This window comes from Mesoplodon bidens, assembly GCF_964165515.1.
Source record: "Mesoplodon bidens genome assembly, chromosome: 6".
NCBI classification, from domain to species: Eukaryota; Metazoa; Chordata; class Mammalia; order Artiodactyla; family Ziphiidae; genus Mesoplodon; species Mesoplodon bidens.
In genome coordinates, this window is record NC_138162.1 from 71,938,545 (window position 1) to 72,061,066 (window position 122,522).

Genomic DNA, 122,522 nt, shown 5'->3' on the forward strand with positions numbered 1-122,522 from the left:
CTTAGAAACTTCTTCTCTTTCTTCAAATAGTTAATAAATATTCATCCATCAAAAGTCAGCCCTGAGTTTCAATTTCTCACCCAAGATTAGTATTATACCTATCTTACCAACCTTGCAAACCTGTATAATGGTCAAAATGACAGAATGGCAAGGTGCCAATACAAAAGTAAGATCTAATCATTGTTAGAGGAATGATCATTGTTTTTGATTGACACACCTGCTTGAATTAAAGAAACAATATTTAGCCTCGGGAGCATTTATTTCTTAGAATAATCTCAGCAGCTTCCTACTAAAAGAAAAACTGTAAAGGCATTTTACAGTTTGCAAAGAAAATCTTGAGTGACGTGACCAGGGATACAAAATCAGTTTAGAGACAAGACCAGAATTCTAGTCTCCTGATTACTAGCCCAGGTCACTTTTCATCATACTTTACTCAGTTGTCTTTCTCATTCTTTATTATAATCCACAGGCCAAGTGATTCCGACACACACCTGAGTCTGCGCACCTAATAGTGGGGTAGTAATCATTGTCTTTATCTTTTATTGTACTTATTTGATGAACAGCTTTATTGAGGTATTATTCACATACCATACAATTCACCAATCTAAATTGTACAATTCAATAGTTTTGAGTATAATCAAATATATATAGTTGTGCAACTATCACCACAATCAATTCTACAATATTTTCATCACCCAGAAAGAACCCCCCTGACAGCCGTCATTCTCTATCTCCCTTCCCCTTAGCCATTGCCAAACACTAATCTACTTTCTGTATGGATTTTCCTATTTAAGACCTTCATATAAAGGGAATCATACAACATGTGGCCTTTTGTGATCGTCTTCTTTCACTTAGCGGCTTTTCAAGGAGTACTCTGTTTTAAAATTATCAGTGTAACAACAATAGAGATAGTTTAGAAATAAAGAAAAGGCGAAAAAAGTCATCCATAATCCCATTCTAATAAATCAATATCATACTTTTCTTTCATTTTCTTTCTCCTCTGTAGGTACATTTTCATCTGATTGGAAAACAGATGGAGAGCGACCTTCGCTCCCACCTTCCCAGAGCCCAGACCGAGGGCCAGGCAGGGGAGGAAGCAGCGCACCCGCCCATCGCCGCCGGCGCCTCGGTGACGTCACTGCTTCGAGCCGCAGGCCCCCGCCCTCCTGCCGCGTCGCGGTCGCTTTGACAGAACGCGATGGCGGCGTGCGGGTCTGCCGGAGTACCGGCGACCGTGTCGGGAAAGCAAGAGTTTTACCAGCTTCTGAAGAACCTCATCAATCCAAGCTGTATGGTGCGGAGGCAAGCAGAGGAAATCTATGAAAATATCCCAGGTCTGTGTAAGACTACATTCCTGTTAGATGCCGTCAGAAATAGAAGAGCAGGTTATGAGGTGAGACAAATGGCTGCCGCCCTGCTACGACGGCTTTTGTCCTCTGGGTTTGAGGAAGTCTATCCAAATCTGCCTTCTGATGTTCAGAGGGACGTCAAGATTGAATTGATACTGGCTGTTAAGTTAGAAACCCATGCTAGTATGAGGAAAAAACTTTGTGATATTTTTGCAGTGCTGGCCAGGAATTTGATAGATGAGGATGGCACTAACCACTGGCCCGAAGGTCTGAAGTTCCTTGTTGATTCAATCTACTCTAAAAATGTGGTTCTGTGGGAAGTTGCACTTCACGTTTTCTGGCACTTTCCTGGGATTTTTGGGACCCAAGATCGACACGATTTGGATATCATCAAACGGTTGTTGGACCAGTGTATTCAAGATCAAGAACATCCAGCAATCAGGACATTATCTGCTAGAGCTGCAGCTGCGTTTGTACTTGCTAATGAGAATAATATTGCTCTTTTCAAAGACTTTGCAGACTTGCTTCCTGGAATCTTACAGGCTGTGAATGATTCATGCTACCAGGATGATGATTCAGTGCTAGAATCCCTTGTTGAGATTGCAGATACTGTACCTAAATATTTGGGTCCTTATTTAGAAGATACTCTGCAGTTGAGTCTAAAGTTATGTGGAGACTCTAGACTTAGTAATCTGCAACGCCAGCTAGCTCTTGAGGTAATAGTGACCTTGTCTGAAACTGCAACCCCAATGTTGAAAAAACATACAAATATTATTGCACAGGCAGTTCCTCACATATTGGCAATGATGGTTGATCTACAAGATGATGAGGACTGGGTAAATGCTGATGAAATGGAAGAAGATGATTTTGACAGCAATGCAGTTGCTGCTGAGAGTGCACTAGACAGACTGGCTTGTGGGCTCGGTGGAAAACTTGTTTTACCAATGACTAAGGAGCATATCATGCAGATGCTTCAGAGCCCTGACTGGAAATATCGACATGCTGGATTAATGGCCTTATCTGCTATTGGAGAAGGATGCCATCAGCAAATGGAATCAATTCTAGATGAAACAGTTAACTCTGTTTTGCTTTTTCTTCAGGATCCTCATCCAAGGGTGAGGGCTGCAGCCTGTACTACACTTGGACAGATGGCTACAGATTTTGCACCTAACTTCCAAAAGAAATTCCATGAAACGGTGATTGCAGCTCTGTTGCGTACCATGGAAAATCAAGGTAATCAGCGTGTGCAGTCACATGCAGCTTCTGCGCTTATTATTTTTATTGAAGACTGCCCCAAATCATTGTTAGTTCTATATTTGGATAGTATGGTGAGAAATCTACATTCCATCTTGGTGATTAAACTTCAAGAGTTGATTCGCAATGGAACTAAGTTGGCCTTGGAACAGCTTGTGACAACCATTGCCTCAGTTGCAGATACAATAGAAGAAAAATTTGTTCCGTACTATGATATATTTATGCCCTCACTAAAGCATATTGTTGAGCTTGCTGTTCAAAAGGAACTCAAACTTCTGAAAGGAAAAACTATCGAATGCATTAGCCATGTTGGTCTTGCTGTTGGGAAGGAAAAATTTATGCAAGATGCATCAAATGTGATGCAACTGTTGTTAAAAACACAATCAGACTTAAATAATATGGAAGATGATGACCCTCAGACCTCTTACATCATTTCAGCGTGGGCCAGAATGTGTAAAATTCTTGGAAATGATTTTCAACAGTACCTTCCACTGGTTATTGAGCCTCTTATTAAGACTGCTTCAGCTAAACCTGACGTTGCTCTCTTAGACACACAAGACGTGGAGAATATGAGTGATGATGATGGATGGCAATTTGTAAATCTTGGAGACCAGCAGAGTTTCGGAATTAAGACTTCAGGGCTTGAAGCAAAAGCAACTGCTTGCCAGATGTTGGTTTATTATGCTAAGGAGTTAAAGGAAGGATTTGTGGAATATACAGAACAAGTTGTAAAACTGATGGTTCCTTTACTGAAATTTTATTTCCATGACAATGTTCGAGTGGCAGCAGCAGAGTCCATGCCTTTTCTTCTGGAATGTGCAAGAATTCGTGGCCCAGAGTATCTTGCACAGATGTGGCAATTCATATGTGATCCTTTAATTAAGGCTATTGGGACCGAACCTGATACAGATGTACTCTCAGAAATAATGAATTCTTTTGCAAAGTCCATTGAAGTAATGGGAGATGGGTGCCTCAATGACGAACAGTTGGAAGAACTGGGAGAAATACTGAAAGCAAAACTTGAAGGGCACTTTAAAAACCAAGAACTGAGACAGGTTAAAAGACAGGAAGAAAACTATGACCAACAGGTTGAAATGTCTCTGCAAGATGAGGATGAATGTGATGTTTATATTCTGACCAAAGTATCAGATATTTTGCACTCATTATTTAGTACTTACAAGGAAAAGATTTTACCGTGGTTTGAACAGCTGCTTCCATTAATTGTAAATCTAATTTGTTCTAATAGGCCATGGCCAGACAGACAGTGGGGATTGTGCATATTTGATGATATCATAGAACACTGCAGTCCAACCTCATTTAAATATGTAGAATATTTTCGGTGGCCAATGCTACTAAATATGCGAGACAACAACCCTGAAGTCAGGCAAGCTGCTGCTTATGGCCTGGGTGTTATGGCACAGTTTGGTGGAGATGATTATCGTTCTTTATGTTCAGAAGCTGTTCCGCTGCTGGTAAAAGTTATTAAGTGTGCAAATTCCAAAACCAAAAAAAATGTCATTGCTACAGAGAACTGTATCTCAGCAGTAGGGAAGATTTTGAGATTTAAGCCTAACTGTGTAAATGTAGATGAAGTTCTTCCACACTGGTTGTCATGGCTTCCATTGCATGAGGATAAAGAGGAAGCTATTCAGACTTTGAGTTTTCTCTGTGACTTAATTGAAAGTAACCACCCAGTTGTACTTGGTCCAAATAATTCCAATCTTCCAAAAATAATCAGTGTAATTGCAGAAGGAAAAATGAATGAGACTATTAACTATGAAGATCCTTGTGCCAAACGCCTAGCTAATGTCGTGCGTCAGGTACAGACTTCTGAAGAATTATGGTTGGAATGCATTTCCCAGCTTGATGATGAGCAGCAGGAAGCCTTACAGGAGTTGCTAAATTTTGCCTGAAGCACCTTAATATTATTTGAATATCATCCACCATAAAAGTAACTCCGAACAAGTTTTGTGAGTGGATTCCATTATGATTGAGAGAACTCTTCTCTTCCTGCTAAGCAGTTTATATGCCTTCCCCATGTTTCTCCAGGATTAGTCAGTGTTATAGCCTCTGTTTACCTTGCATGTTTTATCTCTTAAACACAGACCTTGGTGATAACCTGTGCTTCTGTTGTCTTAAAATGTTTGTCACCTTTCCTGTAGTTGATGTGAAGTATATAAATTGTTGCTATTTGTCTGAATTATTGATGCTGGGCAAGCAGTATACTTGGTGTTAATATGTCATGCTGCCTACCACAAGATGCTAAGAGCTCACAAAGATGGGATAGGAGAACTTCCAGGACAAACATCTTTGGAATTGTGGGTGAAGAATATAGTGGCAGGCTTATTCCTCCTTGATAATACTCCTACTTTTCATAGTAATGGGAGGATGCTGAAATTGGAAAAGAGATTTGAGATATTATAATGGATGTGGGAAGTTTTCTCCATAATACATATGAACTTTTTAATAATGTCCTCCTTAGACTGAGATATATCCATATTCTAGTTCCCAAGGTGTCCAGCTGAGAGTTAAAACTTTGAAGTCTTAGACCAGTCTCTTTTTTTTCAAGTTATCCAGGACTCTAAGGACCATGGTTACTGAAAAGCGCATCCTGGTACATCTAACATTGGTAGCATGTAGCATACTGTAACACAGTGTTTGACAAATAGTAAATAATATTTGTGGGAGTCAATCAGTGTTATGTATTTGAGCAGAATATTGCATTGTGTATGTATGCCATTTTTTCCTGCAAAGCAGTTCAACAAGAAGAGAAGCCCTGATTCAAAGTGGGGCTTAAATAGATTTCTATTTTGGAGAAGTTCTTAATAGAGTATATAGTAGCATTAAATAGAATTCTGTTGTGATCATGAAAGGGAAGCAAAATTAATTTAATCTTTAAACAAGAAAAACAGCTTTGAGAAATTATTTAGCAGTAGGTATACATTGTAAGAAAACAGTTCTGTAAATCTAGGGTTAATTATATAAATTGCAATGTTGGTCTTTAATGTCAGGCTTTTTGTAGGGTAGAAAAAAAACTTTCTACTCAGCAAGTTATTAATCCAAAATTTAAGAACAAATACACCTGTCAGGATTTCCTGGGGCTATTATGAGTACTGTCTATGTGACGTATTTAGTAAATATTTAAGACTTAGTAAGTGCTTAATAAATGGTAGCTGTTAATTGCTGTTGGTGTTTGTACTTCTGCTGTGTTTCTTTTTATGGTTTGGAATTCCTTTTACATTAGAATCTCTGTTTCACCTACAAGTTCATGAGCAGGCCATCTAGGCCATTGTGGACAGAGATATGAAGTTGAGATTTTAGATATGCAATTCTTGTACATTCCCTACAATTATTTATTGCTAATGAGAGAAAAAAGAAAAGGACGTTAGGTACAGTATAGTCACAATTTTAAGTTTATTTAAGATAAAATTTAAAAGTATAGATGAATAAATAGAAAAACCCCACTACAAAGTATTGATATTACTGTAATAGAGGTTTTCTCTGGATGGTGGGATGAAAAAGCAGTTTTTCTTCTCACTTATCTATATTCTAAAAGTTCAAGCACCTGATTCTATTTTCATACTAGCTAAGATCTCAGTCAATTTGGCCTCTCCATGACCTATAGCTGAGGTTTCTTCTACTCACCTGCACCTCTTTATCTTAATCAGTATCCCTTAATTAAGAAGCCCTTGGTAAACATTTCTAGCAATTCCCTACACTCTTGTTCATGAGGAACTGGAAAATCTACCATATGACTTGGAATTAGGCACCTGGAGAATTTTGAATTATGACAGACCTAGATTTGAATTTTGGCAAACTACTTTTTTAACCTAAAGAATTCTCCATCTGTGAAATGGCCATAATACGTAGCTCATAGGATTGTGAGAATTAAAGGAGGTAACGAATATAAAGTGCTTAGTGGCACAGTGTTCGATAAATGCAAGCTAATAATATCCAAGAGTCATGAAATAGGGTTGGTGGCTAAAGAGAAAGAGGTGATATTTGCTGGGGTGAGGTGGGTCCAGATTCTTGGGCTTTGTCAAAGTAAATGAGGGACGTTCAGTCACAGTTTTGGCTGTCAGTCCCTGAAGTAAGACTGGTCTCTCTGCCTTTGTTCCTGAGCTGAAGTACATCTATGGGCTCTATGGAGAGAGAATGCTGTCAATGCCTAATACACCACAAATGTCTGATGAGGTGAGAGGAGACCGTGAAAACTAGATGATGGGTGTGCGTGGTGGGGGTGGTAGTGTCAATACCCTAAAACCTCAAAAGTGTTCCCACTTAACAGTTTTACCTAAGGCTGCTGTCTAACTTAACTGGACCAAAAAAAAAGCTTTTAAGTTGTGAATTTTATCAGTGCTTTAAAAGTCCACATTAACAGGAAGTAAACAATCATAATAGTCAGTATATCCCAATCATTTCATTATACAGCTTTCCCTTTTTTTTTGGTCCTCGCCACGTGGCATGTGGGAATCTCAGTTTCTCGACTGGGGATGAACCCATACCACCACCCACCCCCACTGCAGCGGAAGTGCGGAGTCTTAACCACTGGACCGCCAGGGAAGTCCCCACTTGCTTTCTAAAATTTTGATTTTTGTATTCAAGTAATTCCAGGTTTAAAGCAAGAGCGTTCTGTGTAAGGAGAAAAAGTAATATGTGCATCTTTAAAATAGAACGTGAGAAGATAGTAATAACTGCTTTAAGGACCCATTAGTTCCTTTCTCCTCACTTTAAGCAATATGACAACTAATGGAATGATAAGTTCACTTTTTAGACATTCCCTAAACAGTAATTTTAAAATGTGTAGTGAGATTGTAAGGTCATGCTGCACAGCTTAGATTTGAAATGTCTGAAGACTGTTTTCAGTCCCAAGGATTTTTTAAAATGAGGTTCCATTCATTTCCTTTACTCTTAGCAGATGTCAAAAATCGAGAGGGTGGAAATGTTTTTCACTAACGGAAAACATGGGATTAATTTCCAAAACAGGAATTGATGTTAAGACCTGGGAACAGGAGTTTGAGAAATTCGAGTTCCACAAATCATCTCCTTTCCTTTTCCATGTGAACATGTTTCAGTTGGTTGAGTCCTTCAACCTCCTTTCTAGACTTCGCAAAATTCTAGTTTTATATTGAAAAACCGGCAGTCACAGGGGGAGGGAGTGTGCAAAGAGAACTTTTTTACAAAAGGATAGGATTTACATTTTATACCTTCTTACAATTCACTTTATTTTTACAACTTTATTGGAGTATAACTGCTTCACAACGGTGTATTAGTTTCTGCTTTATAACAAAGTGAATCAGTTATACATATACATCTGTTCCCATATCCCTTCCCTCTTGCGTCTCCCTCCCTCCCACCCTCCCTATCCCACCCCTCCAGGCAGTCACAAAGCACTGAGCTGATCTCCCTGTGCTCTGCGGCTGCTTCCCACTAGCTATCTATTTTACGTTTGGTAGTGTATATATGTCCATGCCTCTCTCTCGCTTTGTCACAGCTTACCCTTCTCCCTCCCCATATCCTCAAGTCCATTCTCAAGTAGGTCTGTGTCTTTATTCCTGTTTTACCCCTAGGTTCTTCATGACATTTTTTTTTTACTTAAATTCCATATATATGTGTTAGCATACGGTATTTGTCTTTCTCTTTCTGACTTACTTCACTCTGTATGACAGACTCTAGGTCTATCCACCTCATTACAAATATCTGAATTTCGTTTCTTTTTATGGCTGAGTAATATTCCATTGTATATATGTGCCACATCTTCTTTATCCATTCATCCGATGATGGACACTTAGGTTGTTTCCATCTCTGGGCTATTGTAAATAGAGCTGCAATGAACATTGTGGTACATGTCTCTTTTTGAATTATGGCTTTTCTCAGGGTATGTGCCCAGTAGTGGGATTGCTGGGTCATATGGTAGTTCTATTTGTAGTTTTTTAAGGAACCTCCATACTGTTCTCCATAGTGGCTGTACCAATTCACATTCCCACCAGCAGTGCAGGAGTGTTCCCTTTTCTCCACACCCTCTCCAGCATTTATTGTTTCTAGATTTTTTGATGATGGCCATTCTGACTGGTGTGAGATGATATCTCATTGTAGTTTTGATTTGCATTTCTCTAATGATTAATAATTACAATTCACTTTCTATCGACGAAGGTTATCTAGCAAGCTCCTTCAGGATTAATTTTAGCTTTTAGCGCTAATAGGGGTCTCGCAAAAGAAATATCCTCTTGCAGCACCTGATTTAAAAACCCTTTCGGCCTCCCTCAGGAGGTGGCAAGCAAAGCTGCGCAGGCGCCTTGCTTCCCTCTTCACTCCGCCCCTTACAGTCGTCTACAAGCTGATGACATCATTGGTCCGTGCAACCTACCAGGCCTCAGGGCCTGAAGCTGAGACTAAGTCCTTGCTTTCGCTTAGCGGGGCGGGACGAAGTCGGGCTGGTGGTGTTGTACTACGCATGCTCACCGTGGACGGCGACGGTACCTCTTTCTTTGCGTCTTTCCACAGCTCGCCCCAACCTGGAGGGGGGGGGGCCTGAGTGCCCTCCCCCTTCTCTTCCCCCCGCCCAGCAGGGCTTCTAACTGACAGTTGTCGCCGGGCCCCGTCCGCGCGCCACCTCCTCCTGCCCGGGTCCCCCGCAGGTAGAGAGGGGCGGGAGGGGGTGTGAGGGAGAGGAGGAGGAGCCCGAGCTGCGGCGGCCCTGTGCTTCGGCCCCCTCCGGGGAGGCTAGAGAAACCCCCCCTTCCTCCTCGCCCCCTCCCAGCCCTCAAGCCGGCCCGGGAGGGGGTGGGGCGCCGAGGCCGCGGAGGCCAAGCCGGGCCTGGTGGGTGAAGAGTAGTCGGGCGGGGCGCGGAGGGGTGAGGCAGGCGAGGGCCGCGCGCGCGCCGCCGCCGCCGGGGGGAGGGGAGAGGAGGGCACCTAGGCTCTCCTCTTCTCTCCCCCCTCCTCCGCGCGCCATGTAACCCCGCCCCGCCGGCGGCGAGCTCGAGACCCCCGCGCGCACCGAGCCGAGCCGGCGGCTGAGGAGAGCGAGGCCCAATGCGGCTGGGGCTGCGCGGCGCAGCCGAGCCCTGAGGAAGCGGCCCGCGCTCACGCGTGCCCCGGCGCCTCGAGCGTCCGCTCCACACCGCCCAAGCTGGGCCTGCCGGGGGCATGAGCGTGCCCGGGACGCCGGGGGAGATGGAGCCGGCCGGGGAGGAGGAGCGGCCGCCACCGGCGGCCGAGGAAGAGGACGACGACGAGTTGGTGGCAGCGGCGGCCCCGGCCTCAGGGCCGGCCCGAGGAAGGAGTGCCTCTTCGAGGGAGGACGCGGACGACCAGGAGGAGGAGGAGGCGATGGTGGTCGGGGGCGGTGGCTGCAAGGAGCAGGAGCTGACCTACGAGCTGCAGCAGGGTTACCGCATCCTGGGCGAGTTTCTGCAGGAGAAGCACCGAGGCCTCACCTCCCCCTTCCTGCAGCCCTTGGGGGGCGTTGCCACTGGGGAGGAGGAGGCGGCCGAGGGGCCGCGCAGCGGGGGCCGGGGCAGTCGCGCCCTCCGGCAGCAGCCCGGGAAGGGCATGTGTCTGCTGAAGATGGAGGAGAAGTTCGCCAGCGGCCAATACGGGGGCATCACCGAGTTCGTGGCGGACTTCAGGTTGATGCTGGAGACGTGCTACCGCCTGCATGGAGTGGACCACTGGATCTCCAAACAGGGCCAGAAGCTGGAGATGATGCTGGAGCAGAAGTTGGCGCTTCTGTCTCGGTGAGTGAGCCCCGTCCCTGACGGACTGACACAAACACACCCTCGCACGTGTCCGAGGATGGGTTGGGCCAGGGGCCGGGGGGCGTCGCTGATAGGTGCTGAGTCGGTGCTGGAGAACCCCGGGAGGAGGAGCAGCGCTGGGCGGGGGCCCGCAGGGGTGTGGTGGGTGTGGGCTGAAAGAACCCGACGCCCAGACTTGAAGAAGCTGAGACGGAAGCCGAGTCCCGAGTGCCGAAAAGCAGGTAAAGTTTTTAGAAGTAAAGTGAAATGGTGCCCATAGGAAGAATTACAGGAGTAGGGAGAGGAAAAGTTTAAGTGGGATGGAAGTTGGACCTGCAACTTTTAGACAGTTTTGGCAAGAAAATTTTAAACGTTTTTGGAATGAAATACCGTTAGAAAATTAATTCTGGCTCATGTAAAAAGGTGGTTTCAAACTGTTAAAATAATTTTACTGCTCAAGTCGGCCATCGGAGATTTTATAGCGTGTAATTAAATGGTTAACAATTATTGTGGCGTACTCCTGGTCTTTTCTCTCAGCTTCATCTGAGCTGACTGAATTTTTGCATCAACACAAAATTTTTAATACGTTTAGGTATTGGTATCTATTCTACCAGAAGTCACAGGCAGTTCAGATGGCATGATGCTCTTGGTATACTCCACCCATATGTCCAGAGTCAATTATTTTTCTTTCGTAAGAGGAAATAATATAACACAGGAGGCTACTAAAATACACGTATTAATTTATAATTCTGTAATTGATAATGAGCCAAATTAATTTCTCTATCGGAAATTCTTCAGGAATAGAAAAATAATTGAATGTTGTTGGAAATCGTGGTTGAAGTGAACCAGTTGTTTGACGCTTTACTAGTGGAAGTGAACTTGAACAAGTCACTTTACCTTTTTTGCCTCAGTTTCTTCATCCGTAAAATGGGCATAATGACAGTACCTAATTAATGGGTTGCTGTAGGATTAAATGCATTAATAAATGTAAAGTCGAAAGTGCCAGTCCCATATAGTTAGCCCAAGATAAGTTTTAATCATTATAATGCTAGTAGTGGTAGCTGAATAAAATGAATATTCTCATATCTGAAACTGGAAAGTGTTCTAGTGCTTTCATCTAATAGCTCCTGAAAAGTTGTGTTAATTTTTTGGTCCTTGATTTTAGCTGTAACTTTAAAATAATCTAATCTGTCACTGGCTTCCCATATGCTGTTTTCGAGACTATCAGTGACTTCTTTCACTGAAAACAACGGTTAACATAGCGCTTGACTCATTAGGGCAGCTGTATTTAAACTAAGGAGCCTCTTCTTGAGTCCATTCATAATGTAGGATTATTTGGTAATAGAATAATTCCTAAGTTTGTCTTGTATATTACTTTTAATATTTTATTTCGCGACATTATATTTGTGTAGTGTGTTCGTTACCCTTGTCTCCACGGTGTTTTGTAGTTATGACTCACATAAGAAACAGTCCTTTCACACGTCATTATTTTTAAGTAGTAAAATATCTTCCAAATTGATGTCACAAGATTTTAGACCTGGAAGAAACCATAGAGTTCTAGTCCAAGCATCTAGTTTTACAGATTGGAAACGGGTATTTAGAATGAGGCTGGAGAATGGCTGCATCAAAGTGCTAAGAAGTTGCTTATAGGTTTGAATAAATTACAGGTGTTTTCAGAAGCATTTTGTATATAGTGTTTCTTAAGCCCTGCAAAAGAGCAGGGAGACTGTTTCTCTTTACATAAAGGTAAATTTCTGAATGCTTTGAATCATTCCTAGTGACTAATGTTCAGAATACTGTATTCCCATATGATCTAATAGAATCCATACTTAGAACTTAAACTTAAAACATTCTTTTGTTTATAAACATAATAATGTATTTCTGATGTTCTTAGTCCAAGAGAGAGAAAATTCTTGCAGTTTAGTAGCAAAAAGTAATGTGATGGTCTCAAAGAGATAATTAAAATTTTGACTTCCTCAATTTTTTTGTATTTGATGTATACAAGCATTTTGTAAATAATAGATTTGACAAACCACACTTGTAGATACTAGGAAATCATTTCTTTTTCTGTACTAGCCTGCAATCTGAGTCATTACTAAATAAATGCTTTGAGTGGGCACAACTTTCAGAAACCCATAGGTTATAACAGTTTTGTATGCAATTAGTAAATATAGATGCTCCAGAACAATATTCTATAGACTGGTCACATGAGTATGATTTTCAGCAAATAGGTGACTCAGATACCTTATTTATAAATAAGGGGTATATGGTATTTTAGTAATAAAAACCAATCACTTAGATATTATCATTTGTTCTCTTTTGTCTTCTAGTATATGTTTGTAAGATATTGAATTAACCCTTATTTTGAAATTTACTGTAAGGAGAATTTTACAGCTGCTCCATACACTACTGAGCCTTTTAGTGAGCAAGAAATCACATACGTTAGATATAGAGGGTGCCGCATTATCATTACAGAGCAACCCAATGGCATTAGTACCTTGGGCGCATTGTATAACTTAAATCTCAGTTTCTTCATCTATGCTATGAGAGTGTTGATTGTACAAATATGTATCTGCCAGAGCTAGACATTCAGAGCCCTGATATCAAAAGAGAAGTTCCCTACTCTTAAGTGGTATATAGTTGAGTAGGGAAACAGATGCTTAAAAAGATGATGATTCTATAATGGAGTTAAAAGGTATAGAGAAGTTTATACTTGAACTGATTCTTAAAGAAGTTGAAGATTGCTTCTGGATTTTTTTTGGAGGGTTTGAGAGGGGCATTCCAGAATGCTGAACTACAGTAAATGCAAGGCATGGAACAGCATAGTGTTTCTGGGAACTACAGGTACTTCGTCTGGCTACAGTATGGTCTCTCCAGGGTAGTGTCTGCTTTCTAGGAGGTATGCAGGATGGTCAATTGGGGAGAGGGAAGAAAATATCACAACTTTAGTATATTCTATTTTTGTTTTATCCTGTTAAAAGTTCTAAATTTTTTGGTCTGCTTTTTGTGGTGTTATAATAGGACTACATGTATATGATCTATAAAAGATTAAAATATTTTTGAAAGCTTTAAGAATATTGCTATGTAGTTTTAAAAGCTTGTAGTTATAGAAGAGGCATTGATGCGCCAGTGACCCCAACAGTGCTGAACTTGAAATTTTAATTTTGGCCATTTAAAATAATATTTTGGTGAAAATAAGCTTGAATATTATATATCCTTGTTAAAATTATAGTTGATTTCTGAATTAAGTTGTTAAAAAGTGGTACATGTAATGGGCTGTTAAAAAAAGCCTTTCTTAAAATACAGCTAAAGATTATTTAGTTTTGTAATTGCTTTTTAGTTGGGCATGAGAGTACAAAAGCATCATCATGAAACCTCAAAAATTTAAAAATAGAGATTTCCAAGTACAAGTAGTAATTGAAGTACAAATGGATTTTGTACACTGATTTTAATCTCCTCCTCAGTTAAATTTGAAATTTGTTGACATGTTTATTCTCAATTAAGATCAAAATCTAGAAAGTAATTGGGAATTTTAACAAGGTGCTTCTTATTCCCTAGTAGTCCAACTCCCCCATCCCCACTGGATTCTGTAATTCTGTCTTTTTAATGTAAATCTAAAAATTGGCGCCCTTTGGTAATAGAATCTGGATTTGCTTCTTGTTCAGAACTACAGAATGTTAGAGCTTGATACTCCATGTAGTTCTATTTATTATAGTTGCCATTCTTCAAAAAAAAAGTGCTATTTAAGAAGGTTCAGAAAATGTTTAAGTGCAGTGATGAAAGGATGAAGGATTTCAACTAACAAGACATTTATTGAGCACCTGCTTTGTTCTATGACTTAAGGGACAATTCCTGGCCCAAGAAGTTTGTAAAAGGGTACATACACAGTTATGGTAAAATGTAAAATGTGTTAAAACTGATTTTCAAACTTGTTCCATTGTCAGAACACCTGGAAGTCATGGGACTGCTTGCAGAATATCCTGAAATATTGATATATTTAGTTGTATGATTTTTTGCTAGGGGATACAAAAGGCTTAAAACAAATTATGGAAGGAAACCGTTAATTGACGAGATTCTATCTAGTACCTAAGGTTTTTCTCCCTACAAACAGGGAGAACATAATCACTTTTGGATTTTTGATGGTATATCTTGGTTTCAATGCAGTCAAAAATCTGTGTCTAACTTGGCCCTCCGTAGGCTGTCTGTATACTTGGTTCCTCCCTATCTGGGGTTCTGCATCCGTGGATTCAGTCAGCTGAGGATCCTGTAGTGCTATAGTATTTACTATTGAAAAAGATCTGCGTATAAGTGGACTCACGCAGTTAAAACCCCTGTTGTTCAAGGATCAGCTGTATATTCTAAGCGTGCATGCTCTGAGGACTACTGTGATAAGCTTTATTATAGAGTGTTAGAGTGCAGAGGAGGGATCAACTACTCTGGGGAGTTGGGGAAGTTGGCATCGAAAAATACTTTATTAGATTTTATTCTAGAGGTCATAATTTTGGAAGGTGAGTAGACTATTGATAGGTGATGTTGAGGAGTTCATTAAACAATTATTTGACCTATGCTATGATAAGTAGTATGTAAAGCCCTGTAGTTACAATGACAGACATGACTTTATCCCTTACTTCAAGGTGGTAGGTAAACAATTACATGTATGGAAGCAGGAGAGTACAGCGTATTCCAGAGGAATAGTTTATACCCAGTGGTTGGTTAGAGTGTAGGATGATGAGGTACTGTCATGGCAGATAAGTCTAGAAAGGTAAGCTGGGACTAATTATGGAGGGCCTTGTTTGCTTGCTAAGGAATTGAGAATGTAGACAGTGTAGATTCATCACGGGTTTTAGCTAAGGGAGTGACATGATTTTACTAGTATTTTGAGGTTTGAAGGCTGAAATGGAAGGAGAGAGAATGGAGAAAGGAAACCAATTAGAAGGCTCTGGAGTTAATACCATCAAGATATAATAAGCAGTAAAAACATAATAAATAAGGATACAAGAGAAGTAAATTCAGCAAGTAGAAGTGGTATAATGGCAAGCTATTGGATGTGGGTGTGATGGAGAGGATGAGGGCCAAAATAAATTTGAGCCCAGGTGATGGTGATGCCGAGGGAATGTGAGAGGAGCATGCATTTGAAGATGTGCTGCTCAGAATTATTAGAAGGCGGAATATGGAGCTCAGCAGAGTGACTAGGGCTAGATTAGAGGTGTTTAATGAGGAATTAACCTGCAGAAGGATGATGGTTGAAGAAATGGGAGGGAATGAGATTGCCCAGGACAGAGTATAGTAAAAAAAACAAGGGGACCAAAGGCAGAACTTTGTGTAAGGATTGACTATCTTAAATTTGGAAAGATTAGAAAAATATGATTGAAGTGTGTATAATGTGTATTAAAAGCTGAAATACTTAATTGAGAAGAGGCAGTTAAAGAAGCTGAAAAGAGTTTATTCTGGAATAAATAAAAGGTGTTAGTTGGAATATAGTAAACTTACAGACTTTAGTATTTTAGGAGATTTGGTTCCATTTGAAAATAATAATTTGGAAATGATTTAGATCTAATACAGTAAAAATGCCCTAATAGGTTGTAGTGTGTTTTGCCTTAAAGTTCGTTTCTCATTGTATTTGTGCCCTTGTATTTATTTTTATTTCTAAGAAAAAAATTAGAGCAGAGAAAAGAAATCATGTTTTTGGAGAGAAGATTAGGTCCTTTTCATATTTGTGTTTTAGTTTTCAAATCATCTCTAGGCTCTCTCCACAGGATTAGAGAACAAATAATAGCTGTTTTCATTTCCAAGGAACTTCCATAATAATATGAATCTTTAAAATATATATTAAATTACTTGAAGTAGTTGTTCCTTTTTTTTTTTAATGAGAAACACTAATAAACCCCAATGGTAGTATTATATATAACCAAGCCCTTTGTTATATCACCTTCCACCTGGGACCCGTGAATGTTTCAAAATTAATCGTGCTTAAAAGTCAGGATATTAAGCATATACACTTTGCGAAAAGACTTAGGAAGACCAATGAAGTGTTAATAGTGGTTATTGCTAAGTAGAAAGATCCTGGGTATTTTTCATTTTCTTCTTTTAATTTTCTGTGTGTCCTAGATTTTCTATAATAAGCATATTACTTTTATAGTTAATAAAAGGTTTTATTTAAAGGCAATTAGTATTTACAACTTTGAATAAGAATTGGGTTAAAAATATGTATCATCAAAGTTTTAAGGCAGTACAGTCATGTTAAATGTTGTAACTGGGTGGTACAGCTGTGGATGATTAATTTTCCCTTCCACCTTCTACTGTTTTTCTACAATGACCATGTGTTACTGTTGTTTTTTTTTTTTTTTTTCTGCAGTACGCGGGCCTCTCACTGTTGTGGCCTCTCCCATTGTGGAGCACAGGCTCCGGATGTGCAGGCTCAGCGGCCATGGCTCACGGGCCCAGCCGCTCCACGGCATGTGGGATCTTCCCAGACCGGGGCACGAACCCGTGTCCCCTGCATCGGCAGGCGGACTCTCAACCACTGCGCCACCAGGGAAGCCCGCTGTTGTTATTTTTTATAATACCATTCAAAACTTAAAATCTACAGATTCTGCAAGTGCAGTTTTAAAGGCTTGGAATAGCTTGTGCTAAGAACTCACCCCAAACTTTCATATTTAAAGCTTTTGAGTAGAGCCATCTGAATGTACCTTCAGACAAAAATAACTCTCTGATAGCTTCTTTTATATCTCCTCAAATGTTAGTACATCTGGGGATTTAGACCTTTTCATTTCTGTCTAGGCATCCCTCTAAAAGATAAAAAAAAAAAAAGATGAGAATACAGATTGAGATAAACCAGTTTAAGGTAAAACTATTTACCTCTTGCTATACTTTGTAAGTACTACTTTACTAATGTTGCTCTTTAGTGGGAGTTTAAGCCTTCTAAATTAGAATCAGTGAAAAAACATTGCCAAGATATAATGCAGAAAGTGTTTGAGTTGCTATTTAGCAGACGAAGTGTTTTTTGGATCTTCTCTTTCCAAGAGATAGCCCCCTTTCTCTTTCAGATACATCTCATCTGCTAGATACCATTTCTTCAAGTGGTAACATCCCAGTTTATAATAACTACAGTTTGGGTTTGCAAAAGCTTTAAAGGTAAACAGTTTTGTTTCAGTTTTACAATCTATACTAGCCTAGTACATTGACTTTTATGATAATGGTGTACATTCTCAGCTTTTTGAGGTTGAGATCAAAAAGAAAATCTCTCTTAGAAAATGTGCATGCAGGATTTTCCCTGTGGCATTTCATGCTTTATGTTTTTAAACTGCTTTTCAATTTCGATGGTAGATTGCCTAACAAATACAGTAAAGGATACCAAGATTCTGCTAAATATACAATTCCTAGTGAATTCAGGGTCTATTCTCATGTTTGTTCTAAAAATAAGAACAAATCCATTTCATTTTGTGCTGAGAAGAGAAATCATCTCAAAAACTTATTACACAGAAACGTTTTCCCTTAGAAATAGTTATAAATATAGATTGTTTCCATGTTAGCCCACAAGCCCAATTTTTAACATCCAAATTACTAAAATTGGAAGATAAAAATATTAGAATATAAGCAGTAAACAAAATTGAAAACATTTCTTCTTTTTAATTTTTTTTTTGGCTGCGTTGGGTCTTTGTAGCTGTGCGCAGGCTTTCTCTGGTAGGGGCGAGTGGGGGCTACTCTTTGTTGTGGGGCATGCAGGCTTCAGTAGTTGTGGCACGCGGGCTCAGTAGTTGTGACATGCGGGCTCAGTAGTTGTGGCTTCAGTAGTTGTGGCTTGCGGGCTCTAGAGCGCAGGCTCAGTAGTTGTGGTGCACGGGCTTAGTTTCTCTGCAGCATGTGGGATCTTCCCGGGCCAGGGCTTGAACCCGTGTCCCCTGCATTGGCAGGCAGATTGTTAACCACTGTGCCACCGGGAAGCCCCTGAAAACATTTTATGTCTCTCTTGAATACTGTGCTTGAGGAAAAGCAGGTTTAAATTTGGCCTTCTTCCCACAGATAAACTAGTTTCTTGGTTCCCTCCTTTCTTCTGTTGTTGCTGCCTTATCTGCAAGGCTTTCCCTCTGTCTTAAGCTTCTTTGTTTTCTTTCATAGCATTTATTGCAACCTCACATATAATATGATTTAATTATATATCTTTTTCTTCTCTTTTACTAGAATATAAAATCTATGAGGGCAGGGACTTTTTCTGCTTGGCTTGTTGCTGTTTGACTTCTATACATGTTGATTTAGAATTAAGTGGTTATAAGGTCTACAGGTCATTTTCAAAGGTGTCTGGGGCTTGTCTCTCAAAAGGTGTTTCCCAGATCACCAGCGTAAAATTGTGTTAAAGGCAGATTCCTTGGTCCCAGAATAGCATATTTAAATCTGTTAACTCAGAATCTCAGAGTGGGGATTAGGAAGCTACTTTTAATAAACTCCATAAATGATTTTTATGTACAATAAAGTTCTAGGAGTGATACTTCAGGATATAGTAACACTGTTTCATGATTGATTTCCCATCAGAATTAAAATTTTTTCCCTCATTGAAGTATTTTTTTTATCACTGCTTTTATACTTGTCAACCTGTATTAGAATTGTATTTTGGGTTATAGAATGAAGAGAAGGTAGTAGAGAATTAAGAAGCAGATTCATATATTCATGTCTTCGTGTGGAATACAGCTTGAAGAAGTAAGTGGTAACAAGTGAGGGATAGTGTTGGAGGAGGGGTGAGGAGGTATGCTACTAAAGAATGGAAAGACCTTGGAAGTCATGTGGTTGTCATAGACTATTACACAGAGCAATCTCTATTTTAATTTAGAATTATGTTGAAGTATTCTATGAGTAATCTCTGTTACATAGGGCTAATGTGTTAAATAGTACCAAAATTTTAAAAAGCCTTAAGTTAAAGACCTAAGACTCTATTTCTGTTGCTTTTATTCATTTAAACCTATTTGTATGATCTTACATCATATATCAGCTGTGGATAATAATGCTATTCTTTGTGTTTCTCATTTGATTTGGGGGAGCAATGAAAGGAGATGCAAGGTTAGCTCTCATAGCATTACTCTGCACTATATCAGGCAGAGTAATGTACTGATTGACCTCATAGTCTTTTGGTTGATTTTTAAATTTTGTGTTTCTCTTTTATAGTTCAGTATGAATTGAAACCTTTATAAAGTTTAAAGTCTTTAATTAGAGTTCTAAAACATCCCCTACTCCATACACTATGCCAAAGTGTGTGTGGGAGTATGCGCAGGTGCCTACATTTTAGTTCTTCTAGGGAGAGGGTGCAGAACTTTATTAGGTCAGCAGAGGAGCACAGAGCCAAAAAAGGCTTAAGAACCATAGTTTTAAACCACAGAATTAACAAACATCCAATAAATTATGATGATGTTTGGTTAGAGAAAATTCCAATCAATTGAAGGAAAAATTAGGCCTTTAACAGAAATAACAGAATTTGAATAGTACCTGAAGATAAATATTCTTATGTTATGCCTGTGTTTATTCTATTAGGTGTTCAAAGAGACTTAACTCTGTTAAGTAATAGTTTTGCTCTGCATTAAATTAAGAGGAAAAATGTCCTGGAAATAGCCCCCTTGTTATTCTAGGACTCTGAAAGAATTAATATATGGCTTACTGTACTGAAGATGTCTTAACTTTGTGAGTAAAGTGAGTTTAATTCTGGTTTTGCCAGTGACACTTGTGTTGAACTAGACATTGGCTTTCTCTAGAATTTCATTTACAGTCATTGGCCGTTAACTTCATCAAATTCAGAGCAATTTCAAAACATCTGGAGTGCCTTCTTGTATACTTGTCTGTTTCTTTTTTCTGTGTCTAATGAAATCCTAATTATTTTCTGAGGCTCAGCTTAGATTTTACTTCCTCTATGAAGCCTGATACAGAATTAATTGCCTTTTTCACTGTATTCTGTGATTCATTGTTTTGCATTTGGTTATAACACTTAAAAAATTTATGGTAGTGATGTATCTGTCTATCTGTATTATGATGTTAGTTGTTTGGTAATTCTTGAACTAATGAAATAAATGAGCTAATAAAAATCAAATAAATATTCAGTTATATCAAGTCAGAATTGCTGCTTGTTTTTAAAAGACTCAGCAGTCATCTCCTCAGGAAAACTTTGCACATTTCATCCCCCCTCTTCTTTTCAGCTTGGGTTAGTTATATTCCTCTGTTCTTAACCCACTTTTTGTATTCGTATGATTTGTATTGAAGTTTTTGAATACCATGATATTGAAGTTATCTGTTTGCCTCACCAAAGTTTAAGATTTTCTTATGCATTTCTGTATTTCTAGAAATTAGCTCTTCAAGTGCAGAGAAACTCAGTATGTATTAATTGGGTTGAATTCAGGTACCATATCCTCTCTTAAGGGATGGGTACAGTATTTAAAAGCATAATAGAAGGTAGTGTATGGTTAATGTAGTAAGACAGGTACTGTTCCTTATATTCAACATATATTTACAGTGCTTATTATTTGATAGGCAGTGTAGAGGGATTCAAGATGAAAACGGAAAGACAGGAGTTGATAAACTAAGTTGATGTAGAGGTCATTCCAGGCAACAAAAATAGCATATTCAAAAGTGCAAAGGCAAAAAAGTCACTGTATATAGCTAGGGAATGGTCAGTAGTTTAGTTTGGCTAGAGTGCTAGTTATATATAGAAAAGTAATGACAGCTGTGACTGGAAGGGCCAGCTTATGGAGCCAGATCATAGAGGGCCTAATATGCTGTGCTAATAAAGAATATGATATTCCATATTAGTGAGTTATTAAATTTCAAGCTTTCAAGCTAGAGAGTTACAAGGGACACATAGATGAGATGAATTAGAAGAGAAAACTAACGTCAATTTGATTTTTCCCATCCCTTAATTTTCACCTTTCTTAATTTTAATTTTTGATCTTTCTTCCCTTAGCAGATTATATAGAAATGTATCTGAAAAGATATTTTTTTAAAATTAGTCTTCCATTTTATACACATCAGTGTATACCTGTCAATCCCAATCTCCCAATTCATCACACCCCCACCCCCTGCCACTTTCCCCCCTTGGTGTCAATACGATTGTTCTCTACTTCTGTGTCTCAATTTCTGCCCTGCAAACCGGTTCATCTGTACCATTTTTCTAGGTTCCACATATATGCGTTAATATATGATATTTGTTTTTCTCTTTCTGACTTAGTTCACTCTGTATGACAGTCTCTAGGTCCATCCACATCTCTACAAATGACCCAATTTCATTCCTTTTTATGGCTGAATAATATTCCATTGTATATATGTGCCACATCTTCTTTATCCATTCGTCTGTAGATGGGCATTTAGGTTGCTTCCATGACCTGGCTATTGTAAATAGTGCTGCATTGAACACTGGGGTGCATGTGTCTTTTTGAATTACAGTTTTCTCTGGGTATATGCCCAGTAGTGGGATTGCTGGGGCATATGGTAATTCTATTTTTAGTTTTTTAAGGAACCTCCATACTGTTTTCCATAGTGGCTGTATCAACTTACATTCCCACCAACAGTGCAAGAGGGTTCCCTTTTCTCCACACCCTCTCCAGCAGTTGTTGTTTGTAGATTTTCTGATGATGCCCATTCTAACTGGTGTGAGGTGATACCTCACTGTAGTTTTGATTTGCATTTCTCTAATAATTAGTGATGTTGAGCAGCTTTTCATGTGCTTCTTGGCCATCTGTATGTCTTCTTTGGAGAACTGTGTATTTAGGTCTTCTGCCCATTTTTGGATTGGTTTGTGTTTTTAATATTGAGCTGCATGAGTTGTTTATATGTTTTGACGATTAATCCTTTGTCCGTTGATTCTTTTGCAAATAATTTCTCCCATTCTGAGGGGTGTCTTTTTGTCTTGTTTATGGTTTCCTATGCTGTGCAAAAGCTTTTCAGTTTCATTAGGTCCCATTTGTTTATTTTTGTTTTTATTTCCATTACTCTAGGAGGTTGATCAAAAAAGATCTTTCTGTGATTTATGTCAAAGAGTGTTCTTCCTATGTTTTCCTCTAAGAGTTTTATAGTGTCCAGTCTTAGATTTAGGTCTCTAATCCATTTTGAGTTTATTTTTGTGTATGGTGTTAGGGAGTGTTCTAATTTAATTCTTTTACATGTAGCTGTCCAGTTTTCCAAGCACCACTTATTGAAGAGACTGTCTTTTCTCCATTGTATATCCTTGCCTCCTTTGTCATAGATTAGTTGACCATAGGTGCGTGGGTTTATCTCTGGGCTTTCTATCCTGTTCCATTGATCTATATTTCTGTTTTTGTGCCAGTACCATATTGTCTTGATTACTATAGCTTTATAGTATAGTCTGAAGTCAGGGAGTCTGATTCCTCCAGCTCTCCTTTTTTCCCTCAAGACTGCTTTGGCTATTCGGGGTCTTTTGTGTCTCCATACAAATTTTAAGATTTTTTGTTCTATTTCTGTAAAAAAAAAATGCCATTGGTAATTTGATAGGGATTACAATGAATCTGTAGATTGCTTTGGGTAGTATAGTCATTTTCACAATATTCATTCTTCCAATCCAAGAACATGGTATATCTCTCCATCTGTTGGTATCATCTTTAATTTCTTTCATCAGCATCTTATAGTTTTCTGCATACAAGTGTTTTGTCTCCCTAGGTAGGTTTATTCCTAGGTATTTTATTCTTTTTGTTGCAGTGGTAAATGGCAGTGTTTCCTTAATTTCTCTTTTATATTTTTCATCATTAGTATATAGGAATGCAAGAGATTTCTGTGCATTAATTTTGTATCCTGCAGCTTTACCACATTCATTGATTAGCCCTAGTAGTTTTCTGGTGGCATCTTTAGGATTCTGTATGTATAGTATTATGTCATCTGCAAACAGTGACAGTTCTACTTCTTCTTTTCCAATTTGGATTCCTTTTATTTCCTTTTCTTCTCTGATTGCTGTGGCTGAAACTCTGTTGAATAATAGTAGTGCAAGTGGGCAGCCTTGTGTTGTTCCTGATCTTAGTGGAAATGGTTTCAATTTTTCACCATTGAGGATGATGTTGGTTATGGATTTGTCATATATGGCCTTTATTATGTTGAGGAAAGTTCCCTCTATGCCTACTTTCTGCAGGGTTTTATCATAAATTGGTGTTGAATTTTGTCAAAAGCTTTCTCTGCATCTATTGAGATGATCATATGGTTTTTCTCCTTCAGTTTGTTAATATGGTGTATCACATTGATTGACTTGCGTATATTGAAGAATCCTTGCATTCCTGGAATAAACCCCACTTGATCATGGTGTATGATCCTTTTAATGTGCTGTTGGATTCTGTTTGCTTGTATTTTGTTGAGGATTTTTGCATCTATGTTCATCAGTGATATTGGCCTGTAGTTTTCTTTCTTTGTGACATCTTTGTCTGATTTTGGTATCAGGGTGATTGTGGCCTTGTAGAATGAGCTTGGGAGTGTTCCTCCCTCTGCTATATTTTGGAAGAGTTTGAGAAGGATAGGTGTTAGCTCTTCTCTAAATGTTTGAAGCCATCTGGTCCTGGACTTCTGTTTTTTGGAAGATTTTTTAATCACAGTTTCAATTTCATTACTTGTGATTGGTCTATTCATATTTTCTATTTCTTCCTGGTCCAGTCTTGGAAGGTTATACCTTTCTAAGAATTTGTCCATTTCTTCAAGGTTGTCCATTTTTTTGGCATAGAGTTGCTTGTAGTAGTCTCTTAGGATGCTTTGTATTTCTGCAGTGTCTTTGTAACTTCTCCTTTTTCATTTCTAATTTTATTGATTTGAGTCCTCTCCCTCTTTTTCTTGATGAGTCTGGCTAACGGTTTATCAGTTTTGTTTATCTTCTCAAAGAACCAGCTTTTAGTTTTATTGATCTTGAAAAGATATGTTTTTTATTAAGCAAAAATATTAGAATAATGCTAGAAAGAAGAGAAAGACAGTATTTTCTTTTGCCAAATAATTTAGATAATACACTAGGTTTAAATATGTAAATAAATAATTTAAGTTGGACTTAGTTTTGTTTCTTTAATTGGATAATTTCAGTCTTCTCACAGTTCTCAGAGGAAAAAAACTATGTTAAATACAGAATTTTACCAACTTAAGTTACTGTATCTTCCAAGTTATTTTCTACAACTTTGTTTACCAGTAACCAAAAAAATGAATAGGACAAGTATAATTAATAAATTACAAATACATATTGATAATATCAGCTGGTTGTGCTTAATTTGACAGCTTGGTTTTTATAGACCCAAACCTATATTTTTAACAGATAGATACTTATAAGAACATCATCTTAAAATAAATAGCATAACATGCTAAATGAAAGATGGTAGAAACATTTAAATATATTAAATATGACATTATTTCATGGTGATCCACAGAACCATTTATATCCTCCAGTGTATCTGAATCCCTGATTGTGATACAATTGCCAGTACGTTAGTAAGTTCCTCTACTTACTAATTCCATGGTAGGGAATTTGGTTGGTAGTGAAATTGAAATCAAGTCTTTTTTTTTTTTTTTTTTTTGCGGTATGTGGGCCTCTCACTGTTGTGGCCTCTCCCGTTGCGGAGCACAGGCTCCGGACGCACAGGCTCGACAGCCATGGCTCACGGGCCCAACCGCTCCGCGGTATGTGGGATCTTCCCAGACCGGGGCACGAACCTGTGTCCCCTGCATCGGCAGGCGGACTCTCAACCACTGCGCCACCAGGGAAGCCCAAGTCTTTTTTTTTTAAGTTTTATAGCAAGTGTGTAAATGATAAGATAACTGAGATCTATTTTAATTTTTTTTTTTTTTTCTTTTTGCTGTATGCGGGCCTCTCACTCTTGTGGCCTCTCCCATTGCGGAACACAGGCTCCAAACGCGCATGCTCAGCGACCATGGCGCACGCTCAGTGGCCATGGCTCACGGGCCCAGCCGCTCTGCGACATGTGGGATCTTCCCGGACCGGGGCACGAACCCATGTCCCCTGCATTGGCAGGCGGACTCTCAACCACTGCGCCACCAGGGAAGCCCTATTTTAATTTTTTATTAGCAGTTTAAGTCCTTTTTTACTAAGAGTTAACATTTATTCATTTCTTTCTGTATGCTAAATACTCTGCTAAGCATTCTATTTAATACATGCTCTTTGAAGAAGATTTGAAAAAAAATAGAAATATGTCAAAAAATAAAAATCACCTCTCCCATCAGATATCACTTGTTAACCTTCTTTTTCTCACCTGTATACATATGTATCATTTACTCTCACATACACACCCAAATTCAATACAGAATTTGGATATTCCACATATAGTTTACATATTTTGCCATATATTCTGCTTATCACTTACTAGATTTGATTTTACTTGTTCTTTGATTGTTGTGTGTGAATATTGTTACATGTAAAACTATACATGAATGGGTTAACAACAGTAGGACCCTGTAGTGATGGTTTTTTTTGTTGTTTGTTTGACCCTGTAGTTTTTTTCTTTTAAGAAATTTATTTTTTGCCATGTGGATTAGCTATCTAGTACTTTGTTTGGCTACCAACAACAACAAAAAAATGACAAGACTTCTTACAAAAAATTTGCCTAACTCATTAAGAAATAGGTTGAAGCCATCAGTCATGGCATGATGAGTTTGTGAGATTTATAGTAAGACTATACCTTAAAACTATTTTAAAATGTTTCCAATCACACAAGTTACTTCCTAATGTTTTCGTTACTTTATAACTATCCTTTTCAACAGTACTTATGATTAAGTTGCCAATTTAGAGCAAGGAGTAGAGGTAGACTGTTTTGGCTGCCTTATTAAATGCCATTGTATGTTACTCTGTTTGAAAGGCTTTATCTGTATTAACTTATTTAATCCCCACAACTCCTGAAGTAATTAATGATTTACATAACCTGTTTTACAAATGAAGAAATGAGACACAGAAAAATTATTTTGCCCAAACTAATTAGTGGCAGAAGCTGGATTTGAATCCAGACTCTTTGGCTCCAGAGCCCAGGTGCTTAATCACAGTGCTTGCTGCTTATGAGCAAGAGTTGAAGGGATTGAGAGAAAGGAGCCTTCTATGTGAAAGAGAGGCTGGGGAGAATAGGATCATTAAAGATTTCAAGGTGGAGGGAGCATTTAAATACTTGTGGTGGTGGGATTGACAGTATGTATTTGAAGTATAAATTATTAAAAATAAGTATGCATATAAAGTATAACAACTGTGAAAATCTGAAGGAAATAGTGTAACTAATGTATATGGACTTTGGTTAGCAATCCAGTGATTAGTATTTGTCTTATTGGTAGTTTATTAATTTACAAAATAATGTGTCCATCTTAGTGGCAAAAAATTAAACAATACAAGAATTATTACAATAAAAATGTCTCCTCTACATTTTTCTGGTCCCCTAGTAAAATAGGCTACTACTGTCACTAGTTTCTTGTATTCAACTGGGTGTCTCAGTTTTTTGTTTTTTGACTTTTTTTCTGTTTGTGTGAAGCTTTATCTTTTTTTCTTTTTTTTTAATTGAGGTGTAAGTTGGTTTACAATAGTAGTTTCAGGTATAAAACATACTGATACAAAATTTTTATAGATTATACTTCATTTAAAGCTATTATAAAATATTGGCTATATTTCCTGTGTTGTACAATATATCCTTGTAGCTTATTTATTGTATACATAGTAGTTTGTACCTGTTAATCCCCTGTCCCCACTGGTAAACATTAGTTTGTTTTCTATGTCTGTGAGTCTGTTTTTGTTTTGTTATATTCATTCATTTGTTTTATTTTTTAGATTTCACATATAAGTGATATCATACAGTAATTGTCTTTGTCTGTGTGACTTATTTCACTAAGCATAATACTCTCCATGTCCATCTTTGTTGTTGCAGATGATGAAATTTCATTCTTTTTTATGGCTGAGTAGTATTCTGTTGTATATATATGTACACCATATCTTTTTTATCCACTCATCTGTTGATGGACCCTTAGGTTGCTTCCATATCTTGGCGATTGTAAATAATGCTGCTATGAACATTGGGATGCATGTATCTTTCCAAATTAGTGTTTTCAGTTTCTTTGGATATATACCTAGGAGTGAAATTGCTGGATCATATGGTAGTTCTATTTTTAGTTTTTTGAGGAACCTCTGTACTGTATTCCATACTTGCACCAATTTACATTCCCACCAATGATGTACAAGGGTTCCCTTTGCTCCACATCCTCACCGGCATTTGTTATTTGTGGACTTTTTGATAATAGCCATTCTGACAGGTGTAAGATGATATCTCACTGTGATTTTGATTTCCATGTCTCTGATGATTAGCAATGTTGAGCATCTTTTCATGTGCCTGTTGGCTATCTGTATGTATTATTTAGAAAAAAGTGTATTCAGGTCTTCTGCCCATTTTTTAATTGGGTTGTTTGTTTTTTTGATATTGAGTTGTATGAGCAGTTTACATATTTTGGATATTAACCCCTTATCAGTCATAATATTTATAAACATTTCCTCCCATTTAGTAGGTTGTCTTTTCACTTTATTGGTGGTTTCCTTTGCTGTGCAAAAGCTGTTAAGTTTAGTTAGGTTCCTTTTTTTATGTTTTACATTTGTTTCCTTTGCTTTAGGAAAGGAAATATTGGAAAGGAACTATTGCTATAGGAAAGGAAATATTAAAAATATATTGCTATGAATTATATCAAAGAGTGTTCTGCCCCTGTTTTCTTCTGGTAGTTTTATGGTTTTCCATCTTACATTTAGTTCTTTTATTTATTTATTTATTTATTTATTTATTATTTGGCTGCGTTGGGTCTTAGTTGCAGCATGTGGAATCTTTGTTGCCATGTGCAGGATCTTCGTTGTGCCACATGGGATCTTTAGTTGCAGCATGCGGGATCTTTTTTTTTTTTAGTTGTGGCATGTGGGATCTTTAGTTGCAGCAAGTGAACTCTTTGTTGCGGCATGTGGGATCTAGTTCCCTGACCAGGGATCGAACCCAGGCCCGCCCCCTGCTTTGGGAGAGCAGAGTCTTAGCCACTGGACCACCAGGGAGGTCCTACATTTAGTTCTTTAATACATTTTGAGTTTATTTTTGTATATGGTATAAGAAAATAATCTAATTTCATTATTTTATATGTAAGCTGTCCATTTTCTTCCAGAACCACTTATTGAAGAGACTGTCTTTTCCCCGTTACATATTCTTGCCTCCTTTGTTGTAGATTAATTAACCATAAGTGTATGGGTTTATTTCTGGGCTCTCTATTCTGTTCCATTGATCTATGTGTCTGTTTTTGTGCTAGTACCATACTGCTTTGAGTACTGTAGCTTTGTAATATAGTCTGAAGTCAGGGAGCCTGATACCTCCAGCTCTGTTCTTCTCTCTCAAGATTGCTTTGGCTTTCCAGTGTCTTTGTGTTTCCATACAAGTTTTCAAATTATTTGTTCTAGTTCTGTGAAAAATGCCATTGGTATTTTGATAGGGATTGCATTGAATCTGTAGATTGCTTTGGGTAGTATGGTCATCTTAACAATATTAATTCTTCCAGTCCCCGAACATGAAATATCTTTCCATCTGTTTGTGTCATTTTCAGTTTCTTTCATTAGTGTCTTATAATTTTCCAAGTACAGTTCTTTTACCTCCTTAGATTTATTCCTAGGTGTTTTACTCTTTTTGATGTGATACAAAATGGGATTGTTTATTTCTCTTTCCAATAGTTCATTGTTAGTGTATAGAAACTCAACAGATTTCTGTATATTAATTTTGTATTCTGCATCTTTACTTAATTCATTGATGAGCTTTAGTAGTTTTTGGTGGTGTCTTTGGGATTTTCTGTGTATAGTATTATGTCATCTGCCAACAGTGACAGTTTTACTTTTCTTTCCAATTTGGATTCCTTTTATTTCTTTTTATTTTTTGGTTACTGTGACAAGGACTTCCAATACTATGTTGAATAAAAGTTAGCCAATTCAAATTTTAACATGTTCAAAACTGAACTTTAGGTTTGTTGTTTTGCTTTCCTTTTCTAAGTCTGTTCTTACCTTCTGAGCAAATGACTCCACTGTCTGGGAAGTTGCTGTGGCCAAAAAACATGATTTTTTAATTGATTCTTCCTTTTCACTCATTTCTCTTGTTAAGCATATCAACCATTTCTGAGCTTTCTTCCTCAAAGTATATTAAATTTTGCCCATTTCTTTTCACTGTTGCCACTTAAGTACAAACTGTTATCATCTCTTGCCTGAAATACCGCTATAGTTTCCTGACTTGTTTTTCCTGCTTCTGCTTTTTCCTCCTAGAGTCCATTTTCTACCTGGCAGCCATGGTGAACTTTAAAAAAAATGTACATTGAGAAGTCAGAACCCTGCATCAAGCACTTCATTGGCACTTAGGCTATAGTAAGGAGTTTGGCTTACTGTTCTTTATATACCTACCAAGCCATTTCTCACCTCAGGACCTTTATACTTCCTCTTTGTTTTATCTAGAACACTCTTATTCCCAAGGTTTTCTTTGGGTTTCTGTTGGCTTATTTTGTTTTGTTTTGTTTTGGCCATGGCTGGCTCCTCCTCTCATTTTCCTCAGAGAAATTATTCTTGACTGTCCTTCACAGAACTTATAGTATATTATTGTTAAGACTTACGTGTATGTGTATGTATTTCTTTACTCTTTTTTTGCGTGTCTTCTTACTAGCGTGTAAGTTCAGCAAGGAGGAATCTTGCCTGTAAGTGTTGATGCCAACACCTATCACAGTATCTATGTGTATTTAATATTGAATAAAGGAATAAATGAATGAATGAACAAATAAATGGATCTGTCTGGAATTTGCTTTGGTCAAGGAGTGAGGTTAAATCCAGCTTTATCTTTCTCTCACATCCAGCTACTTGTCACAGCATCACTTTTTTCCATTGCTTTGGTATACCATTTTTGTAATATATTAAAGTCCTGGTGTATTTGGATCTACTTTTGAACTGTCTCCACTACTGTTGGTATGTCTAACTATTCAACTTCTGGTATTAAATTTATTACTGTGACTTTAAAATCCATTTTAATATCTGGTAGGATGAGTCCTTTGTCAAATGATTTTTTCTGAATTTTCCAGAAATGAAATTTTCATGTTTTTATTTGTACATAAGTTACTTTTTATATTTTTTAATAGTATAAAATACTGTTGTGGACTCAACATTTGCACCACCCATGTTTTGGTCACTTGGCATAAGAAATATGTGGGAGACGGAGAGATCAGCCAAGATGGCAGAGTAGAAAGGCCCTAAGCTCACCTCCTCTCATGAGCACACCAAAATCATAATTATTCGCAGAACAACCATCAGTGAAAAAGACTGGGACCTACCAGAAAAGATCTTCTACTGCTAAAGACATAAAGAAGGAACCACAATGAGATGGAGTTGAATGATTATTGTCAAAGATAGAGACGTCTCCACGGAGGGAGAGATCTGACTTGGATTTTGAAGAAAGGAAGAGAGCTTACCAGATGATAAGGGGAAGAAAGAACAGAGAGACTGATACAGAGGTGCAATACCAAGCAGCACATCTGGATAAGGAAATCATCTCCATCATTCCAGCATGGCTAGAAAATGCAAGAGAGCAGCAAGTACCTGGAAGACAAAGACCACTGTCTTCTGAATCCCCAGTACCCAAAGCAGAGGCTGGCACCCAGAGGTGCTCAGTAAATGTTTGTGGAGTGAGTGAGTGATGGAATGACAGCAACAGGGCCAGATAGAGAGTACTGTAACCCATGCTGGACCTTGCAAAACCCAGAAGGCAAGGTGATAATTTAATCAGAAGAAAGATATAATTCAGAAATGAATTCCTAAAATATTTCTTTTTAGTTATGTGACCCAGTGGAGGTGTTAGCTAACCCTGTGGTGGTAATAATGTTGCAAAATATATGTGTATCAAATCAACACATTGTACACATTAAACTTACACAGTGGTTTATGTCAATTATATCTCAATAAAGGCGGGGAAAATAAAATATTCATTTTTAAATTAAAAATAATGTGAGAGAACAACAGGAATTACTAGTTTGTGTGGAATAAGAATGACATTTTCCCCATTCTTGAAATGCACAATAAAGAAAGAGGTTGGTAGCATTGCTTATTTTCTGTGAACACCATAATATCCACTTGCCACATCCTCCTAATTTCATTTAAGTCTTCAGCTCTTGTTAGGTGCCTACATCTCTTTTTTATGACCTCTTATTTCAAGTAGGTAGAGGCAACACTCGCCCCAGCTTTCCCATCTTTCCTCTTTGTGTCTTTGTCACATCTGAAAGTATCTTGAATTTACAGTGTCCTACTTTAAATCCTCATCAGTACTTGGCAGATAGTTAGAGGAGTTAGCCAAGAAAAGGGAGCCAAGCTATCTACCTGCCCACTTTGCAGACTTGTCACTTTAGTATCTTCTAGGGAACATGAACATAACCAGACTATATGAAAGATAAGGACCTAGGGAGCCCTCTGTTCTGCCTGTACTGAAAACTCATGACTGCTTCTATATGGTAAGGATTAGCTGTAGTGGTAGTAAAATGTTCTACAGAACAGCCCTAACTTACTAAAAATGCTTATCAGAGTTGTTGAGGTTGGTAAGGCACTTCTCAAGTATCCTTCCTATGTAAATAAAAACTTTACATTTACCTTTGTCCCTTCCTTAAATTAGTAAGGCAAAATCAAGAAATGGAAATTTATTCTAAGCAGAATGTTTGGTTTTCAAAAAATTAGTTATGGTGGTCTTTGGTTGTTCTTTAGGGGAATTATGTCACTTATTTGGTGCCACTTCAGGTATGAACAAAGACTCTGAAAGATTTTTTAACTGAAAGATTTTTTAACTTATAAGGTTCTTTGTAATTATTCCCTTATTAGTTTTCCATACTAATGAATGCCTTCTTTCTTAATCCTTGGTTTTTACTTAGTACTTTTTCCATCTATCTGGAGAATTAAATAGTTTAGATCACTTGGTACTTAAAACTTTTCTCCTTTGGTTTTTATTGTGATGTTTCTTCTTTTTTTTTTTTTTTTTTTTTTGGCCACGCCACGTGGCTTGTGGGATCTTAGTTCCCCGACCAGGGATCGAACCTGGGCTCCTGCAGTGAAAACGCTGAGTCCTAGCCACTGGACCATCAGGGAATTCCCTTATAGTGCTGTTTCTTAACTTAAACTATTGTCTTTTGAGTCTTCCTCTTCTTTTGCTATGTTTTTCTTTATAATTATGGATAATCCCTAAAGTTATGCCTTTAGGTCATATCTCCCTATATTTATTCCTCTGTGGAGAGACTCTTTTTTATGACTTTATCACTAAGATCATATCTCCCTATATTTATTCCTCTGTGGAGAGACTCTTTTATAACTTTATCACTAAGACTCTCAAATCGATATCTTGAGCCTTTCCTTTTGTTTTAGCTTCATATTTCTGTCCATAGAACTTTCCCAGCTGGTTGTGCAAGTGTTATATCAAAATGTTAAAAACTAAGTGTATTTCTAACCCAGGTCTCCTTCCCAATTTTCATATTTTTCTTTTCAACTTTAACATTTTTTCAGTGGTGTCACCATTGTTTCAACCCAAATATATGCAAACTGTCAGCATGTTCACTGCTGAATCCCTGTTGCTCAGTAAATATTTTGAATGAATGAATTTGAATAATATGAATGAATATTTTTCTTCTTAATTAGTATTTCTTTTCCACTTTTTCCTACCTATCTAAAACTGTTCTTTCTGCAAAGTCCAGTTTAAGGTCTTGATAAAAGAGTAATCAGATGGTATACAGAGGTTGAGTGAATAAGAAATGAAAAATATCACTTGAATTTCATAACTAGGAGGTCATTTGGGAAGAGGGATTTCAATAGAGTAGGTACAGGCAAATGACAGTTTGAGGTGTGAATGAAAGGTGAAATGGATCAAGATTTAGATGTGGCTCTTCTCAAGGGGAATGGTTTGTTTTTAATAAAAACTTGGACATGTTTATATGCTAAAGGCAACTAGCAGGTAGAGGCTGAAGATCCAGGAGATAGTTAATGAAGTAAAAATTCTGAAAACCTACTGCAGGATTAGTTTTTGATAAGAGACACTTTTTTCACTGCAACTTAAAGTGCAGATACATTTTGTTTGGATTCAGATAATTTTGTTTTTTGAGAATCAGGAAGTTAATCGAGCTCTTTCTTTAAAACTACCATTTTCTCTGTGAAATAAGTAATAAGCAAAGTCAACTGCTATATGATGATGGATAGTGAGGTGAAGTTTTTGAATAATGATGGCATTTGAAGTTGCTGTTATGGAGAACCGAAGAGGGATTTGACTTCCTTCAAAGAGGTCATCTTAGGCGAGCCCAGTTTAGGTTACAGTTGGACAATAAACTACAAGGTGGTGATTTTTTTTTTTCCTACAGTGCTTAGTAGTGGAGGTATAGGCGTGAAGGACCTTTTAGCTGAGATGCAAGAGAGAGAGAGGGTGCCTGAGACACAAAGATAAATTGGTCAAGGGAGATGAGATAGAAGAGGTTAGTCATATATGATGGGTCCCAACTTAGTTGTCTATATGAATAGCTGAAAGAGGCTGAATTATGTGAGAGCAAATAGAGCAAAAAAAGGAACCAAACAAGGGACTGGAGGTATGGATGAAGATGAGTTTAAAATGCAAGGGGAATAAGAGTAACAATTGGGAGAATAGAAAGTAAAGAAGATCAAGTAGGAAATAAGTTTAACAATCTGTGATAAATGCTTTTTTTTTTTTTTCCTTTGGTGTGGATGAAGACTTCTTTGTTCCAAAACTGTTAGGGGTATCATATATAAGCTGGAGATGAGAGGAGTGGTCTCCAAACTTTTATGATCTGGCTTCTCAAGCAGAAAAGGTTTTGAATATGTACCCCTATTGTATGCATATATATTTATAAATCATATATAGGTTCTTCTGTACTATTATGCTTTATATATTATAAAATGTTATATCACAATACATTAAACTAGATCCTGGAAATGAGAGATTAAGCATATTTTAAATTTTAAAAAATAATATTAATGTTATGAAAAGTTATTTTTGGTGAGGGCGTTTTGATACTTCATTAGTTTTGAAAATCTTGGTTTAATAATTGGCTGTAGAGTTATTTGAAAGGCTTGTTTTAAGTTGAGTTTATTTTGGTACTTGGTTTTAAAGACTGTTGTAGTTCAGAGCTCATAAAGATACACAAATCCAGATGGAAAAAGTGCATGACAGGCTGGGCTGACTACATAATGATGCTTATCTATCAAACATGAAAAAGTTTTTGTTGAAATCCACCAAAAAAAGTTCTGCCTTTCCTAATTTCAGTTAGTTGCTCTTGAAAACTAATACTAAGTTCCTGTTGTGCTGGATAATCTTCATTTGCACCTTCAAATCTATTCTCCACCCTGTGCTCTATGCTCTGTGCCCCAGGAGGCTGATCTCTAAGGACTGTTATCAACTGGTCTGCCTTGTTTTCTGGCTTCTGATTGGGTTCAGTCAGTTGGAGGCACTGACAGAGAGGTAGGGATATTTATTCTAACAGCTTCTTTGCTGGGCTTCAGTAACTGCATCATCATCGTGTGGCCCTCTTCTACAATGACAGCTTCTTGGTTCTAGTAACTATTCCCTCCCCTTTCCCTATTGAGCCTAGAGTGATAATAATGCTCTCTAGCTAGTCCACGAGTGCTTCACCATCCCTTCCTAGTTTCCCTTAACCTTACCTGCACATTTGTAAATGGTGTCTTTATTAAACATCACCTCCTTTTGAGTATTATCTCTTTCTTGTCAGGACCCTGAGGGCTATATTGCATTTTAATATTTTTTTAAGTAAATGGGTTTAAAAAGTGACTGAAACTTCATTTAGAACATTTTAAAGCACATTAGATGATTCTGTTTCCAACTTTTAAGTGGACAGATAAACTTTTTATAGGTGACACTTCTACATTGTTTTGGTAATGTAAAATCATGTAATAGCGGAAACCTTTCCAATCATCTTTTTATAGTAGAGGGTCAGTCCAAATATTAACTTTAAGTAAAACAATATCAGTTTACTTCCACCTTAATACTTATTTAAATAATTTTAAACAAAATTGCACCTCTGAATTCTGAAATTTGGAATGCATCAACACCACAGAAAAGACCTTTCATGCTTTCTTTGTGAGGGGAAAAAAAAAGAAAAAGGGTAACTATAAAACTCAGTGAATCAACCATAATTATTGCTTAGCTTTTGCTTACAGTTAGCAATCTGTTATTTTCAAACTACCGTCAGACTGATTTTATGGAATAATTTTCCTAATAGGAAGGAAAACTTGAATTTTGGGAAGGGGGAGTTATTTTAGTGTATTATTTGATTGCTGATTATCTGACAATTCTTATTTGGAGGTGAGACTTACTTTCATCTTATTTTATTGACTTTTATTCTCTGATGAATGAAAACTCAAGTACTAGTTAGTAACAAATGTTTAATCAGTGTTCTTTTACTGTGGACAAAATAGATGGCTAGAATTTACAATTTATGTGTGTAAATTTAAAATGAAAAATAAATGGTTTGGCTTGTATCCTTCCAAATACTATATCTATATACTACAGTTTGAGGCTCTGAAGGTAACAGCCATTAACAAAACAAAGTGCTTATCCTCCTGGAGCTTTCATTCTGGTGAGGATATGGATAATTACCAAATAAATAGATAATTAATGTATGATAAGTAACATGAAGAGAAAGAAACCAGAGTAAAGCAATAGAGAATGACAGGGAATCCTTTACAGGTTATGGTGGTCAGGGAAGTCCTCTCAAATATGGTGATATTTGAATACAGATTTGAATGAAGTGATAGTGCCTAGCCATACAAATATCTGGGGGCAAAGTGCCTTACAGGGGAGAGATCAAGTGCAAAGCAGATGTTGGTGTGACTGAGAATAACAAGGAGGCTTTTGTGGCCAGAACACAAAAAGCTAAGGTCAGAGTAATTGAAAATAGGGTCTGAAGAGGTAGGTGAGGGCCATATCATACTAACTCTTGTAAGCCATCAGAACTTTGCATTGTATTTTAAGTATAACTGGGAGGCTTTGGAGGAGACAGAGCAGGGCAATGACATAATCTGATTGGCTTTTTAAAAGGATTACCTGGGTTGCAGCTTGAAGGATAGACTGGAGGGAGATCAGAGTAGAAGTCAGGAGACATGTCACAAAGAGATTGAAGTAATCTAGGTGAGAGTTTGAACATGTACACAAACACACACTACTGGATGCCATATGTATGTTTACATATACTTGTATATAATTCCTTTTGGGGTAAAAAATATATTTTACCCCCAGACAACTTCTTTACACTCAGCAGTGTAATGTGGACATCTTTTATAGTGAGTACATACAGATTTACCTGTTGCTTTTAATGGATGATGGTATTGCATGTTGTGATGTACGTGACTTTATTTAACCTGTCTTCTATCGAAGGACATTTGTTTCCAGGTTGTTCTTTTTGAATGACAAACAATACTTTGTGTGTGTGTGTGTGTGTTATTGCTCACAGTTGTGGATATATGTCTATAGGGTAAATTCCTAGAAGCATGATGGGTCAAAGGATATGTGCACATTAAATCTTAATGATTATTACCAAATTGACTTCCAAGAAGGCTGTGCCAATTTTACATACCCACTAATGTTGTATGAGAATTTTTTTCCTTAGACCCTTTCATCTTTATGTATTGATACAAGAGAAGCATCATTGTTTTCTTTGTATTTGGGTTATGAATGATAAATATCAAAGCTTATAAATTCTTATTTCTGATGAGTAATAAAGGATATTAATTCCTCTTTGTTATGAGAAAATACTGTTTAAAAAAGTAGTTTATAACTTCATCTTCTCTACTTATAAGACTGAAGTTAAAGGGTAAAATTTAGTTTCGGACTTGTTTACATGACAGTTTATAAGCCATATGACTTAATATTTCCCTCAACTCTCCTTATCCCCAGTGCTCTACATACCGTGTAACCTCTGACATGTCATCACATTTCAGTGTAATATTGTCCATTAATGTTCTTTTCCATTAGTATTGATGAGGAAATAATTAAAATTACAGAACTAGTTAGTTCGCCAGTGTGAACACTATGCTAAAATGAACCCAGGTATACCCATTCAGGATCTGTTATTGCCAGTTTATTTTCCTTGGGCCCACATTCCTTAATCTCAGCCAGTTAGCCACTATATAGATGTATGCTGTTGTGCTTAAAAGATCACAGCCTGAAACAGTATGGATAGATTAGCTCAAGTTCTTTAGCATTACTAGAAAACCAGTTTAAAAGTTTATGCCCTGCCTAAAGCTGAATTAGTTAAAATGTTATCTCCTCATAATAAAGAAAACACATAATAGTGCCACAGTTCAGTAGAACCTTGCAGTCATACTATTCATGGGACCTAGATGGCCTGAGAGTAAGATTGTTATAAAGTTACTCTAACTTAGAGTAATAAACCACTGTAAATATAGTCCAAGGTGGACAGGAGTTTGATTATATTTCATGCCTTAAAGGTTTATGTTTCGGTGAACCTTTAGCTTATTTTATATTACAGAAAGCCTGTGCCTATAGGAAAGCAGGAAAATATGACTACAGGGTCAAATTTTAATTTACATAGATTCTTATCCAGCATATTGAATGCTTACTTTAAGATTGACTTGATTTTACCATTGTAGAAACAACATGTACAAAGCCTTGAGAGGCTCTGGGATGTTTTGCAGAGGTAGAACAGCAGATACTTTCCCTGGTGCTTTTTACGATTAACTCATATAGGTTTACAGTTAACTCATAAATTCAGAATTCAGTTTTTATTCTAGACTTAAAATTTTATAAGATTAATGTTTCTTTCTTCAGTGTAAATAGTTTTAATCCAAATTCATTAAGACAATTTATGGATAATTAAGCAAACTGCTAAGAAAATTTTTCATCCTTATCTTTAAGCATTAGACTAGTATCTTAGTGTAATAATAAATATCATAGGGTAGGGAGACACTTATGGTGAGGTTGAAGAGGAAATCTAGATTCCTAGGTTCTTTTTATAGTTTAGTCAGAAGGTTTCTAAATTTACAATTATATATTGTAATGCTTACAACTTAAAATTATATATTCTAATGTTTCATTTGTTTATAATTACTTCAAAGTGTTTATATATCATAAATTTTCTCTCCCAAAATGTTTTTGTGTGATTGTATATTTTTCCATAGCAATGATATAGTAGTATGAAATATATGAAGAGATGTAAAGATAAGCTACATTTAATTTTGCAAACAATAAAATTTTTTCATTAAAGAGATCTTTAATTCTTAATTTTAGTGCTTCAATTTTATATTTTTTTAACGTAGGGAAGAGACTATCACTCAGACTGACTTTATGACATGAGTAAGGAAAATTAGAAATTATGTAGGGAGGATAAAAATCTGAAACATAGCTAAGCAAGGTTTAACTAAGTAATTTTTATGTAGTTAGCAAAAGGGATTCTTCTTAAGATGCTGGTTAAGGGGGTTTATTGCTTACCCAGAAGATTTGACCTGTGAATTGACTTATTCTTCTCCAAGGCACTTGAGAGAAAAGACAACGATAGCAGTTACATCTAGAGGCTATTATGGATTGGAGGATGAGAAGGGAACTGCATGTACTTCAACAAGGCGTCGGTCAACACCACGAAGTTTGGCAGGCTTGACAAGTGGAGTTTTTGAATCTGTAATGGTTCAAGTTTTGAGACAGGAAGAACAGCTGAGAGCAAAAGAAGAAAAAAGGTAAATGCTAAAAAAAAAAAAAAAAAAGTTGAGTTTCATGTTGTTCAAATTTTCAGGAACTACATTTCAAAGAGTAGTTGTATAACTTCTGTGTGCCCATATCAAATTTCTGGGCCCATTTTAATAGTGTTCCAAAATGCATTCTCACCTACATATGAGTTAGTACTGAAATATCACAATGAAATTTGTTTCAAAATACAGTTTTAAAATTTAAACCAAATTACTTTGAAGCTATACAAAAATAATTTGTATGAAAGATTTCAGGGTGCTTTCTAGATTTCTGGAAGTAGTCTTAAATGAATTATAAATTTTAAATGAGATGAATTTTATGTAGATTCATAGAACTTTAGAATAGAATCATAGACCTTTAAAGTTTAAAATTAGGAGAAACTCCAGAGATTGTGTAGTTCAAAATGACATATAGGTTCACTTCTGCCAGTCCTCCATTGGTATTGATTTCCTGGATAACTATGCTTACTCTGGATTCATCAGGAAAGAATGTTGTGCTCAATTAGTGTTACCTTCTAGGTTCTGGGAGCATAGAGATCGATGACACATCTGTAATTTTTTTTTAATAGCAAGAGTCTAGGGCCCAGAGAGGTAAGTGATTACTCAAAAAAGACTGGTGATTTTTTTTTTTTTTTTTGCTGTACGTGAGCCTCTCACTGTTGTGGCCTCTCCCGTTGCGGAGCACAGGCTCCGGATGTGCAGGCTCAGCGACCATGGCTCATGGGCCCAGCCGCTCCGCGGCATGAGGGATCTTCCCAGACTGGGGCACGAACCCGCGTCCCCTGCGTCGGCAGGTGGACTCTCAACCACTGCGCCACCAGGGAAGCCCCAGACTGGCGATTTTTATACTAAATCATATCTCAAACTATGTTAGGAGTGATTGCTGACCTAATAGGGAACTACTAATGCTACTCAAAGGCAATTTATAATATATTTTTTGCTCCTCTTATAGTAATAAATTTAGCTTGCTTTGATATTTGTAGGATTAAAATTCAACCTTGAGACTTTCTACCACCATACTTTTTAATAGTAGTGGTTAATTGGGAACTCACTGTGAAATACTTCTTTTTTTCTATAGAGCCTCATAGAACTACTTATGCTATAGGAAAGGGGGTTTTATGGAAGGGGATAAAGATTAATCTGACAGTAGTATGTAATACATTGGAATAGAGAGGAATTGAAGAAAAGCAAAGCTTGTAGGAAGAAGGCTGTAGTAGTCTAGACCTCCACTACTGGTAACCAGAAATAGGGAGAAGGTCAGATTGTTCTGGGAACAATCAACAGTACTTAGTACCTTCCTTGACATAGAGGGAACAAAGGAAGAGACAAAGAGGAGTCAGGAGGTAGTTGTAATAATAGCAATAAGAAGAAAATTAAAAAGAATGGTTAACATTTATTGAGCAGGACTATTTGCCAGGTTTAGCTCTGAGCACGTTGTATGTATGTATTCAGCATTTGTCCGGAGGCACAGAGAGATTAAGTAACTTGCCCAAAGCCAGGCAATTTTTGAGTGGTAAATTTAAGATTTGAACCCAGGCAGTTTGGTTATAAAGCTTGTGCTCCTAAGCAGCATGCTATCTCTGTGACTTAAATATGATGGAATCAGCAAAGAAAATAAAAAAGCTTGAGTCCATGGTGTGGAGAAAGATCAGTGAACTGCAGTTTTTAATAAGTTGTTTGAAGTGATGAGGGAAGCATTTAAGCAATTAAGTAGGAATGGCTAGTAAGAAACTAGAGATATGACTGAATCTTTTCCTTTTCTCCAATTTTACATATATTTATCTGTGTCCTGTGCTTAACATCAAATAAACATAGGTGAATAAGACAAGGGAAAAATCATTCATTAAATGTCTAGTGACTATGATAATTTACTATGAATTAAACTTTCTCTTTGGGTACAGTGTTAACCTTTTCTTTTTTAATTAGAAATATTTTAAGCATGGAACAACGAATAAATACAATTGTAATAAAGGCCTAGGTACCAACTACCCAGCAATTTTTAAACAAAATAAACATAGTTTTAATCAAGATTTTCTGTATTTTTCTTCTGTCCTCAGAAGAAACCACTTTCCTGACTTTATCATTCCCGTGTATTTTATTATTAAATTTAAAGAATTCTCTTATATATTCTGGATACAAGTCCTTTGTTAGCTATATATATGCGTTGCAGATATTTTCTCCCAGTCTGTGGCCTGCCTTTTCATTTTCAGTGTTTTTTGAGGAAGAGAAAATTTCATGCTTTTGATGCAATTGTAAATCATTTTAAAATTCAGTTAATTTTGTTGCTAACATACAGAAATACATTTGATTTTTTTAAATTAATTGACAATGTTGTGATGGTTTCAGGTATATACGGGTCTGTTTCTTAACATTCTTTTTTTTAACATCTTTATTGGAGTATAATTGGTAACAATGGTGTGTTAGTTTCTGCTTTATAACAAAGTATATCAGCTATACATGTACATATATCCCCATATCTCTTCCCTCTTGCATCTCCCTCCCTCCCACCCTCCCTATCCCACCTCTCTAGGTGGTCACAAAGCACCAAGCTGATCTCCCTGTGCTATGTGGCTGCTTCCCAGTAGCTATTGGTTTTACATTTGGTAGTGTATATATGTCCATGTCACTCTTTCACTTTGTCTCAGCTTACCCTTCCCCCTCCCCATGTCCTCAAGTCCATTCTCTAGTAGGTCTGTGTCTTTATTCCCATCCTGCCCCTAGGTTCTTCATGACCATTTTTTTTTTTAGATTCCATATATATGTGTTAGCATATGGTATTTGTTTTTCTCTTTCTGACTTAACTTCACTTTGTATGACAGACTCTAGGTCCATCCACCTCACTACAAATAACTCAATTTCGTTTCTTTTTTATGGCTGAGTAGTATTCATTGTATATATGTGCCACATTTTCTTTATCCGTTCATCTGTCGATGGACATTTAGGTTGCTTCCATGTCCTGGCTATTGTAAATAGTGCTGCAATGAACATTGTGGTACATGACTCTCTTTGAATTATGGTTTTCTCAGGGTATATGCCCAGTAGTGGGATTGCTGGGTCATATGGTAGTTCTATTTTTAGCTTTTTAAGGAACCTCCGTAGTGTTCTCCATAGTGGCTGTATCAATTTCCATTCCCACCAACAGTGCAAGAGGGTTCCCTTTTCTCCACACCCTCTCCAGCATTTATTGTTTGTAGAATTTTTGATGATGGCCATTCTGACTGGTGTGAGATGATACCTCATTGTAGTTTTGATTTGCATTTCTCTAATGATTAATGACGTTGAGCATTCTTTCTTGTGTTTGTTGGCAATCTGTATATCTTCTTTGGAGAAATGTCTCTTTAGGTCTTCTGCCCATTTTTAGATTGAGTTGTTTGTTTTTTTGGTATTGAGCTGCATGAGCTGCTTGTGAGTTTTGGAGATTAATCCTTTGTCAGTTGCTTCATTGGCAAATATTTTCTCCCATTCTGAGGGTTGTCTTTTGGTCTTGTTTATGGTTTCCTTTGCTGTGCAAAAGCTTTGAAGTTTCATTAGGTCCCATTTATTTATTTTTGTTTTTATTTCCATTTCTCTAGGAGGTGGGCCAGAAAGGATCTTGCTGTGATTGATGTCATAGAGTGTTCTTCCTATGCTTTCCTCTAAGAGTTTTATACTGTCTGGCCTTACATTTAGGTCTTTAATCCATTTTGCGTTTATTTTTGTGTAGGGTGTTAGCGAGTGTTCTAATTTCATTCTTTTACATGTAGCTGTCCAGTTTTCCCAGCACCCCTTATTGAAGAGGCTGTCTTTTCTCCATTGTATATTCTTGCCTCCTTTATCAAAAATAAGGTGACTGTATGTGCATGGGTTTCTCTCTGGGCTTTCTATCCTGTTCCATTGATTTGTATTTCTGTTTTTGTGCCAGTACCATACTGTCTTGATTACTGTAGCTTTGTAGAATAGTCTGAAGTCAGGGAGCCTGATTCCTCCAGCTCCGTTTTTCTTTCTCAAGATTGCTTTGGCTATTTGGGGTCTTTTGTGTTTCCATACAAATTGTGAAATTTTTTGTTCTAGTTCTGTGAAAAATGCCAGTGGTAGTTTGATAGGGATTGCATTGAATCTGTAGATTGCTTTGGGTAGTACAGTCATTTTCACAATGTTCATTCTTCCAATCCAAGAACATGGTATATCTCTCCATTTATTTGTATCATCTTTAATTTCTTTCATCAGTGTCTTATAGTTTTCTGCATACAGGTCTTTTTCCTCCTTAAGTAGGTTTATTCCTAGGTATTTTATTCTTTTTGTTGTAGTGGTAAATGGGAGTGTTCCCTTAATTTCACTTTCAGATTTTTCATCATTAGTGTATAGGAATGCAAGAGATTTCTGTGCATTAATTTTGTATCCTGCTACTTTACCAAAGTCATTTATTAGCTCTAGTAGTTTTCTGGTAGCATCTTTAGGATTCTCTATGTATAGTATCACGTCACCTGCAAACAGTGACAGCTTTACTCCTTCTTTTCCGATTTGGATTTCTTTTATTTCTTTTTCTTCTCTGATTGCTGTGGCTAAAGCTTCCAAAACAATGTTGAATAAGAGTGGTGACAGTGGGCAGCCTTGTCTTGTTCCTGATCTTAGTGGAAATGGTTTCAGTTTTTCACCATTGAGGATGATGTTTGCTGTGGGTTTGTCATATATGACCTTTATTATGTTGAGGTAAGTTCCCTCTCTGCCTACTTTCTGGAGGGTTTTTATCATAAATGGGTGTTGAATTTTGTCAAAAGCTTTTTCTGCATCTATTGAGATGATCATATGTTTTTCTTCCTCAGTTTGTTAATATGTTGTATCACATTGATTGATTTGTGTATATTGAAGAATCCTTTATATAAATGTCAACTTTCTGTTTTCACTCAACGTTATGTATCTGCGATTTAACTGTGTTGAATTATTTCATTCTAGTTTATTTCAAGTGCTAGTATATAATATTATATTATCTGACTGTAATACAGTTTATCCATTTACCTGATATGATGCACATTTTGGATTATTTCTAGTGTTTTGTTATTATAGAATGCTACAGTAAATATTGATGTATGTGTCTTCTTTGAGGATGGAGATACCGATAGATATGTGTGTATGTGTTCATTTTACTTTGTTTTTAATTTTATTTTTCTTCTTTATGTTTTGACCCACTCAACCCATTTTTCCCACTTCCCACCCTCCTTCTCTGGAAACTACCAATCTGTTCTTTTTTTTTTAAATTCCACATATAAGAGAGATCATACAGTTTTATCATTCTGTGTCTGACTTTTTTCACTTAGTGTAATGGCCTCGAGGTCCATCCACATTGTCACAAATGGCAATATTTCCTTCTATTTTGTGGCTGAATAATTTTCCATTGTGTATATATACCACATTTTCTTTATCCATTCATCCATTGATGGATACTTAGATTGTTTTTATATCTTGGCTGTTGTATATAAGGTTGCAGTAAACATGGGGGTACATATATCTTTTCAAGTTAGTATTTTTATTTTCTTCAGATAAATGCCTGGAAGTGGAATTGCTGGATTATATTGTAGTTCTATTTTTAATTTTTTGAGGAGCTGTCATACTGTTTTCCATAGTGGCTGCACCAGTTTACATTCCCAACAGTGCTCAAGGGTTCCCTTTTCTCCACATCCTCACCAGTACTTGTTATTTTTTGTCTTTCTGATAATGGTCATTCTGAAGGTGTGAGGTGGTATCTCATTGTGGTTTTGATTTGCATTTCCCTGATGATTAGTGATGTTGAGCATCTTTTCATATACCTGTAGGCCATCTGTGTGTCTTTGGAAAAATGTGTATTCAGATCTGTTCATTTTTTGATCAAATTGTTGGTTTTTTGCTATTGGATTGTATGAGTTTTTTTATATATATTTTGGGTTTTAGCCTCTTACCAGATACATGATTTGCAAATATTTTGTCCCATTCAGTAGGTTGCCTTTTCATTTTGTTGATGGCTTCCTTTGCTGTACAGAGCTTCTAAGTATGATGCAGTCACACCTAGTTATTTTAGCTTTTGTTGCGTTTGCTTTTGTTGTCAGATTCCAAAACTTTACCAAGACCTGTGTCAAGGAGCTTACTGCTTATCTGTTTCTTCTAGGAGATTTATGGTGTAAGGTCTTATGTTCAAGTCTTTGATCCATTTGAGTTAATTAATTGTTGTATATGTTGTAGGAGAGCCATCAAATTTCATTCTTTTGCATGTAGGTGTCCAGTTTTCCCAACACAATTTATTGAAGAGATTGTCCTTTCCCCATTGTATATTCTTGGCTCCTTTGTCATAAATTAATTGACTCTATATGCATGGGTTTATTTCTGGGCTCTCTGTTCCTTTCCATTTATCTGTGTGTCTGTTTTTATGCCAGTATGCTACTGTTTTGATTACTATGGCTTTGTAGCATCACTTGAAGTCAGGGAGCATGGTCCTTCCAGCTTTGTTTGGTCTTTCACCTCCTGGGTACTTCATTCTTTTTGATTCAGTTGTATATTCATTCTGCTTTTAATCTTATGGTCATGGCAAGTTCTTCAGTGTTTTTTGGAGTGTTGCTGCACTAATATATTCTTTTTAAAGTTGTTGTGAGGAGGTTATATTGATAAAGTAGTTACCATCATTATTGATAAAGTAGTCACCATAATTATTGGTTTTGTTTTTAAAAATTAATTCGTTTATTTATTTATTTATTTATTGGCTGTGTTGGGTCTTCGTTGCTGTGCACAGGCTTTCTCTAGTTGCAGCGAGCGGGGGCTACTCTTCATTGCCGTGTGGGCTTCTCATTGCGGTGGCTTCTCTTGTTGCAGAGCACAGGCTCTAGGTGTGCGGGCTTCAGTAGTTGTAGCATGCGGGCTCAGTAGTTGGGGCTCGTGGGCTCTAGAGCACAGGCTTAGTTGCTCCGTGGCACGTGGGATCTTCCCGGACCAGGGCTTGAGCCCATGTCCCCTGCGTTGGCAGGCAAATTCTTAACCACTGCGCCATCAGGGAAGCCCTCCCTCAGTCTTAAGTGCCATCATTGTCCAATATTTTAGTTCTTTCTGGTTCTTAACTGTCCAGCTGTTGCCACAGTTCAAGTTTTTATCCAAGAGTCTGTCCTTTTCTCATGTTATACTTTCTTCATAAGTCATCTCATCCATTCCCATACCACCTATATACAGAAGACTCAGATATATGTCTCTTGCCCAAACTTCTCTAAGTTTGAGACCTAATTGCATATTTAACATGTTCTCTGGATGTAGTATCTATCACTGACAGTATCATTGTCTCTCATCTATCAGGAAACAGGTGGCACATTCAAAATGAGAAAATTCAAGGAGGGTTTATTTCAAAAGAGATTGGATTATAGCTGAATATTAAGACATGAGGCTGTTAGCCAGGGTGAGCAAGAGGGTGTAGTTACTGGTACCCATGAGAGGATTCCAAAGAAGAGTCTATTGAGATGATACCTTGCGTTGAAGGACACAACTCCCCCCTTTTATTTAAGTCCATTTATAAAACTTTTATTCCACTTACATGAACTTAATACATGTGTTCTTAACAATTATGCTAGTATTGTTCATGAAAATTTAACAAGACATTAAACAAGACAGCCATCAGCTCAGGTTATTTCCCTATTAACTATTTTTACAGCACATGCATGTTAGGCAAATACCAAAAACCTCACAGAGAGGAAGCCAAGGGAATAAGTACTTTACCTTACTTTTCCCTACTTTCCTGTCTTTATCTGATCCTTGCCAGGGCTCCCTCAACTAAACCTAAGGCAAGCTAGTTTATGACGTTGCCTACTGATACAGTTAAACTACACAGTGAAGGATAGAGAATAGATCTGCAGGCAAACAAAAGATACTTGCTATAGATATCTTCTTCAAATTGATTACATCAAAAATTAATTATGAAAGCATAATGCTTACACCTAAAACTTGATCTCACTGTAGTGCTTCCTATCTTTATGAATGGCACCAGTATCTATTAGATTATTTAAATTAGAAACCTAGGATTCATCCAGGACATCTTCCTTTCCCTTATACACAAATCAAATTCATCCCCAAATGTTGACACTTTTATTTCCTAATCTCTCTTGAATCTGCTACCCTCTATCTTCTCTGCCTCCATCCAGTTCCTTAATCTCTCACTTAGGCTACTATAATCTTCTCTCAATTGGTGAAACAGTTGTCCTCCTTCCATTCTGTTTTTCACATTAAAGCTAGAATGAACTTTTCCAAATGCAAATTTGATCATGCCACTTACCTATTCCCATTACTTACACCTCCCCAAAACAAAGCAAGTCAAGTACACACACGAACTTTAATGGCTTAATATAGTTTATAAGACCCTGCCTTTACCTTTGGCCTCACCCTATCTCTCTAACCTCATCATATGCCTTTTTTCCCACATTCTTGCTATCCTTGCCACACCTGCCTTCTTTTTCTCTCTGCAGTGCCAAGAGAGCGTTAACTTTATGTGCATCCGAATTTAGAGTTTACATAAAAACACATGTAAAATGTATCAGGAATAGTGAGACTTTTTCTTTTATCTTAACCTTTGTTTTCTAAATTTTCTAAAATAAGCATGCTTTTCTTTTATAATTGAAAATACAGCAAGTATTAAAATTTATAAAGTGCCACATAACTAGTGAGATAGGCTGAGTTTTTTAAATGTCTTTTGAGCCTCTCGCAAGATTTGTTTTGAGTCCTTAGAAGGAAAATGTGACATTTAGTCATCAACATGTGGGATGATACATGGGAGTGCTAAACAAAGCCTCCCTCTCTATGTACAATTATCTGTCATAATCTATCATGATAATTTTATCAATCTATCAATTCTTTCGATCTAATATCCTCTCGAGAGCTAGTCAGAGACTAGCTGAGAATATAGCTACTGTAAAATTTTGTCTGGAAGGGGCTTTGAAAACATCATAAAGAAAGGTCAGATTGGAAGACAGGGAAGGTTGCGAGGATCATATGATTACAGTAGGTGTGCTTAAGACCTGGACGTAAGCTTCTCTCTTTTTTTGTTTTGTTTTTTGATTAAAACTTTTGGCATAAGAAGTGAGAAAATAAAGTTTTCCTCCTGCTAATTAGCTTTAAACAACTTTTTGTATCAGAAATTCAAGTTGGCAGCAAGCTGAATAATTCTAGTCCATATTATAATATGGTAATACTTCAGTTAACTGATGGGCGTCTGATAATTTTTAGGTGACCATCTGGGCAGACATAAACCTAAGAGTAAATTATTTTAAAAAATCTTTTGGGCTTCCCTGGTGGCGCAGTGGTTGAGAGTCCGCCTGCCGATGCAGGGGACACGGGTTCGTGCCCCTATCCCAGAAGATCCCACATGCCGCGGAGCGGCTGGGCCCGCGAGCCATGACCGCGGAGCCTGTGTGTCCGGAGCCTGTGCTCCGCAACGGGAGAGGCCACAGCAGTGAGAGGCCCGCGTACAGCAAAAAAAAAAAAAAAAAAAAAAAATCTTTTAAGTCCAATAGTTAGGTCTCTGATTTGTGATCTATTCCAATTAAAGGAAGGGAATCCCTACTCTGTATTTTAATTTTTATACAGTAGGTAGTCTCCCTTTTTTGTACAGTATATGCCATAAAAACCATGGTTTCTTAAATCAGATTGCAAAAATCCAAAATCCTGGCATTCCTATACTACTATCTTTATTTACCTGGATGCATTGGAAACCAATGCAAAGGAGATGGCAGATGATATGTGTTGAACAGAAAGGAATAAACATTGAGTAAGGCTTGGTAGTCTGGCCGTCTTCAGGTAAATGCTGTTAGGGCAGCAGCCTATCTTGGGGTTGATTAGTGTACAGAGGCACTGTTGATTTAGAAGACAGCAACACTACAAGTCAAAGTTCTGGGAAAATTGAGTGAAAGGGCTGGTTAATTTGTAGTTGCTGGAGGGAACTCCCTGGCAGTCCAGTGGTTAGGACTCCACACTTCCACTGCAGGGGGTCCGGGTTCGATCCCTGATCAGGGAACTAAGATCCTGCAATCTGCGTGGTACAGCCAAAAAAAAAAAAAGTGTAGTTGCTGGAATAGTCTTTAAGCTACTCATGACCACTGCATTTTGTTTATAATGGTGACATTGAGCCATTAAGGAAAGATTAAATTATATTTTATATACTTTGTTTATTAAGCAGGAATATATATAATACATTTTAGATAATATTTTAAAAATAGGGCTTCCCTGGTGGCGCAGTGGTTAGGAGTCCGCCTGCCGATGCAGGGGACACGGGTTCGTGCCCCGGTCCGGGAAGATCCCACATGCCACGGAGTGGCTGGGCCCGTGAGCCATGGCCACTGAGCCTGCGCGTCTGGAGCCTGTGCTCCGCAACGGGAGAGGCCACAACAGTGAGAGGCCCGTGTACCGCAAAAAAATAAAAAATAAAAATAAATAAAATTGTTAAAATTGGAAGTTAGCTCTCCTTAAGTAAATTTCAGTTAATCTGGGATATGACATGATTAGGTAGCAGTTTCAAACATTAAAGTCTACTCTAGCCATATTAAAAATATTGGACCTCTTCACCATTCTTTTTTTGCAAAACTATTTGGATTACTAGAAATAGTGTGCATGCTTTTATACTCATTTCACATGTTTGTCTAAACTTACTGGTATTTTATTGATTTGGAAATCATTGGAGTTAAAGTAAGAATGTTTCCTACATTTTTGTGAATTAAAATCTATGACTTATGATTAAGTGATTTATTTTCAAATTCTCTATAACACAAAATAACAGTGACTTAATGAAGTAGACATTTGTCATTTGTGACCACCCAGCATTTTTGAACAGCTGCCCAACATTTTGGTAATTTCCCATGTTGTAACTCCTGACTTCCCAAAGCAGATGCCAGAAAATTTATATTCTCATACCCACTCATAGCTAAGGTAGAGGCCTGTGACCTGTCATACTCTTCTCACTTGAAATTGCTTGGGACCAACATGAGGTGGCAGTCTTGGGCAGGGAAGTTAATCTTTTGGCAAAGGTGGTGGTGGGAGCTTCTAGTTGTTCTAGCTTCCTGGTATCAGAAATGCTAAGTAGTAGTGGAAGTCTAGTTTTTACTGGAGAAGCTCTCAAAGTGTGCTTGGGATTCATATCTTCATATCTATTAAGTTTGGCTCTGTTACCCTTAACAGAGCTTAATTCCTTCTCTACTTTAGCTAGAAGAGATTCTGTTGTTGGTAGCTAAGTAAGAAGCTTGACTGAACACTTAATATGAATGGTTGGTTTTCCTAAAATATAATATTTTATATTGCTCATTTTAGAAAATGTAAATAAATGTCATGCTTTCCTTTTTCATGCTACCAGTTTACATGCTGTGTTGTATTGTTTTTTCAGTTAATGGATTATTTTGGATTACAGCTCCTGTATATGTTTCTTACTAGATTGTAAACTCTTATTTAAGAGTGTGGTCCATGCTTTCACCTCTTTGTATTCTCACACATGGTAAGCATTCGATAAACTTTATAAAACTAGTAAAGTTAGGATACTTTAAAACATAATTTTCTTTTGTAAAGCTGTTCACTTGTTAGTGATGTTCCTACCAAGTTATACCTGACCAAAATAACCTTAGGCACAGCTTCTGTTCGTATTTTACATAGTAACAGGTAAACATTCTTGAAGCCAGTAAGGAGCAACTTCAAAAATGAGAACTTGTCCAGGAAAAAAAAAATTGGGGGACACTTTTTTTTTGTTCATTTTGTGATGTTTACTTTTACTTCCAGTTTTATTGAGAAATGATTGATATTCATCACTGTATAAGTTTAAGATGTACAGCATGATGGTTTGACTTACATATATTGTGAAATGATTACCACAGTAGATTTAATTATACTGACCATCTCATATAGATGTAATAAAAAGAAAAGAGGGACTTCCCTGGTGGCTCAGTGGTTAAGAATCCACCTGCCAATGCAGGGGACACGGGTTCGATCCCTGGTCCAGGAAGATCCCACATGCCGAGGAGCAACTAAGCCCGTGCGCCACAACTACTGAGCCCGCGCGCCTAGAGCCCCTGATCCACAACAAGAGAAGCCACTGCAATGAGAAGCAAACGCAGCACAACGAAGAGTAGCCCCTGCTCGCTGCAACTAGAGAAAGCCCGTGCGCAGCAATGGAGACCCAATGCAGCCAAAAATAAATAAATAAAATAAATTTATTAAAAAAATTTTTTTTCCTTGCAATGAGAACTATTAGGATCTACTTTCTTAACTTTCCTATAACCTTTCTTTTTTCATTAGTGAATGTGGTTTTTATAACTATCCTCAGGCATTCATATAGCATTGCCCCAATACTGAAGGCTTAATTTTTCAAGCTAACATTTTAGAAACATGTAGCACTCTATCTGATTTTAGTACAGCACTTCAGAACAAATTTTTAAATTGAGAATAATTTTGAAAGCTCTTTTTTATTTGTCCTTGTGAGCAGAGTGTGGTTTTCTTCAGCATTTCATAATACAGTGTTTTTTAAATGTTTTAATTATATTTTAAGTGTTTGACTAAGTTTTTTTTAATTGGCAGATTATAGATATTAACTCTAGAGCTCTTTGGCAAGCTCCCATTCTGTATATACCATACTGCTGAGGATTGGGACAGAGATTCACAGCTCTAGGTCTAAAGGATTATTCTGTGTTACACTGGCCTACACCAGACCAATCTTTGTTTCTCTTTCTCCTGCCTCTTCAGTACTCATGGTCTGAGGCTAGAATCCATCATTCTCCCCTGAAGGGTTTAGTTTATAGGGAACAGGAGAGTGAGTAGCAGCCCTTGAGTAACTCAGGCAATCTCCACATTTCGCAGCATCATACCCCAACTAAGTCATGGCCTTTCCAGGCACCTGAGCCAACAGAATTTGTGAATTATTGCCTAATCTTCTTCCAAGAGTAAGCCAGTTGGTGCTAACTTTGGCCCACCAACGGCAAACTGTTTGTATTGCTGGCTCTTAGGCTAATCACTGTGTAAGCCTAAGAAAGTTATCTTATCGCCCTTCTATGTCCTTAGTGTCCCCATCTATAAATTGAACAAATAGTGTCTGAAATTGCCATATCTCTAGCCTTTATTGGCCAAAGGTTGCTAGCACTGTTTTAGTCAAAACCAAGTCCATAGAAGTGTCTTGGTCTGCTCCAGCTTCTTTCATTTTCTTCCCTGAGCACTAGTTGTTACTCTTTCACCTCCACAGAAACAGAGCATGATTGATTGTGACAGGGTTGACCAAAATCAGTTTCTCTGCCAAGCATACTAAATGAATGCACTTTTTGTTGGTTGGTATTCTAACAGATAGTTTTCTATACCAAACTTCTAAACAAGCTCTGAGTTACATTTCATGAGAAATAACTTGAAAACCTTTTCTTTAGCTAACAACAGAATATTGAAGAAATGATTACCCTTCTCAGTATATATAAAGTGTAGAGAAACTCAATTTCATGGTAAAATACACAATATCCATAAATCTAACAGGTAAGAAATATAATATCCATAAATCTTTTTGGTATTGGCTCTTTAATATCTCCTGGCTAATATTCTTTTTGAAAAGTTGATTTAAGAATTTTTTTTATTTCATTGGCTGTATAGTTTAAAAGTTACATAGTACTATTAAGGCTTCTAATTAAAGACAACAGCCTTACTTCAACTCATCTTCTATTTCATGACTCAGAAACATCTACCTTTAACTTTTTAGCCATTTTTTCTAGTAATTATTTCCACATTTCTAAATACATGCTTATTGCTAGTTCTTGATTTTTCAGTTTGGCATTATCTGTTGACATCCATCTTTGGAAGATGAGATTTATTTCACTTACAACTGTTTCCACTCACTTGGAAGTTATATGCTCTATTTCTGTTGTTAATTTTGATCTTTTCTGCCTCATCTGTCTTATATATGATCGATGAATAATTTAGCTCTATCTCACTTTTTACTCGCCAAACTAAACATTATTGTTACTGCTTTTTGTAGTATAATGTTTATTTACCCACATGATTCACAGTTGATTTGTTCTTCAATTCTTCTTTCATCTTAGAACTCCTTTCTGTGATCATTGTTTTCCTGAAGTATATACTACAGAAGTATTTTCTCTGTATCTTGAAATTTGGATAGTTTCTATTACTGTCTCCAAGTTCACTAATCTTTTCTTCTGCTACGTCTAATTTGCCATTAGTCCCATTCATTATATTTTCATCTCAGACATTGTAGTTTTCATCTCTAAAAGTTCAATTTGGGGGCTTCCCTGGTGGTGCAGTGGTTGAGAGTCCGCCTGCCGATGCAGGGGACACGGGTTCTTGCCCCGGTCCGGGAAGATCCCACATGCCATGGAGCGGCTAGGCCCGTGAGCCATGGCCGCTGAGCCTGCGCGTCCGGAGCCTGTGCTCCGCAACGGGAGAGGCCACAACAGTGAGAGGCCCGCATACCGCAAAAAACAAACAAACAAACAAACAAACAAAAAAAAAAAAGTTCAATTTGGGTCTATTTTATATCTTGCATGTCTCTACTTAACTTTTTGACCATATATATTACAGTTTCATTAACTACTTTAATGGCCTTATTTGCTAATCCTAACATTTGTTTCATTTCTGGGTCTTCTGAGTGATTGATTTTTATCTTCTCATTATGGATCATGTGTTTCTATTTTGTTGTATGCCTAGTATTTTGGTTTGGATGCCGAACATTGTGAGTTTTATCTTGGTGGGTGCTGGATATTTTTATATTTCTATGAATCTCCTAGAGCTTTTTTTCTGGAATGCAGTTAATTACTTGGAAACAGTTTGGTCATTTTGGGTCTTTTATGATTTGTTACTTGGGTCCAGAACAGTGCTCAGTCTAGAGCTAATTATTCTCTACTACCAATGCAAGACCTTGCTGAGTATTCTATCCAACATCCCATGAGTTATGAGTTTTTCCAGTGTGGCTTGTGGGAATAGACACTATATTTTCTAATCTTTTGGATGTTTTCCCCCACCTAGTTTTGGGTTGTTTCCTTACATGCAAACACTAGTTAGTGCTCTGAATATTTGAGGGGGACTCTGTACATCTTTGCTGTTCTCATTTTATGCAGCTCTCTCTTCTTTAGTATTATGTCCTATAGACTTTAGCTGCCTTGGTGTCTCTGGATTCTTGACTTCTTCTCAACTCAGGGAGTCTGCTAGGCTCTACCTAGGTTCCCCCTCCTGCATCATGGCTTTAAAATTCTCTCAAAGCAGTAACTGCAACAGTTGTTGGGCTCATCTTCTCTGTTTCCCGTCTCTCTGAGATCACTGTCCTTTGCTTGATGTTTAGATTCTTACAGACCATTGTTTTATCTATTTTGTCAGGATTTTTATGGTTGGTTCAGGTAGGAGAGTAAATATGTTTCCTTGTTACTTCATCAGGTGGAAGCAGAAGACACTTTAGAAGTTTTTACTTTACTTAGAATGAGTTCTGCTTTTTGTCTAAATGAAAATGACCTTAATTTATCCTCATCTGTGAATGATAGTTGTTTCTGGTTTATTTTGTTGCTATTGAGAAATCTCTCAATCTTTTTGTGATTGTTGTATATGTAATCTGTCTTTTTCCCCCCTGACTGCTTGTAAGATTTTTTTTTGTCTTTGATGTTTTATTATTTTATTATGATATGCCCAAGTGTGGTTCTCTTAATTTACTTTCTTGGGCTTTTTGAACTGGGGATTTGTGTCCTTTATCATTTCTAGGAAATTCTCAGCCATTATCTCTTCAAATATTGCCATCATCACCACTCCCCTACCCCTCTTCTGTATTCTTATTTCTGAAGCTCCACTGGGTGTTTGTTAGACTTTAATCTGTCCTCCCTCTTTTTTTTTTTTTTTTTTGTGGTATGCGGGCCTCTCACTGCTGTGGCCTCTCCCGTTACGGAGCACAGGCTCCGGACGCGCAGGCTCAGCGGCCATGGCTCACGGGCCCAGCCGCTCCGCGGCATGTGGGATCTTCCTGGACTGGGACACGAACCCGTGTCCCCTGCATCGGCAGGCGGACTCTCAACCACTGCGCCACCAGGGAAGCCCTGTCCTCCCTCTTTTACTTCTTTAACATGCCTGTTTTATACTTTGTTTCATTAACTGAAATTTTCGAGATGAATTCTTGTGAAGGCTTTAGGACCCCGATTTTTCTATGTAGGGAAGTTTTTTTCTTTTGGTTATTTTGGGGTGTTTTTTGGGGGGGTTGCCACACTGCATAGCATGCGGAATCTTAGTTCTCTGACCAGGGATCAAACCCGTGCCCCCTGCAGTGGAAGCTCAGAGTTTTAACCACTGGACCACCAGGGAAGTCCCATATGTGGGAAAGATTTTCAAGTGTGTAGTTTCTTTAATATATAACAGGATTATTCAGATTTTTGTTCTTCTTGTGTCACTTTTGTTAATTTGTGTTTTTCAAAAAACTTGCCTGTTTCATTTAAATTTTCTCTTGGCATAAAGTTTCTTATAATATCCTTATATCATCTATATCTGTAGAATTTACAGGATGTGCCCATTTTCATTTCTGGTATTGGTTTTGTGTGTGTGTATGTTTATTTTCTTCATCAGTATTGCCAAGGGTTTATTAATTTTAGTAATGTTTCCAAAGAACCAACTTTCAAATTTAATGATTTTTCTATTGTATATTTGTTTTATATTTCATTGATTTCTGCTCTTTATTTCCTTCTTTCAGCTTTGGGGCTTTGATTTGCTGTTCTTTTCTAGTTTTTTTTCTTTTAATGAACACGTATGTTTGATTTTCAACTTTCCTTCTTTTCTAAATATACATTCTTAACTATAAATGTCCCTCAAAGTACTGCTTTAGTTACATGCATCCCACCACTTTTAATTATTATATATTTTTCCTTCCATATTTCCATCTCTACTCATTTGCATGTTTAAAGTCTGTTATTTTAGTACCTACCCTAGAAACTTTCATATGCATAGTTAACTTATTAAAGCCTAATCAGTATTTTTACCATTTTCCTGATTAATACAAGGACCTTGGAACACTTTTAACTGTAATCATTTCTCACCCAGCTTATTTGTTATTGTTGTAATGTATTTTAATTCTATCTTGTCTTCTTTTTAAACTCCACAAAACATTTTTATCATTTTATGCCCTGTCTATACAGATACAACTATATATTACCACTTTTTTGCTCTTTTCCCATCTCCAATCATCAGTTAAGGAACACTGACCTTTATTCCATTTGAAGTAAATCCTTTAGCATTTCCTTTGGATGAGGTTCTGTTCATCACAAATATGGAGTTTTTGTTTGAAAATATCTTTATGTTTGTCTTCATTTTTGAAAGATATTTTTGCTGTGAATGGATATTTACATTGATAGTATTTTTTAATGTTAATTAATTAATTTATTTATTTTTGGCTGCGTTGAGTATTCATTGCTGCAGGCAGGCTTTCTCTAGTTGTGGCAAGAGGAGGCTACTCTTCGTTGTGGTGTGCAGGCTTCTCACTGCAGTAGCTTGTCTTTGTTGTGGAGAACGGGCTCTAGGCACGCAGGCTTAGTAGTTGTGGCACGCGGGCTCAGTAGTTGTGGTGCACAGGCTTAGTTGATCTGCAACATGTGTGATCTTCCCGGACCAGGACTCGCACCCACGTCCCCTGCATTGGCAGGCGGATTCCTAACCACTGCACCACCAGGGAAGTCCCGATAGTTTTTTTTTTAAGTACATTAAAGATATTCCATTGTCTGCTGGCTTCCATTATTTCTGTTGAGGAGTTAACTGTAAGTCTTTTTTTTCTTTTAATTTCTGTATTTTTCATATTTAGAAGTTTTCTTTAGTTCTTTTTCAAAACTGCTTTGCATTTTAAAATAATCTTTCTCTTTGCCCTTGTTTTCAGTTCCTTTTCACTAGACGTATTTTGCACCTCCTAAATTACCTATGTCTATAGATTTTGGGGGGGGTCATACATTTTTTCCTATCCCTCAACAGTAACTTATTTCCTTTTATATTTTGTGTTTTTTTGACTGTGAACTCATTTCTTGTTACTGAATCAGTGTGGGAGTTCCTTAAGATCTAGTTATAAGGTTCATTGCCTCAGATAATTTATTTTTTTCTGTTCAAGTACCTGACAACAATTTTGACATGAGACCACATTAAACTTTTTGAGCACCCAGGAAATGTGAATGTGGTCAGTAAATCCACATGAGTCAGCTTACAGTTACAAATTCTTAGAAGAGATTTTATTTTTTCTCCATCCAACACTCCTATTGTGAAGAGAGTTTTCCTTTCAGTCCCTTAGTTGGGGCCAGCAGAAGGGACTGTTGTTGCTTCTGGGTGCTTCTGCTAATTTTGTGGGTTTTTGGAGTCCCAGCTTTGTACTGGGGAAGCCAGATTCTATCATCCCACAACCACCCCCATTCAGTAAAAAGCTAAAACTCCTCAAAACTGTAAGCACTTTTGAAAAAAAATGAATTTTACCAAAAATCTCTAGCATTGTTTAGATATTTAAATGTAATTAATATACATAAATGCTAAATCACAAATGATAGTTTCTTTATTAACTTTTTTAATGAACCAGAACTACTTGATCAGATAATTTGTTGTATCCATAATAACAAGGTAGTTATAGTGTGACCTCTTAGCCAGAAATATAAAAGTAAGTTTCTTCTATAAAATGAAAGTCCCGATATTGCTAAAATAGTATTCTTACTTTGTATTTGTTTTAACAGATTACAATATGATAGTATAGAAAAGTAGCCAGTGTCAGACACTGCCTCGATTTTCATTTAGAGTCCATGAATTAGTCACATCTTTATGTTTTTATACATCTTTTCTAGAGAAAGAGCTCTCACTCTTGAAAATTCAAGAAAAAGAAGTTTTTATATTTTTTCCCCTTGTTGGTGCATTTTAATTTCTCTCCCAAAACCTTATATGCTTTTATTTCTTTAAATACAGCTTTGTTGAAATATAATTCACATACCATAGAGTTTACCTATTTAAATATAAAATCCAGTTGTTTTTAGTATATTCACAGAGTTGTGCAACCATCACTGCAGTCAATTTTAGAACGTTTCATCACATCAAAAATAAAGACTAATGGGACTTGCCTGGTGGTCCAGTGACTAAGACTCCATGCTCCCAAAGCAGAGGGCCTGGGTTCGATCCCTGGTCAGGGAACAAGATCCCACGTGCTGCAACTAAGAGTTCATATGCCACAACTAAGATCCAGCGCAGCCTAAAAGAAAAAAAAAAAGACTATGAAGTGACTTCCCATTTCCCCCACCGCCCCAGTCCTAGGAAACCTCTAATCTACTTTCCATCTCTATTCATTTCTGGACATTTTATATAAATGGCATTATATAATATGTGGTCTTATGGGTGACTTCTTTCACTTAGTATCATGTTTCAAGGTTCATCCATGTTGTAACATGTATCAGCACTTCATTTGTTTTAATTGGCAAATAATATTCCATTGTACAGATATACCACTTTTTTTTTTTGGCAGTTTGTCAAATGCTTTTTTTTTTTAAACATCTTTATTGGAGTATAATTGCTTTACAATGGTGTGTTAGTTTCTGCTGTATAACAAAGTGAATCAGTTATACATATATATATGTTCCCATATCTCTTCCCTCTTGCGTCTCCCTGCCTCCCACCCTCTCTATCCCACCCCTCTAGGTGGTCACAGATCACCAAGCTGATCTCCCTGTTCTATGGGACTGCTTCCCAGTAGCTATCTATTTTACATTTGGTAGTGTATATATGTCCATGCCACTCTCTCACTTCGTCCCAGCTTACCCTTCCCACTCCCCGTATCCTCAGGTCCATTCTGTAGTAGGTCTGTGTCTTTATTCCCGTCTTGCCCCAGGTTCTTCATGACCTTTTTTTTTTTTTTAGATTCCATATGTATGTGTTAGCATACGATAGTTATTTTTCCCTTTCTGACTTACTTCACTCTGTATGACAGACTCTAGGTCCATTCACCTCACTACAAATAACTCAATTTCGTTTCTTTTTATGGCTGAGTAATATTCCATTGTATATATGTGCCACATTTTCTTTATCCATTCATCTGTTGATGGACGCTTAGGTTGCTTCTATATCCTGGCTGTTGTAAATAGAGCTGAAATGAACATTGTGATACATGACCCTTTTTGAATTATGGTTTTCTCAGGGTATATGCCCAGTAGTGGGATTGCTGGGTCATACGGTACTTCTATTTTTAGCTTTTTAAGGAACCTCCATACTGTTCTCCATAGTGGCTGTATCAATTTCCATTCCCACCAACAGTGCAAGAGGGTTCCCTTTTCTCCACACCCTCTCCAGCATTTATTGTTTGTAGATTTTTTGATGATGGCCATTCTGACTGGTGTGAGATGATACCTCATTGTAGTTTAGATTTGCATTTCTCTAATGATTAATGATGTTGAGCATTCTTTCATGTGTTTGTTGGCAATCTGTATATCTTCTTTGGAGAAATGTCTCTTTAGGCCTTCTGCCATTTTTAGATTGAGTTGTTTGTTTTTTTGATATTGAGCTGCTTGTAAGTTTGGGAGATTAATCCTTTGTCAGTTGCTTCATTGGCAAATATTTTCTCCCATTCTGAGGGTTGTCTTTTGGTCTTGTTTATGGTTTCCTTTGCTGTGCAAAAGCTTTGAAGTTTCATTAGGTTCCATTTGTTTCTTGTTGTTTTTATTTCCATTTCTCTAGGAGGTGGGTCAGAAAGGATCTTGCTGTGATTTATGTCATACAGTGTTCTGCCTGTGTTTTCCTCTAAGACTTTGATAGTGTCTGGCCTTACATTTAGGTCTTTAATACATTTTGAGTTTATTTTTGTGCATGGTGCTAGGGAGTGTTCTAATTTCATTCTTTTACATGTAGCTGTCCAGTTTTCCCAGCACCCCTTATTGAAGAGGCTGTCTTTTCTCCATTGTATATTCTTGCCTCCTTTATCAAAGATGAGGTGACCATATATGTATGGGTTTCTCTCTGGGCTTTCTATCCTGTTCCATTGATCTATATTTCTGTTTTTGTGCCTGTACCATACTGTCTTGATTACTGTAGCTTTGTAGTATAGTCTGAAGTCAGGGAGCCTGATTCCTCCAGCTCCGTTTTTCTTTCTCAAGATTGCTTTGGCTATTTGGGGTCTTTTGTGTTTCCATACAAATTGTGAAATTTTTTGTTCTAGTTCTGTGAAAAATGCCAGTGGTTGTTTGATAGGGATTGCAATGAATCTGTAGATTGCTTTGGGTAGTATAGTCATTTTCACAATGTTGATTCTTCCAATCCAAGAACATGGTATATCTCTCCATCTGTTGGTATCATCTTTCATTTCTTTCATCAGTGTCTTATAATTTTCTGCATACAGGTCTTTTTTCTCCTTAGGTAGGTTTATTCCTAGATATTTTATTCTTTTTGTTGCACTGGTAAATGGGAGTGTTTTCTTAATTTCACTTTCAGATTTTTCATCATTAGTGTACAGGAATGCCAGAGATTTCTGTGCATTAATTTTGTATCCTGCTACTTTACCAAATTCATTGATTAGCTCTAGTAGTTTTCTGGTAGCATCTTTAGGATTCTCTATGTATAGTATCATGTCATCTGCAAACAGTGACAGCTTTACTTCTTCTTTTCCATATTGGTTTCCTTTTATTTCTTTTTCTTCTCTGATTGCTGTGTCTAAAACTTCCAAAACTATGTTGAATAATAGTGGAGAGAGTGGGCAGCCTTGTCTTGTTCCTGATCTTAGTGGAAATGGTTTCAGTTTTTCACCACTGAGGACAATGTTGGCTGTGGGTTTGTCATATATGGCCTTTATTATGTTGAGGAAAGTTCCTTCTGTGCCTACTTCCTGGAGAGTTTTTATCGTAAATCGGTGTTGAATTTTGTTGAAAGCTTTCTCTGCATCTATTGAGTTGATCATATGGTTTTTCTTCTTCAGTTTGTTAATATGGTGTATCACATTGATTGATTTGCATATATTGAAGAATCCTTGCATTCCTGAGATAAACCCCACTTGATCATGGTGTATGATCCTTTTAATGTGTTGTTGGATTCTGTTTGCTAGTATTTTGTTGAGGATTTTTGCATCTGTTCATCAGTGATATTGGCCTATAGTTTTCTTCCTTTGTGATATCTTTGTCTGGTTTTGGTATCAGGGTGATGGTGGCCTCGTAGAATGAGTTTGGGAGTGTTCCTCCCTCTGCTATATTTTGGAAGCGTTTGAGATGGATAAGTGTTAGCTCTTCTCTAAATGTTTGATAGAATTCGCCTGTGATGCCATCTAGTCCTGGGCTTTTGTTTGTTGTAAGATTTTTAATCACAGTCTCAATTTCAGTGCTTGTGATTGGTCTGTTCATATTTTCTACTTCTTCCTGGTTCAGTCTCTGAAGGTTGTGCATTTCTAAGAATTTGTCCATTTTTTCCAGGTTGTCCATTTTATTGGCATATGGTTGCTTGTAGTAATCTCTCATGATCTTTTGTATTTCTGCAGTGTCAGTTGTTACTTCTCCTTTTTCATATCTAATTTTATTGATTTGAGTCTTCTCCCTGTTTTTCTTGATGAGTCTGGCTAATGGTTTATCAATTTTGTTTATCTTCTCAAAGAACCAACTTTTAGTTTTATTGATCTTTGCTATCGTTTCCTTAATTTCTTTTTCAGTTATTTCTGATCTGATCTTTATGATTTCTTTCTATTTATCCATTCAGCAGTTGATGGATATACAAATACCAAATACATTTGGTAGTTTTACTCTTTGACTATTATGAGTAATGCTACTATGAACATTAATATACAAGTTTTTGTGTGGACATATATTTTCATTTCTCTTGGACATATACCTAGGAGTAGGTTTGCTGGGTCACATGTTTAACCTTCTGAGGACCTGCTAGACTGCCTCTGAAAGTAGCTATATCCTTTATAGTGTGAAGTTTCCAGTTTCTCCATATTTTTACCAATAACTGTTATTATCTCTCTTACGATAATCATCTCAAGATCATTATCGTAAGAGAGATACCAATTCATGTATTGGTATCGTATTGTGGTTTTGATTTACATTTCTCTAATGGATAATGATATTGAGCATCTTTTCATGTGCTTATTATTCATTTGTACATATTCTTTGGAGAAATATACAGTTTGTCCATTTTTAGTTGGGTTATTTTATCCTTTTATTATTGGGTTATAAGTGTCCTTTTATTTTCTAGATACAGATCTCTCATTAGATACGTGATTTGCAAAAATGTTCTCCCATTCCATGGTTGTCTTTTCACTTGATGATGTCCTTTAAAAGCACAAACATTTTTAGTTTTGACAGTGACCACTTTATTTTTTGTTGTTGTTGCTGTGCTTTTGGTGCCATATCTCAAAACACTTTGCCTAATGCAAGATCACAAAGACTTCTTTTTATCTAATTTAATTTTTTTTAATTAAGAAAATTTAAAGCAGTGCCCGTAAAGAAATTTTTAAGGGGAAAAAAGCACTTATAATCTCATCAACATAGGATACACATATTTTTGGAATACTGTCTTCTCCTTGTTCAGTATTTGCATATTTTCATTATTGCTATTGTTTGTTAAGTACTGTATTGTGTTCTGATATTTTTGTGTTTATGCATGATATTCATAATTTTAATTTTAAGGCTATATAATATATCCAGCTTATTTCCCAGTTATATAATACAACTTCTTTATATTTTTATTTTTCTTATACAAAACTCCAATTAACACTGACAAACATGTAACTTTTTGCTTCTATTGAATTATCTTCTTAGAATAACTTTTTAGGAATGGAATTATCAGGTCAAAGGATGTAAACATGTTTACAGCTCTTACGTGACATCATATTACTGCTAGAAAGCACTAAACTGTGCTTTTGTGTAGTAAACATTTAAAAAATGTTTTTCATTTATTTTGAAGTTGATACACATTGTGAGTTGAACAATTTTACTTTGAATAGCAATGTTAGTGATAATCCTCCATCAGTAAAACTCAGGATCAAGTTATATGTGTATTTCTTCATCTGAAAAAAAAACACAATAGTACATCTAATGGGACACTTTGTACTGATAGTGAAAACTGGAACAGCCAGTTGCCTTGTTGACTGAAGATAAATATGACATACTTAAAATTTAGTATTTTATGGTATTCTCTACTTTAAGTAATAATAATATAATTTGTTAAATTTTCTTTAGGCTTCGGGAGCAGGAAAGAAAAGAAGCAGAAGAAGCTAGTCAAAAGGAAGTAGAAGAATGGGAAAGAAAACTTCTAGCTCAAGCAGCTCCAACTTGTATGGAGACCATGTGGGAAATTCCAGCAATCGGACATTTCCTTTGTTTAGCCCAGCAAATTCTAAATTTGCCAGAAATAGTCTTTTACGAATTGGAACGCTGTCTTCTGATGCCTCAGTGTAACGCTTTTCTATCTAAAATAATGACTTCTCTATTAAGTCCTCCCCATCGCAGACCTACCTTACATCGAAGACCTACTTTGCCTTATAGAACCTGGGAAGCAGCACTGAGACAGAAAGTACAGCAGTGGTACACGGCTGTAGGGCAGACTGAAAATCCCAATAACTGTGCTGAAAAACTTGGGTTGTGTCCTCAGTTTTTTAAAGTTCTTGGAGAAGTTAATCCATTGGAAGAAAAACCTTTTCATGAACTACCTTTCTACCAAAAAGTGTGGTTACTTAAGGGTCTTTGTGACTTTGTGTATGAAACACAAAAGGAAGTTCAAGATGCTGTACTTGGACAGCCTATTCATGAATGCAGGGAAGTTATCCTTGGTTACGATTATTTGGAGAATGCTTATGTACATTTCCCACAGTTCTGTGGTGCAGATGTACGGATTTATAAACAGAGACCTTTTCAAGCCCCAGAATTTCCAGTTCCACCCATTAAAATACAAAGAGTACCTCGGATTAAACTGGAGAAATTGAAGTGTGACTATGTTAGTGCAAGTAATGGAGAACATAGGTGTAGTAGAGAAGGCCTGCCCTCTGCCTTCAGGAAAGGGCAGGAAATTAGTTTTGATCCAACCTGCTGCCCTGCTAAAATGAACTTGGATAATCATGACATCTCTGTTGAAATGGAAGTGAAATCCAACTGTGAAATTAGAATTCACAGGCCCTGTGAAATGAAAATAACTGATTGTTGTAAAGAAAATTTAGAGAAACCAGGGAGCCCAGGGGAAGTTACTGGCTTTGGAGAGCCTCTCAGTCCAGGTGAAATAAGGTTTATAGAAAATCAGGAAAAATATGGTGAAGCTTCCAGAGTAAAGCCTGAACCCAGTCCATTAAAAGAAAATGCTCTGAAATCTTGTCAAATACATGTAAATGGAAGTCACAGTGATCATCCAGAAATTAACTGCCACAAAGTTGTAAGGGATATTCTATTAGAACAGTCACTGCAGAGCCACAAGAAACTCAAAGTAACTAAAATGAGGGCAAAAAAGAAGAAAAAGAAAAAAAAGAAATTGAAAGATGTTTTGAATGAAAACTTACAAAGAAAGCGCGAAGGTCTTCATTCCCTTGCATTCAAGTCTTACAAACCTGAGATCCAGAATAAGTTATTGATCATCAAAAAGAAAGCAAAACACAAGAAGCACAAATCTGGTAAGCTAACACAAATGGGTGAGAATTACATTTTAGCATATTTCAAGTAGTGCTTTCAATTAGGCATCATGGAAGGCTCTGATTGACAAAATGAAATAACGTGTGTGTATGTGTGTGTGTATGTATGTATGTATGTTTAAAGGTCAAGTTTTATATTAGTCCCCATAATTAAAACCCAGAGCAGAAGAGGTTTTTTTGTTGTTGTTGTTGTTTTTTGTTTTTTTTTTTTTTGCGGTACGCGGGCCTCTCACTGTTGTGGCCTCTCCCGTTGCGGAGCACAGGCTCTGGACGCGCAGGCTCAGCGGCCATGGCTCACGGACCCAGCCGCTCCGTGGCATGTGGGATCTTCCCGGACCGGGGCACGAATCTGTGTCCCCTGCATCGGCAGGCGGACTCTCAACCACTGTGCCACCAGGGAAGCCCAAGAGGTTTTATATATAATACTAACAACAACAAAATACTTGTATAATACATTTGAATTTAATTCTCAGTTGAGAATCTTTGGGCATTATGTTTTTACATTCTCTGGACCAATTTCTCCGTAAGTGATGCTTCCCATCATTCTTAAGAAGTGTTTTTTTTCCCCAGGCTAAGGGCAGTACAGTGCAATGGAAGAAGCACTGATATCAAGAGGTATCATTCCCAGAGCTAAAGTTCATAGCAACTAGCTTCTTAAACCAAGGCAGGTTAGATTATTTTTCTGGGTCTTAGTTTTTTCCCACATTATATATTTTTCAGCTTCCTGAAAAATTATTTTAATATATATTTTCATATCCAGAAAAAAATGTGAACTATAAGGAAAAAATTACATCAACTAATAAGATATGAAGCTTTTTTTTTTTTTACAGGATTTGTAAGTTTGTCTTACACCAGATTTAAGTACTCACTGTATTTGCCACAAGCCTGTTTGAACAATAACAACAAAAAATCCTATGAATAAAGTCTTCAGTGGTTGTTTGCTCTCTTTTTATAATTACTCAGGTGCTTTTGCTTTTCCTGTTGTTTGCCATTTAATCAATTTATGTCTCAGTTACTAAGAGCATAGATGAGATAAAAGCAGATGATCAACTTTATTTATTAACACTAATAAAAAGTTGCTGGATTGGGAAAAACTTGAATTGTTTACCAAAATGAGTTGTGATTTATTGGCATTATATATGGATTTCAGTTTTTTATTCCTTCCCTCAGTAACAAAGGTAATGAAGATTTGACAATAATTTGATGAATTGGCAGATGAGGGAGTGAACTTTGTTTAGGTGATATAGTTGCTGTTATACCTTAGTTATTTAAATCATTAAATACAATTAAATGTATTTTAAAATGTGTATGTAATGTATAATTGATAAAGAAATAGTACAAAATTTACCATCAAGAACAGGCTTAATTTGTTGAACTAAAAATTGCAAAGTGGTCCACATTGACCCAGATGATAAAAAGCTACAGTTTTTTTAAAGTGACTGTCAGCAATAAGTCCTTTAAATTTTATAAGCAATCCATTAGGCTATATAAATTTAGTTTTACTGATTTGGCAAGGTCTCTTTGAAATGTTAGCCTCTAATATATTAAATAATATTTTAAAATTTCAAAACTGTTTTCAATTCCAAAGCATGTAGTATTGTTTTATTAACACCATTGTCACCTAAAACCTTTTAAGTCTTCATTTATGACCTAATATTCATGTGTTCAAAGGTAATTATGGCTTATGATGGTTTATAAAATAAAATAGATATTGATGTAGCTCCTATACAGATTATACCAATAGCAGAATAAAAATATTAACTCCTAAGGATTGAATTTAAAGGAGTTTGTATTGTAAGCAAATAAAGTGTTGCTTCATTTTTTAAATGGAAGTTCAGAGTGTTTGTAGATCAGAGAAAAAATTTGTGGGAGTTGCATGTCCAGTTCTAGACAAGTGGATGAATAAAACTCAGAAGCAAATTCAGTGAGTATGGTTCATGCTCTCTGAGCCTGTTTGTTGGGAAGAGAAGGCTTACAGGAATGAAGTACAAGAAAACAATGGCACTCGCCTATACACTTTCTCATTTTATCTTCAGGGCAAAGTTTGGAAAGTCAGTTTTCAGTGGCACGAATACTAGGATCTGGCTAATACAGTTTCCTTCTCCCTTGTTAGTACTAAGCATAGGCCAATTCTTTTCTTTAGTTTCTTCACTAAACTTCTTACTGGCATAACAGTACTACATAAAATGATATAACAACAACAAAACACCTGTTTTACGTTTTTCTGTACACTTGTCTATCTGAGGCTTTGCCCTGAGGGTTTTTTTTATTAGGTATATGATATTGTGGCCTTTTATAGTTAAGGGCATACCCTAATCCAGTGTTTCCTTTCTTACTCTTTTTAAAAGTGAGCTTCATGGTCACAGGTTTGGGAAATATTCCTCTTACAGATTCACATTGTGCATTAGTACAGGTCCACAGTGCATCTTACAAAACTCTTGTACTGGATGTGTTTTGGAATTCAGAAATCTTCAGATTTTAGAAGGGTATTATGATATATATAATGTTTATTAAATAACATCCCCAGTGAAGCTTAGGGCAGCCCCTGTAATCAAATGTATAATTTCTACAGAAAAATGTATGAAATAGTCAAACTAAATGAGATGAAGACTATAAAGAACCTCAGAACAGTTTATGTCAGATTTTGCTATCATATAAATTATTTTTAAAGCTTCAGTTTTCAGAACCTTTTGGACTGTAGAATTGTACATAAGTGATTCTGGGCCAGTATATTAAGGACTTCAGAAAATCTTGAAGAAAACTGTTTAGTTTTGTTTAACCTAGTATTTTTCAAGTTTACTTGAATACAGAGCTTTTTTCAAGTAATAGTGTTCTGTAGAATATGCTTTGGGATAAGCTGTGTCACCCATGGCTGATTTATGAACCTTTACTTAGGGTGGGCTAAATGTAGTTAATCTGGATTTATGTAGTTACCCTGGCCCAATTTATGTTGATTACACAGGCCTTAAATTTTGGTGGAATCTCCAGATTTAGTAAAGCTTCTTATTGTGATGGCAGATGATTTTTAGTAGAAGGCCCAAAGATAAATTGGTTGAAAATGATTTGATAATTTTAGTGCACTGTGAGGCACTTTTGCAATCCATAAGCATTTTAATCTGTTTTTCAGAATTGGACTTTTCTTTCTGCTTTGTAAATTTTGAATTTATTTTCATTTATTTAAGCCTGCTCCTTACTCTTGGAAGCATTGTAGAATAGAAAAACATTGGCATTTTCCCAGTTATGCATACTTATAGCACTAGATACTTCTCCTTCATAATACTTATTTATAAAATTTATTCTTAATAGTTGAATTTATTTCTAGGTTGTTTTGATGATTGTCTCCCTCTGTTCTATAACATTCTTGAGGACAGAAGGATTATTTCTGGTTTTGCATCCCTAGCACTTAGCACAGTGACTAACACATTGTGTAAGAATCTATTGAATGAATAAATGAACACACATAATGTGGTTCTCCCAGATGTAACTAAGATTTATCCCTTAATATGTATCTTTCACATTCTTTTAAGGCATTTATATTTTTTAATAGGATTATACTATACATACCATTTTACAATCTGCTTTTTTCCCACATGACAGTATACCATGAACATCTTTGTGCAATAAATAGATCTCTATAGCATCATTTTAAATGGCTGTGTAGGATTCTGTTATGTGTATTGTGTAGTCCATTTAACCAACCTCCTTACTGGACATTTTGGTTGTTTTTGGTAATACACTATTATAGATTGTGTAGAGCAGGTAGAGTTGAGTGAAATGAGTGAGAAATCTTAAAATGAGAGGACTTTTTATAAAACCTGAAAAAAACAGACAAAAATGATTCAAGATACATTAATTGTTACAAAAAAAACGTGTGGTATGTTAAGTTATTCATTTCAACCAGTTTGGTTTGGAGGGTTTTTCTCTCCTTACATGGTCATTATTTTCAACCAAATCATTTTGCGTTAGCTCCTCTAAACCAATTAAGATAAGTAAGACAAGTGGTGTTAGTTTCTTATAGGTGAAGAAACTAAGGTTCAAAAATAGTAAATAGCCTCATTTAATAATTGTTAAGTATGCGGTAAAGAACTGTACAAAGGTCAAAGGCTAAATCCATGTGTGCTATAGTAAGATTTAATAGAAGATGAAGGACTTTGAAGAATAATGGGGATTGGGTGGATGAAAAATGGTTAATAATGTGAGCACAGCCATGGAGGTGTAATTAAGCCAAGTGTCACTGAAAAAATAAGCATAATTAGAGAAAAACTTAAGGAAAAAGTTGAAAAGTTGAGGGTTTAAAAGGTGTTTGAGTGATGGAAATATGCCATTTTGAGGTGATATCTTTCTGGGTATGTGGTGCTATTTTAGATAATTGAATCAGGAATACAGTGCAGGGAAATGAGCTTGAAATAAAATATATCAAATGTGTGAAAGTAATGAGCTGCTTTATAGGGAATGACTGAGAAAGTAATGTAATCTACAATATTTGATTATATCCAGGCCCTTATCTGTGAAACAGTTGTATAATTCTATGTTAATATTACTATAGAACCTAACTATGTGTGTCTTTATGGGAAAAATTCTTAGAGGACCAACTCAAGATGCCAAGATACAAGACTGAAAGAATCGACTATACTCCATGTCCTTTTATTTTAATGCCTTCTACTTACCCCACCCCTCCAAAAACCTAATACTCATATAATGCTTACTGCATGCCAGGCACTGTTCTAAGCCTTTATGTATATTGTCTCATTTAATCCTCATAAAAACTCATAAGTAGATGCTTCTATTTCCCCCATTATATAGATTTTATAGATTTTTAAAAACTGAGGCACAGAGAGGTTTATTAACATATCCAAGATCACACAGCTAGTAAAAGTGAATGGCAGGATTAGGAGAAGGAATGTTGCAGGGTAATTAGGATGCCATTAAAGGGCTATAAAAAGAAACTGGCAGTGTTTATAAAAATGAAGGAGTATGGGCTTCCCTGGTGGCACAGTGGTTGAGAGTCCGCCTGCCGATGCAGGGGACGCGGGTTCGTGCCCCGGTCTGGGAAGATCCCACATGCCGTGGAGCGGCTAGGCCCGTGAGCCATGGCCGCTGAGCCTGCGCGTCCGGAGCCTGTGCTCCGCAACGGGAAAGGCCACAACAGTGAGAGGCCCGCGTACCACAAAAAAAAAAAAAAAAAAAAAAAAAAATGAAGGAGTAGAAGATAACTCCAGGAAGAGGAAATTCTAAATCCAGATAAGGAATGATTATATGATTGTTCTATCACACTGACAGAAGAAAATAACATTTTGAGAGAGATGTTGCAGTAAATAGTAGAATTTGACAACTAATTCAGTATTCTGAGTTAAAGGGGGAAAAAAGAAATAGGTATTCAGGAGTTATCGAATTATTTTATAGTGTTAAAAAATGCCAGTATGATGAGAAATTTGCTCATAGGCAAGGAGAATAGAAGGAAAATCAGCTGTTTTATTAAAGTCAAATGGCTTACTTAGAACATTCCAGAAACTTATATTAGCCAAGATTGGACATTTAGTAAATTAAAGCCATATTTAGACTGTTTCTGTGACTTCACAGTCTAGCTAGGCACTTGCCAGAATCACTTACAATGCAAATGCTCTTGGGTTTTTACTTTTAACAGTGATTAATGTCTTAGTATCTATTCACATTAATATTCCTAAAATGAAAGTACCGAGAGAGTAGTATATGTGTTAGAATAATTTTTAAACATGGGAAGGCCGAATCTAGGAGTATTGAAGTGGAAACCTGAATAGTCCAAGGAGCCAAGGAGTGAATACAGGCAGGAAAACCAGGTGAAGGTAAAGATGAAGAATAAGAGACTAAGGAAAGAGTTGGATTGGGAATGATAGTCACCTTAATTTTTCTGGTAAGTGTATCTCCATATTCTAGAATACTACAATTTTATGCCTAAGTTATAGTGTGAAATATATTTTTAGTTATATTTTTCTCTCAAGTTGGGCTTCCTTCTAGAGCTGATCTAAGCATAATTTTAAAAAGCTTCATTAGGCTGTGCTTGTATCATTAATTACTAGGCCATATTTAGTTTCCTTATCCATTTCTAGGTACATGTTGACACTCACTTTTTGCCCATGTTTGTGTTTTAGGCTCAGGCATTGTGTTGAAATTCTTTGTATGTTTTAAAATTTACTTCTGACAGTTATATTTTATGGGACTAGGTGACTTAGGGCAGTGGAGGTAAAAGCCCTGGGTATGATCAAGTAAGTGGTAGAGGAATGGAAGCCCACTAGGGGGCAGTATGTAACTTGCCCTCTATATTATCTTGCCCTGAAGCAAAAACAGGTTATAAAACAAAGGCTGTGTGGTTTTACAGTATCCCATGCTCCATTTAAAAAGTAATATTTAATAAAAAGTAACAGTTGATTTTTATTAAAGAATACAGGAAAATTTGTATTCAAATTGTTTTGTGGAGGACATAGTCTCAAGGTATTAAGTAATAGTGAATATGCAGATCTTATAACCCTAATCAAAAGGAATGCTCTGAAATCAATCAGATGCAGATTACATCCCTGTAGAACGTCTGAAAAAAATACAGTATTTTACCATAAAAAGAGCACAGCTTTGAAGTGAGACAGATCTAGTACAAATATATGCTCCAGTGCATATTAGCTGTAAGTTCTCCATCAATTTATTTACCTGTTTATAGCCTGTTTCTTTCTCTGTGAAAAATGAGGTAATACCTACCTTGCTGTATTTTTACAAGGTTTAATGGAATAGCAAGCAAATGCATAGCACCTAGCATGGTGCCTGGCACACGGTAGGAATCAATAGATGGTAACTATGATTTTTGAGAGGTTAGAATTACATAATGGAAAGAGCTTGGACTTTGGTGTTAGAGTCCCTGGCTATGGGGCTTACTTATTACAGTATAACACTTAAGCAAGTTAAGTAACTTTTTTGATTTTCATTTATCCCATATTAAAATGGGGATATTGCCTACCTTGGAGGGTGGTTTTCAGAATTAACTGATGTAATTTATATATCACCTTACTAAGTGTCTGACACATAGTAGGCTATCAATAAATGTTATTTTCCTTACTACCGTTCCTAGGTCATGTTGTGAAACTCTTTGGTAAATTGTGTAAATTATTTAAATTGTCTGTCAGTGTTTTCCTCATTATAAAATGGACTCAGATTGACTCTAAGAATTGTAAACAATTACCTGCCTCCCTTTTTCTATCCCCAAACTGATAAAATTTCTGATGAAGTATAGGATTCTTATATTTAAGGATCATTTCTCTTGTGTGCTAAATACTGTACATACAAAATGAATAATAGGATTTCTGTTGTCAATAATTCCCAATCTAGTAAGGAAGAGAAACATATAAACATAATTATAATACTGTATGATAAGTGTTACATTAATTGATATGTGTACAAAGTTGAGTGGTAGCACATAGGAACATAGGACATAAGAGCAAGAAGAACTAAAATGAAGGACTAAATTAATAAAAGAATTTGAAGAAGGTTAAAAGATAATAAACATTTTGTTTAAAGTTTTACCACAACTTAGCTAAGGCACATGAGAACAACAGTTAACATTTATTGGTGATTTTCCATGTGCCTAGCGGTAGTCTAAGCCCTTAACGTGTTTTAACTCGTTTAATTCTCACAACATAGGTGATATCGTTATCCCTATTTTAGAGATGATGAAACTTCACAAGGAAATAAAATAATTTGCTCAAGGTCTTGCAGCTAGTAGGTGGTTAGAACTGATATTCCAACCCAGGTAGTTTAGTTCTAAAACTCAAGCTTAAAACTACTGCACAGTACTACTTCTAGTTACTTAATAACATTTAAGTATCTTAATGACATGATGAAAGGAGATGCCTAGTAACCACCTCAGCTGCTTAATTTACTTAATTTACAGTCAAACAGAGTGACTGTTAGAGTTAACTGAGAATTTAGTACCTAAGTTTAGTGCTTCTGTGGCAACAATATGAAATTAATTGGGAATATCAAGAGTGACCTCTGTTGTGCTTATAAAGAAATAAATACAAAATCAAATTATTTTTTAAAAAGCTAGTTAGAGGAGTGCTGAGGGGGTGGGGAATAGGAATGAGGAAGGATTTCATTTCCTTCAAATTGCTGTCTTAGGTCAGCAAGCAGTTAAATCTTTTCCCATGAACTTTCAAGAATAGTAAAGGCAGCATATAGAGGAAAGGCATTTTGGTGTTCAGATTTATCAGTCCCCTTGAGAGGTACCTATTGCATCCAGTTTAGAAATCAGTAACTAGCTGTATTATAGAGATACCAAGAATTTAATCACTTCTTGAATATTGCTAAGGCAGCCACCCACCCACTTGTTTTTGTATGAGTTTAGTTCTAGTGTAGGTACTGTGTGAGCACATAAGCAAATAACAGTGATAAAAGAAATATACATTAGTGTTTTTAAAATTAATTTATTTATTTTTGGCTGTGTTGGGTCTTTGTTGCTGCACGTGGGCTTTTTCTAGTTGCGGCAAGCAGGTGCTACTCTTCATTGCGGTGCGCGGGCTTCTCATTGCAATGGCTTCTCTTCTTGTGGAGCACGGGCTATAGGCGCGTGGGCTTCAGTAGTTGTGGCTCGCGGGCTCAGTTGCTCCACGGCATGTGGGATCTTCGCGGACCAGGGCTCGAACCCATGTCCCCTGCATTGGCAGGTGTATTCTTAACCACTGCACCACCAGGGAAGTCCCTACATTCGGTTTTTAAATTTAATTAAAAGCGAATGTCAAATAACAGATTGTTACCTAGTAGAACAAAACACTAAAACCCATGTGAATCTCAGCAACTGAAAATTTGCAGTAGTTCAGGTATGGTATACTTGCATTTTATTGAGTCAAAGTTAGAAATGACCCAAATTACAGTTCTGTGATATGATTAAAAGAGGAATACAGAAGAAAATATAATTAATATTGTAAACTGGAATTGTGCTTATGAGTTGAATAAAATGTTGCAATAAAATTAACTGTTTTCATGCAAGAAGGTCACATCTATGCAGGAAAACATTTAGAAAAGAACAATAGGGTTTATGAAGTATAGCAAAGTTGCTTTTGGTACTTACTCATTTTCTCTTTTGAAAAAAAAGTAATTTTTAAGATGATTTTAGCCTACAAATGATTGTGAACTAAAATTAACTTTTAAGTATTTCTAATTAATTTTTTATTCCCTACATAGATTGTAAACTCTTGGAGGACAGGGTTTCCATTTTATAATTTTTTGTTGTCCCCATAAATTGTACTGTATCTCATGTTTGTTGATTAAATAACAATTTATTAATTGATTTTGCTGATTGCAAATGGGGGGAAAAACATTTACTTGAATATGTTCCTTACTAGAAAATAGAGGCTATATGTATGTACATATTTCTTTTGTCTGGTTAAATACATATTTTAGATTATATGTACTTTATGCTATGAAATAGATTTCTTTAAGAATGTGGATTTATTTTTCCTAGTGATTTCTGATTGCATAAATGACTAGGTGCACTTTAAAGGGAGATGTTTACCTTGTTTTAAAACTGGTTATCGAATACTGCCAACGGCAGCCCATTAGGTGAGTGCAGAACTAAAGGGATAGAAGGAAAACCCTGTTTCCTAAGCTACTGAGAGGATTTTCACATTAGGTTGAATAAAGGCCATAGTCTTCAGAGTATAGTTCTATGCAAGTTCCTGACTACAGAAGTCATTGTTAAAGGTAAGGTTTTTTCTTATGTAACCTCATTTTAAGTTGTGAATTAGATTTTAACTAAGCAGTAGTAATATGACTTTTTTGCCAAATCTTATTGTAATAAATTCTGGTACTGTGCAACACATTGGAGATTATAATAGTTTGGTTCTTATAGAAAGAAAACAACATTTGTTAATATGTCTGTTACAGGTAGTTATAGTTTAATGTTTGCTTTTGCTGGGGCTTGTTTTGATTCATCATTTTTATTTGACTCACTAGAAGCCATCTGTTAGTTATAATTTAACTTTCAAGGTTCTATGTAATTTGGTTTTTGTTAATGAAGTGCTATAAACAGCATTATGAAGCTTTTCTCTTTTAATCTTGAAAGGAAAAAAATCCATATCTAAAAAAGCAATCACAAAGAAGAGGAAAACTGTCACAAAGTCACCTACTGTACCAGAATTTCAGGTAAATGTTTCAATTTTGTCTCAATATTTTTTAGTTTAAGTTTTTGTTTCAGTGTTTATATTGTTCCTCAAGAGATTGGCTGAATTCCACCATAACACACAATACTTTTAATGAGATGTTTCCAACTATGATTTTTTCCCTGCAAGTGTAGATATAGCTAAAATTTAATCTGCTAGTATTTCAAAAATTTTTACCTCTCTTTTTGTCTCCTGATAGTCAAAAATCTCTGTGGTTTTCTGTACGCTATACTGTTTTGTAGAAGTAGTTTAATAGAAATATATATATATGTATCAAGTAAATGTGTAGATGAAAGTCTTCCAAGAACTAACTAAAATTTGTACATGGTAGCATTGTGTAGGTAATCCATTTTATTTTAATTTATTTGGGCACTATAGAAATAGGAGAGTTACTAACTTAAAAAACAAAACTTTTAACACAGCTATATATGAACTTCAGAGAAAATATTAAGTAAACGTTAATTGAATTGTTTTTAAACATTTCTGCAAAAAGAAAAAAGTGCTTGTATGTACTGCTGTCTGATTATGTGAAGAGTTTTCTGTTTGTAGCTGATACTAGAACAAGCAGAGAAGTTCACCCTAGTTAAATAATACTTTTATTTTCTACTTTATAAAAGATGAGTTTCTACAACAAATGACTATTTCTTTAAAATTTTTCTTTGTATTAGCGTGTCCAATCTATTTCTGGTTTAGGTTATAAAATTAACACTTAATTGCCAAAAAAAAGTGATGTTAAAGTGAATTTCTGTGAGTCTCAAAACTAAAGAAGAAAGTAAAGGAGTAATAACTGTGAAAATATTGATAATATGTAATGTGAGTTTAACAGTTACCTATATCCAAAAATGTAGACATATCTTTTTTTCAGTAAAAATTCTATTTTGGAAGTGTTTTTTATGGAAACTACTAATTGGTAAAATTTAATACTTTTAAATGAACGGTAAAAGAAAATGGACATATTTTTCTTTTGGTATTTTAGAGTATTTTTAATGACATCCTTAGGATGAATTACAACCATTTCTACAAAATCCTTTTAATATAAAGTAACCTTGGTTCCAGCATATTCAGTTAAAAACAAAAAGTGTATTTACTGTTTACTTAGAGGCCTTTCTACCATTGCTTGTGTGTGTTATTTAATGCTATAATAGTATATTGTCATTCATTCTTACACTGATTTCATGCTAGCCTTTGCTATTTCTCCCACTCATTTTTTTCCTTAATCCCTCAAAGTATTCGTCCTGGCAGTATGGATCTCAGAACAGGTCTGGTCCACTGTTGATATTCGCCTTCATCCCTGTATTAATGGATGGATTTTTATATGTAATAAGTGGCACAGACAGCATAGACAGTTTTTGTTGTTTTTGTTTTTTTTTTTTTTTTTTTTTCTTTTTGCGGTATGCGGGCCTCTCACTGTCGTGGCCTCTCCCGTTGCGGAGCACAGGCTCCGGACGCGCAGGCCCAGCGGCCATGGCTCACGGGCCCAGCCGCTCCGCGGCATATGGGATCCTCCCAGACCGGGGCACGAACCCGTATCCCCTGCATCCGCAGGCGGACTCTCAACCACTGCGCCACCAGGGAGGCCCTGTTGTTTTTTTAATTGCAGGTGGTATTCATTAGTGAGGCATGAAATGAGCTTAGTGGATTGCATGACCAGCATTTCTTTTTTAAGCTAACAAAGTTAAAATAGAAAATAAATTTTAAGAGTGTTTCAAATATAATAAGGGTAATATTGTTTCATAAAACTTTGGTTTCCCTTGTGTGTGTTTACTGACATGCAGTGTAAAATGTATTTTTGACCATGGGTTGGGGGCAAAAATGTATGAAAAACACTGTCTTAAGTGATGTTTTTAGTTAGTTACCAACCATTTGCTTACCACTCAGAAACTTAAGGTCAAAAGTACATGTTTTGCTAGATTGAACTGTTTAAAATAAAGTGCTCTTCCTGGTTCTTAAGGTGTCCTAGAAAGAAGGCGGGGTTGGGGGTGAGAGAGGGGTGTGTGTGTGTGTGCGTGTGTGTGTGTGTGTGTGTGTGTTTGGCTAGGGTTGGGAAATAGACTTATGAGAACAGTTGTTCTTATGCCTGGTTTACAATTTAAATACCATGGTATTACTGAGAAAGAAAATTGACAGCTATTTCCCAGGAAATAGGTCATTTGCTTCAAATAAGCAAAGAATAGGACATAGTATTAGTCACTAGTAAACTTTATTGTTACATGCAAAACTTACAGTTTTGCCTCTCGTAATAATTCTATGTAGTTTGTTTCTTTAATGATTTGAAAGACTTCTACATATAAGAAGACTGGTTATTATATAACAAAGAACTGAATTTATTTCCTTCTCAAAAGCTCTAGCAATATGACATTTAGCACCTCAGAAACATATCCAGGAATTAAACTGTGAGAAATGTTGGTTTTTGTTGTTGTTGTTGTATTTAAGTTCTGGTGAATTAAAAAAGTGAATCCTGTTTTGACCTCAGCTACTTTTTAATTTGATAGTGGTTGTTGACTTTTTTAAAACTAGATTAAACCTATAAGCCTGTTTGCTTCAGGAAGAATCCGTGTTTATTTATATACACAACTAAAATATCTATACCTCAGTGTAAAAAAATAATCATCCCACCCCTATTTAAAGTATACATTGTAAGCAGTCAAAGACCTATTGTATTTATATTTGTGTATATATTATAATGGGACTAATCATATATGTACCAGTTTTTCCTAGGAGTTATATCAGTGGTTCTCAAACTTTAAATAGTATAAAAGTAATCTTATACTTTTATTAAAAATGAAAAATCCTGGGTTTCATCCTCTAAGGGTCCATCCTTGATTCAGTGGGTCTAGGTGGATATCAGTAATCTGGATAGTGCTTAAGCATATGGATTCTGGAACCAGGCTACTTGGGTTCGAATGCCATTTTAGCCCTAACTTGATAACCTTAGGTAAGTTACTTAACCGCTCAAAGCTTCCAATTCCTCATCTGTACAATGGAATAATAATAGTTCCCACCTCATAGGATTGTTGTGAGGATTAAATGATAGAATTTACTGTTTTATTATCTTATTTATTTTTTCAAATAAGCATGCCAGATGCTTTAGACAAAAAATACTGTATTTATGAGTAGGAAAATCAATTAAGAGTTGGTTTAAGAGCATCTATTACTGACCTTTACCACTTTTTCCAGGAACTTAAGACCTTGAAATAAGTCTCAGATTTGGTCATATTTTATAAATCATGAAATTTCATCATTAAGCCTACAAGTATTTGAAAAGTGAAAAACTGGGTAATATTATTTGCATCATTATATTTTATTAGAGGGAAAACCTATGCTGAGCCCTCCCTACTCTAGTGTTATGTCGGGTTATACATTTGGCATATAGGGGGACTTGTCATGTTTTTTTACTTAGCAATAATTGTAAAAAGTTAGGAAATATTTTTATTTTTAGTCTTTAGCATGTTGGTGATAAAAGCTTTTATGTCAAATTTAACAGTTACTGATTACTTTGTTAAACTGATTAAATAATTTTTTGTTTTTCTGTGTTAGTTTTTTGTTTTGTTTTGTTTTTTGTTTTTTGCGGTACACGGGCCTCTCACTGTCGTGGCCTCTCCTGTTGCGGAGCATAGGCTCCAGATGCGCAGGCTCAGCGGCCATGGCTCATGGGCCCAGCCGCTCCGCGGCATGTGGGATCTTCCCGGACCGGGACACGAACCCGCGTCCCCTGCATCGGCAAGCGGACTCTCAACCAGTGCGCCACCAGGGAAGCCCTCTGTGTTAGTTTTATAATGTAAGACTTTTTGACTGAAAAGTGAATATTGATTTTCTTAATAAAGTTAATTTTTACCCAGAAGCCTTTTAATTTGTTTAATATTTGAGAGGGAAGTCTAATATAATGTGAATTCTCCTTTTGTACACAGTTATAACAGTCATAGAAAGTATTCTTTATATATATATATATTTTTAACATCTTTATTGGAGTATAATTGCTTTACAATGGTATATTAGTTTCTGCTTTATATCAAAGTGAATCAGCTATACATACACATATATTCCCATATCTCCTCCCTCTTGCGTCTCCCTCCCACCCTCCCTATCCCACCCTTCAAGGTGGTCACAAAGCACTGAGCTGATCTCCCTGTGCTATGTGGCTGCTTCCCACTAGCTATCTATTTTACATTTGATAGTGTGTATATGTCCATGCCACTCTCTCACTTCTTCCCAGCTTACCCTTCCCACTCCCCATGTCCTCAAGTCCATTCTCTACTTCTGTGACTTTATTCCTGTCCTGGCCCTAGGTTCTTCAGAACCATTTTTTTTCTTTTGGATTCCATATATATGTGTTAGCATACAGTATTTGTTTTTCTCTTTCTGACTTAGTGCACTCTGTATGACAGACTCTAGGTCAATCCACCTCATTACAAATAACTCAATTTCGTTTCCTTTTATGGCTGAGTAATATTCCATTGTATATATGTGCCACATCTCCTTTATCCATTCATGTGTGGATGGACACTTAGGTTGCTTCCATGTCCTGGCTGTTGTAAATAGAGCTGCAATGAACATTGTTGTACATGACTCTTTGAATTATGGTTTCCAGGGTATATGCCCAGTAGTGGGATTGCTGGGTCATATGGTACTTCTATTTTTAGTTTTTTAAGGAACCTCCATACTGTTCTCCATAGTGACTGTATCAATTTACATCCCCACCAACAGTGCAAGACGTTTCCCTTTACTCCACACCCTCTCCAGCAGTTGTTTGTAGATTTTTTGGTGATGGCCATTCTGACTGGTGTGAGGTGATACCTCATTGTAGTTTTGATTTGCACTTCTCTAATGATTAGTGATGTTGAGCATCCTTTCATATGTTTGTTGGCAATCTGTATATCTTCTTTGGAGGAATGTCTGTTTAGGTCTTCTGCCCATTTTTGGATTGGGTTGTTTGTTTTTTGATATTAAGCTGCATGAGCTGCTTGTATATTTTGGAGATTAATCCTTTGTCAGTTGCTTCATTTGCAAATATTTTCAACCATTCTGAGGGTTGTCTTTTTGTCTTGTTTATGTTTTCCTCTGCTGTGCAAAAGCTTTTAAGTTTCATTAGGTCCCATTTGTTTCTTGTTGTTTTTATTTCCATTTCCCTAAGAGGTGGGTCAGAAAGGATCTTTTTTTATATAATTTTTTTTACTTTATTGGAGTATAATTGCTTCACAATGGTGTGTTAGTTTCTGCTTTATAACAAAGTGAATCAGTTGTACATATACATCTGTTCCCATATCCCTTCCCTCTTGCGTCTCCCTCCCTCCCACACTCGCTATCCCACCCCTCCAGGCGGTCACAACGCACCGATCTGATCTCCCTGTGCTATGCGGCTGCTTCCCACTAGCTATCTACCTTACATTTGGTAGTGTATATATGTCCATGCCTCTCTCGCTTTGTCACAGCGTACCCTTCCCCCTCCCCATATCCTCAAGTCCACTCTCAGGTAGGTCTGTGTCTTTATTCCTGTTTTACCCCTAGGTTCTTCATGACATTTTTTTTTTTACTTAAATTCCATATATATGTGTTAGCATACGGTATTTGTCTTTCTCTTTCTGACTTCACTCTGTATGACAGACTCTAGGTCCATCCACCTCATTACAAATAGCTCAATTTCGTTTCTTTTTATGGCTGAGTATATTCCATTGTATATATGTGCCATGTCTTCTTTATCCATTCATCCGATGATGGACACTTAGGTTGTTTCCATCTCCGGGCTATTGTAAATAGAGCTGCAATGAACATTTTGGTACATGACTCTTTTTGAATTATGGTTTTCTCAGGGTATATTCCCCGTAGTGGGATTGCTGGGTCATATGGTAGTTCTATTTGTAGTTTTTTAAGGAACCTCTATATTGTTCTCCATAGTGGCTGTACCAGTTCACATTCCCACCAGCAGTGCAAGAGTGTTCCCTTTTCTCCACACCCTCTCCAGCATTTATGGTTTGTAGATTTTTTGATGATGGCCATTCTGACTGGTGTGAGATGATACCTCATTGTAGTTTTGATTTGCATTTCTCTAATGATTAATGATGTTGAGCATTCTTTCATGTGTTTGTTGCCAGTCTGCATATCTTCTTTGGAGAAATGGCTATTTAGGTCTTCTGCCCATTTTTGGATTGGGTTGTTTGTTTTTTTGTTATTGAGCTGCATGAGCTGCTTATAAATTTGGAGATTAATCCTTTGTCAGTTGCTTCATTGGCAAATATTTTCTCCCTTTCTGAGGGTTGTCTTTTCGTCTTGTTTATGGTTTCCTTTGCTGTGCAAAAGCTTTGAAGTTTCATTAGGTCCCATTTGTTTCTTCTTGTTTTTATTTCCATTTCTCTAGGAGGTGGGTCAAAAAGGATCTTGCTGTGATTTATGCCATAGAGTGTTCTGCCTATGTTGTCCTCTAAGAGTTTGATAGTGTCTGGCCTTAACATTTAGGTCTTTAATCCATTTTGAGCTTATTTTTGTGTATGGTGTTAGGGAGTGATCTAATCTCATACTTTTACATGTCCCTGTCCAGTTTTCCCAGCACCACTTACTGAAGAGGCTGTCTTTTCTCCATTGTATATTCCTGCCTCCTTTATCAAAAATAAGGTGACCATATGTGCATGGATTTATCTCTGGGCTTTCTGTCCTGTTCCATTGATCTATATTTCTGTTTTTGTGTCAGTACCATACTGTCTTGATTACTGTACTTTTGTAGTATCGTCTGAAGTCAGGGAGCCTGATTCCTCCAGCCCCATTTTTCTTTCTCAAGATTGCTTTGGCTATTTGGGGTCTTTTGTGTTTCCATACAAATTGTGAAGTTTTTTGTTTAGTTCTGTGAAAAATGTCAGTGGTAGTTTGATAGGGATTGCATTGAATCTGTATATTGCTTTGGGTAATATAGTCATTTTCACAGTGTTGATTCTTCCAAATCAAAAAATATGGTATATCTCTCCATCTATTTGTATCATCTTTAATTTATTTCATCAGTGTCTTCTAGCCTTCTGCATGCAGGTCTTTTGTCTCCTTAGGTAGGTTTATTACCAGTTATTTTATTCTTTTTGTTGCAGTGGTAAATGGGAGTGTTTCCTTAATTTCTCTTTCCGATTTTTCATCATTAGTATATAGGAATGCAAGAGATTTCTGTGCATTAATTTTGTATACTGGAAAATAAATAAATAGATAAATAAATAACACTTAACTTGCAACAACAACAAAAAAATTTGTATCCTGCTGCTTTACCAAATTCATTGATTAGCTCTAGTAGTTTTCTGGTAGCATCTTTAGGATTTTCTGTGTATAGTATCATGTCATCTGCCAACAGTGACAGCTTTACTTCTTTTCTGATTTGGATTCCTTTTATTTCTTTTTCTTCTCTGATTGCTGTGACTGAAACTTCCAAAACTATGTTGAATAAGAGTGGTGCGAGTGGGCAACCTTCTCTTGTTCCTGATCTTGGGGGAAATGGTTTTAGTTTTTCACCATTGAAAACGATGCTGGCTGTGGGTTTGTCATATATGGCCTTTATTATGTTGAGGGAGGTTCCCTCTGTGCCTACTTTCTGGAGGGTTTTTATCATAAATAGGTGTTGAATTTTGTTGAAAGCTTTCTCTACATCTATTGAGATGATCATATGGTTTTACTCCTTCAATTTGTTAATATGGTTTATCACACTGATTTGCGTATATTGAAGAATCCTTGCATTCCTGGGATAAACCCAACTTGATCATGGTGTATGTTCCTTTTAATGTGCTGTTGTTTTCTGTTTGCTAGTATTTTGTTGAGGATTTTTGCATCTATGTTCATCAGTGATATTGGCCTATAGTTTTCTTTCTTTGTGACATCTTTGTCTGGTTTTGGTATCAGGGTGATGGTGGCCTTGTAGAATGAGTTTGGGAGTGTTCCTCCCTCTGCTATATTTTGGAAGAGTTTGAGAAGGATAGGTGTTAGCTCTTCTCTAAATGTTTGATAGAATTTGCCTGTGAAGCCATCTGGTCCTGGGCTTTTGTTTGTTGTAAGATTTTTAATCACAGTCTCAATTTCAGTGCTTGTGATTGGTCTGCTTATATTTTCTATTTCTTCCTGGTTCAGTCTCAGAAGGTTGTGCTTTTCTAAGAATTTGTCCATTTTTTCCATGTTGTCCATTTTATTGGCATATAGTTGCTTGTAGTAATCTCTCATGATCCTTTGTATTTCTGCAGTGTCAGTTGTTACGTCTCCTTTTTCATTTCCCATTCTGTTGATTTCAGTCTTCTTCCTTTTTTTCTTGATGAGTCTGGCTAGTGGTTTATTAATTTTGTTTATCTTCTCAAAGAACCAGCTTTTAGTTTTATTGATCTTTGCTATCGTTTCCTTCATTTCTTTTTCATTTATTTCTGATCTGATCTTTATGGTTTCTTTCCTTCTGCTAACTTGGGGGGGTTTTTGTTCTTCTTTCTCTTATTGCTTTAGGTGGAAGTTTAGGATGTTTATTTGATATTTTTCTTGTTTCTTGTGGGCGGATTGTATCACTATAAACTTCCCTCTTAGGACTGCTTTTGCTGCATCCCATAGGTTTTGGGTCATTGTGTTTTCATTGTCATTTGTTTCTAGGTATTTTTTGATTTCCTCATGGATTTCTTCAGTGATCTCTTGGTTATTTAGTAGTGTATTGTTTAGCCTCCATGTGTTTTTATTTTTTATAGATTTTTTCCTGTAATTGATATCTAGTCTCATAGCATTGTGGTCGGAAAAGATACTTGATACGATTTCAATTTTCTTAAATTTAGCAAGCCTTGATTTGTGACCCAAGATATGATCTATCCTGGAGAATGTTCCATGAGCACTTGAAAAGAAAGTGTAATCTGCTCTTTTTGGATGGAATATCCTATAGATATCAGTTAAGTCCATCTTGTTTAATGTATTGTTTAAAGCTTGTGTTTCCGTATTTATTTTCATTTTGGATGATCTGTCCATTGGTGAAAGTGGGGTGTTAGAGTCCCCTGCTATGATTGTGTTACTGTCAATTTCCTCATTTATGGCTGTTAGCATTGCCTTATGTATTGAGGTACTCCTATGTTGGGTGCATAAATATTTACAATTATTATATCTTCTTCTTGGATTGATCCCTTGATCATTCTGTAGTGTCCTTCTTTGTCTCTTGTAATAGTCTTTATTTTACAGTCTATTTTGTCTGATATGAGACTTGCTACTCCAGCTTTCTTTTGATTTCCATTTGCATGGAATATCTTTTACATCCCCTCACATTTAGTCTGTATGTGTCCCTAGGTCTGAAGTGGGTCTCTTGTAGACAGCATATATACAGGTCTTGTTTTTATATCCGTTCAGCCAGTCTATGTCTGTTGGTGGGAGCATTAATCTATTTACATTTAAAGTAGTTATCGATATGTATGTTCCTCTTCCAATTTTCTTAATTGTTTTGGGTTTTTATTGTAGGTCTCTTCCTTCTCTTGTGTTTCCTCCCTAGAGAAGTTCCTTTAGCATTTGTTGTAAAGCTGGTTTGGTGATGCTGAATTCTCTTAGCTTTTGCTTGATTGTAAAGGTTTTAATTTCTCCATCAAATCTGAATGAGATCCTTGCTGGGTAGAGTAATCTTGGTTGTAGGTTTTTCCCTTTCATCACTTTAAATATGTCCTGCCGCTTGCTCTGGTTTGCAGAGTTTCTGCTGGAAGATCTGCTGTTAACCTCATGGGGATTCGCTTGTATGTTAATTATTACTTTTCCCTTGCTGCTTTTAATATTTTTTCTTTGTATTTAATTTTTGATAGTTTGATTAATACGTGTCTTGGAGTGTTTCTTCTTTCATTTATCCTGTATGTGACCCTCTGTGCTTCTTGGACTTTATTGACTACTTCCTTTCCTATATTGGAGGAGTTTTCCACTATAATCTCTTCAAATATTTTCTCAGTCCCTTTCTTTTTCTCTTCTTTTGGGACCCCTATCATTCGAATGTTTGTGCATTTAATGTTGTCCCAGAGGTCTCTGAGACTGTCCTCAATTCTTTCATTCTTTTTTCTTTATTCTGCTCTGTGGTAGTTATTTCCACTATTTTATCTTCCAGGTCACTTATCTGTTCTTCTGCATAAGTTATTCTGCTATTGATTCCTTCTAGAGAATTCTTAATTTCATTTATTGTGTTGTTCATCATTGTTTGTTTGCTCTTTAGTTCTTCTAGGTCCCTGTGAAACGTTTCCTGTATTTTCTCCATTCTATTTCCAAGATTTTGGATCATCTTTATTATCATTACTCTGAATTCTTTTTCAGGTAGACTGCCTATTTCTTCTTCATTTGTTTGGTCGGGTGGGTTTTTACCTTGCTGCTTCATCTGCTCTGTGTTTCTCTGTCTTCTCGTTTTGCTTAACTTACTGTGTTTGGGGTCTCCTTTTCGCAGGCTGCAGCTTTGTAGTCCCCGTTGTTTTTGGTGTCTGTCCCCAGTGGCTAAGGTTGGTTCAGTGGTTTATGTAGGCTTTGTGGTGGAGGGGACTAGTGCCTGTGTTCTGTTGGATGAGGCTGGATCTTGTCTTTCTGGTGGGCAGGACCGCATCTGGTGGTGTGTTTTGGGTTGTCTGTGACCTTATTATGATTTTAGGCAGCCTCTCTGCTAATGGGTAGGGTTGTGTTCCTGTCTTGCTAGTTGTTTGGCATAGGGTGTACAGCACTGTAGCTTGCTGGTTGTTGAGTGGAGCTAGGTCTTAGCATTGAGATGGAGATCTCTGGAAGCACTTTTGCCATTTGATATTACATGGAGCTGGAAGGTCTCTGGTGGACCAGTGTCCTGAACTTGGCTCTCCCACCTCAGAGTCACAGGCCTGACACCTGGCTGGAGCACCAAGACCCTGTCAGCCACACGGCTTAGAAGAAAAGGGAGAAAAAGGAAAAGAAAGAAAGAAAAATAATAATAAAATAAAATAAAGTTATTAAAATTTAAAAAAATTATTAAAAATTAAAAATTAAAAAGTCATACAAAAAAGAGAGAGCAACCAAACCAATAAACAAATCCACCAATGATAACAAGTGCTAAAAACTATACTAAAAAAAAAAAAAAAGGACAGACAGAACCCTAGGACAAATGGTAAAAAAGTAAAAGCAAAGCTATACAGACAAAATCACACAAAAGCATACACATACACACTCACAGAAAGAGACAAAGGATAAAAAATATATATATCTTTTGGGAAGTCAGGTCTTCTGCCAGCATTTAGTAGGTGTTCTGTAGGATTTGTTCCATATGTAGATGTATTTCTGATGTATTTGTGGGGAGGAAGGTGATCTCCACGTCTTACTCCTCTGCCATCTTGAAGGTCCCAGAAAGTATTCTTAAAGCTTAGTTTGTCAAGTCTCAATAAGATAAGTCTTTAAAATAATTTAGAAGCCTTAGTTACCATGACTCTGCTTTTTGTTGGTAATCAAAATCTTTCATGTCATGTGTTCTTGTTCCTATTCCATATGTGTGATTTATTCGAAATGTTCCTTTGCAGAGGAAATCCACAATCCAGCTGTTGACTAAGACTTACATAGTAGTATTATTTTTAAACATAAGCATAAACTCACTGATCCAACATACCTCTGAAAAAACTATTTCTCCATTTAACCAATGGAGAAACTAAGGGATATGAAATAAAGTACTACCTTCAATGTGAGAAATTGGGACCAAAAGTAAAATTAGAGTTTAACTGCTTCACTGAGTTAAGGACCTTTTAATTGTATTGTTATTTTGAATTGCTACCTTTTTTCTTTAAAAATATTTTTCTTTACACATCCTTATCCTTCTCATTTGTTCTTCATTCATGTGAAATGTATCCTAATAAAATGAGTATTTTCAACTTCAGCTTTTTGTTTCACTTTTAACATCATGGGGTTTTACTTTCCCCTTAAAATTTTTTCCATTTTTATATATAGTACATTGAGAGAAACATCAGGTTTTAATCATATAGTGGTATAAAAATGTTTTAACTTGTTAATCAGACTTACTTGTCATGTCACACATGATATCTTCATTTGCAGGTTTTGAAGTAGTCAGTATTGCTGATATGATGATCATAGAAGTGAGAAGGAATTTTCCTGTCCTCATAGTTTTAACAGATGTCAATATAATTTTATTTTAAATATAATATAGATTTTGAATTTGCACCATGCATTTATTGTTTTACTTATAATTTTTTAAAGAAATTATTGGAGTGTTTTATTAGAATGGTAGTAAATGTGATCCACTTTATTTGGACCTATTCATTTTGACTTTGAATTGTTTTCCTTTTGCTTTTTAATGTAATTTACTATATTCTTTTACTTTTGTATGCTACCTTACTTGTGTCCTTTTTGGAGCCAATAAAGTAAATACCTCTCAAACCTATTGAGTTTATACCCAAAGGGCATAATATCTAGCTTGAAGTAGTGATAAAATAAGAAATAATTTACTTTGTAATTTTTCTGAGATGTGGTCATGGAGTTCTTTCAATCTCTATAGGACCTCCCCTCCCCCACTGTATACACATACTTCTGCTCCTTGAGTTGGAGAGAGGGCCCTTTAATATTTACCATTTAATAGAAATGAAAGCTTAGGTATAAATTAATTCCTAAAACTATAATACATGTTCAATTATTGTTAGTTTTTTTGTTTTATTTTGTTTAGAGGGAACCCTTAAAGAATATGATCTAGTAGGAGGAGGAGGAGTCCTAGGTTCCATGGTTTTCTCTATGAGTGTCATCTTAGGTTACCTTATCTCTGTTAATTTTAACTAGCTTGTATATGAATTGGAGATACACCTTTTTAGCCTTTGCCAAGGTTTGGACCAAATCACATGTTTTGGGCAGTTCCTTTCAGCTCTAAGATTTATGATTTTGTGACTCATGGGTTGCATCAAGTGAAAGGTTAATTTGAGGGAAAGTGTGACATCCTTGAAGAGGTTCTTCCTGGGGGATAAAACTCTTCTTCTAACCTCTGCAGTATGACTGAAAACCTTCTCTTATGAATGTTGGCAGTGTGACCCAACTGTAATCCAAGCTCCTATGGAGCTTTCCTTTTCACCCCTGGAGGCACCAAGCCTTAGATATTTTTTTCAAATTTAAGGTAATGAGAAGGGGGTCTTAATAAGCTGTTTTGCTTTGTTCAAATAATGCATCTGTTCTCCTTATTGAGATGAACATTTCTTATTGGATTGATTGTATTTTTAAAAGCACCATTTGAAAATGAATTGAGTTTAAAGGCCACACATATGCCACACTCTATTCCTTACTTTGTAGAGAGAAGGAATAGAGTGTATATATGACAGAATTGGCATAAATCAAATTATTTTTCCCTTGATATCAGTAATAAAATTAGAATTATGTTCCCATACAAGAATTTTCTAATAACTTGACTGTATATTTTGGGTATATATATTAAGTATTACATATATATGTAGAGAGAGGTATATATTAGTATATAAAGAGAGTATAAATTGTCTTGTAGATATTAAGTTATTTTAAGATAACTTCAAAGTAAATGTTGCTAAAAATATTTTGACCCTCAAATTCAGCAAAATTTATGTTTGAGTCATGTCATTTAAGAAACATTTGTCTTATCTTTGTGCATTTAATTCACTATTCCATCCCCTGTTTGGAAATTCATCTTTTTGAGTTTTCATACTCATTTAGCTCCATACTACCAGCATGTTTCCGTAGCCATGCAGATTTGTAATTCATAATCATTTAGTACATTGTTGCTTAAAAATGTCATCTTCAGACCATACCTGGGAACTTGTTAGAAATGCAGAATCCTATGTCCTGCTTCAGACCTACTAAATCAAAAACCTCCTTTTAACAAGATTCCCAGGTGATTAAGGTTTGAGAAGCACTGATGTAGTACAGCTTACTTATAGCTCTTAAGCTGTGGAAATCATTCCTGATTTGACTTCAGAACTGTGGTATCTGTTCCCTTAAAACGGAGTATAAATAATTGCTTGCTAATTAAAAGATCTTAAATTTTTTAGGATGCGGTCAGGTGTAGGGGTATATGTTTTCACTGTTACCATAAGTTTCTACAACATACATGCAAAATGTACCCTTACTCCATGTGTAATGAGACAGCTGAGATGCAAGTGAAAATTCCTTTGAGCTTTGCCATATGTGCAAATGAGAAATCCATGGTGTTCTATTGACTAATACATCAAGTTCAGTGAAAAGGGTGTAACCATCTGCAAGCTCTGTGGCAAGTTTGACATGGTAGTTATAATAGCAGATTATACAATGGGAAGTTTAGTTCCCATTGAGTACTTTCTAGAAACCTGGTGTAGAGCCAACGTGCTTCTGAAGCTTTACTGATAGAAGTTGAAGACATTATCTAGTTCTAGAGGCACTTATATAATTAGCTAGTGCACTGCTTAACCATCAGCATTTCTTCCATAATTCTAGATTTGGCAAATGGAAATGCATAGTGTGTAATAAATATCAGCTGCACTGTCCTACTACATCATCGCATACTGTTTTCTACTCTGAAATTATTTAATTTGGGTTACTTAAATACATATTTTCCCTGCTTTGTCAGTTCTGTGAGTTTGAAATTATGTAGATGTTTCTAACAATTGTTAATACTAAGTATAATTTATATTATCTGTGATAACTTTTTCTTTGTCTATTAGGTTGAACCATGTTGCCATTTTTGTAGAACAAAGGCATATCAGCAATTTCATATGGTTCAACTTAATGATAAAGAAAGTGTCAGTGCTCCTAGTCTCTCATTTTTGTCACACAGTCATGAGGAATGATCTTGTTGTAACCTACTTTTGCTTTTGTTGTTTTTGTTTGTTTTCTTTTAAAAGAAAATATACCTTTTAGGAAAATAACACCCTTACAAGAAATTAATGAATGTAAGAAACATGGGACTGATAAAAATTTAATGATGAATTAGTAGCTTTATAAGTATAGTGGGGTTTTTTTCATTATCACACAGTATAAACATTACAAGATTTTCATTAATCTAAAACTTTTCCTCTACATGTGGTTGCAATTCTCTTTTAGAAATCTTCTATTTCTTTTTCTTTTTATATTTTTAAAATATAAGCTTAAATTATTTTAGAAAAAAATAAAATGTATCGAACAAATTGGAAAAATTCAGTATAATTTTACAAGAACTAAAATGTAGTTACTAATATTTTTGTTATTGTTGCTGACACTTCACTGTTTAAATCTTTAGTAATTAAGCCAAACTAGTTTGATTATTAATTAATAACTAAAGACCAAGTGTTTTGGCCATTTGCCAGCATTTCCAAGGTGAAATTAAATGAGCCACACAATTATGAAAGGAAATAGATGCTATCTCTGGAGATGGTTTTATTAAGGACTACTAAGAAGATCATATTAAGAATGTATACTTAATTTTATTAACTTCTTTGAATATATTCATGTAGTTGAAGTCCCTCTTTATTAGCAATCCCAACAGCAGTAATGCAATTTGTTAAATTGTATAGTTAGCAACCAAAGCAAAGGTAAAATGATAGTTCTCCAGGGGTACATTTATTCACCTGCTAGGAGACTGCTTGATGAAGCATTTCTTAAAGGTGATTCAGTAACCTGTGAAATCTAGGGTGAGTTTCCAGATCTTTGTCATTCTGGGCTGAAAGTTAAGAATGTTAAAAAAAAAAAAAAAAAAAAAAAGTACCTGGATTATAAAGCAAACTGAAAGGTGGGGATGTGGGGTGAAAGCCTGAAGTTCATACATCATAACAAGTAAATACCTTTTAAAATATAAACTGTGGAGCTTTCTTTGCATTTTGCTGTTACAAAGACAAATAATTGTGAATTCAGTGTGTTAAAACAACTTCTGTTACCACATTTTGGGTGTTTTATATTATGTGTTATCAAGCTGTGTTTTTGTGTTTTATTTTAGCTTATTTGCACTAATCTTGATGAACTCAGGGAATTAATCACAAAAATCGAGAATGAACTCAAAGATCTGGAAAACAGTAGAAAAAAATCGGTAGGTGTTGATCCAAAAGTTCTATCTATTATTGTCAGCATTAAAATTTATTCCTGCTTTTTCCTAAAGCCTTTTTAAACCTTGTTGTCCTGAGTTACATAAAAATTTGCAATGAAAAATAAACATTGTTTCCTTTATTTCTCCTATGTGGTCTAGTTTTCATTTTTAATACACAAAAATGGTGCTGGGGCAAGTAAATTAATTTTGTTTGCCTGGTTTATATCAGGTATAGTTTTAGATATTTCCCAGTATACTGGTTGGTTATTTTCTGACTGGTAGTTTTTTGGGTAGTGCTTACCTTATTATATATTATAATAATATAATTATTCTTAATTAATAATTATATGCTTTTAATGGAAGTTTATTGCTTAGTAACATAAAATTTCAATTAGCTCTGACATAAATAACGTATGTAAATTGTTTAATCTTGCCCCAGATGTTTTTGATACATGCTTAACAATATGTCTTTTTTAAGAACCTTTATCAGCTGAAGGTCTTTTTTTAACTTTCACTATACTAAATTCACAATTAATCTTTACCTTCACTTTTTACTGTTCTTGAGAGACTAGAGTATAAGGGGCATTATTTTTATTCACTCAACACTTGGTAAAACATTTATGTTATTTATTAAATCAGTAATACCCATTTAACTGACATTTATAATTGTGTTATAGACTTGAAACACAATTACATACCAATAAATAAATGGAGAAGGCTTTAAGCATTGAAAAAATCAATCACCATTTTAAAAAATCCCTTTGTTTTATGCCTTAGGAACGTCATGAAACCATTTTTAGGTCTTTGCTCAGAACCTGTTAATCTAGAATGATGTATGATAATAAGGTTAGTGATACAGCAAGCTTCACTCATATCAGCAGATTTGTTAAAGTCATTTTATATGCTGTTCAGAAAGAACATATTGGTAACATTCTGAAGGAAGGAAATTAAAGTACCATAAAAGTACAACCTTCTGAGGTCGTTTAATACAGAGGTAAAACAGCCTTAAGCATTTTGGAAGTCACTCATATGATACCCCTGAAAGTATAGCTATAATCTAAGAGATGGGATAATGTTCATACTGATAGCCATCAATTAAGAAGAACACATGTTCAATACACATTGTGTACAATATATAATCTGAGAATGCAGAAAACTGTATATTTTACAATTATTTCCATTAAAAATGGTTTGAATCCTTATTAGACTGTGAGGGGTTTTTTGCTTTGTTTTGAGTATATCAGCAATCTCTTCATATGGAATGAACCCCAAGTGTTGTTTTAAAACTTATCTCTGTGATGTATTTCTCAAACTATATTAAAATATTTTTTCTCAGCCAAAAGTGTTTTTTAATATATTTTATATGTATGCTCATAAAGGACTGATTCTATTCTTTAATAGGAAAGAATAGTCTTTTAATCAGGGTTTTATTTATAGTTTTTTTGCAGAAGCCATTTAGTCCATACTTCATGACTCTAAACAGAATTCTGTTAAGTAAATTTGCTAATTGGTTTTTATTAGCTGCAGTTAGACAATAACATATGCATTTTAATTTGTTCCCATATTATGAATTAGGGTTTTCTTCTTAATGGATAGTTTTAAACATAATTGGCTTATATACTTATTTATAGTATGTATTGTAAGAGAAAAAGACTTTTGCAAGCATCCTTGAGTTTTTCTGTAAAGCCATCCACCTCACTTCCATTGGTGGTATGAGGTATAAACATATTGCCTTCCTTCACAGGAACAAGTACCAGAGTAAAAGAAAACATAAAATACAAATATTTGACTCTATAGTCCTTGGGGACATGTTTATCAGAAAATTTTAGGTTATGTATGGGTTTTAACTGATTAGATTTTATGTCTCTAAATTTTTAACTTGTCCATGACCCTTGATATTTGCATATTAGTTTTAAAATATGTTTTCTACTCTTCAAGAAATAGAAATTCTTGGAACTGAACTTAGTGGGGATAATGTTATTGAGATTACCAGTATAGAGGCCACTTTCCCCTTAAATTACCTGACTAAAAAACTGTTTTCATGAACAACTTATCTCAATCAATGAAATGGCCACACAGCATAAAGGAAATAATAGTAGAAGTTTGCATCTCAGTGCCATTCCTTATTTTTTTTACAAAAGCTGATACTGAGTGTGATAAAATTTTTTTGTAATAGTTCACTTTATTGAATTTTTATGTTAGTATTAGAGAATACCAGTTTATTTGTTTGTCATCATTTGGGAATAAGGGGTTCCACTTAACTGAATTTTCTAGGAAGCTGAAACCTAAACCTTCAGTACTAAAATTCTTCCTTTAATCATTTAATGAAAAAATTTCCCTGCCTCCTTTATACTGAACATAATTTAACACTTTTTTGATGACTCAGGGATCATTATGAATATCCATAATTGTGCTGATACCCTAAAAATCTATTGATCTCAGTTACTCTAAACATTCACCAATAGGCCTTTAGATTATTTATTTTGAAGGTTTTTGTCTGCTTGTTTTTTGGCTTTTGTTCTGTCTCTTCATTGTCAGCCTGTCATTTCTTATGTGTGTCCATGTACTCACCCTAGCTGATATACTGTCAGTTACAAAGCAAGTATCCGTATTAGTAGGATTAGGCTCATAGTAAGGACCTGAGGAATTTTATTAATGAAATATATGAACTTGGTAATAGTGATAACCATTTTGCTTATTCCTTGCCTGGTGAGCTTCCTTCACTATTGCCAGACAAATGAAATATTAATATTGACCTTCATGAGAGGATATCACTGTGAAAAATAGTGTTTAGAGTCAAAACAATTCTATTGGGTGGGCCAAAAAGTGCCTTCGTTTTTTTAAGTAAAAATAAAAGACACATTTTTCATTTTCACCAAGAACTTTATTGAACAGCGTATTCACCCTTTTGTTCCACTACCTTTTGCCATTTTTCAGGCAACTTCATATTTCCGAAAAACTTTTTATCTTTTTGAGCAAAGAACTGTTCCAGGTGCCTTTTACAGTCTTCCAGGGAATTGAAATTTTTTCCATTAATAGAATTTCTTAAAGACCGAAATAAATGGAAATCAAAAGGTGCAATGTCTGGTGAATACGGCAGATGAATTAGAACTTCCCAGCCAAGCTGTAACAGTTTTGCCTGGTCATCAAAGAAACATGCAGTCCTGCGTTATCCTGATGGAAGATTATGCATTTTCTGTTGACTAATTTTGGATGCTTTTCAGCGAGTGCTGCTTTCACTTGGTGTGATTGGGAGCAGTACTTGTTGGAGTTAATTGTTTGGCTTTCCAGAATGAGTTCATAATAGAGGACTCCCTTCCAATCCCGCTATATACACAACATCACCTTCTTTGGATGAAGACTGGCCTTTGGTGTGGTTGGCGGTGGTTCATTTTGCTTGCCCCACGATCTCTTCCATTCCACTTTATTGTACAGTATCCACTTTTCATCGCAGGTCACAATGTGTTTTAAAAACGGAACATTTTCATTACATTTCAGTAGAGAATCGCATGTAGAAATATGGTCAAGAAGGTTTCTTGCTTAACTTATGTGGAACCCAAACATCAAAACAATTCGCATAACCAAGCTGATGCAAATGATTTTCAACGCTTGATTTGGATATTTTAAGTATGTCAGCTATTTCCTGCGTGGTATAATGTTGATTGTTCTCAATTATTGTTTCAATTTGATCGCTATCAACTTCAGCTGGTCTACCTGACTATGAAGCATCGTCCAGTGAGAAATCTCCAGCACGAAACTTTGCAAACCACTTTTGACACGTTCATCAGTCACAGCACCTTCTCCATACACTGCACAAATCTTTTTGTGCGTTTCAGTTGCATTTTTACCTTTCTTGAAATAATAAAGCATAATATGCTGAAAATGTTGCTTTTTTCTTCCATCTTCAATATTAAAATGGCTGTCTTGGGCTTCCCTGGTGGCGCAGTGGTTGAGAGTCCGCCTGCCGATGCAGGGGACACGGGTTCGTGCCCCGGTCCGGGAAGATCCCACATGCCGCGGAGCGGCTGGGCCCGTGAGCCATGGCCGCTGAGCCTGCGCGTCCGGAGCCTGTGCTCCGCAACGGGAGAGGCCGCAACAGTGAGAGGCCCACGTACCGCAAAAAAAAAAAAAGGCTGTCTTCTTAAAATGCACACTGATATGACAGCTGTCACATATAATCTAACAAAATTGTTTAAAAGGAAGTTAAAAGACAACTAAGTGCCACTAGAGCCATCTTACAGAAAAAATCAAACGAGCCTTTTGGCCCACCCAATATTATTCATCAGCAGCTTTCAGATCTACATGGCTTCAGTAACAAGGAAGGCATATTCCATATAACCATTGGGTTGTCACAAATGCCCTTACTAAAGATAGAAATTACATATATGATAGAGGATTTAATGTGGATTCGTTTAAAAACCTGGCTGCTTTTGGGAGCTCTTCTGCAGGGCCTTTCTAGATAGTTTTTCCTACCAAAGCAACAAGGAAGAATTACTCCATTTCCTCATCCAGGTCAACATTCCATTAAAAAAGGTTTCTTAATCTCTTAGAGGTTTTGCCATTGAGCTACTCATTGTACTGGAAGATTTACAATCTTTTAAAATCTAGATTGTTTACTTATTCTTGCAAGACAACTAATTCTACTTATGATTTATAATGTGAGGAGAGAAAAAATGATTTAATTTTCTGAGTTTGCTTTAGTTCACTTGATCCCATTACTTCATTTAAAGGCTTATTCAAAGAGAACTCAATGTCCTTTACGTCCTCCAGTGCTATACCAGCCATCTGACTGACATAAATACAAGTATGTAGTTTGACAAAATCCTTTCATTTTGTCTATCTCATTATTATTTAGATCATAGGATTTTTTTAGTGCCCTAAAGGAGAAATCATGACATTTTATTGTTTTGTTTTTTTTGTGGTTTTAGTCAAGAGAGAAAAAATGCATTTTGCTTAATTATTTGGAAAGAAGTCTTTTTAATTTAGGAAATTTATTAGTTTTCCAGAAAGATAGAGCTAAGATCTTGATAAATTTGCCTGATCCTATTGTATTTGAAGTTTATTAGACATTTTTGCTGTCTAAATAATCAAACTTGTTAGATTTTTGTCAGGCTAATACAGAAGTGGTTATATTTCTGAATTTCTCATGTGACCCCTTTATTCTTGCATTTGCTTAATTTCCTTATGTTTTATATCATAATTTAGATCTTCAAAGAGGTTTCAGTCTTTTTTCTTTGATAATGAAAAATCAGTATAGAGATAAGGAAAAGGGAACATTTGGCAAAAAAAAAAGTTATAAGAAAAATCTTTTCTGGATTATGAAATGATAAATAATAGTCTTATCAATATAGATAAACTAAAATTTTAAATATAATACCCTGTCTTTCTAGTACACTTTTTAGCAGTTAAGCACCTCAACACTGAGCACGTTTTAAGACAGACTTCAAATATTTCTGTATTTCGTATTCAGTATGTAAGAAAAGCTATAAAACTGCCTGTACTCTTTGATCCTATAATCCTAATTGATACTTAACTTTTATTTTCCCCCATTTTTCACCCTACTCCCCTACCCCCCAAAAAAGTAATTTATACAATAGTGTGTTCAGCAGACTGTCTCTAAAAGTAGAAATTTGGGAAAAGCCCATATGTCCAACAGTAGGGAGATGACTAACCAAGCAATAATATTAACACAGTGGTATATCATATGGCTAGTAAAATAAAATATTTGTAGATCATTGTTACTACATGGAAGTATTCATGAAATGTTAAATTTTTTAAACATCCAAAAAATATATGCATAATAATTATAGTATGTCAAAAGGCATGTTTTTAAGGCATGTTTAAGAGAATTAGAAAGGAATTTCAAGTAATGAATAAAATTAATCTCTTATTATGTTCTTAAAATAATTTAAATTCATAATACAATAATAGCACTTATCTTACCTAACCAAAGGCTGTGCATTAGCTAGATCAAACATTAGAGAAATCAGAAGCTTAGATTAGAGGTAGTGACACCCTAGTTTTTGGTCACAGAGTTTTGTAAAAGCCGGTGGTTGTCAGTGAGTAATGATTCTGCCCACCCCACCCCTGCCCACCGCTGCTATGAGATTTTGGCAATGTCTGAAGACATTTTTGATTCACATAGTTGAAGAGGTGGTACTGGCACTTAATGGATAGAGGCCAGCCGTGCTGCTAAAAATATTCTACATTGTAATGATCCTATGGTGCACCTGACAGCCCCCCACAGCAAATAGTTATCTGTCCTCAGATGTCAGTTGTGCAGAGACTGCAGAACCCTGGCATATGCCTGTTTTTGCTCAGGGCCCTAGTCTCTCATAATAAGTTGCTGCTGCCAGCTTATTATGGGGAGAAAACAAGTTGATGTTTTGACACTTAGGTAGAAATCAATGAAATCATATGCCAGATTCCATGATTGAGACCATTTTATCATATCATATATTTCTAATTAAGACTTGTATTTGATGGAACTTGTGAATGTCAGTATTAACCTTTACCCTTTATGATTCTCTCAGATAGTTAAAAGAATTCTTGACCTTAGCTTCACATCCATCTCAGCTGTCTGCAATCCATTATGATTTATGGCCTCTTCAGTATGGTCACCATTTACCTTTTACCTTCATTATAGGAAATGAAGTTATAAATTGGTTGTATATGTATTTTCTTTGTTCATTTTTAAAAATATGATGGAAAACATTCTTAAAAACTGAAGATATAGTAAGAAATAATACACAGGTAAATGGTAAAATATAGTTAAATTATGTATAAAATTTCACTTATATGAATTTATATGAACCCCTAAATCATAGTTGCATATAGTAAAAGCTTGATATAAGGCAAAGAAATTATTATACATTAATCTTATTTTCTAACACCTGTAACAAAGAAATTTTACTCAATTATAGTGTAGGATTATGGGATTTTTCCCTCTTCTCTCCATATCCCATTTGCTCACAGTGAGGCATCAAATCAAAATTATTTTACAGCCATCTATTTAGAGTAAAAAGTCTATTTTACTACAGTGTAAGTAACTTTAGATACATTCAGTATCCCGAATATGCCCTAATTAACTTACTTAATGACTTTAGTTGTAGATATGGTTGCATCAATATGTAAATTGTCCTTAAATTAGTTTTATTTAAGTTTTTGGCAATTACATCATTGTGTATCTTGTTTTCTTATTCTAGATCTTTTGATATGGTTAACAAAACTGAAAACTAGCTCATCTGTGGGGAGAAAAACACTGTCTTTAAATTGTCATAGTTAAAGCTTTCAAAAAATTAAAATAACCTTTTGGAAATCCTGTACAACAAATAAAATAAATAAGTTTCTTTACCTGTCATATTCTAGTCTTATTCTTTAGGCAAATACTTCCTCATTGTTTTCTGTGTACTATTCGTAATACCAAGGAACTTGGTTGAAATTCAGAGACAAAAACAAAGTCCTCATCCTCAAGGAACTCACTTTAGAGCTTAAGCTTTTTATCGCCAGTCCTGGGGATACATTTTTAATTTTAATCAGGATTGGTTGTGCTAACTCCTGTCCTTTTATAGAAAACTTAATCTTTTATTTTCAAGCCATTTTTTAAATTCAGAGATCACCAGACACTCTAGACATTTGCTTTACTTCCCTTAATGACATGTTAATATATTATTTGGGAGTAGGACTTTATGGACTTCATAAAAAATCAAATATTAACTGACATGTTCAAAATAATAGTAAGAAAAGAGAACTAGATGACAGGAAATGTGAACCAGAACAATACCTGGCTGGTAAGACAAAACTTCAATTGACTGTAATCACTGAATTATCTGAAAATGCATTATCCTCACTTATTTATGGTAAGTCTTGCTTTGGGACATTCTTTTTGACATTTAATAATTACTCTGCTCAACTAAGAACTGGATTTTAACTCTTGTTAATAGTGCTCACTGTTTCAACTTACTGCAATGGGGCATAGTCTGTATCCCATCAGGGAAACTTTCTTAAAAGCAATATTTGAACACCTCTTTTCTTCTAATAAAAGTTCCAATTAAACGGGAAAACTGTTGTTTCGTATTTTTACATCAGCCAGAGAATTAATGCCGCGTGTTCCCAGCATGGAGTGAGCTTCAAGGAAGAATTGAACTAGGTGACAGCTCCTTCTTTAATTAGAACTTCATAGTGTGGCTTTTATTATTTACCTTAAACTCTTTTGAATTACATATCACACACACTTATTCAAATGTAAGTAACAATCTAAATGCCAAATATTTTTCAAAGCCCCAAGTAAATTTGTATTATTTTCTATTTAATAGTTACTCTACTTTCAGTGGCAGGAGTTCTGGAAAATTGAACTTAAATCTGTGAGGTGCTTAAGACCAAAAAATGAGCTTCACCTCATTCTCTTTTTTATATTACAGAAGATATCAAAATCTTTGGAAAGCCCCTAAAATTTAAAGATAGGGTAGTTTAACCTTTTGTGAACTAGGAAAGAATACCATCCAAAAAATGGAGAAGATTGAACAGTAATAGAACTTTCCTACCATCTTACCAGACTCTGTAAAAAAGGTAAAAATGATACATTATATATGGAAGGAAAATTAATCCCAAATCTACCAGAGAATAAAAAGGAGTCTAAATAGGAAGCCTAGAGTCCACATGTGGATCTCTAGCACTTTAAAATAGAAAAAAATCCTTGCATGGAACCAGTTTCTTTTAATGAACATATGACGCTAACTGGTTGTAGCAGGTGCTTTTAATCAGGACAAGGCCATTTAAGGCAGATTTAGTGGCAGTAGCATGAAATGCTAATAGACAATTGAGAAAAAAACCTACAAAAGCAGATTTTAGGAGTCCAAAACTATTAGTAATCAATAACCACTTAATATAGGAACATAGGTTATAGCCCTGTAAACCCTGCAGTCACTGCCTTAAAATGTGAAACAATAACTTGTTCAAAATGGTGATCCGAGTCATCAAGAGTTAAATTATATTCATTGTATACTCAGAAAATCTGGAAGACATATTTTAGGAACGTTTCTATCAATTTTTTAAAACCTTTTGCAGCTAAGTAGAAAATCTCAGTAAGCTAAGAAATTTACTTCTATAGTTTGAATACGTATTGTGGGCCTGCTCTCTGCTAGGCATTGTGATGGAGCCTGAGAAAGTAAAAATAAGTAGGATACTGACTCTGCTTTTAAGATACTCCCAGTCTTAATTTCACTTACATGGACCTTTTTATGCTCTGACGATACCATATGTAACATTACTTAGTGATTCAGATTGTGCAGTGAATTGCTTGAGAACCCACCTTTCTGATATCAGGTATAGATTTGACAAAATTTTATTAACTTCTTTGTTAGCACCTATTCACTAAAAAGAATCAAATTCAGATACTTACGCAATAGTTAATTTCTAGTTCAGGATTTTTTCTTCTTTGTGAATGAAAATGGTTACATACCATCAGTTACATACATATTGTTAGATTTTCTTCCCCAGGAATAGTAACTATCTCACTGGGAATGTGATCTGTCCATCCTCTCTACAAAGTCAAATGACACTGAAACTTCCAATATTATCACTGATGCAGTTGTTTGTCTTCATGCTTTCTAGTTAAATGCTAATTTAGAAATATAATGGAAATGTTGTACATGCTGTGCAATGTAGGATATCTTTAGAATAAAGTACAAATGCTTTCCTTTTCTATTGAATTAGTCTTAAGAGAAAATGGGTGAGAGTACCTAAAGAGAAAACACTAGTATATGATAGGATAGTTCATATTAGAACCTCTGGCAGTGTGAAAATACTCTTTAACTTTTTCCATATTAATATGCAAACATTTCACTGTACTGTCTAACTAGTAATTTTTCAAGGGACTGTATACCAACAAGGTGAATGCAGTGTTTTACCCCGAAAACTGTGAATATGCAGGAATATACTAATATAGTAGTAATTTCTTTAGGTGAGCAATAAGAAAAAAAAAAAGTAAATACTTATTACCTTTTCACTTAATATTACTTAGACTAAGGAGAATGCCAAATAATTAGATTATTAACATGCTTAAGTACAGTTAATTTGATTTGTGCTGTGTTTTTATACATTTGCATTTCAATTATTTGTAACCTACCTTTGGATATTGCTAGTGATTTTAAATGAGACATCTTTGCAGACAAATCCATTTGGCTTTTCTAAAAGTTATTTGAATTTTATTTGAAAAGCATGATGTATTATTATCCCTTTCCACCATGTGATTTATGTCTGTGACAAGAACCAAGCCTATAACAAAAAATATTTTGTCATATGATCCCTGTTTCTGTGCTTTAACAACATATTTGTAAGTAAAAGCATGTAGAAAAAGAGCATTGATGCCTTTTTCATATGTATTATATTTTATACATAAAAATTATCTTTTTTATCATCTTCACAATAATACCCTTTCAATTTAAAAAAGCATTCTTTGCATATTTATATGTGATGTTAATCTTTTCTTCATATAACTGTTGATACCTATTTTGTTTAGATATAATGTTATAAGAAAATCCATATAAGTAACAATGATTTGTGTAAACAAACTACTTTCACCTAAGTTTAATATTCAAAGCATCTAAACTTATTAAAATGTGCAAAAGATCCATGGTAATGAGACATTTAATAAACCTGGAATTTATTTGCTTTCCTCTTTTCTTCCTTCTAGATGTTCAGTGTCCCCAGCATCAGTAGATTGCCAACTCCCTCTCCTTGCAACACCCCAGCCAGCATTATGCTGGTGCTGTCATACCCGATTACTGCAGCAGAATGGAGTTTTTCTTTAGTTGTAAGGTAAGTTTCCCTCCCCACTCATTTCACACACATAGACTCAGCTTTTCATTTTACAATATTGTGTAGTTTTATAAGTTTTTTAAAAGTTTCTTTTCTCTTATGGTTCCTTAGGTTATTAACCTATCACATTCAAAAACTTATAAAACTGCATAATATAATAAAGGACTTATCCTGTGGCCATAGACCAGCTCCTTATTGTAGTAATCCCTATGAGGTTATAAAACCTTTAGTGTTTGACAGTGGGGCATCTCATGGAAAGGGAGCTGGCAATCTGCAGCTGCTGTGGACATTGGCTGAGAAAGTATTGAAAGGTAAGCCTCAAATTTAGACCATATTGTATACCTTTGGTTCCATGGTGTATGTTTGAATTCATACTTTATGTTAAATTTCATAGTAAATTTATAAAAGAAAAATATATTACTCTCTTCTTTTCAAAATGACCTTCAGTAAATGTTTGAATTACTAAGTTCACATAACGCATTGGGATTATTTTAGAAAAAAATTTTTGTGAAAATAGTGAGAATTCTAATACTAAAAATTGTTCATTTATCCCCATATTCACATACCTGTTTATAAAGAAAAGTCAGCACTAAATTTATATATGTAAAGCTTATTAAATGTGTTTTTTATTAGAGAAACAATTACACTGTTCTACAAATAACCATTTACTTAATCTTTCTATCTACTTTCTTTGATTCTGTATTGATCAGTGCAGATAAAAACTGTAAGAGCCTTTCTGATTTTCATTATATCCATATTCTCTCTTATGTGTTTGAAGATGGGGAACTTGCTGTTTTCCTTGTTTTTTAAATTCACTTTTAAACTTTAGATCACCACAGTTTTAAGTACTACTGTAATTAAACAAATGAAACAAAGTAAATTTTAGAGATTTTAATGTTTGCATTACAGAGATACCTACATGTAAATATAGGAACTTACACAGTATAGTCTCTTTCTTCTTTAGGAATTGTCTGTGTGTAGCCCATGAGAAGATGGCATTGTGTAGTGGAAGGAAAGTGGATTTTAGCATTCGGGAGATCTAGAATTCTAAAGTCTTCTTCCACCTACAAGTACTTCTCTGTTTACTTTAGACACTTTCCTTCTGTAAAATTATGTCCTCTGAGTTCCCTTTTAGCTTTAATAATTTCATCCTAGAAGAAACATGATAGTTTTTCCTTTATCTGTGTATATAAATAAAGTTGATCAGTCAGGAAAGCTATTGCTAATGATCTGATTTAAAGTTCAGGAAATATTTTGTTTGATTTTAAATAGATTTTTTTTTTTTTTCTGGTACGCGGGCCTGTCACTGTTGTGGCCTCTCCCGTTGCGGAGCACAGGCTCCGGACGCGCAGGCTCAGCGGCCATGGCTCACGGGCCCAGCCGCTCCGCGGCATGTGGGATCTTCCTGGACCGGGGCACGAACCCGTGTCGCCTGTATCGGCGGGCAGACTCTCAACGACTGCGCCACCAGGGAAGCCCTTAAATAGATTTTTATATTAGATCCAAGTTAAGGCAGATTATTACCATTTGACTAACTTCATTTAAAAATTCATAACTTCTCTACGTTAGTTCCATTGTATACTGTGACACTCTGAGACCAGCACTAGGTAGAAAGGGACGTATTATTTTATTTCCATTTGGATTGTATTGACCAAAGAAATAATAAATGAAAGAAGCAGTATGAGTTTCTCTTTTACTGTCAAGTGATTAAAGTACCTTACTACCTCAAACACCAGTCCTAGAGCAGTGATTCTGAACTTTTTTAAACCTGTGCCCCCTTTTGATAGATGACACACATACCCCATGGCAGGTATAGGGATGCCCTTTGTTGAGGTCATCGTATCCTTTATATATATCTTCTAGTCAAAACATTTTATCAGCCTTTACTTTCTATAATTTGTGTTATGAAAATAATAAACTTTTTGTTTTTCAAATACAGAATGATTAGATAGGCATTTTCAAATATAAATGAGATACCATACCATCACTACCCCAAGTTGAGAATATGCAGTATAAAGAAGGGGAAGAAAGCCAAAAAACATACATAAGGTTGAAGGCCTCAGACATTTACAAACAGGTCAGTGGGTAAAACAGAGTTATATGGAAGTTAGGACTCTATTCTCTGATTGATTTATATGACCCCTCCTGTTCAGTAGTATATTTTCTGGGCATTGGATTAATTAAAATTTAGTAACCAAAATAAAATCAAAAGGTAAAATTTTCCTAATATTTTTAAAACTCTTTCCTATAAAAATTAATGTTGTAATTTAGTAGAGACACAAACAGAGTTGATAAATGGCTTTAAGTAGTATCCAGTTACACAGTCTCCCCTTTCCATGCTTCATCTACCTAGTCCTGAAAGTCCCATAACACTGATAGTTCTGTATTCCCTACCCCATCACCACCACACTAATCCATACAGCCACCGTACTGCCCAGGTTAACTCTGCATCTGTAATTCTTCCCCATGTAACTCCCAGTTAATAAGGAATTCAGCATGCCTGGTGCCCCCTAATCCTTTAATGCTTTTCCAGTTAATTATACCATGAAGAGAATATTCTCCCCACCTTCATTCCTTACCTCTTTCTGCTCTCGTTAGCTTAGGAAAAGTTTATTTCCACTGTCACCATTTCATTTTTGCGCCAAATAGAAGTTGATATGTAGAAAAAAATAATGTTGATATGCCTTGTTAAAGGGAAAAATCTCCATCTACTATTTTCTATTTTTTATTGAAACAAAATCTTACCTCATTCTGAAAAGGATTTAGGGTAGCTGTTACCTGTCTTTTCATCTTCCTCAAATGGCTTTCCATAGATGAAAGTTATTTCTTGCTCAGTTTTATTATTTATAATCTAATAGTTTTGTTTTCATGGGTTAGAATATGCACTTTATACTGTCTCATAACATTTCTTTGAGAAAAATAAACTTTTGAGGTATAACTCATTGTTAGTTGGATCCTTTTAGAATGCTTTTGACAAGATGGAAAGTCTCTTCAGGTTAGTATATTTCATGAAATAAAAGTTACTTTTCTTGAAATTTTTTCACAATACTATAATTTGTTATGCCACTGAGAAGACACAAAAGTTAGCCAGTGAGCCTAGGTTCCATATTCATTATGAGCACATGCACATATAATCTCACCTCTTCCTACTCTTCTAATGAACAATTTCCCTTCTGAAGTATAAAAACCTCAGTTAGAAATGTTGTTTATTTTTATGTGCATAAACGTTGTGTTGGTTTAAAGCACAAAATTTTCAGGAGTAGGAAATGCACTGTTATTGATCACTTAGTTTTGTATATGTTTAAAATTTCCATGACAAAAGGAAAAGTTTTAGATATATATAAAGTTGGGAAATCTATGCACACATTTTAGAATATGCTTTGCTGTAGGGAGTGGTTATTTTTCTGCCTTAATGTTTTACCTATATGCAAATTGACTCAGAGTTCCTGTGGGGTGAAATCTATTTTTATGCAGGTTAAATGTGATCTGTAACATATATAGTTGTGTGCCTTTTGTTACAAAAGAAATAAATTGAGTGGACTATATGGTATGTAAATTATATCTCAAAGCTGTTACCAAGTAAAAAAGAATACAACTTGGTTATATAACAGTAAGGGACTATAGTGATGATGGTGGTGGTGATGTGGATAGCTGGTGTTCACTAACATTGTGGAGAAGGGGGGATTGGCTACCTAAAGTTATACCTTCTGTAATCTTACTGTACCTATCGTATTCAAGTAATTTTATGGGTGCTGATGAAATGTATCTTTACTAGAGGTTTTATAACCTGTGTCAGATTGAATTTATGTAATACAGTTTTTAAGAGGCAGTGATGTAATTAGTTCTAAAGAACTTGGACTTCACCAACAGGCAGATCTGGGTTCAAGTCAGAGAACCTTAAACAAGTCATTTAATCTCTCTGAGCCTTAGTTTCATCATTTGTTAAGTAAGACTAAAAATGCACACACTTTAGAGGCCTTTTATAACTGCTAGTATACGTGAACTCTCATGTTCACTCGATCTCTCTCTCCCTCCCTTCCTCCCTCCCTCCCTCCCTCTCCATCTGTCTGTCTCTATCTCTCTCTCTGTCTCTTTCTCTCCAAGTATGAATGAAATGCTTAGGATAATACTTAGCAAATGGAGGGCATGTCAGAAATTAACCGTTAGTATAGCATGATAGTATTGAAAATGGTGACCAGTTGTTTGCTTTTCTGTGCTGGAAACATTTTTAAATAAAATAATTGTAAAATTTCCTAAGGAAGTTTGTTAAGATAGCTTTTGAATAGGATAACAATTCAGGCTTTCTCTCTTTTTTTCCCCACTGTTTTGGAAAAATTACAGAAACTTTACAGAAGTGAGCAATGTCATTTACATAGTTATATAAATGTTTGTATCTTTACATGTGTTTTAGTGATTTATAAAAATGTTTATAATTGACCCAATTAAAAACTTAAAAAAAATTTTTATCTCCTGGTTTAATTAAATGGGTTTTAGATTTCTCCTGTAGAATTGAGAATCTTTAAAGTATATCAAAGAAGATTTATTATAGGATATTTTCCTCCTTGCTGCAACCTTCTGAAGAAGAGATATGTACTTATTTGATGGGTATTGGCATTCTGTTTTGTTTTTTAGTCAGAAAATAAGTATTGGCATTTACTTTTGGATTAAGTCTAAGGAATTTACTTTTAAAATTGTGTTTTTTAGGGCAAATGGTATCATCGGAGGCAAGCTGTAAAAGAATTGCATAGTACATTGATACGTCTTTTAAATGAATTGCTGCCATGGGAACCAAAGTTAATGAAAGCTTTTCAAAGAAACAGGTAAATCAAGCTTTATTATCTTTTTTAAGGCTCTTTATGATTATGGAAGGTGTCCTGGTATCATTTAGTATAGTTTTCCATTGATTTGTAATTCAGATATTTTTGAGTACCTACTGTATACAAGGTACCTCCTTAGCCCTGACAAAGTACTGTTGATTAAACAAAACTCTTACTGTGTGGTTTATATTCTTTTTTCTCCCCCATTTTTTTTCATTGTGGTAAAATGCACAAATAAGATTTACCATCTTAACTAGTTTTAAGTGTACTGTTCAGTGATATTAAATACATTCATGATGTTGTGTCACTGTTACCCCATCCATCTCCAGAACCTCATCTTGTGTAACTGAAACGCTATACCTGTTAAACGATAACTCCCCATTCCCCCCTTCCCCCCATCCCGTGGTAACCACCATTCTACTTTCTGTATCTATGATTTTGACTAAGTACCTCATATAGTACAAAATATTTGTCTTTTTGTGACTGGCTTTATTTCACTTAGCATAATGTTCTCAGGGTTCATCCATATTGCAGCATATGTCAGAAGTTACTTCCTTTTAAAGGCTTAATAATATTGCATTTTATGCATATATCCATTCATCTGTAATGGGCATTTGGGAGGCTTTTCATGTTTTAGCTATTATGAAAAATGCTGCTATGAACATGGGTGTACAAATATCCAAGACCCTGCTTTCAAATTTGGGGGTGTATACCTAGAAGAGGAATATGGTAATTGTATTTTTAATTTTTTGAGGAACTACCATACTGTTTTCTACAGTGACCGTACAATTTTACATTCCCACCAACAGTTACAAGAGTTCCAGCTTCTCCACATCCTCACCAACATTTGTGATTTTCTTTTTTTTAAATTGCCATCCTAATGAATATGAGGTTGTATATCATTGTAGTTTGGATTTGCATTTCCCTAATGATTAGTGAGACTGAGTGTTTTTTCATGTGCTTATGGCAATTTATATATCTTTGGAGAAATGTTTAGAGATTTTTTTGATTATTGATTCAATTTCCTTACTAGTTTTAAGTCTATTCAGACAGACAAACTCAAATGTCAGATGGTGAGAAGTGCTGTGAAGAAAAATGAAGCAGGTTAAGAAATAAGGAATAAGAAATGCTTAGTTTGGATGGGATAATGATTGGTCATTTACCAGGGTGTTGGGGAACGCTTCCCTGGTGAGTTGATGTTTGAAAAGAGACCTGAAGGAAATAGGGGAGAGAGCCAAGTGGATATCTAAGAGAAAAGAAGATGTAGAAGCCCTAAGGTTAAAAGCATGATTGACATTTATAGGAAATGCAAAGGGGCAAAAATAACCGGAGCTGAGTGAGTGAGGAGGAAAGTGGTAAGAGTCAAGAGTCAGAGAAGTATAGGGAAAGGTAGCCAGATCATGTACGTGTTTAAGGATTTTGGCTTTTACTCTGAGATGAGAAGCCATTGAAGAGCTTTAAACAGAGGAAGTACATGATCTGACTTACGTTTTAAAGCACTCGCTCTGCCGGTTCTGTTGAGATAGTGTAGTGTGGGATGACGATAAAGGCAGGGAAGTCAGTTACACTATATTAGTAGTCCAGGCAAAAAATGACAGTGGCTTGGACCATGATAGTAGCAATGCAGACGGCAAGGAGTGCTTGGATTCTGGATAGATCTTGAAAGTAGGACTGGTAGAATTTCCTTAAGGCTTGCATATGGAGTGTCAGAAAAAATGAGGAGAAAAAGATGGTGCCTAATATTTTTTATCTAAACAACTAGAATAATGCAATTGCCATTAGCTGAGATAGGGGAAACAAAGAAGTAGTTTTGGGGAGGGAGTGGATTCAGGAGTTTGGATTTCAACATGTTAAGTTTGATATGCCTTTCAGATGTCTAACTGGAGTTACTGAGTAGGCAGTTTAGCATATTAGTCCCAGTTAAAGGGAGTAAGCCAGGCTGGAGGTATAAATTTGGGGGTTGTCAGGATATAGATTATATTTAAGCTGTGAGATGGTAGAAATCGCCTAGTATATGAGCATAGATAAGAGAGACTGAACCCTGGGACATTCCAACAGTTAGATGTGATGGAGATGGCAGGACTCAGCAGAAGTGACTGAGAAGGAGTATTCAGCAAGGTAGGAGTGTAACCAAGAGTGGTGTCTTAGAAACGAGGTAAAGAAGATGTTTTAAAAAGGAGGCTGATCATGATGGATTGAGGAAGATGAGGACGAGAATTCATTGTTAAATTTGGCAATATCATTGATGACCTTGAGGAGCTGTGTTGATAGAGATGTGGGTAAAAGTCTAAGGAGTCTGTTCAAGAGAATGAGGGGTGAGGAATTGGAGTTTTTCTATAAAAGTAGAGCAGAGAAATAGGGCAGTACCTGGTAGGACAAGTTGGAGTCAAGTTGGGTCATTTGTTTTTATTAATGGGAGAAATGGGAGAAATAACATGTTTGTATACTGGTGGAAATGATTGAATAGAGAGGCAAAAATGACAATGGAAGGGACGTTTGGTTGAGTGAGATTCTTGACTAGGTGAGAGAAGATGCGTAAGTTGGAAGGGTTAGCTTAGATAGGAAGATGGAGTATATGAGTACAGATGAAGGTCTTAAGTTGCAGACGAGGTATGAGCATATGAGAGTTCTTGTCTGATTGCTTCCATTTTTCCTGAAATAAGGAGCAAAGTCATTAGCTGATTTGAGAAGACTGAGAAGGGAGGAATTTTATACTACCCCCATATAGATATTACTAAAATGAAATTAATTTTACAGTTATCCTTTGGTAACCCACTCTAGTATCTTACAGCCCTCATCTGCTCTATAAAACCCTTACACAATAATTGAAAGATAAATAAAGTAATTATTAACTAACATTTGTTGAATATTTATGTGCCACACAAACTATGAAGGAAGTGCTATTATTATCCTCATTGTACAAATAAGTAAACTGATGCTTAGAAAGTTTAAGGAACTTGCCCAAAGTCTTACAACTGTTAAGTAACAGAGGTGAGATTTAAACTCCAGTATGCACACATAGGAATTTTTTTTTTTTTGATGTGGACCATTTTCAAAGTCTTTATTGAATTTGTTACAACATTGCTTCTGTTTTATGTTTTGGCTTTTTGGCCACGAGGCATGTGGGATCCTAGCTCCCTGACCAGGGATCGAATCCACACCGCCAGGGAAGTCCCACACAGATAGGAATTTGTAGCAAAAGTAAATTGGAGAATGTATGTTCAGATTTTTTAAAAACAAACAAAAATAAACAAAGGGTAAAAGTAAAATAGAGAAACTCAGTTGAAAGCAAATGAACAAGAAAGGATCTCTAAAATATCATGTAATCATTTGGAAATGTTTCTATCTCTCTTAGTGTTGTAGAAACATAGGTATTATGTTTTTATGTGAAAAGAATCTCTGAAAGATCACTTTTCAGCTTTGTTTCCCTATGCTTAATTTAAAAAATAATTTCTAGTGAGACCCAAAGTTTTAGGTATGATTGCTCTCAGGATTAAATGATGGATTGTTTTTGTTTGTTACTCTTTGTATAATAGTCAAAAATAATACACACTGTTTCTTAGAACTTTTTGATTAACTCTTTTAAATTACCTTTTAAACTATATTATAATCAGCAGTTTTAAGACTATCTCAAATCTATATCAGTGCAGCTAGAAAAAAAATTACCTTTTTCTCATTTAATAGGTCTAACAGTAGCCTTTAGAAAGACAAATAGGTGTATGTTCGAACACTTTATTCTGAAATTGCAGATAAAATTTTTTAAGTTTCTTATGCCTACACCCTGTGTTTTGTCTTCTTGAACAATAGTCATTGGCATCTTAGACACACTTGGTTAAAACATAGGTTTAGTGACTTAACTGAAAATACTAAAATATAGCTTAAAATGTTAGAAGGTACTTTAGCTTCCAAGAGTTCAGTATGTACGTATTGTTGGTTGTGTCGAATATTTTTCTTCAGGAGTCGCCTAAAGAAAGACTATGATGATTTCAGAAGACAGCCTGATCACGATAAATTTACTGGAGAACTGTGGACTGCTGAAGAAGGTGAAGGAGATCCTGGAAAAGAATCTCCAAAAGTAGAACTCAGTAGCAAGTCTATAGACACCACAGAACCTCTAGATATCCTGGAGAAGGATCATCTTGATTCAGGTAGGCGTTCAAACTTTCTTTAAATCAACACTAAAAGCACAAAGAGAAATTTTAGTATCTTTTGTGGAGATAAAGGATAATCTGGTTAATGAAGTTCATTGATTGGGGAAATCTGTTATGTTTGAAGGTGTACTAATGTCTTATTAAAGGTTCTTTGGAGTCATTATTACTGTTCTAGGAGTTTCTGGAGTCGGTGCCCAACTCCAAACTGTAGGCATGTTATTGCTCATTACAGACCACACATCATTGATATGCAGTCCCTTTGAAATAGTTTAGCCTCTTCTTTTTATTATTATTAATTTTGAAGCACTATTTCTGATGTTTGCTTTAAATGGAACTTGTCAAGTCCCTAATAATTGTGAAGATTTTTTTTTTTTAATGAGGAATGATCAAGGTTGATGGCCTAAGAGACCAGAGTGGACACCTCATTCTTATAAGGAGGCTGGATTAGATGATCTGTAATGCATTTCAACTTATCAGATTATTTTATTCTATAAATCTAGTTAAATAACTTTCTTTAGTTATCTAAGAGGTATAAAAATTTGTGGTTAGAAATGTATTAACCTATTGTTTTCCATGTCTGGTGAATTGAAAAAGAGTAACTTCTCATCAATCCAGTTTGATCAGATATGAACATAATTTTTTTTTTTTTTTTTTTTTTTTTTTTTTTTGCAGTATGCGGGCCTCTCACTGTTGTGGCCTCTCCCGTTGCGGAGCACAGGCTCCGGACGCTCAGGCTCAGCAGCCATGGCTCACGGGCCTAGCCGCTCCGCGGCATGTGGGATCTTCCCGGACCGGGGCACGAACTCGTGTCCCCTGCATCGGCAGGCGGACTCTCAACCACTGTGCCACCAGGGAAGCCCTGAACATAATTTTTTTACTGTAGGAATAATTAAACACCAGAAAAAGCTGGACATTTTTTATTCCGTAGTGTCTCTCTCTAAAAATAGAAAATATGGAGAACCATCTCTCTTTGATATGAAGGTTCCCCTATCTAGAAGGAGAGAACTAGACTAGATTCCTTTCCAAATCTAAATTCTGAGCCCTAATTGCTGGCTTGAGTATCTCTTTAAAAGATGTAAACTTTCCTTTTACACTTGTATTGGCAAAAGAATTTGATCAAAAATAATTTCCTTATTAAAAAAATATGTTGTTCTTGGGAATGGTTATAATGTCAGGATTACCATGTCAAAGGTCACCTTACCTTAATTTCCATCAGTGGTACTGAGACTTTTGAATCGCCCTACAGGTTTCTTAATAAATTGCTTGTTCAAAGATTGACTTTCTTTTTTATAATTGGTCTTACCATTGCTATTCAGTTGCTGTTTTATATAAACAAAATGCTTGTTTTACAATTTTCAGATGATATGAAATTGTCAGAAATAGATTTACCTGTGGCCAGAAGCAAGTTGCTGAAAAAAGAATTGCCTTCTAAAGATGTACCTAAGACACTGCCTAAAACACTTAAACGGCAGTCCAAACAAACTAATTATCTGGATGATAGCACAAAAGAGCTTTCGCCAAGGAAGAAAGCAAAGTTAAGCACAAATGAGACAACAGTTGAGACTGTAGAAGGTGATATGCAAACTGACTGTTTGAATGAATCAAAGCAGACAGAGCCACTGTTTCCAGAGTCATTTGCCTCATTGGATTCAACACCAGTGTCTACTCTCCAGAAAGGGACCAAACCTATTCAGGCCTTGCTTGCAAAGAATATTGGGAACAAAGTGACCTTAACAAATCAACTGCCCCCTTCCACAGGTAGAAGTGCTTCTGCTGTGGAAAAGCCAGTTATATCTCCTCCAGAAGCAAGCCCCATAAAGCCAGCATTGACCTGCCACACCAGTACAAAAGGTCCTTTACAGATGGTATACAAAATGCCCTGTGGCCAGTGGTTGCCCATAGATCTTCATAACAGCTCTGTAAAGATTCAGATGCAACCTATGCTGGATCCTAAAACAGGAGAAAAAATCATGCAGCAGGTTCTCATTCTGCCTAAGAATTTTGTAATTCAGCACAAGGAAGGGAAAGCAGTTGCAAAAGAAATACCACCACTTCAACAAAAAGGTACAGAACGACATGGTTCATCTTTCCCACAGACAGCAAATGTAAACTCTTCTTTAGCATCAGTTCTTGTCAACCCAACAGGAACTGTTTCTACCCAACTACCTAATACAGCTTTCAACAAGACAGTTACACCTTTGTCAAATGTGAGTAATGCTAGACCACAGCCTTTGACACCTGTAACCTCCATAAGTAATTTATTAACACCACCAGTTAGGACTAGCCAGAGTGAGGCAGGAAAAGTCAAGAATGCAGTTTCAGCAGCCGCATTCCGCCAGCCCATTGCTTCACCCACCACTTCCTCAACAGTTCAGCCTCAGTTATCAGCAACAACACTAAATGGATCTACAAATCCCGGTAGTTCCCTCAAATGTTTTGCACAACAAACTCCTGATTCTTCTGAAGCAAAGCAAGAACTGAAAACTGTATGCATAAGAGATTCACAGTCAATTCTTGTTAGGACACGAGGTGGGAACACTGGAGTTGTAAAAGTACAGACCAATCCAGATCAAAATTCATCCAATAGTTTATCTTCAAGTTCAGTTTTTACTTTTGCTCCTCAGCTTCAGGCATTTCTAGTGCCAAAATCAACAACTTCATCATCCTCTGCTTTTTCGCCAGTAGCTGGAACAACTGCTACATCTAGTCTCCCACCTTTTGGCCAAGCACCTACTTCTGTTTCCATTCCAGCTGGCTTTAATCCATCCACGGGGAAAAATCTTAAATTTACATTAAGCCAACCTTCCTGCAGTAGTAATTTGGGGCACATGATAGATAAAACTTCACACATGCCCTCCTCTCCCTTAAAGTCTTCTGTTTCTTCTAGCACTCTCCTGCCATCAACAACAAATAGTTCAGTAAGCGTAATTAGCATATCAACCGGAAATTTTGGACAAACGAGTACAAATGTTATTCATACGCAAGCTAAACAGCAACAAGTAGATTATGTCACAAAAAGTTACCCTGTTACAAGATCAGAAGCAACAGCAGCAACAAATGAAGATATGGTCAGTGGGACTCCAGTTCAGAAACTTATGCTGGTGTCAGCTCCATCTATTCTTTCTTCTGGCAGTGGAACTGCAATTAATGTGGCAGCTGCACCAACATCTACAGGTGTTTCTGCCCAGAAATTAGTTTTTATTAATGCTGCAATTCCCAGTGGCACTTCAACCCCAACTATTGTGGCAGAACCATTCAAACAAACTCTTCCTCCTCCCTTGAGTAAAACATATGTTAAGGCTCCAGAGCAGCCCCAGATAGTACTAATTCCATCTACAGTGGGAGCACCAATAAAAATAAATTCATCACCAACTGTGTCTCAGATAAAAGATGTGAAAATTGGGCTAAACATAGGCCAAGCAATTGTAAATACTTCAGGCAGTGTGCCAGCTGTACCATCAATTAACCTATTGCAAAATGTAACCCCAAAAGGAGAAGAAAAAAGTACCAAGGGCTATGTTTTGCCACTGTCAACAAGTGGTAATTCAGTTCCAGTAAGCTCAAATTTTGTGAGTCAAAATATTACTCCTGTTAATGAATCAGTGGTTTCTGCTTCAAGAACAGTAAACATGTTTTCAGTAACAGGAGCAAATGTATCTTTGGGTTCTCTTTCAGTGACCTCAACCTCTGCCTCAGTTGGGACACGACCTCCTGTTTTAGTCAGTGGAAATGATACCTCTTCAAGAATTATGCCTATTTTGTCAAATAGACTTTGCACGTCAAATCTCGGAAACACTGTGGCTATATCAACTGTGAAAACAGGACATCTTGCATCATCTGTTCTGATTTCAAATACACAACCAACAGTGTCTCCTAAATGTCTAACATCAGCTTTGCAAATCCCTGTTACAGTTGCCTTGCCTACATCTGTGACTGTATCCCCTAAAATAATCAACACAGTTCCACAAGCCGCAACAGTACCAGGAACCACACGTTCTGTATCTCTTGCTAAAAGACAGTCTCGGACTTCTGTCCAGTTTCAGTCACCAGGGGTTTCAACTACAGTGCCAACAAGTATAAACACAAATAAACCTCAAACTGAATTTCCATCCCTTTCACCGAATCCAGGTAAAATAATTAACATTTCCAATTTTGCTTCTCTGCCAAACCAGCAACTGTCCCGTGCTTTCGTAAAATCAACCCCCAGTTACAGTTCTGCTCCAGCTGGCACTGCCATTCACACTGGTGCAGCACCATCAAATGTAACTAGTGTGGCAGGGGGCCAGTTCAGTGAGCCTTGTATTCAGCAAAAAATAGTCATCAATACCAGTACGCCTTTGGCACCTGGCACACAAATCATGATTAACGGAACTCGCTTTATTGTTCCACCACAAGGTCTTGGAGCTGGCAGCCATGTTCTCCTTATATCCACTAATCCAAAATACGGACCTCCCTTAGTTCTTAACAGTGGCCAAGGCATTCAGCCTACACCGGTAGATAACCTGGCCCAGAAGATCACGCTAGCATCAAATAATTCTTTAAGTGGGCAACCTGTGAAACATTCTCTAAGAAGCTCTACAAAAATTGTAAACTCTTTTGGGAATGCAAGTTCTCTACCCACAGTACATGCAGCACCACAGATCATAAACCCAGCTGCTGAAGTTTCTGTACCACCTCCTGCACCAACAGTGTCATTGACTTCAGTAATTAAGTCTCCTCCAGCTACTCTTCTGGCTAAGACATCTTTGGTTTCTGCCATTTGCTCTAGTAATCCTTCACTGCCAAGTAGCACTTCAGTATTTCATTTGGATACATCAGTCAAAAAATTGTTGGTCAGCCCAGAAGGAGCCATTTTGAATACCATAAATACTCCAGCATCTAAGGTTTCTTCACTCTCTTCATCACTCTCTCAAATTGTTGTATCTGCCAGTCGAAATCCTGCCTCTGTCTTCCCTGCTTTTCAGTCATCTGGCTTAGAGAAGCCTGACACAGCTGCATCTTGAATTTAGACTAAACGAGCCAGTTTTTAAATAACGGGGCATTGTTTTGACTCCCATAAAAATTTTAACTTTATTATACTGTTGAAAACATACATAGTTTGTGTGTGTGTGTATGTGTGTTTTAATGTATCTTTTCATTAGCTTGCAACAAGGCTTTGTTTTTCTTGGGGAGGGAAAAATCTGTTCCATTTCACTCATTGGTATGAGTATGTTTTCAAAGGTTATTTGTTTAAAATAGACAGTCAGGACTTAACCTGTCTATATAACATAAATTGAACAAAGTCAAATTTGACTAGTTTGGAGTAAGCTAGGCTTTTGCACACTTGCATTGACATGTTTCTTCTTGAATTTGGACTGTTGCAGCGTGGCTCTACAATATGGTATTCTGTGTCTTTAGTGGAATCTTATTTTTGTTTCTGTAAGAAAATATATATATATATATATTTATGCATTGTGAAAATGCAGTCCATTGTGTAAAATTGTACATATTCCTAAATCCTTAACAACCTGTACTAAACTATATGTACAAAGAACTATGCTGTCTTATTTATGTTTTGTTTACATAATGTATAGTTTTTTAAGTATTTTAGTAATTTTGGACCAGTGAACTGTTAGCATCAATGCAGAAGAATCTGCATGTAATAAACTGAGTTGCTGTATTTCCTTGTTTGAATACCATTTTTAAAGTGCGTTCTTGTTCCATTGAAGGACTACATGATGTAAGATGAGGACAGATCTTTACAAAAAGGAATTTAGGCTAGGAAATTTGAATTAATAATAGTATTTGTACAAGGCTTTAGAATTTACAAACTTTACTTCCACATATCTCATTTGACTTTCACAGTACTCTTGAGAGCTTAAATGATGTGCCCTAGGTCACTCAGCTAGTTGGTGGTATAGCCAGTATTTGAACCTAATGCTTAAAATCATTTCTGCATAACTTTACATTACTTCTGCTTTAAAATTTCACTCTGGATTTCATTGTTTTAATTTTTTTCTCTTAATCCACCACCAGATTCTACATTGATCAAAATAAGTAATCTTAAAGGCCAGTGTGTTTGGTCTGTGTTTATAGATCCCAAATATGTTTTTTTTAACTTTTTGTTTTTAAATAAGTTTAGATTTACAGGAAGTTGCAATGATAGTACAGAGAGGTTTGGGGTACCCTTCACCTAGTTTACCCTGATACATTTATTTTTACATTGAGGGGTTGGTTCATAGTTGACTGATTTTCCAAAATGATATTTAAAAACATGAATTTCTTTTGTTTGTTTAGAATGACAAACGAATGTGAACACTTTCAATTATTTATAAGTACTCTCTTTTTGTGTGTATTTTTCAATTACAGAGCAGTTACTTAAATTCCATTGTAAAGCAATGTTTATATGGATCAGCTTATTCTTGGGGTTCAACTTTATGGTATTTCAGAATTTGCCTCATTTTAAATAAAAGGTAAATTTTATACTTACTTGATGTTTATATCCATTATCTTTTTTGGGATACTGATTGTAAACTCATCCACATCCCATTTATAATGATATTAAACCTGATCACATGGAGTTGTAGTCTAGGGTTGAAGAGTAGGCCTAAAGACTTCTTTTGAAACTACATTGAAATTTATTAGTTGAAGAGGGCAGTGAGGGTATTCCTGGAAAGTTGCTAAAGGCTCTCAAAAGCCTAGATTTATACTCTAAGTACCTTTGCTGATCATGTCTATGCTTCACTCTGTCCCGCTTTCCTTGTCATTTTAGAAACCTTGGATTTCAGGGGGAAGTGGGTGATGTTTGAAGTACATTGCATTGTACATACACGGTGCACAATAAATGAATGTATTTACCTACTCAACTTTTTAAAACAAAACAACCTAAAACTATTCATCTTTTGTCTGAAAAGAATTCTCTACACCACTTCCAGAAATGAATTTACCGAATTACTTATGACGCACTTTATTCCCAGTGAAGACCCCTCACTTATTAACCACTAATTCTTTTCTGACTCCTAAATCAAAATCCTAATATGACTTTCAAAGCTCTGTGTGATCTGGTGAACCTTAAAGTCCCTGCTCCCCTTTTAGGCTTTTAGATCCTAAAAGGCTCTTCAGTCTGTTCCTGCTTACCTCTCCAGCTTCATTTCAATTGACTCTCCCCCTTGCTTTCTGTACTCTAGCTTTCTTTTAGTTCCTAGAAAGTTCAAGACCTCAAGGTCTTCCCAGATGTTCCCTTTAACTTAATGTTTCATTTCAGGTTCTCATTACATATTACATAACTCCCTCTCCTTACCCCAGCCAGCATCATGCTATTGCAGTCACTCAGAGATTGAGGTCATAGTGTGAGAAATGCATAGTACTCCTTCACAACTGTAATAAAATGATCTGTATGCAATTATTTAATGCCTGTCATTTTTTAAAAGAGAGAGACCTTGTCATCTTCATCATTGTCACTGGCACATAGTAAATATTCAATATGTATTTGTTGAATGAGTGAGGAATCTAGTTAGCTTCTTATATTATTTAAGGTCTAGTTTACTTTTAAAAAAATAATGCCCCATTTTTACTAGAAATTTGACTAAATTAATGGATTTATATAATCAAAAAGTCAAATTCTTTTTCCTTTGCCTCCAGTTTGGTAGGTCACGTGGATTTCTGGGATCTTGGCCAAGGAGTACAAAGTCAAATTCCTCAGTTCTTTGTGTTCAGTGTTATTAAATATTCTTAAAGGTCATCTATTAAAGCATTCATGTAAAGGAAGAAAAGTCACCACAATGCTACCTGAAAGAATTCATGGTCCTGGAGGGTGTGTTTCTACCCTTAGTATAGAATTAGTAGGCCATTTGGATGTCAGAATTCAATATCATTTTAAATGCTAAGATAAAACATGCTGAAATAACATACCTCCTTCTCATGTGTTAGCTCTTTTCTCTCATTCCCTATGATCTTTCCTACCAAAAAAACTTTCCTTTGTGATTTTATATATATATATAAAATACTAAGTGGCTGTTTAGATTCCTGCTTTCATTCCAAGATTCCAATTTTATTGATATATTTAATAAGTAATTGACATCAATAGTTTTATGATCAAAGCAACAATGGCTATAATATACACTAAGATAAATGAAAATGTTTGTTTGGTCTAATATATTATTGACTTAGAATGAATTTAGAAATACTTAACATTAAAAGCTTGAGAAGATGGCAGGATCTGAAAGTGATCTAAGAAATTTGATGGGGAGTTTAGTTATTCAAAGTTATACTGTACTGTAACATAGAGATGATACATAACTCACCTTTTCATTCCAGAGGTTGTATTGCCAACACCTGAACCTGAAGCCTCATTGTCACTATAATACTATCATCCACCCCAGGTATTTTTCTTCATTTGTTCAAAAAGCACTTACTATGCACACCATGGTGCTTGATGCTTGCTTGTTTATTAACAAGAAAGCTGAAGGGCATGGCATGGTTCAGGTTCTTATAGTTTAACTTGGAGACAAACTGTGAAAAAAATCTACAGTTTTTTGGTTCTACAGAACCAAAACTGTGTGTTCTTATGTATGTAATCTTTAATATCACTCTTAATGTAGTTATCAACATGAACTCAAAAGCATAATTATCAACATAAAATCAGAGAGTTGTATAAATTCATTCTACACATTTATTGAGAACCATATAGTACAAAAGATGTAGGAACAGCATAGATAAGTAAGATCCCATCCCGGTCCTCAACACAAAAATCAAAAGAATATAACAAGCTAAAAGTAAATGTCAGAGGAATAAAGAACTAAGAGTTTAGTAGGGAGGTGCCAGAGGTTTCAAACACAGGGTGGCGTTTGTGACGGGACAAAGTGTGTTTAGAACCAAGCCTGCAGAGACTCAGTCTCACAATATCACAAGGAAGTTAACAATACTCTATTGTTTTTGTTGTTTTTTTTTTTTTGGTACGCGGGCCTCTTACTGCCGCGGCCCCTCCCGCTGCGGAGCACAGGCCCCGGACGCGCAGGCCCAGCAGCCACGGCCCACGGGCCCAGCCGCTCCACGGCATGCGGGACCCTCCCGGACCAGGGCACGAACCCATGTCCCTCGCATCGGCAGGCAGACCCCCCAACCACTGCGCCACCAGGGAAGCCCTCTATTGTATATTTGAAAGTTGCTAAGAGAGTAGATCTTAAAATTTCTCATCACAAGAAGAAAAAATTGTAACTATGTGTGGTGAATGTTAACTTATGGTGGTTATATGTCAATTGTACCTCAATTTTTTAAAAAAGAGAAGCACAAGGAACATATAAGGAACAGAGCAACTGGGCTTGAATAGAATATTATGGGTTAAGAGGACTAATGGGGAATGATTTAAAAATAGGTTGTGTTGGGTGATAAAGGACTGAAAAATATGCTGAAAGTAACTGGGAAGCTACTGAAGCTTTGGAAGCAAAAGTGACATTCACATGTAAGGTGAAGATTATTAAAGTACCACCCAGGATTACCATTCAGGATTGCTATGAGAATTAGATAAGATAATGCCTGCCACATAGTAAATGTTAATAAATAGTAGCTGCTATCATTCACCTGACTAGAGACAGGGAGGCCAATTGATTACTCGGTGAGTTGGGCAGGTGATATGAAGACCTGTCACCTGGCAGTAATGGTAGCAACAGAGAGGTGGGGGGGGGGGAAGATGGACACTATTTAGATTGGAAAGGATAGAGAAAGGGGTTTTTTAAAGGGAAAGCTTTTTGACTATAAAATTTAGAAATATTTAAGCAACAAAATATCATGAACAAAGTGTTATCTCCCCTAAATTAATCTATGAGTTTAGTGCTAAACTAATGAAAATACTAATAGGTTCATTTGGGGGTCATGTTTTGTTCGATTTTGTTTGGGGTTTTGTTTTTGGTGGGGTTCTTGTTTTGGGGTTTTTTGTTTTTTTTAAAAAAATTTATTTGCAACTGCAAAGGGGAAAGATGGTTCTCATAGCAATCTTTTAGCACCTGGAATGTTGGAACATTCTGTTGGCTCATCCACTATGAGCATATCGGTGGAAAACCATATGAAAATACAAACTTCTGAAGAAGTATCAATTTTTCTAAAATTTTACTTTATTTTCTTGTACAGCAGTTTCTTATTAGTCATCCATTTTATACATATTAGTGTATACATGTCAATCCCAATCTCCCAATTCATCCCACCTTCCTCCCCCCACCCTGCTTTCCCCCCTTGGTGTCCATACATTTGTTCTCTACATCTGTGTCTCTATTTCTGCCCTGCAAACCGGTTCACCTGTACCATTTTTCTAGGTTCCACATATATGCATTAATATATGTTATTTGTTTTTCTCTTTCTGACTGACTTCACTCTGTATGACAGTCTCTAGGTCCATCCACGTCTCTACAAATGACCCAATTTCGTTCCTTTTTATGGCTGAGTAATATCCCATTGTATATATGTACCACATCTTCTTTATCCATTCGTCTGTCACTGGGCATTTAGGTTGCTTCCATGACCTGACTATTGTAAATAGTGCTGCAGTGAACATTGGGGTGCATGTGTCTTTATGAATTATGGTTTTCTCTGGGTGTATGCCCAGTAGTGGGATTGCTGGGGCATATGGTAATTCTATTTTTAGTTTTTTAAGGAACCTCCATACTGTTCTCCACAGTGGCTGTATCAATTTACATTCGGTGGGGTTCTTGTTTTATATCAAATCAAAATTTATTGAGATAAGTAGTTGGGGTTTTTTTTTACAGATTTCTTCTGACAGTTCATAGCATATATAAATGGTCCTTATTGATTTAAATGTCTTTCCCTGATCATATAAAAATTTAATTATGGGTTAAATAATAGTGGACCATTTAGTTCAACCTAAATACTATACATCTATGGATCTAATTCTAGAGTCTAATGGTCTGAAATCCATAAGAGTTTTATTATAACCATCTAGATTTGCAAAACAGTATCTTAGGAATTACAATTCTATCAAACTTCAATTTGAGCAACTGTAGCATCAATTAAGTAAGAGCAGTTAATCTGAAAAGAGATTTATTTAAATTCTTTTTAAAGAGAGAAAACACAGATGTCCTGCTATGGATGTTTAGGAGTTGGCTGCTGTAAACCTGAATCAGACCTGCAGGTGATGCTCATGCCTGAGCCCTCACAGCTGAAACCTCCCCCTTCCTTTGGGACCTGATGATTCAGGGAGTCTCCTGATACTCTCCCACCTCTGACCAGGGCTGCATGTGGAACAGTGGGGGCAACTTGGGAAAAGCTGGAATTTAAACTGCTTCAGCCAATTTTTGTCTGTTTTGATTATTTTATTTTCTTAGCTCAGTGAACTTGCACTCAGCCAAGCTGCCGAACAACTTTCTTGAGCTTTGTTCTCATAGACAATCCAGCTTTGATAAAAGGAAGTGCTTCTTTCCAACTCTTTCTCAAGGCCATCCCTTCTAGGGGTCATGCTTCTGATGTATATGACTAATATTTTTGTGCACTTTGGGACATTTCTTCTCAATTTATATGCAGTAAATTCTCTCCTCGATTGATTTTGATTTTCTGCAAATTTGTATCACACTTTTTTTGTTTTTTGGGTTTTTTTTAAGAATACCTTTCCTCTCTCCTAACTTTATTTATTTATTTGTTTGTTTGTTTGTTTGTTTATTTATTTATCTATTGGCCACATGAGGCCAATATCTGGATGTTTGAACAGGGAGTACCATAGCAGGTCTATGTCAGGGGGAGGCAGCCATAGTTAGAAGCTTGGGCACAGGGTATTGGCACCTGAGCAGGGTAGGGTGTGTTCCAGTTAGGGAGCTGGCGGTGGTCCACAGCAAGACTTCGAGGTCTGAGCAAGGACTGGAGGGCATCTGTTGAGGGAGGTGGGACGGCATGACATAGATGGTGAAATGCTTACATACAAAGGTGATTCATGCAGTAAATTGGTAATCTGAGATTAACAGAAGCCATCTTCTCACTATGGGGAGAAATGGATTTA

At 36.1% G+C, this 122,522-nt stretch overlaps 2 protein-coding genes across 6 annotated transcripts in view; both read left to right on the forward strand.

Moving 5' to 3' along the window:
* RANBP6 (RAN binding protein 6) overlaps positions 1-5,783 on the forward strand; it is a 292,381-nt gene extending 286,598 nt beyond the window's left edge. Inside the window, exons 4-5 of one of the 3 annotated variants that reach the window (XM_081236225.1) lie at positions 1,007-1,334; positions 2,450-2,632. In XM_081236225.1, coding sequence (XP_081092351.1) covers positions 1,199-1,334; positions 2,450-2,520 — 207 coding nt within the window. In that variant the 5' untranslated portion in view covers positions 1,007-1,198 and the 3' untranslated portion in view covers positions 2,521-2,632. Of the gene's footprint in view, positions 1-1,006 lie in introns of those variants that run through there. The other 2 variants (XM_081236224.1, XM_081236223.1) reach the window with 2 other exon arrangements.
* Positions 5,784-9,627: 3,844 nt separating this feature from the next.
* On the forward strand, positions 9,628-116,204 carry BRD10 (bromodomain containing 10). Of its 3 annotated transcripts, XM_081236219.1 has the most exons (8): positions 9,628-10,342; positions 38,859-39,059; positions 63,200-64,617; positions 74,717-74,796; positions 90,673-90,762; positions 106,282-106,397; positions 110,352-110,542; positions 111,905-116,204. In XM_081236219.1, exons 1-8 carry the CDS (start codon positions 9,753-9,755, stop codon positions 115,546-115,548), a joined length of 6,330 nt encoding a protein of 2,109 aa, XP_081092345.1. In that variant the 5' UTR covers positions 9,628-9,752; the 3' UTR covers positions 115,549-116,204. The 3 variants fall into 3 exon arrangements, with proteins under 3 accessions (XP_081092345.1, XP_081092346.1, XP_081092347.1); XM_081236220.1 differs by lacking the exon at positions 90,673-90,762; XM_081236221.1 differs by lacking the exon at positions 38,859-39,059.
* Positions 116,205-122,522: the final 6,318 nt, after the last annotated feature.

What these genes read in the sequence shown, in the direction of transcription:
- BRD10 (XM_081236219.1), top strand. Translation starts at nt 9,753, where the DNA reads ATGAGCGTGCCCGGGACGCCGGGGGAGATGGAGCCGGCCGGGGAGGAG. An exon ending in AAGTTGGCGCTTCTGTCTCG is followed by an intron (nt 10,343 to 38,858) that starts GTGAGTGAGCCC and finishes TTCTTCTCCAAG; the next exon opens with GCACTTGAGAGAAAAGACAA. An exon ending in AAAACAGTAGAAAAAAATCG is followed by an intron (nt 90,763 to 106,281) that starts GTAGGTGTTGAT and finishes TGTGTTTTTTAG; the next exon opens with GGCAAATGGTATCATCGGAG.